Source organism: Pteronotus mesoamericanus, unplaced genomic scaffold (assembly GCF_021234165.1).
Source record: "Pteronotus mesoamericanus isolate MK-2021 breed Mesoamerican mustached bat unplaced genomic scaffold, CSHL_Meso_final scaffold_85, whole genome shotgun sequence".
Taxonomy (NCBI): domain Eukaryota; kingdom Metazoa; phylum Chordata; class Mammalia; order Chiroptera; family Mormoopidae; genus Pteronotus; species Pteronotus mesoamericanus.
Window position 1 is genome coordinate 75,110,224 of NW_026555329.1, and position 121,896 is coordinate 75,232,119.

The 121,896-nt window shown below is 44.1% G+C and overlaps 4 protein-coding genes across 4 annotated transcripts; 2 read left to right on the forward strand and 2 right to left on the reverse strand.

Moving 5' to 3' along the window:
* Positions 1-7,186: 7,186 nt before the first annotated feature.
* LOC129063249 (olfactory receptor 9A4) lies at positions 7,187-9,508 on the forward strand. The gene is given in 4 exon segments (XM_054564227.1): positions 7,187-7,418; positions 8,837-9,328; positions 9,331-9,477; positions 9,480-9,508. Coding segments are annotated over 4 exon segments (900 nt in total).
* Positions 9,509-14,780: 5,272 nt separating this feature from the next.
* CLEC5A (C-type lectin domain containing 5A) lies at positions 14,781-22,685 on the reverse strand. Its single transcript, XM_054564077.1, has 5 exons — positions 22,607-22,685; positions 21,837-21,896; positions 19,278-19,414; positions 16,025-16,131; positions 14,781-14,895 (listed from the first exon to the last, which is right to left on the reverse strand). Exons 1-5 carry the CDS (start codon positions 22,683-22,685, stop codon positions 14,781-14,783), a joined length of 498 nt encoding a protein of 165 aa, XP_054420052.1.
* An 11,282-nt stretch (positions 22,686-33,967) lies between these two features.
* Positions 33,968-34,975, reverse strand: TAS2R38 (taste 2 receptor member 38). Its single transcript, XM_054564661.1, has one exon. It carries the CDS (start codon positions 34,973-34,975, stop codon positions 33,968-33,970), a length of 1,008 nt encoding a protein of 335 aa, XP_054420636.1.
* Positions 34,976-55,789: 20,814 nt separating this feature from the next.
* MGAM (maltase-glucoamylase) lies at positions 55,790-120,415 on the forward strand. Its single transcript, XM_054564580.1, has 47 exons — positions 55,790-55,916; positions 57,893-58,020; positions 64,895-65,015; positions 66,015-66,124; positions 66,666-66,817; positions 67,376-67,547; positions 69,339-69,438; positions 71,585-71,697; positions 71,976-72,101; positions 73,165-73,296; positions 73,446-73,562; positions 74,396-74,509; positions 76,185-76,269; positions 77,638-77,755; positions 78,991-79,162; positions 80,459-80,575; positions 81,146-81,300; positions 82,141-82,225; positions 83,004-83,060; positions 83,597-83,721; positions 86,735-86,823; positions 87,487-87,536; positions 87,958-88,125; positions 90,848-91,000; positions 91,361-91,561; positions 93,322-93,476; positions 94,742-94,910; positions 95,175-95,271; positions 96,311-96,423; positions 97,371-97,496; positions 98,736-98,864; positions 99,133-99,243; positions 99,519-99,581; positions 100,929-101,063; positions 101,509-101,596; positions 102,370-102,508; positions 103,337-103,470; positions 103,598-103,632; positions 103,719-103,835; positions 107,780-107,928; positions 108,286-108,370; positions 109,226-109,282; positions 114,766-114,890; positions 116,160-116,248; positions 117,583-117,632; positions 118,233-118,403; positions 120,332-120,415. The coding sequence occupies exons 1-47, from the start codon at positions 55,790-55,792 to the stop codon at positions 120,407-120,409; spliced, it is 5,502 nt and encodes a 1,833-aa protein (XP_054420555.1). The 3' UTR covers positions 120,410-120,415.
* Positions 120,416-121,896: the final 1,481 nt, after the last annotated feature.

The following is a 121,896-nucleotide window of genomic DNA, read 5'->3' on the forward strand; positions in this document are numbered from 1 at the left end:
ACTAAAGATATACTTATTATTTTTATACATTTTTAAAATTATGTAGAAAATAAAGTGGAGTTACAAAAACAAAAAAATTCAATAAAAGTGACACTTATATTGACCCTGGCTTTTACATTAACTCCACTTTAGTAGAGATCTTTGTATCTTCATGAGTCTTCAAGTTGCTGTCTAGGGTTTTTTTCGCATTAACTTGTAGTGCTGGTTTGGTGGAGGTGTATTCTTTTAGCCTTATTCTCTCTGGGAAACTCCTTATTTCACCTTCCATTTTCATTGAGAGCCTTGCTGGGCAGAGCAGTTTCCATTGAAGGCCTTTCCTTTGCATTTCTTGGAATATTTCTTGCCATTCCCTTCTGGCTTGTAGTGTTTCTGTTGAGTAGTCAGCTGCTAGCCTTATTGGGACTTCCTTGTATGTTACTACCAGTTTCTCCCTTGTTGCCTTTAGGATTCTGTTTGTCTTTGATATTTGCCATTTTAATGATGATGTGTCTTGGAGTCGGCATCATTGGTTTCCTCCTGAATGGGACTCTCTGTGTTCCCTGGACTTGCATGACTTTTTCTCTCCTTCAATTAGGGAAGTCTTCCATCTTTACTTTTTCAAACAGGTTCTCTATCCCTTCCTCCTCTTCTTCTCCTTCTGGTATCCCTATTAGCCAGATATTATTACGTTTCAGGTTGTCCTGCATTTCCTTAAATGCTTCTTCATTCTTTTTGAGTCTTTTTTCATTTTCTTGCTCTTTCTAGGAGCTTTTTCCCCACCTTATCCTCCAGCTCGCTGATTCGATCCTTGGCTTCATCTAGCCTGCTTTCGGTTTCTTCTATTGGGTTCTTCAATTCAGAAATTGTATTCTTCATTTCCTCTTGTATCCTCTTGATAGTTTCTCTGTCCTTTTCCATGCTGATACAGTTTGCAGGAAGTTCCTCATAGTTTCCCTGTAGTTTTTTGTAATTCTCTCTGAGCTCACTGAACTCATTGAGCTTCCTTAGAACCGTTGTTTGGAACTCAGTATCTGATAGTTTACTTGCTTCTATTTTATTTAGTTCTCTTTCTGGGTATTCCTCCTTTCCCTTCGACTTGGGGGTGTTTCTTTGTCTTCCCATTATTTGTGAGACTCTTCTTTTTTGCTTCTGCTTCTTCAATTGATCTGTCTTGACTTCTTGACTTTGTGGTGTGAACTTCCATGGTAGGAGACTGCTCTTTATTTTTTTTTCTTTCTCGATTTGCTTCTGATGATGTCAGCTGTTGACCCCATCTACCTTAGGCAGTCTTTTAGAGACTTCCAGGAATCTACTCTCTGTGGCTGTCTCCTTTAGTTGTTAATCGAGTCACTCTGCATTCAACAGTCAGGCTTAGGCACCAAAGGGCGGGGCAAAGTCCCTCCTGTGGGCGGGGTTATTGTATTCTTTCACACTGCTGCCACTCAGGGGGAGTGGTCTCTGCCTGAGCAAGATGGCAGCTGCCAAATGGGGGATGAGTCAGCACTGGGATCCCGCTGGCTACTTTCTCAGTTCTATCCCCAAAGCCTCCTTCCCCAGTCTCTCCTCAGGTGGCTCCAGCCCACTCTGCCCCCGCCTTTGCCGGGATTGTAAGTTTTCTGCTTGGCCATTGAGTTGAGCAGGGGTTCTTTGATGGCAGGAGGCCGATTCTCCTCTGTCTCCCATATCTGTTCTCTGTGGCTCACTTTAAATGTAGGCTTTTTTGTCTTCCTTCTGTGACATTAGACTTGCTCCTGATTCTCTCATCAGCATGTATCTATGGCTTGACTTTCACATCTTATATTGGGTTGACCAAAAAGTTCATTCAGTTTTTTTGCATGGTGGATCCAGTAGTGCTTAGTTGTCTTTAACTTCATTCAGAACGATTTTATTAGATTGTATTGTGATAGCTGTCACATCAGCGTGCATTTAAGAAAAAATTATCAAAATTGGTGAATTTTTGTGCAGCTGTTTTAATATTGAAGATGAAAGAAAATGAGCAACATTTTGGTGTATTTTGCTTTATCATTTCAAGAAAGGTAAAAACATGACTGCAATGCCAAAAAAAAAAAAATTTGTGCAGTGTATGGAGAAGGTGCAGTAGTGACTGATTGGAACGTGTCAAAAGTGGTGTCCGAAATTTCTTAGTACTATTGACATTTGCCCACATAATTCTTTTCTATGGGGCTTATGGATTGGAAGATGTTTAGCAGCACCCCTGGCCTCTACCCACTACAAACCAATGGCAGGAGAGAGCCAACATACTCAAAATATCCAAATCAATAAAGTTAGTGGTGAAAATGAAAAATGTGTCCTTTATTTAATGGAAAAAATTAAATGGACTTTTTGGCCCACCCAATGGCTTTCTATTGTCATGGTAACATTGTACCAAACCATCTAGTAGGCTTTATAACTCCTAAGAAGTCATACACCTTTATCAGATCATTCTAGTAGATTAGAGTCCTCATCCATTTTACCCACAGTCTCCTCCCCTCCTATCCAAAGAGCCAATATTGTTGAACGTGGTACCTGATATCATGTGTCCCACTCAGGAAGACCACAACTGTGAGCTCCCATCAGGGACTCTGACTCAGAGGAGTCAGCCCAGTCCAAGGGATCTTCCCATTCACAGGCGATCCCTGAACAGTTACTTTTATACCCCCATATTTATACCCACATCTGTCTAAATGTTGTATATACAATACATACGGTGGAATATTATTTAGACTTAAAAAAGCAATAAAATTCTGATACATGCCACAACAAGGATAAATATTGAAAACATTATGCTAAGTGAAATAAGCCAGATGCAATAAGTCAAATATTGTATAATTCCACTTACATGAGGTACGTAGAATAGGGTACTTATTCTGGAGACAGAAAGTAAAATAATGAGTAGCAGGTGTTTGGGAAAGGGGACAAATGGGAGTTATTGAGTAAAGGGTACAGAGTTTCAGCTTGGGGTGATTAAAATGCTGAGGAGATGGCTCTGGCCGGGTTGCTCAGTTGGTTGGAGCACTGCCTCATACATCAAAATGTTGCAGGTTTGATCCCTGGTCAAAGCATATACCTAGATTGCAGGTTCCATCCCCAATGAGAGCACGTGCAGGAGGCAACCAATTGACGTTTCGCTGACATTGATATTTCTCTCTCTAAAATCAATAGACATATCTTCGGGTGACGATTTAGATGGGATTGTTCTGGAGATGGATAGTGGTAATGGTTGTTCAACTATGTGACTGTACTTAATGCCACAGAACCGTGAAATGAAAATAATTAAATATGGTAAATTTTATGTTGTCTTTTTTACCACAATAAAAAAGAAAAAATATCAAATAATTCTAAATGATTTATATAATGACTCCTTCGCCTGTTGCCCTTCCCCCTTCTGATCCACAGTGTTGTGCTGTGTTCAGCTGCTTCCGCTGGGATATACTGTATTTTGCTGTGTATCATGTGCACTCACATTTTTAGCCCAAACTTTAGGAAAAAAATCTTTCATTTTAATTTTTAAATTCAATTATTTATTTATTTATATTTAGATACTTGTTCTTTTGCTTTATAAAAGAATTTTAGTATTTATTTTTGAACATATCATGGTACAAGAAATTTTACATAACAGATAATTACAAAACAAAAGAACAGATACAGAGTATTTCAGATACTACCCATGTATAATGCACATCCTTATTTTTCCCTCAAAATTTCGGGCAAAAAATGTGCAATATACATGGCAAAATGTGACGTTTACAAACAGGTATTGCTCAAATTCTTAACTTGTTTTTCATGCCATTAATAACTGCCTTGTTTCGAAATTTTCCTTGAATGTCCACCCTCTCCTTTCCCCGTCACGTGCCCCTACAGATGTCATAAACCTGACCATGACGTTTTCCCTTGTGTCTTGTGCTCTCTAGGCCTGCTTTCTGGGTTTGATTCCAAGTTTCAATGGAGCAGAATTTCCAGCCTTCTTCTAAGAGAGAACTCATAAGAGGCTCGTTTTTTGGTGTTTAGATGTTTTTATTCCAGTATCATACGGTAGTGTCACTTTGGGCAGATAAAAATACCTGCACACCAGCCTCTGGGGACGCCCTGCCTGCAGATCCCCCCTAGATGCCGCAGGGCACCCCAGCACTCAGTGTGCCTCGCCCACACCCTGCTGTGGCTGACTTCCTGTACTCAGGGCCTGGGGAGGGAGCTTTGGCTTCCCTTCTGTTCAAGGCTCGTGAGCATGAACAGAAAGCTGGCCCGAATCTGCAGGAGAGGGAGAGCCCACAAACTTGAGTGTTAGCTCTGTCCTTGGAAAAGCAAGAGGGGGGCTGTCAGAGCCAGGCCTGGTGTGTTCCAGGATCAAAGGGACATAACCACTTAAAAATTCAGCCACCAGAGGGCACAAGAAGTACGGGGCCGGCGTGGCCACAGAAGGTCTGAGAAATCCTCGGTCACTAGGTTGCTCAGAATCCCTAGTAGGGCTGACAGAGGGCGTGGCCTCTCTTAAAGTCAGGAAATTAATCGAATCCATTAATCCATTAATGAATAATGGAATATTATTCAGCCATAATTGGCGGAAATCCTGCCATTTGTGACACCATGGATAGCACAGAGGAAACGTGAGGGCGTTGTGCCACGTGAAATGTCAGAGAAAGGCAAATACTGTCTGATCTCACTTGTATGTGAAATCTAAAACGCTGAACTCATAGGAACAGGGAGTAGATTGGTGGTTGTCAGGGCTGGGGAATGGAAGACATTTAGGGATGTTGGCCCAAGGGTAAGAACTGCCCGTTATAACCAGTAAGTCCTGGGGATCTAAGGTACCACGTGGTGACTATATTTAACGATATCATGATGGCATCACATGACATGCATTGATCTGTGTCTGACATTTTAATTCATTGTGACATATCTGAGCTCATCCATTTTGTGTTTATCAGCAGTTTGTTACTTGCCATTCCTGAGTAGTATTTCCGCATGTGAACAAACTGTTCTCTTGTTGATGGGTATTTATTTTCTGTCATTATTAGCTGTAAAGCATAAAGGTACGATAAATGTTATAACAGAAGTATTTGTGAGGACATATATTTTTACTTAATTGAGGTGATTACTTATAAGTAGAATTGCTGGATCATAGGCTAGGGATATACTTAGCTTTAAATAAACTTAAATTCTTTTTGAATGGGTTTTACTAGATTATACTCTGTCCTACTTGTGAATTGTCTGCCGGGCTGCTGTGGCCTTAGATGACCCTGGAAGGAGATCTAGGGAAGCGGAACCACACCTTGGATCGAGGAAGTTGGTTCTGCAACACAGATTCTAAGAGAGAGAGTCTGTCTCCTTTGGATTCTGCATTTGCCATCAGCTGGGCTTCAGTGTTTCCAGCTGCGTCACATGACTCAGCACAGCTGCTCAGGCTCACAGGCCAGTGCTGGGACAGAGGGTCCTGGGCAGCTGTCAGCACAGCTCCCTCAGGGAGGAGGGCCTCCCCGTTGGGTCCTTCCTTCACAGCGTAACTGTGGACTCCTGGTCTGTTAGTGGCATCCTGGGACCTGCACGGGGTTAACACTGAAACGGAAGCATCCTTCCTGGGAGCTCTGGGGAGAGACCCAATATAGTATCTCTTCAAGAGATTACAAATTGATTCAACTCTTCTGAGGGTGGTTTGATAACAGCTGATAGTTTACTATAATTAAAAAGATGTATAAACGTACAGACTTGTGAAGATATTTATTGCATCAGTATTTATAGAAGTGAAACTAGAGAAAACAAAATGTTCATCAGCCTGTACATTAAGTAAATGATCAGTATATTCATAAAGTGAATATTAAGCCATCACTTCAAGTGTGCTTGCTATATCATTGCTAATATGGAAAGGTTTAATACACACACAAGCATGCATATACACTGATATATAAGATTAAATTTTATATCTAAAGAATAAAGTAGCAGGACAGTATGTTTATTAAAATATCATTTACTTAAAGAGAACATACGGAGATATTCATGTACATTCACAGGAAACTTCTGTATGATTACACTAGAAATTTATAATAATATTTAACTCTAGGAGATGGATGAGGAGAATAAAGCAGATGGTGAGACATTTACCTTATATCTTCCTGCTGGATTATTAAATTATGACCTGTGCTCATTTTGTGAAAATGACAGTTGCTTTTCAAAGTATAAAACTAATTATTTGAAATGTGATTTTGTGCTTTAACTCAACATCCCACGCATCCTCACTTTTCTGGAGGGTTTATTTATTTATTTGCCAATCTCAAATATTGTTTCTTCAAGCTCCCCTCCTCAATTCAAGCAGCTCAGGCAGATGGCCCACTAGTCTTTGCAGATCTGGAAGGGAAACCTGCAGCTGAACAGCCACGGCTGGGGTGCACGCGTGATGGAGGAGGGGACTGGGCTGTGGCGTGAACAGTGGGCGGCGGGACGAGCTTTCGGATCTTCTCTATTTCTCTTACCAGGTTCCCATGACATTGGCTGGGTGGTGCGTAGTGGAGACAGAGATCACCTGGGAAAGATGGGCTTCCTGAAACCCTGGGGATGAAGAGAAGACTCTGACAGAAGCCCACTGGGTAGTCCCTAGGTTTTGGATGTATGTCTTGGAGCCATGAGTGGGGTCATCAGCCTGGGGTCGCTTAGGCGCTGCAGGGAGAAGCAGAGCAGACAGAGGGCTGGCTGTGTGCAGCTGCGACTGCTCGGTGACAAGTAAGGGCCAGGGAGGAAGGCAGCCTGGGCACCGAGAAACCCCTGCCTGGGACACGCCAAGTCTGCCCATTGCACGAAACCTTTCCTTGTTCTAAACTTGATTAGCCTCAGGAGAGAGGGTGAAAGTTTTTTCAGCTTTTCCTTAACTGTATCCCTAGTGTGTCTCTGAACTTGGCAAATTGTTCCTCAGTGTATAGCTATCCTTGGGGACAGAGAAGGGAGAGAAAGAAGGAGGCACAGACCGTGCGAGAGGGGGACACAGCTGGATTCCCCTGAGCACGGCTATTTTTGGACTTTTTCCTAAGTTCCTTTGTGGGGACCGTGCTCTTGACTGTGAGCGGAGAGAGCGGGAGTTGCCAGTTTCCCACACATGGCTCTACGCTAGGTGAACTGATGCCTGAAGAGCCATTGAACTTTCCAGTCGCGTCCCCTTCCTTCCCTGGCGGTGTCTTCCCCGGGTTCCTGTCAATGAAGGAGGGAGGAGCAGAACGTCATCATGGGAGGGCCTCCTGAAACAGGAGCACCTAGAATCTGTGGAGCGGACCGAGGGAGCTCAAGGCCGAGGGTGCCCAGTGCTGGTGACAGAGGTCTCTGCCATCGCCCCCCCTCTTTCTCTGCATCGGTTCCGTATACCTGCTTCCCATTTTGGAGGGAGCTCTGGGACGGGAGGCTGCAGGTGGGCTGGGCAGTGCTTCAGAGCAGCGCGAGTGGGGGGGAAAAGGAGTCAGGTTGGACAATGTTTGCTTATTCACTGATTTGTTCTTTAATCTATTCACTGAGATATTGGCAGACACTCTTCTTGCTGCTAGTGGTGATTCAAGCTAAAGAGCTTGCCTTCAAGGTACTTTATTCCAATGTAGGATTTTGATGATAAAGTAATAATCAAGTCAATGTATAATATGACTTGATGTTACCAAATAATGGACCCACTTGGGGGGGGTGCCCTGATGCTGTTACCGAAACAATGCCCAGCCCCCCTTCTCTGGGGTCCCTTGCCCGCTGCCCTGGAAATTATGGCTCTCCATGGCAGAGTTTGGTGAAAAGGAAAGGGACTACTTATTCAAAAGTTATACAGGTTTGACTAATGGCTAAATGTCGCCCTTAAATCTCAAAATCCCTTTAAAAACACCCACCATTTAAAACACCCACCAACACACACGGTCCTGTCTTCCCCGCTTTGCCCAGTCAGGCCAGTCAGGGGTACCGTCCTTCAGGAGAAAAAGAACAGGAGTCTGGAGCTCGGCTCGGCTCGGCAGGCCTCTCGCCCCTCTCGTGGTTCCCAGCACCATCTGCTGCATGGCCGCGATCTCCAGATCTCAATCCAAAACCAGGGGGCCCCTTCTCAGGGCCCTCTAGCAAGAGCCCTTCCTCCCCTTTTCTTCCCGCGTGGTCTTCACATTGTCCCCCAGAGTCTGTATCCTTTTGTCTCTCCCACAGGCCCTGTCTCTCCTCTTCCAGGTATATTCTGTGTTAAAAGTTTTTCAGCCCTTCCCGGTTAACCTTATTGAGATGCAAAATAACCATCTTTGCATAAGAGGCCTGAAGCTATCCCGTTATTGGCATACAAAGGGACTCTCCAAGGCCCTGCTCCACTTCAGGTAGGAAGCTGGCCTGTTACTGATACGCAACATAGCTCTCAGTGGCCCTGCTCCAGGTCTCCCGAGCCCCATGGCAGCTGGTCTTGTAGGGGGGAATATCTTATATTTTTCTTGGACACCCCAATTTCCAGACCCTGTTACAAATACCCTCTGAGGGGGCCTGGGCTGTGCCCTGTTACACTGAGATATTGATGAGAACCCAAAAAATAAATAAATAAAAATAAAAGTAAATGTATATCGTCTAAAACAGTTAGAGAGTAAAATTGTGCTTGTATCACTTTAGAGGGAATGAGTGAGAAAGGGTCCAAAAAGAGAAAACATGTGAGTAAAGATCTTCATGGTCTTCACTCAAGGTCAAGGGAAGGAGCCCAAGTACCCTAAGGAACTCAGTATAATCTATTTTGGTGTCTTCTAACATCCTTCCTTACCCTAGGGTGATGGAGAAAATAGAAGGCCATATAGATAAGCAGAGATGCTGTTTGGAATTTCCTGAGTTGCTCTCCGAGGCTGAGAGCATGAAGTTTGGTTAGAGGGGCAGACTGCCCCAGCGATACCCCTGGCTGGATGCGTCGCCCAGCTCTTCCTGTACCTTGCTTTGGGGACCACAGAGTTTGCATTACTGGGAGCGATGGCTGGGGACCGTTACGTGGCTGTCTGTCACCCTCTGAGGTACAACATCATTATGAACAGCCACACGTGCATCTGGGTGGTAAGCGTGTCATGGCTGTTTGGGTTCCTTTCTGAAATCTGGCCAGTCTATGCCACGTTACAGCTGACCTTCTGCAAGTCAAATGTGCTAGACTGTTTTTTGTGTGCCTGAGGGCAACTGCTCAAACTGTCTTGCAATAATACTATTTTCATAGAGTTTATTCTCTTCTTAATGGCTGTTTTCATTATCGTTGGTTCTCTGGCACCAACAGTTGTCTCCTACACGTACATCATCTCCACCATCCTCAAGATCCCCTCGGCCTCTGGCCGCAGGAAGGCTTTCTCCACGTGTGCCTCCCACTTCACCTTTGTGGTGATCGGCTATGGCGCCTGCCTTTCCTCTACGTGAAACCCGTGCAAACGCAGGCAGCCGAGTACAATAAGATAGTCTCCCTGCTGATTTCTGCGTTAACCTCTTTCCTGAACCCTTCCATCTTCACCCTCCGAAATGACAAAGTCAAAGAGGCCCTTCGGGATGGAGTGACCGATGCTCTGAGCTGTTCAGGAACTAGTCAGGCATTTTGCATGCGTGGGACAACTCTTATCATGGATTCTAGAAAACTCGGAAAAGTTCTTACTCATCTTTGAGCTGCATCTTGTCATCATCAAATTGTCTGTGTCCAACAAAAGTCTACTAAGTCATGGCTGTGGTTTTCACATGGTTTTTACAGGGTGGGGCAAAAGCAGGTTACAGTTGTTCATATGGAAAATGATACAATAATTAATAAATAATAATACAAGCATAAACTCCGTGTTTCATGGACTCACAAGTATAAATCTACTTTTGCCCCACCCTGTATATATACACTTGGATGTACATACTTTTTCAAGTTACGATACATTTCACAGTAAAACTTTTAAAAACTAAATGTAAAAATAATATGCATGATTTTTAGATTTCTGAACAGAAAAGGCTAGCTGCCTATTTAATTCTAGGTTTTGAACATTCCCCGTTATATATCCTGTGCTTCATGTCCTGCATGTAAAGCTCCCTGTTCCTTCTCTGGCTTAAACATACTCTCTTGATTTCCTGTCCCAAAGCCCTGTGGTCTCATTTCTTCTCTGCAAAGTGTAGAGAAGGAGCTCATTCCACAATTCTGGATGGCTTTATGGTGCCAGGGTGGCTGGTTTTTAAATACAGGCACACCTGTAACTCGTGGACTGTCTCAGGAAGTGCTAGGTAGGGAGGTCTTCTCTCGTCTGACAGCACCTAGATCATGCTGCCTGCCACAGGTGTCAGGGAGGGGGGCAGTGGAGCAGCTGCGCTGGGGCTGAAGTGACAAGGGGTGGCTGGCTCGCTGGGCTGAGGGGGCGTGCACAGAGGGCAGACGAAGGGCAGCCTCTGGTGCCACACCCTGCCTTTCTCACACTCTCGGGTCCTTCCGTGGTCCGCGATACCCGCCCTCTGCTTCCTGTTCCATCATTTATCGGTTGTCTCCGGCCCACGTTCTCTCCTGACTCCGCTTTGTAGCTCTCTGCCCCTGGCTCTGGTTCTCCAGTGCATTGCTTGCTTCTCCTTTTCCTGTGCCCGCTCGCAACCCCCAAGTTCACTGTGCGGCTACCCAGCTTTCCACTGAGCTGTCCTCACGCCTGTTTCCTGTGTTTCCCAACCTTGACCTTCCCTCAATTGGCCCCGCCCTGTTCCCAGTCAACGTTTCCATTGCTTTATGTCATAAGCACAATTTTATTTACTATAGCATTTTTGTAATAACAAAATATTGGTATCTGAATGGGATATCCATTGGTGGCTCGTTAAATAAATTATGTTTTATCTGTACAATAAAATATCATGTAGCTGTAAAAAGAATAAAGAAGCTATTTTTTCAATGATTAGAAGTGATCTTAAAGCTATATTGTTAAATGAAAAAAGCAAAGTGCATTGAACTTAGTATTCAGCCTTCTGTGTAAGGACGGAGTGGAAATGAAAGAACAGTGAAGTCCTCACTTAACATCGTTGATAGGTTCTTGCAACTGTGGCAAAATTATGTATTATAAAACCAATTTTACCATAAGTGTATTGATATCAATGAGAATTAAGTTCCTATGGCAACAATATCACAAAATGACAAGGACATGCTGCATATTTATGGTTGTAGTTGCTTGTGGACAGCTTGACAAGAAACTAATAGGTGGTTACCTGTGGATTGTAGTGGGGGTTGGGCACATAGAATGGGAAAGGGAGCAAGACTCCACCCTTTGTGTAATTGTGTGTGTATTGTCTATAAAAAAAATAAAATAATTCCATTTCTTTTGTGTCTTAGGGATGTAATAATCAATCTCTTTTATTTATGAATTTATGTATCTATGTATGTGTATATGTATTTATTTATTTCTTCTCTTATACAGGAATGCCTGCTTATTTATTGATATATACATGTATTTCTCTAACTGGAAGATATTTGGTAAGTGGAGCTTCCTCTTAAAGTATTTTGGGAGATATTTTTAGTACTTAACATAAAAGCTGGGAGCTTATGAAGAACATTACTGTGGCACAAAGATAGGAAGGGACTTGCCCAAGGTCACACTCTTAGTGTACGGTGGCCCAGGATCCAAATCCACACAGTCTGGCTTCAGAGTTCATCTCCTTAACCGCTGTGCTAAATAGCCTACGCTGCTAAATTGTACAATGCTAATTGTGTCTCTGTATCTGAATTACTCGTTATTCACTATTGTATCAGGATAGCCTAGGTTATGTTATGTTAACAAGCAACCTCAAAAATCTCTGTAGCTCACAACAGCCAATGTTTGTTGTGTTCCCAGTATTGGTCCACTATGTATTGGTTCCCAGTATTGGTTGTCTCCCTGTGCCTGATTGTCTTCAGTATCATCCAGGCTGATGGGGCAGCCTCTAAGTGGGATGGGGAGACAGAGTGCGGTGAACTGGTGTGATTGCATTGGCCAAAGCAAATGACAACGCCAGGCCAGCGATCAGCAGGGCAGGAAAGGATTTTCTGCTGGGAGGGGCAGTGAATCTGTGAACAATAATATAATCTACCACATGCCCAACTTCAATCCAAAAGCATAAGATTATGTATGTCTAAAAAAGGGTGACTTTGCACGTTGTACTTTTCTTTTATTGTTGTAGTCTGTTGCTTCCATAATCTAGCTACATGATTATAATTAGACTCAAGAAGGGGAAAAAAATTGGATGGAACATTGTTTTCAATCCTAAGAGTTTAGCAATCCAGCACCTGGAGTAACTGGATATCCACAAACAGAAGAATGGATTTGGATTCTTACCTTATATCAAAAACAAAAATTAACTCAAAATAGATCAAAGATCTAGATATAAGAGCTAAAACTATGAAACTCTTAGAAGAGATCATGGGGGAACAGCTTCATGACACTGGATTTGGCAATGATTTAATGGATACAACACCAAAAGCACAGGCAACACAAGGAAAAATAGATAAATTGGACTTTATCAAAATTATAACCTTTTGTGCATCAAAGGACATTGTCAAGAGAGTAAAAAGGCAAGTTGAAGAGCCACTTCTAAGAGAAAGATCTCAACTTCAAATCTTCCACTAAGGGCTCCTCCTATTGTTCATTGTCATTGAGGTACATAGTAGGGATCGCTCAATAGATGTAAGCATTTTGTGAGAGAGGCTTTACTGCTCCGTTTTATAGTAAGGGAACCAAGGCACAGAAAGCGTAGGGAATCTGCAGATTCACATAGCATATTGGACGCAAAATCAAAGCTCTAATCCAATGGTTTATTAGATTTTCATTGCTTTAAAAAAAAAACAACACACCACTGCTACCCTGTAAGGTGACATTTATCGATCCTCCTAGAGATCTGGCCACTCCCCCCCCCAGTAATAAACATATAGTCCACATTTTTCCTATATACTCCCCACCCCCACCCCCAGCCCAGCCCAGCTGACAGGACCCCTTTTAGAACTGTGCAGAACACCTCTTCATCGTGGGGAAAATTTGAGCTGTCTGTCTCCTAGGAAAATCACTAGATGTCTTCATTTCCGAACTCTAAAAGTCTGCAGTATATTCTGTCATAGAGTAGGAAGTGTGGCAACCACAGTTCTCCATTTTCAAAGCAAAACAGTCGTTTCCTCTCTGTTGTCTGAATTCTGGCACTTACCTTTGGTTAGAATTCTGCTTACTCTTTTCTTTACCGCAAACTCAGCCCCTCTTCCCTCCTCAGCTGCAGCACTCTTTTTCGCTAACACCGTCAGATTACTAACATAATACCAATGTTCACTCTACCCCAAACTCGATTTATTTCTGGCAGTCTCCTTCAAGCAAATTCGAACACGTAATACATAATCTCATTTTTTAAAATTATGAATAAGTGGCATGCTAATTATCAAAAATTATGAAGCCTAGAAATATAAGAACAGAGCTTAGTGGTGTAATAAAAATAAAGCTAACAATTTAAGTTGACATCCATCTAATGAGAGACACAGTCATTGTACTTTGTTATTAGACATAAATAGTAAACATTTTACTTAGGTGACTATAATTTCCATTAATTTCGGAAGTCTCTCCTATGATTTAATTCTTGTTACTGAAAACCCATGGCATCTCTTTTCCCTGTTCTGTGCACTGAGAAGGGTCTGTAGCCAAAGTCATCTTGGAGTATGGAGGACAGAGAGGACACTCCACGACTTTTCTGCCTCTTTCTTGCTTCCCTTCTGGTCTGGCCAGGTGAACTCCTTATTTCCTCCCGCATGATTTCCATTTGTCCCTGGTGTTCCCTGCCCCCCAATGCCCACTCCTTGCCTCCACCCAATGGTCCCTTGAGCATCTCTCCCCTTTTTCTACTTCTTGATCAGCTGGACCCATCCAGGGGCAGTGTGACGCCAACCAGTGCAAGGCTGTGGCGTCTTTGGACCCGTAGGCTGTCCCTGGTAGCGGGGCTGTCCAGACTGCAAGGAAGAATATGTGGTCCCGGGGCCCAAGAGACGATCCAGTGTCTTAAAATATATGCAACAAATATGATCAAATAATCACAATCTGTAAAAATGGAGACTCAGGCCAAGACCAAGAACATTTTTAGCTTTAGCCTCTCTTAGGGCTTTGCTGGAGAACAGAGGTTCGGTCAGCTTGGTCGCCTGGGCCGTGGGGTTGTCTTAAAAGGGGTTCCCAGCAGATTCCTGGCCTGCCCAGACCCCTCCTTGTTCCCTGGGACAGCGCTCTCTCTGCTCCCAGATCGGCTCCAGGATCCCTTCCCCAGCCCAGCCTCAGGCCTCAGCTCGGACTGAGGAGGGCCTACACTGTCTCGCCGAGGGTGGGGTGGGGTCTTGGGGACAGGGGCCTCTTAGGAACAGAGAGGAGGTCACAGAAGTAACAGGCTGACCCCTGTTGACCAGTCAGAAATGCTCAGTTTCTAGAAACATACTCGACCCTATACCATTTGAGGTGCCTTCATGAAACCGACCCTGTCCCCGGGGCAGGTGCATCTCCAGTCCCCCAGGCAGAGTCCAGAAGCTCACCCCCCCCAAACCAGGCCAGGACCTCCTCCAGTTTACAGATGGATGAAGGGGGCTCTGACTCCATGACCTGTTTGGATCCAAAAGGAATCCAAAGGTGTGACTGTGCCAGGAAACCGGGTCTCGAGGGATGGCCGGGCCAGGGTGGGGAGTGCGCCTCCGTCGTGCCATGCAGGTTTGTCTGCGGAGGGGCCGTGCATTTGCTCTGAGGCTTCGTTTGGGAGCTCTGCCTGTAACCTGTGGGAGATGGCGCAGTAGTTTGATGTGCGATATTCTCTTTTGCTGTCTTCATAGGTATATTTGTTGTTTTTGTCAGAGACCACAGAGAACGCGGTCATTTGGCGGGCTTTTCACAGATCCAGCGGTGCGGGGTGTCACATGATGCAGCATCAAATGTCTTTGTTAGGCCCATGGTTGCGCAGTCAAAACTCTGAAGCTGATTGGTAACGCTAAATGGGAAAAGAGAGCGTGGTTATGATCCATCGTTTCAGCCCCGCTTTTTCCTGATTTCAGTCCCCTTCGATCCCAAGTCCATCTCTAAACTGACCCTTTCCTGTCAACTCTCCTGTGAGCTTTCATAGACTCAGAGCCTTGGATTAATTCTCTCTCTGTTCAGTCAAAAACATCTCATGGACCAGGTGTTCCATTTCCTCCCAGAAATAATGTTTTCATACTGAAAGTGCTGTGTGCCCAGCAGGAGGGCTGAGAGGAGGAGGAAGAGGTCTCTCTTTCTTTTCTGGGCAGCAGGCAGCTCTAGAAAACACTTTGTGGCCTTCTCCCACCTCTTTTTCTGTCATTCAGTCCCTGTCAGTCTGACTGGAAAGAGCCTGATTTCATGGAAAGGGCAAGAGTAGATGTGGGATCAAATTGTGGCTCCATCAGTTCCCAGCTTGGTGGCATTCGACACATTTCTAAGTCTCTCATCCTCCACTCAACTGTCTATTAAGTGAGGATTAATAAAAGCTACAGCATCACTGTCAACACTGCAGAAATGACACATGTGAAGGGCCTGGCATCTAGTGGGCAGTGAACATTCATTTCCTCCCGCTTGTGGGAAGCCCAGTGGCAGGTTGAGGAACTGGCCTGCCTTCTGTCTGCCCCGGCCTCTGACGTACACTGGCAACGGGTGTCGCAATGCTGTCCGCCAATGCTCTGTCCGTGGATTGGGAGTTAACGTTCATAGTTACAAGGCACAGACAAGTTGCTTATGATTTCCTTTCTTTAGAAAAAGACATCTGAGGAACCTGTGAGAACTTGGTCATGAAGTGTGATTTACGGGTTAAAAGAGACTCATGAGATATATCAAACAAATGGTATGTATGTGGGTTTGTTTGGATCCTAATGTGAACAAAATAATTTGTTGTATGAATACTCTTCTCTCTACTGAGAAATGTTGGCTATGTTCCATGCTATTAAAACATTTACAAAAATATGTGTCTCTGGGAATAGATGGATTGGGAGAGAACGGAGACGTAGGTCTCAGCCTTTGTGCCATTCCAGGACACACCCACTGAATCTCAGGTCTGGACTCTTGAGACAAACCATGGATCCCTAGGAAAATGCGAAATGTTTACGTACTTGCCATTGAAAATGGAGTTGTTGATCCAACGCCACCTTTTCTCTGCATGCTGGTATTGTAAGCCAATAAAATACTTCTCAGCTCCAGTTATGTCCTGGAGAAACTTCTAGAAAACAGAAGGTTCTTTGCTGTTGCTTCCCTTGGGCCAGTGGGTCCATGATTATATATCATTCTGGGATCAAGGAAGACTGGTGGGGGACCCTGGGACCGGCTATTGCTGGCATTCAACATAAGCCCCAGAGAAGTAATTCTCAGTCTCCACAGAGTGCCAGGATCACATGGGGATCTCGTTAAAACAGGCTGGGCGGTCTGCTGCAGGGGACCACGGATTTAGATTTCTAACATATGCCCAAGTGATGGGAAATGCAGGGGGAGGGTACTATACCATCCGAAAAAAGATAATTTCAAATCTACCCTTTTTTGTTTTGACTCTCTCTGAATAGGATTGTTTCGTTCATTGCCAGAAATCTTGCATTCCAAATGAAGTTTGGTCAAGTGAATTTCTCAAGTACTTGGCAAGAGAAACCAGAGATTTAAAGTGTACTATTAATGCAGATAATTCCATAAGAAATAGTGTTTGTTGAGTATTTGTTGACTTGACACTAACCCAAGACATCTTAGTTTCTGCATTAAATTAAAAAAAATAATGGATCTCCCAGCCCGCAGGCTGGGGACTCCTGGCCTCTTCTGTACTCGTCACACGCCTCCCGTGCTCAGTGGACATCCGAGCCCCCTGGGATACTCTTTCCATCCCCATGGCCGGTGCCTTTATTCCTCCTTTCCCAATATTCTCCCTCCTGGAAATATCCAATTTTATTATTTAAAAATTTAATGACCAAATTTACTCATTTAACAAACATTTGAGTGTCTATTTGCCAGGCATTATATGAGGCTGGAGATATGGAAACAAATTTGTTTCTCCTAAAGAAATTATTACCTAAAACAGGGGTTGGCAAGCTACAGCCAGTGGGCCAAATCCAACTGAAGCTTGTTTTTGTAAATAAGGCTTTATTAGAATACACACCCAGGCCCACTTCTTCCTCTTTTATGGCTGCTTTTGAGGTACAATGTCATCGATAAATAGTCATGGCAGAGATTTAGGACCTGAAAGTCATAAGATGTATACTATCTGGCTCTTCAAGAAAAAATTTGCTGACCTAAGGTCTAAAACAAGAGCTCTTAACCCTTAACTCTTTTGCTGGACAAGTTTCCAAGGGGATCTATGAAGCTGTTAGAATTTTATTCAAAATATGCGCTTATGTAATGTTTCTGGGAAGAGGTGCATAGATTTCACCTCTGTTTCTAAAACCCCAGTCATGCCAACATGGTGAAGATCCAGAGCTACAATAAGAGAAGAGAGATGAGTCAACTAGCACAGTGAGGTGCCCCAGTAAATATGTGCTAGATCAGGTACAGGCAGAAAAAGAAAATGATTAATTCTGCATGAATTTGGGATTTTCCTCAAAGACTCTAGATGAGGTGATGCTTGAGATGAATTTTGGGAGATAGCTGTTTGTCAGGCAAATGCTAGGCAAGGGTGTGGGTCAGTATTTGACTTTCTGGAAGAGGGAGCAGCAGGTCACAGGTAGACTGCAGAGCAGCCTGGAGCATTTGAGGAGCTACAAGATGCTCAATGCGGTTAGTGCAGAGGTATAAGGGAGACGGTTTGGGATACGAACTTTGAGAGGCTAGATCACACGTCATGCTAGGGAAGGGCAAATGGCACAGAGAGTGTGGAGCCGTAGAGATTTTATTTACCAGTTCCATGGAGGATGGGTAAGAAGGGTCAAAACTAGGGGCAAAGGAAGGAGTTAGAAGAATTTTGATGAAATCAAGATGAGGGGTGAATTATTTTCTATAGGGATAGATAAAGGGTTTGGCTAGCAACTAATTTAAAGAGGAGAGAAAAGGTCAAGTCCCAGCAAGCTGCCAGCGTGTGATCTTCGGTGACACGATTACTCAGCAGTATTTGGAACGTAGCAGGAGGGGCGGCTGGGTAGAGTGCAATGGGCTCAACTGGAATATGGTGTTTGTGGTGCTTTTGAAACATCAAAGGGGAAGTTGATGTACTGTCTGGTCTGGAGAAGGCTAGCTGGAGGAGGCCGAGCTGGAGATACAGACTTGAGAATCCTCATCAGACCACTGGTGTGAAGCTTTTTCTGGGCTTAGTGTGGCATATAAGTGGTACAGAATGTCAAGGACAGTCCTTGAGATGCACCAAGACTTAAGGGTTGAGTAGAGGAAAAGAGGCTATCAACTTTCTCTCCCATTCCGTTCTCCTCTTCTCTCTTTTCTCCCCACTCTCTTGCTCCTGGTTTTCTAGTGTAAAGTATTTTTTTTTTTCCTAAGGGGGTTCTTAGCCCCAGAAGATCTATAGCTCTGCTGGACAGCTACGTCCAAGATTCACAGAAGATCCTCGTATACCTTCTAAGAAGGGTGAAGGGGTAGAAGGGAGAGAAATAAGATTACTGTATGTAGCACAATGTCCAGCACTCAGTGAATGCTTAGGATTTGCAGGAGGGGCAACTATAAGCTAAAATATATTATGGTCTAAAATTGAGTAGAGTGTAGGTTTTGAAGTGAGAGAGCTCTCAAGTCCACATGCAGTCACTTGGTAGGTGTATGACCTTTGTCAAATTACTCTTCTGTGCCCTGGTTTCCTCATATATAAATTATGGATAATAATACCTCCTCAGAATTGTTATGACTATAAAGGAAATAATAAAAGTTTTTTGCATAATGTTAGCTGTTTTTATTATCATAATTGTATACTGCAATCCTAATTCTATGACCTAATTCTTTGGCTTTCTTTTTTATAGTACTCGTTTTTTTAATTTGCATCTTCCTTATTCATCAGGCAGACTGTGATGATACATTAATTAACAGCTCACAGCCTTGAAGTCTTCCATAGTTCTTAAATAACTTTCATACATGTCAGCTCGTTTGGCCATTCCCTGCACTTTAGATGCACTGGTCCATTCCCAGGATACCAGTCGACTCCTGTGCCCCATGGGAGAAACCACAGAGGGTGGGTTTCATGAGCTCACATGGGCCTGAGGAGCACGCCCCAGGGCTACTGAGAAGGGTCTCCTGTCTCCATGCTGAGGACAAGGCGATTGAGCTCCCAGCCAGACACCTCTCCGCCCCTCACCCCCAACACACCCCTGCCCCACCGGTCAGATTGCCCACCACCTCCTCCCCCGGAGGCTGGTGACGGGTGGGCTGCTGTATGTGCCCTTCCGATGCTCTCACCACTTTCTCTGGTGTGTTGACAATGGCCACAGTTGATCCTTGTGCTTCACAATTGCCCCTGCTTTTGTTCCAGGCCCTTTCAGAGGTGGACAAGAAAAAACATCTTCCTTGATGAAAATTCCACCTGCTGGGGCAGACTAAGGGAATCCAAGGAAAGAGAGTGTCCGATTAGCGGTCGTGGGTGTGAGCCCCGGAAGTGAGTCAGAAGATAGTGGGACGTGGGTTTGTTTACAATGATTATGTTCATACAAATAATCCTCAATCCAGGAAGAAATTTCACCCAGTCAAGTCCCAGTTTCCCTGTCTATAACATGAAGGGAATGAATTAGAAGGCCTTCATTGGGTCCCTTTGAGCAAAAAAATTTCATAAGAAAGGGGCCGTGGGAAAAGTCTCTAAGGACTCAGTACACAAGCCCAGACCAGGCTGCGCAGGTGGTTGGAGCATCGTCCCACTCACCCGAAGAGTGTGGGTTCCGTCCCTGGTCAGGGCGCGCATGGGGGGCAGCTGAGGGATGTTTCTCCCCACCCCCAACTCCTCCTCCCCCTCTCCCTTTCCCCTTCCCTCTCTCTAAAATCAGTAAAAACGTACCCTTGGTGAGGATTTAAAAAAAAGAAAAAAGAAATCAGTGCATGAGAAGCTGAGGGTGGAGAGGTACTAACCCTGCCCTTTACCCGTTCCAAAGCTCTCTGTGGGAGGGAAGCTGACATTGCCGTTCCCGAAAGGCGGCGGGACTGAAAGGAGAAGCAAATCTGAAGGTAGGCATTCGGCGAATGTAACACACGAACATCAGAGCAGTTGTTCAGTCCCTGTGACTGTTTGTCTCTGGACAGTGGAGGTGGCAGGGGGCTCTCAGTCACTCTGTGCTAGAATATTTCAGAGATTTTCTTTCTTGGGACTTCCATCTAACAACTACCATTATTTGCCGTGCCCCACACCCCAAGTTCTAGTTCACATCTTTTCTCTTTTTGGGTGTGGCAGTAGGCGCGCAATGCTGAGAGAAGGACCAGGAGAAAGGAAGAGGAATGGATTAATTTAGTGCTGGAAGGAAGCCTCTCCCTCCTTTCTCACACCCACCTCTGACAGTATATCCCGCAAGAGCTGTTCGGGCCGCTTCCTCTGCAGCCTCCACACAGCACCTTCGCTGCCCGCCCCCGGCCTGGTGCCTCAAACTCTCTGTGAGAACTCGTCCTCCTGGCCTGTAACTTTTGAACCCTTTTCTGAGCAGCACTCAGCTCTAAGGACCATGGCTAACTAGAGTAAGTTTCAGGGTTAGGGGCTGGCTATTGGCAGACAAGAAGGCAGGTGAACATTCTAGTTTTCCTGTGGGCAGAAAAGAGGGAACTATTTCTTTAAATAGAACGAACGGAGCTGATAGACCTCAAAAAAGCCTCATTCTTTCCAGGGTGCTGGCGGTCAGAGCCGGTGCAGCGGCTCTGCGGTGGCCGAATGGATCCTCAGTGGCCCAGTTACGGCGGGAGACCCCTTTGGTTTACACATTAGCTACTTACAAGTATATTAATAAAACATACAAGTTAGCATTCTCTTTTTATCTCTGGCTCCAGCTCAAAGGCTCTTTGTGATTTGTAATAACTGGTTTTCACCAGAAACTGAACACAACTCCATAAATACTTGGGGAGCACCTTCTCCACGGAGCTCAGGGCACTGAGTTGGTACAAAGACAAATAAGAAATTATCCTTCTTCTAAAGATGTACACAGTAGTAGGTGTCTTAAGGGGAAGTGAGAAGGGGATCCTCAGAAAGCTTCAAGAGGAGGTGGGTTTAGTGGGGAGAGCCGTGCCTCACCCATCTCTTCTTCCCCCAAAGCTCCGGCATTGCACCCAGTACTTTATCGTGGACCAGTATCTCCTGTTACTGTCCTTCGATGGCTGGTCTGCTCTAGTGCCTGGCACATAAGAAGATGCTGAATACAGGGTCTTGGTGGTTTTTTTTTTTTTTTGTGGGAATGGATTTCTTTGTAACAATTCCTTTAGGAGTACAACATATCAGAGTTTATTAAGTACTTTCACATTATATCACAGTGATTCCTTACAAGTCATCCTCATACCTGGGGGGAAACTCAGGACAAGACATTTCACTCAGTCTAGGATTCTCAACTATAAAAGGAAGGGAATGAATTAGAAGATTGTTTTCTTGGTGGGCTGTACTTATTTTATTTTCTTCTTCAGTTTTATTGAGATATAACTGACATAGAACACTGTGTAAGTTTAAGGTGTACAGTGTGATGATTTGATGCACATATATATTGCAAAATTTATCACCACAATGAGATTAGTTAACATCTTCATCACTTCAAATAATTTCCCCCTTTTTTTGATAGTAAGAACATTTAAGATCTACTCTTTTAGCAACTTTCAGGCATAGAATACAGTATGCTGTACATGAGATGTGCAGCCCCAGAACTTATAAATCTTATAAATTAGCAGATCTTTATGGACACTTCCTGCCAAATAATGTGTTGGGAAAAGAGTCCTTGAGAAAGGTCTCTAGGGATCCAGCACCCAAGAACCGGGCGGAGAGATTGTTGTCACGCACATTACCTGTTCCATTGCTCCCTGTGCTGTTGAAGCTGCCGTTGCCTTCACCGAAAATCTGTGGGACTGCAAAGAAATCAGCTGTTGGCTCGGCCCCGACTGCGGGACACAGTCCCCACAGGGGCCGTTAGGCACTGTGACTATTAATGGAAAATTTTGAACTCTCTGACTCTCAGGTCAGCTATGTTCACTTATTCCTATTCATATTTTCTTCCTGCTCTTTGATGTGGTAGGAATTGCACCTTCGGGTTGGGTCATAAGGCAGCTCTTACCCAATTGCTGCCTCCAAATCGCATTTCCTCACTCATTTAGTTTCCTTCTTGGAGAAGATTCTACTTACTGCAGTTGCAGCAAAATCCCTCAATATGACGCTTTTCTTTCTAAGCATGTGGGTGAATAAGTTTCTATGCGCACAGAAGGAAATTTCTGCCTCTGTAAAATCCTTTATCTTAGATTACCGCTCTTGCTACAGCCTATCCTTAAGATGAACTGGGGCTGAATTTTCACAGTGTAGCAACAATGACAAACACTGCTGAGTATTTCAGCTCAGATTATCCAACTCACACTCTAGAGCAAAAGCTCTGTGTGGGGTTCTGTCAATTCTACCTCTCCAGGTAGACCAGGGAACCTGGCGCCTGGTGGGTTTGGGGAAGTGAGAAGGAGGGTGTCAGTTTCTCACAGGCGGAAAGACTTGGGCACTTAACCTCACCTTCTGAGAAAACAGCCAAAGAACAAGGCAGTATGGAGCTGGGTTAAGAGCTTGCTCAAATACTCACAATAAAGCAGAAATAAGGTCATTCCGGCCACTTTAAGCGCCACCACAATAAACACAGAGATGATCATGTGCCAGTTCATGGTGAAGGAGATGAGGAGGCCTGTGAAGATTAGGGTGCAGAGCCACCGTCAGTGTCTGGGGATGGGAATTCTTTCCATGAGGATACATGCCAATGTCTCCCTCAGAGCACTCTTGCGAGGGGGCTTGGGAGACAGGCGTGCCATTAACAGGCACCAGGGGAGACCCGGCACAGGCCCAGAAGACGGGTAGGGTTTGTGCTGGTTGGGAGCCTTGGAACTTGGCGTGCTGCCGCTCCTTCGCCCATCCTTCAACCCTGGGCCTCAGCCCTGTCCCCATCTGTGGCCCCCCAATTTCTGCCTAAGAAAATAAATCCTTTCCTGGACTTTGAAAACCCTTAGTCTTGAAAGGAATCTTGCTCCCTAGCACCTCCAGTAGTCGTCTTGGCCATATTGACTTCAGCTGTCAGACGCCTCAGTCTCAAAGGCTCTGCCAGGGGCTGAGAGATAGGACAGGTGTCCCTGAAGGTCTCGGCACTGGGGAAGAGCCAACTACCTGTGCAGAGGACAGATACGTAGACTTACCTGCCCCCTCCCGGAGAGGCTGGGCTGCTTGGCAGGTGGGGATCTTCCCGGTCTTCTTCCTGGGGCGGTGGGCAGAGGCCCCTTCTCCTGAGAATACGCTCCTTCTGCTCAGGCAGCGTCCGTCCTCCTTTGCAGTCTCTCTGTCTTGGCAGCATCCCAGGCAAAGCCCTTCTTCCTGTTCAGTGTTCTAGGCACAGGGAGAGGGCGGGGCAAGGGAGGAAGAGGAAGGTTCCTGCCTGAGCGGTTCTGATACAGGGGACCGTTTTTAGGAGAATTTGGAAAACAAAATACCTCCATGCAGATTCATCCTTTCTCTGTATCTGAATCTCATGGAAATACAGTGGAAAGAAAATGTAGTAAAATCTTAACAAATAGGGAATCTGCTTGAAGGGTTTCTGGAAATTATTTGTACTTTGCCAATCACCTGTTTGCACATTTGAAGTCGCTGATGTTAGTGAGCAGGCCCTCATGTGTCCCATTGTCCCCACTCGCTGTCTGTCATGCAGCTCTGCTCAGTCCGCTCTGGCCCCAGCCCCTCCCCTCCCAGCCCGTGCGCCCTGTGACGGTGGTCTCTCCGCGGTATTTTATGAGCGTGGTGCTCTGCTGGGCACCGGGGACAGGGGGAGGCTGAACAATGCTCAAGTCCTAATCAGGGAGTTTTTATTGCATGTTAAATTTGAAGTTTTCCTTTTATTACATTTTTCCTATAAAAGCTACATGTATTTATTAGAATATATTGGTAAGGAAAGTTGAGAAAATGAAAGGCATCCGTACAAGGTCGCACATTTAACTATAGTCATTGTTAACGCCTCCGGGGGTGTATTCTTTCTCGATGAGTTGGTAGGTTGGAAAATATAGATATTGATTCATTTAGAAAAATGGAATCATTTTGAATACAGGGGCGGGGAAAAAGTATGTTTGTGGAGCATATAATAGGTGCAAAGCCCAAGTAGAACCATGTCCGTTCTCCCAAGCCCGCATACACACATGCCTCTGCGCTCGCTTACCCAGGCAATTCTGACTCACCCTTTGGGTTTTAGGTTAAACGTCACTTCTTTCAGGAAAATTTACCTGCCGATTCTCCTTCCCCGTCCCAGATGCGTGGAGGTGCCCTTTCCTTATGGTCTCATTATATCATGTCCTTTGTCCTTGAGAGCGCCTATTGCATGATAATGCATTGGTTTGCTTCCCCTGCTGGACTCTACAAAGTGCTGAAGGCAGGACCACATCTCCCCACACCACTGTTCCTCCAGCGCAGCCACGGGCTCAGACACTGCAGCACAGCAACGGGCTTCAAGGCTTCTTGGGTTTTATGATTTATTTGAGAGAGAGTCGCAGGGCCTACAGAATATTTCTAATCAATTAGCAATTTTTTGTGATACTCTTTATACTAATTAATAAATTTGCTGTTGTAGTTTCCCATAAGGATAATTTAAGTGCTAGACCATCTGTGAAGGTTTTGATTCCTGATTAGAATACTTCATATCTTAAGTAACCAACCTGGAGAAAGGATTGCGACTATAGTACTTCAATGATAACAGACCACCCCCCAGTTAATAGAGTTGATTTTTATTCATCTATATATTATTAATACTGTGTTATTTTCTAAAAATTGCCACTCAGGCCATGTGACAAGCCAGAAGTCATAGAATGAACAGAATGAGCCTGCCTAGGGAGTTACTGACCCCCTAGGACCCCCTTGTAGAACTTGATAACATATACACTCACCGGAAGAGTCAGGGCCCAGACGGAGGGGTGGCTGTGGGAAGCGGAGATTCCAGGGCAACTGTCACACTTGCACTTTGAGCAGTGGCTTACTGAATCAATTGCAAGTCATGCTGCAGAGGAACAATGAGGACATGACTCCATTTCTGACAAGCGCCACCGGTCTGGGCAAAAGAAACACTGGCTTAGCAGTGAGACTTCCTGCTCGGGTTGCCTCTAGCCTGGCAAAACAGAATGGGGGGAAGAAAAACTGCACCCTGCCCTGTGGTTTCTCTCCTCAAGTCCCCTAGGATTTGACTCTTTGGATATCTATCAGGTCCCATCTCAACTTGGAATTATTAAAGTGGTACTTGTGATATTTACAAGATCAAGAAATGACCTATATCTGTGTGCTAAGAAAAGCTTTGATATTTTACTTTAGAAAAGCCAAACTCATAAGCATGACCAGCAAGAAATTTTGTGATTGAACTTGTTAAAGTTAGACTTCTTAGTGAACTGAAAACCAGTGGAACAGCATTTTGCAACGGCAAGGTTCTGAAGTCTGTTCGTTGCATCATTCATCAGGAAGCACGCTGTGCTAAGAGATTCACAGATGTGGTAATAAAAGCTCTGTGCCAGACATGCTTGAAAGTCTGGAAACACAGAGAAGCCAGGCTTGGTGGGATGAACCGGATAGTCTGTTGTACTCCATGTATATACTAAGCAATGTTGAGATGGACAAAAGGAACACAGACATAGCATCGGTCCCAAGTATTCCAACTTGCTTGGCTATTGAAATGATTAGTAGCCTCCCTTAGGGGAGGTGGTATTTGAATGCCTATAAGGCTGTCTACAGCTGAGTGAAATGGCTATACCGTCTGTTGTGTCTGCTCATGGACTTACTGGTTCCATTTATGGATTTTGTCTTGCTCATTATATTATAGATCTTTTGGTTGCAAGTATAAGAATTTCAACACAATGAAATATAGGCAAAATTGGTATGTATTGACTCATGAAATATGACAAAAGGTTTTACAGTGACACCAAAGCAGGACAAGGATGTAGCTGGACCTCTGGAATATCAGGAGCCAAATAAATCCCGGTTTCACAATATCTACCTCTAGTCTACGCGTATTTCTGTTTGTGAGAGGAAATAGCTATGACAAGGTTTTGGATTTAATGTTTTACACATTTTTTCCTTGGATTAAGACCTGGAATAGACCCATCAAATATGGTCCAAGCAGGACCACAGTAAATGTTTTAGATGGAGCCAAGGAGGAGCAGTTACCTGCAGAAGGAGGCAGGTGTTCTGAGAAGAAGGTACTAGGAAGGAAAAAAAATCTGGTCTGTTTGAGCCATCCTCACTACCTCTTACCCACTTGCCCCTCCGGCCTCCGGCCTCTAGCCTTGCCAATGCTTTCGCTCTACCCTTATAACTGAATTACAAATTTACCTTCTCCAGGCTAGGTTCTCTTTGGATGATCACACATCTCTTTCCAGTTCAATTTTCTAATCTGAATTTTCATTCTTCGTTTTCAAGAATTGGCTGGTGTTTTCCAGCTAGGTGACATGAAGTCAACCCAGTGGCATTAAGCTCCAAACCACATTTACTTACCATTTTCCCCAGACTCAATCCAACTTCCTTTCTCAACTTCTTTATTTTTCTTAATGATTGTATCATATTGCAACACACTAACACACTGAAAATGTCCTTGATTCCTCCTTTTCTATCAACCACATGTTAAGACACTAGTTGATGTTTTTCAAAAGCTCCTTTATTATCTTTGCCATTCCCACTACTCCATCCGAGTCCAAACCCTTCATCGCAGCTGGAGTGCAAGCGTCTCAAACCCTTTGCGTCGTCCTCTTTCAATCAGAATTAGATGACACCATCAGACAAGTCTTTATAAAATCACTGTTAGGATCATGTCACTTCCCTACTTAAGATTCTGTTCTAACCATTAGCATTAACAAGCCTCAACTCTTGAGCTTGGGAGGAAATATTTGTAAACGCTGTATCTGATCAAGGATTGATATCCAAAATAGGTATGCAACTCATACAACTCCATAGCAAAACAAAACACAATGAAAACCATACCTTATTAAAAATTGGCAGAGGACTTGAATAGATATTTTTCCAAAGAAGACAAATGGCCAACAAGCAGTACATGAAAAGGTTCTCAGCATCACTAATCATTAGGGAAATGCAAATCAAAACCATAAAGAGATATCATCTCACACCTGTTAGAGGGCTATTATCAAAAAGATAAGAAGCAGCAAATGCTGGCAAAGATGTGGAACCTTGGTGCACTATTGGTGGGAATTAAATTGGTGCAGATACCGTGGGAAACAGTACGGAGGGTCTTCAAAAAGTTTATGAACTAGAACTATCATATAATCCAGCAATCTCACTTCTAGGTGTATATCTGAAGAAAATGACATCGCTCTTTTGAAGCGCTATCTGCACTTCCTCTATGTTCAGTACAGCATTATTCACAATAGCCAAGAACTGGAAACAACCCAAGGTCCATCCACATATAAATGGATAAAGAAAATGTGATCTTTTATGTTATTCAGTCATAAAAAAGAAGGAAAGCCTGCGGTGGAGACAACCTGGATGGACCTTGAGGGCATTGTTGCTAAGTGAAATAAGTCAGAGAAAGACAGATACTGTATGACCTCATGTATATTTGTAGTCTGAAATCACCGGACTCATAGAAATGGTCGTTGCCAGGGGCTGGGGTAGGGGAAATAGGGAGATGTTGATCAAAGGCTACAAACTCTCAGTTATAGTGTGAATACATTTTGGGGATCTAATGTACAGCTTGGTGACTACAGTTAATAATACTGGGTTGTACATGTATTTGGAAGTTGCCATGAGAGTAGAGATTTAATAATTGCACCATAACCACCACCACCAACAAAATGGTAATTATGTAAGGCAAAGAATGTGTTAACTAATGCTATTATGGTAAATGTTTCACAGTATATATGTGTATCAAATCATCACATTGTATATCTTTATCTTACAAATATTATATGCCAATTATAGTCTTTCTCAATAAAGGGGGGAATGCAGTATATTGAAATTTGTGGGATATGGCAAAAATGTTTAGCGGGAAACTTAAAGCTTAAAATGTTTATATTAGAACAGAAAAAAATAAGAAATTAATGATCTGATTTTATGCCTTAAGAAGCTAAATGAGGGAGAGAAATTAAACCTAAGAAAGTAGAAGAAATAAAATAATAAGCAATAGAAACTAAGTAGAAGAAAATAAAAGAAGTTTGGAACTATCAATAAATTGATAAATCTCTAGGTAAAGTGATGAATTACAAAGAGAACAAAAATTATTAAAATTGAGAATGAAAGACAGGGTAGCAAAACAAATACTACAAATGTTAAAATGAGAATAAAGGGATATTATAATTAAATTTATGCCAATAAATTTAAAAACTTAGCTAAAATATACAAAGTCCTTGAAAAATACACCTTACCGTAATAGACACAAGGAGAAATAGAAAATATTAATAATACTATAGCTATTAAAACAGAGACAGACTCAGAGAACAGGATGACAGCTAAGGGGGGCGGGGGAGGTTGGGGGCGGAGAGATTGAGCAGAAAGGGAAAAGGAGCATGGACGTGGGCAGCGGGGTGGCTGTGGTGGGGTGGTTTGAGGGGTCTAAAGGGTAATGAAAAAATACAATAAAAAGGATCTAAACAATAAAATAAAATTGTAATTATTATAATTTAAAAAAACCTTCCTAAATAGGAAATTTCAGGCCCTAATGATTTCTCTGATTAATGCTATCGAATATTTAGGGAAGGAATAATATCGATTTTATACAAAGTCTTAAAGAAAATTAGGAAGATGAAATCACTTCCCTCTTGTGTTATGATGCCAGGATAATCCTGATACCAAACTCGATAAAGGTATTTTTAAGTAAATAGAAGTTAATAGCTCTTCTCAACATGGATACAAAAATTCTTGACATTAGTAAGTCAAATAGACCAACATATGAAAATAATAATACATTAGCCCTGGCTGGTATAGCTCAGTGGATTGAGTCCTGGCCTGTGAACCAAAGGTTGCCAGTTCAATTCCCAGTCAGGGCACACGCCTGGGTTGCAGACCAGGTCCCCAGTGGAGGGCGCACAAGAGGCAACCACACATTGGTGTTTCCCTCTGTTTCTCTCTCTCTTCCCGTCTCTAAAAATAAATAAAGAAAATCTCTAAAAAAGGAATAATACATTATAACTAAGTAAAGATTTATCCCAGGAATGTAAGATTTGTTTATCATTCAAGAATTATTCAGTATAAATCATTACCTTAACAAAATACAGAAGAGACATACTATCATCTCAATAAATACAGAAGAAAGGTTTTAATAAAACTCGACCCCCATTAATGATAAAAATTCTTACCACACTAGGAATAAAAATAGCATTTCTTAATCTTACAATAGAGATCTAACTTACATTAGGTATGTAAGTATAATATATAGACATAGTTAACATTATATTTAGTGATTAAATAATGGATGTTTTCCCCATAAAATCAGGACTGAGGCAAGGATCTATACTCATATTACTTCTAACCAATATTGTACTGAAGATTCCAGCCAATGAAATAAGTTAAATAAAGTAAATAAAGGGCATAAACTGTGGGTAGGAAGAAATAAAATTATCTTTATTTGTTGATCACATAATTGTTTAAGTATAAAATTTTGAAGAACCTACAAACAACTATTAGAACTAATAAACTAATTTAGAAAAGTAATAAGACACATGGATAATGTACAAAAATCAATTACATTTTTATATACTAGCAACAAATAACTGAAAAATAAAGTAAAAAACTTATATACAATAACATTATAAATTATTACTTAGGATAATTTTATCAAAAGACATGTAAGACCTTTATGCTAAAGGGTATAAAGCATGGCTGAGAGAAATTAAAGATGTAAATAAATGAAGAGATATATTGTATTCTTAGATTGTCAGAGTGAGTATTTTTAAGAAGTCAGTCCTCCCCAAGTTGACATCTAGATTCAGCATGATAAGAATTTTAACAGGATTTAAAAAAATTAATAAATTAATCCCAAATTTGTGAATTTGGATGAGGCAAAACAATTTTGGGAAAAAAAGTAAATTTGGAAGACTCAAAATCTGGTTTCAATATTTACCATTAATCTACTGTAATCAAGAAAGTGAAATTTTGGTGACAGACATATACAGTATATCAATGGAACATAATATAGAGATCCATAATATATATATGGAAAGAGATACATAAATATATAGTCACATGAGTTTTGAAAAAGGTGTCAGTTCAACAAGGAAGGAAACTCTTTGAAAAATAGTACTGGAATAACTGCATAGACATATGGAAAAATATAGTTCAACTTTATTTAACATTAGATACAAAAATTAATTTAAAATGAATTAGTCTTACATATAAAAGTGGAAACTATTAAAATTCTAAAGGAAACCATAGTGGATTATTTTTGCATTTTAGAGGCAGGCAAATATTTCTTAGGACAAAAACAACCCACTAAGCATTAAAGGAAAAAATATGATAAATTGGATATTATCAAAATGCAACATTTCTGTTCATTAAAAGACATCATTAATAAAATGAAAAGCAGATCATAGTCTAGGTTAAAATTATTCACAATACATAATCTATCAGATAAAGGACTTATATCCAGAATAAATACACACATACAAATGCTATGAATCAAAAAACTCCTGCAAATAAATAATAAAAGCCAACTCAATATAAAAAAGGGCAAACATCAAGTAGTTACTTTATAATAGAAGATATACAAATGACCCAGAAGCACGTGAAAAGGTGCTCCATATAATTAGTTACCAGAGAAATGCAAATTAAAACCACAATGAGATAGCATTCACCCCCAGCAGAATGGGAATAGCCAAAATTTCAAAATAGTTGCAATACCAAATCTTGATAAGACTGTGAAACAACTCCTTTGACATATTGATAGGAGCATAAAATGATAGAATAACTTTGGAAAACTGTTTAGTAGTTGTTTGTAAAGTTACATGTACATAAACTTTATGACACAGTAATTCCACTCCTAGGTATTTACCTAAGAGGAATCAAAACTGTAGCCACAAAAAGATGGATCGAAGGATGTTTATAAAAGCTTAATTCATAATAGCCCCAAACCATAGTACAAATATTCATTATCAATGAGTAGATAAACAAGTTGTGACTCATATACTATTAAGGAATCTCAAAACACTGTGTTAAGTGAAAGAAGCAAAAACAACGGTATTTACTATATGATACCATACAAACACAGGCAAAACCAATCTATGGGAAGAAATTAGTGTAGTGGTTGTGCATTGTGGGTAGGTGGTGATTGACTACAAGAGGAATCCTGGAATTTTCTGTGCCAATGGAAATTTTACATATCTTATTTGGGGTGTTGGTTACATGCCTGGATATATTATCAAACCTCACCAAGTTATACATTTAACATCTGTGCATTTTGCTGTATGTTTGTTTTACCTAAGAATGAAAAATTGCTGTCAACAAACATTAAACATTAGTTGGCCATTTTGCTTTTTGCAGTGTTGTAGGATAGCAATTCTGAAAGCACTTCTTGTTGGTTCTTAGTAAATAAGCAAATATATTGAGCCTTAATGGGAGATATTTCTCATGATTAGAGAAGGGAAGTAAAATATGTAAAAAGGGAAGACTAAAGCAAATTGTATATAATTGGGTTGGAACTGGAGATATCAACATGGGATGGGAGGGAAGAGGACAGAAAATGGAGCAAAATGTAAGTAATGGGCAAGTGTGGGTGAAAGGTATACAGGAATTCTTGCAAGTGTTCTATAAATTTGAAATTGTATCAAAATATAATGTTAAACATAAAGCCACAGAGAGCAGTAAAATGTTGTGGAGACCTTTCCAGAGACAACTTATGCAAAAAGAGGAAAACACAATAAAGATGCCCTCTAATGTTTTTCTTTTCTGATCCTACTCCTCCAAGTATTCAAGGTGGAAGTGGAATTATAAGGGTCCCCTCATCCAGGTCAAGGCAAAGGGCATCTAGAACAGAGGTTCTCAACTTCAGCTGCTCCCTGGAATCAGCTGGGGAGATTTAAAAATGGTGCCTGGGTCTCACCTCCAGAGATCCCATTCCAGTGACCTAGTATGGCACCTGGGCATTGAGATTTTTAAAAGCTTCCCAGGAGATTTTACCGTGCAGCCAAGAGTTGGGGTTACTACCTTTTAAGGGAAACGTAGAACAACTTTGGTGTCCATCAAGGAAAGATGAAGTTGTAGTTCATAGCTATTGGAGGTGACAAAAAGGAATATTTGGGGAAACCAAGAGGAGGAATTGGATTTATCAAGGCTAGGTGCCTGAGAGAAGGAGGCAGTTCTATATCAGCACCCACAGCTGGCAGGAGTAGGAGACACTGTGGAAGACCTTGCTATGCCTCTGAAGTTTATCAAGATCTACAAGGTCTGCATGGAAAAAGTTCAGCCATTGTTAATATAATGAGAGCGGTTTGCATGACATTGATGTAATCTGGCAGCAAAGGAGAGTGGACTGGTATGCGCTTGTGTGAACAGTGATGACTTCACTGTACTGGTCAGTGGTGGCAGTCGACGCCATTGAGTGAGCATGTATACTGTGTGGCTGTCACATTCAAAATGACTAAGTGAGTAGAGCAATGAATCTGCATCAAATTTTGTGTTAAGCTTGAACATTCCTTTGTGGAAACTATTCAGATGACTCAGAAGGCCACAGCTATGGACAACCTGTGATTGGCAGCTTCATCATGACAATGTGCCCGCTCATGCAGCACGTCTCGTCACAAGTTTTTTGGAGAAACATCAAATCACCAAGATGACTCAGCTTCCCTACTGCCAAGATTTGATGCCCTGCAACTTCTGGCTTTTCCCAAAACTAAAATCACCTTTGGAAGGAAAGAGACTTCAGATAGTCAATGAGATTCAAGAAAATACAACAGGGCAGCTGATGGCAATTGGGAGAACTGTGTGAGAGCCTAAGGTGCCTACTTTGAAGGGAACTGAAGCATCATTGTCCTATGTACAAAGTTTCTTGTGTTTTCTTCAATAAATGTCTCTATTTTTCATATTACATGGCTAGACACTTTCTGGACAGACCTCATATGTCTGGTACACCTTCTTCTCTACAGAGCCTTTTAGGATCCGATTTGAGGAAAGTCTATGGCTAGGTTCCTGTACTGGCAGAAAGAGAATGCTGAATTGCTACAAACATGCCTTTTAGCTAGGCTGTTTTGGAGGGTTCCCCAACTAAATTGTCCAATGTTTGGTACCCGGGAAATACTGCCTTCAAGGGCCAATGGAGCAGAGCCAGAAGCGCTCAGCTCTGGACAAAGCGCTGGTGTCCAGAGAGCCTACTGAGTAGAGGTCTGCCTCTCTTACCCCCTCGCCTACCACGGTACAGCAAGTTGAGTGTGCATCTGAGTCAGTGTGTTTTCAGACTAAATGACCCCTATCCTCTGGTTCCTGTGGAAGTCTTAATGAAGTACCTCTTAATGCTAACGTAATTGTTCTTCCAAATTTGTTTTTTTATATCTTATAAAACTGTAGAACTAGAGGAGGATTAAGTAATTGCCATAATGGTGAATATTTTCAAACATTATGCTAGCACCTATTTTAAGAAATAGGTTCAGCAGTCATGTGAAAAGACAGCCATGTTATCTTGAGAATTAGATGTTATTTCAGAAGACCTGATTATCTCATGGTTTGGCTCCTACAAAGCACTAATAAGCTATAGCATACAAAGCATTTATACTGAGTACCTCACCTTTCTGTTTAGTGAATTTTATCAAAAGAAACCTAGAGAACTACTGTCATTCTACCTGTCTAGGCCATATATAGAGCTTTATTATTTTATTCTTCTGTGAGGGAGTCCCTTGATGTAGAACGAAGAGACTGCTCAGTTATGGTTTGCAGAAGAAATTGGAATAGGCTTCTGAACAGTGAGAGATGTATTCATGAAGACCCCATTTCATGCCCACTCTCAACAGAGACATGGTGTCCTGGGGTCTGCCTGGTGGTCTGTCCTTACCTTTAGGCTGCTCTGAACCCAGAGGAAGATGCTGTCCACAGCTCTCCTCAGCTTGGCATTGCCTGAGATCAGCATGGCTGCATGTCCTGATGGACAAGCTGCCATTATCCCCACACAGACCATGACCCCGGCCTTGTTGTGCCACAGCACCAGTAAAGGCACCGAGATGAGGGCAGCGCAAAATGACACCACATAGACACAGAGAAAGGAGATGAGGGATTTGAGCGCCTTGATGTGGGCCTCCAGGCTGGGGTCGTGGGAGTCCCTGGTCTTGGCCCTCATGGTCCTCATGTGGCGCCACAGGGAGACAATCAGCACCCCAGAAGAAACCAGAAAACACAAGAAAGGTGGGAGGGACCCCAGGCTGCAGAAGAGGAAGGAATGAAAGAAACGAAGTTCTTCAATTTGCAAGTCATGTTCTGAATTGTTCTTCATGGATAGCGTAGTTGTGGCTGTGACTTGCGATCTACTGAAAAAATCCCAAGAGCACATGACAGTGCAGGCACCGGTGAGAAGGACAGCACCCAGGAGCATACAGGAGGTCTTTCTGGAGATCCAACTTGCCAAGCAGAGCAGGAAGGCATGAGAGAAACGGACAATCTTAGAGCAATAGAGGAGACTGAGGCAGGTGGCGAGCCACAGGCCAGCTTGGTTTGTGATCATCCAGAGCATGATGATGATTTGGTAGCTGCTGTTCAGTGGGTCTTTCATACTCTGGAACAGGGTAAGCTGGATGGCATCCAGTAACAGCAGCCCATGCAGGAAAAGCCGGCTGAGGCTGAGAATCAGCAGAACAAGGTCACAGTTGCTCAGGGGTCGCCTCCTCACCATGTCCCGAAAATTCACCAAGAAAATGAAGGTGTTGGCCAGGATACCAGCTGCAAACTCCAGGACTGAAAGGAACAGAAATAGACTCTTGACTTCATAGGACACAGTTATGACAGGAGTCAGCATCCACATGATGTGGCTTCTTACTTGGCCAACCTAAGACTCACACAGTCCTCACAGCAGGGAGGATGGAATGTCTTTTCTCAGCCAGGACCTTTCCTTCACAAGGCATTTGGCTCTTGCCTGGGATCTACACTCAAGTGAATGCATAGAAAGTTCTGACAGGAAAGCTAGAGGGATGTTGTTTCTTTAGAATACCTCTCGGATACACACAAAGTCTCATCGTAAGAGTAGAGGAAGGGCGGTTGTATCTCTTGGGTGATGCAGAAGCTTTTAAGAGACCTAGGTGTCATAGCCGTCATACACTGGTGCCTGCTCAGGGGGCTATGGCTCAGCAGCGCAATGCAAACAAGACAGGCTCCATTACCCAAGCCCTACTTTGCGTGCCCATCTGCACCTGCAGAGGTGGAGAAGAGACTAGGATTTGCTTATGAGTTTCAAGGGAATGGCTAGCAGGCAAAACATATGTCTCGACAAACTACGGTTTGAAATGGTGAAACTATGGTTTCAATTTGCATGCCTTCTATCACCTCTGCGCATGACTCTGATCACAGACTTTGTTTCTAATACGGACGAGTACATGCTTCCTTCCCCGGCACCAGTGTATGACTGCTATGACTGCCATTGTCAGAGATGTCATTCAGACATCATTGCTATGCCAGGCACTGTGCTTGGCAAGGGGAGTGTTACCATGAACCAGACTCCCACCTGGCCATGAAGGGAGAGGGCAGGGGGCACCATGTGGCTTGGATCATTGCAGGAGCCTTTTATGGCTCGCTCTGCTCCCCAGCCCACTCCTTGAGTCCATTCCCACAAAGCGGCCATAGTGATCCTGTGACAATGTAAGGTCATGCCATTGCTCCATTCAAACCTTTCAGAGCCTCTCATCTTCCTTACGATTAAAGCTAAGTCCTTACCGTGGCCCGCAGGTCCCACATACATAATCAGGGCCTCTCTCCCTTCTCAGGTGTTGTCTGTGGTCCTCGCTTCATCCTTCACTCCACTGCAGCCAAATGGACCTGTTGCACGCTCTGTGAACTCACCAGGCACCCTGCCCCACAACCTCAGGCCCATTCATTTTCACTGAGTGCTTATCCTGTACGTACTCCTGTGTCTCCCTTTCTTCTCAGAAGGTCGCTTCAAAAGTCACCTTCAGACAGACCTTCCCTGAACATCCCATGAATGGCGTTCCTTACCCACACCTGGGGGCTTCCCATCACACGTCACTTGCTGTATGTTTCTGCATATATTCATTTACTAGCTGCCTAAATCCACCCCCACTAAGACATAAGCTTCGTGAAGCTTCACTGCGCAGAACAGGTACTCCGTAAATATTCTTTAAATGAATGACATTTTCACAAATGAGGCATTTGTGATGTGTAACATTCTCTAGGATTACATCTAGGATATTCTTAACATTCCTAAAGATTATACTTGGCTGCAATTTCCAAAGTCTGGCTTTCTCCCCTATGAAACATTTCCAAGGACTTGGTGAGCCCTGTCTTTCCAGAGTCTCTAATTCCCCTCGCTCTCTAAGGGAGCATGGACTGATTTCATGTTCCCTTCCGCAAGCCCTAGGAAGGATCCTGGCTAGTTACTCGACAGAGATTAGAGAACCGATCAGGCAGGGGGTCCGACCTTGTGGTGTCTCTGGGCCACACTGGAAGAAGAGTTGTCTTGGGCCACACATTGAATACATTGTGACAGGTAATCACAAAAAAACTCTCATAGCAGTTTAAGTAAATTTACGATTTGTGTTGGGCTGCATTCACAGCCATCCTGGGCAGCCTGTGGCCCACAGGCCACAGGTCAGACACTCCTGAACAGGATGTTGTTTTGTCATATTTTCCCCTGGTTGGTGCCTCTTTTCACTCGTACACCTATATGCACTTTCCCAGTTCTTTTATTATTGTCCTTCATGCTTTGTTCACTCCCTCATCTATTCTACGGAATGAACGAAGAGGAGAGGAGAAGCTGGATTGTCTTGCTGCACTCTGCTGCCCAGTGACGTTTCCTCTCGTGGATGGTGCTGTCTCACCTCTGTGCACCTGCTCGCGCAGCCTCCTGCTGCTTCGGCCCTGTTTGCAGGCCCCTCACAGTGCCGAGTCTGGGAAGCTGGCTCGCTCTGAGTGTGCTCAGTGTGCCACAAAGCCCCCAAGAGGAGGGGCACTCGGCGTGGAGAACCTGGGGTCTGCAACCTGGCTCCCGAGGGGTAAGGCCTGACCCTGAGCTTCCTCTCTGTGGGACCTCGGCAAGTGATGTCTTCTTCATTCATCTCTTCTCAAATGGAGATGGCAGTCAAAATAACACCTGCTCAGTGTTGGGAGGCTTACCTGAGTTGACACAGGTAACATGTTTGCAATTGTGCTTGGCGCGTGCTGTCTAATCAATAAGTGTTAGTTATAGAAATACCATAGGGTCCTGCAATCCCTTCTTCTGGGTGTATATCCAAAGGGAATGGAGTCAGTACCTCAGAGAGACGTCAGTGCTCCTGTATTCATCGTGGCATTATTCACAATGGCCGAGATGTGGAAACAACCTAAATGTCTGTGGATGGAGGAATGGATAAGGCTTTGTGGTATGTGTTAAGTTGCCCAAAAAGTCTGCTTAGTTTTTTCTATAAAATAAAAGGCACATTTTTCATTTTCACCAATAGCTATTGATTTGGATATTTTCAGTATGTCGGCTCTCTCCTGCTTTTGGCTTCCAGTGGGTAGAGGCCAGGGGTGCTGCTAAATATCTTCCAGTGCATAAGACAGCCCCACAGCAAAGAATTATTTGGTCAAAATGTCAATAGTACCAAAACTTCACAAACCACTTTTGACATATTCAATGAGTCACAGCACCTTCTCCATACACTGCACAAATATTTTTTTTGTGTTTCAGTTGTGTTTTTACCTTTCTTGAAATAATAAAGCATAATATGCTGAAAATGTTGCACATTTTCTTCCATCTTCAATATTAAAATGGCTACACAAAATTTCACCAATTTTGATAAGTTTTTTAAATACATGCTGATGTGACAGCTGCCACAATACAATCTAACAAAATTGTTTTGAATGAAGTTAAAGACAACTAAGCACTACCAGAGCCATCACACAAAAATACTAAACAAACTTTTTGGCCAACCCAATACAGACAATGGACTATAACTCAGCCTCGAAAGAGGAGATCCTACTATTTACAATAACATGGATATACCTGGAGGACCTTATGTGAAGTGAAATAAGCCAGACATAGCAAGAAAAATAGTACATCATCTCACTTATGTGTGGAATCCAAAAAATTTGAATTCACAGGAGCAGAGAATGGAACGGTGGTCACCGAGAGTGGGGAGGTGGGGGGACACGGGGAGATGTTCAAAGAGTAAAAAGTTGTAGTTATGCAGCGCAAATAAGTTCCAAGGATCTAGAGTGTAGCATGATGGCTGTAGTTAATGCATGTCAAACATTGGAAGTTTGCTAAGGGACTAGATCTCAGGGGCTCTGAACACACACACATGCACACACATACACACACACACACACACCTGATGAAATGGAAATGTTAGCTTGACTGCAGTAATCATTTCACTATGTATATCAAAGTATCACGTTGTACATGCTAAATAGATACAGTTTTTGTGAAGAACTCATAAAGTTATAATCTATAATAAAAAACATATTAAAACATTGAGGAATAAATCTAACATAAAATATATAAGAAATTATTGAGAAAATGATACACTTTGTTAATATATTTTGAAGAAGCCCAAATAAATATTATGTTCTTGTATAAACACATAGTAAATGTTAGTTATTATTAACATTGTTATAATGCATTTGCCCTTGATGACTTTTATCCTGTCCTTTTTCCTGCATATTCCTTTAAGATTTTCCTCAATCTGAGAGTTATCTGGGCAGCCCCTTTTGTTTCTGTAGACTCTTTGTCTTTGCTATGTTTTCTTTTAACTAAAGCTCCTCACTTTTATTTATAAGTACTGTGACATGAATCAGTGCTTACTACAAATGCTTGCTCCTGCCTTATTCTGCAATGTTTATACAGGTATTCAGACAGTCCTTCATTGTACATGTCACAGAGCATTGGAGTTGTATTTAATTCATCATATTTTGGCCGCCTCATTCTGGTCATCCCTCCTTTTAGAATGGCCAATACGGAAACACAGTCGTGTACTTCCAAAGGAAGCTTGTTACCCCTCTCTCTTCACCACACCAGGGGGCAGTGCTGGACCAAAGGTGTTCAGGAAAGGCGGTCTCTTTCCTAAAGAGTCCAGATGGAAACTGCTTGCCCCATTGCACAAGCAGAGGTGCAGAGATCTATAAACACAGCGTTACAGCTACTTATATAAATATTATACCCTTCTATATCAAGAATCAATAACATCATTGTGAATACCAAATCCACCACAGTCTTTCAATAATCCATAGCTATTTTAGAGACAAGTAGCAAAAGCCCTCCTAGGTATCCCTCCTCCCTTTAATTTCTGTGCACATGATGTTTGGGATTATGTAAAAAATCTGTGTGGGTGGTTTTTACCATCTGGCCATTTTTTGAAAACTGGTCCACTCAGGAAGCTAAGAACAACTAAATTAATTGCAATCGTAAGAGCAGTGGCATGCTATAGTCACTTGAATTTTGCAAATAAATGGATACTAAAAATTGCATAAAATATATGTGTTTGGACTTTTGCTGCCATTTATTTTTTGAATATTGGAATTGAATTCTTTGGACTGATCTTTAAAAATCGCTATTAGTTAGCTTGACACAAAAAGACTGTTACGAGTAATATTAAACCTCATTCCTTCAGGATGCCTTGCTAAAGTGTTTCAAATGACTTGCTTAAATATAGCCAGTGGATATATTAAATTACATTTATTAAGAGCAATAATACATTTCAGAGGCCACGATGGGCACTGAAGACACACTGGCAAACAATCGGTTATCAGAGGCGCTGACAGAGCGCCTCAGGGTGGGGGACGGAGGGAGCTGCCCAGAGGTACCACCTCACACCTCGTAGAATGGCCGCCATCAAAAAGGCTAAAGAAAGCAAGCATTGGTGAGGATGTGGAGAAAGGAGCCCCAGGAATTCCCCAGTCCAGCTCTGCCGATCCCTCCCCTCACATAGGAGAACAGCAGTGAAATGGAGTGTGGGGTGTTATTTTATTAAAAGTTACACCAGCACCCAGACAAGTTGGGTTGGAACATGCAGTGGACCCAGGCGGAGTCTACACATCCAGCTTGCCTTTCTGTTTATGGTAGATGTCACTAATTGCCACTAAGGGTCCGCTCTTCTTTTCAGTACTGAGAGAAGTGCTGTGCTGGCCGGTACATAGGTATTCCCAGCTAAAACTAAACTGCATTTCTTATCTTTCTTTCAGGTCAGAGGAGCCAACAAGATGCAAGAAGTTATTGGGCGGTATTTCTCAGAAAGTGCTTGTTGCCTTTTCTTCTTTCTGTGCCTGAACTCAGGTGTTCTATTGGTGCTTCACCCCTGAGGGAAAACACCGAGAATCTCAAAGCTCCCGCCCTGCCATTTTTGAAACCACACCAGCACCTCCGTGCTCTGGGCTTCTCATTAGGTGAGAAAGGTCCTCTCTCTACGTCTTTAAGTCACATTAGTGCTCGGGCTACTATTTCTGGAAGCTGAATGCAGTTGCTAATTCGGAACTTGCCGGGAAGAAGGGCCTCCATCTAGTTGCCCCTCTGAGCTCAGGACGCCAGGAAGTGGCATAGGGAGGCGGTCGGCCTGCTCTCTGTCTAGGCTGCTTGTCAGGAAAAGGCGCACAACAGACAGTGCAAGAAAGCAAAGGAAAGGAGGGCTGGCTCTGCTTCCTGTATTTTAAATCCTATTCTGTCCACTCATAACAGCCCCAAGGGGGTGGGCTGAGTGGTCCTCACGTGGGGTGATGAGGTTAAAGATTGTCGCACACAGCTCTACTTTCTGCCTCTCTACCTTTAGGATTTGCCTTTGCTACTAATTGATCCTGCTACTTCATCTGTCACTGATTGATCTCCGTGGGTCTTAGTCTGAGTCACTGTGCGGTCACGCAGCAAGCTGCTTCATGAGACGCAGGCCAGCTGAAGGGTCGGCGATCCTTGCGTTTGGTGCCCGTCCCCGGTCCAGTCAGCTTTGGCACCAACATGAAGTCCTGGGACTAGGGATGCCCATAATAAGGTCACTTTCCTCAGCAGCGACCTGTAGGTAGAGGTTCCTTCAGAGGGAGCTGAGGACCCCTTCTTAAATTTCATTTTGTCCACTAATGTGAATTAAGGAAGAGGAAGTTTTAAGTAAAAGCTGATAGAGCTGTAGGACATTGGACCACAACCAGTCCAATTTTCCTCAGTTCTGTTTCTCTCTAACATCAGAAAGTAAGAGGACATTGTGCAGGGCGGGCCCTTTGAGGGTTCTCTGTCTATCGCAGACAGGGGGAAAGTGCAGACATGCTGCCTCACAGAGCGCAGGACAGACAGAGGGGTGGTGCGGGGAGAGGCTGAGCCACAGGAGAGAGTAGCAGCAACAGAGCCTCTGGACGGCTTTCAGACATTGCCAGTGCCTTGCAGACGTTCCCTATCGCGTTTCTTTCATGTTTCTTCCTGGCGGGGTGGGGGTGGGCAGGGGTGCCTGGGAGAAGCAGGCTCACCAGGGGCTCATACCAGGGGAACGTTTCAGTAAGATTTGGTGTTTCATGTTGAGAAAATCATGCCAGTTTACATGCTATGACATGATACCGCCACATTTTTTATCATTCAAAATATTGATTCAAATTACTTGCTCCCTTCGCCAATGATCTTTGGTTAAAATTGATGTCCCAGGAAGTGTATTATGTATCTCTCAGTATGTCACAGTACACCCCTGGGTTACACATGTCCTGACCTAAAATATACAATTCTGTGGGGATGCCAAACAATTCAGAGGCACTTCGTGGGATCTGAAGGTCCTAAACGGTGATTGTAAAGGCAGCGGAACAGGGATCATAGGAGGATGATATGAGTCGCATGCAGGCTCTACTGCAGTGGTTAGAGATTGTCGGGGAAGACGTTTCCACTGGACAAAGGGAAGAAATGGGAGCCTATCAGAACAGAGCTATCAGGGACTATCTGGTTGCCAGGCAGAGAAACTCACAGAGCCTGGCTGATAGGAAGGATGACGACGATGACGATGATGATGATGGCAGCAAGGATGATGACGGTGGTGGTAGTAATAGTAGAGGTGGTATTTTGGTCAAGAAGCAGGAGAATTACATGAAATTCAGTTGTACGTTGGCTTTACAAAAATAGGAAAAATACCGGCAGCTGGGCTCTCTGTTTTTCCTTCTTTGGGTTTGAATGGCCTCTTGTTTCTACCACTTTCTGCAAGTCTGTTCCATTGTCTTTTGGGAAAACAAGTATTTTCAGTAACTCTTTAGTTTCAGCCTCTCAGTACTTAGTGCCCAATGTAACATGCTTCAGACTCTTTGTCTCAAATCCTTATTTCTGGGAGGGAGAACCCAGTTGGGCCAGGTTGGGTCAACTGTCCGGTGCTGGCCCAGTCCCCCGTGACCAGTGGGTTTGGGTTCTGCTGGGCTCCCTCACAGGGCTGGGCCGGTGTTCCCTGGGCATGGGGGAGCGGAGCCGTGGAGGAGACGAGGGGAAGTGAGGGGAAGAACAAGATTTAGCCACCGGCAGCGATGACAACTGATAGGATTGCGGGGGCGGGGCAGTTTCCACTTGAGAGATGTGGTGGGGAGTGAACTTTGAAAATGTTTAATGACTAAAGAAATATTTAGCCTGAAAAAGCAATGTTCTGTATTTACTGACTTCACATGTGATGCGCGTTGGATTACTAGAGTGAAATTAAACTAATATCACTTTGATTCTGCTGTTATTTGAGTGACCTTTAGCAAGTCACTTTTCTTAGTTTCCGTTTCCTTGTTTGTGCATGGAGATTAAAAATACCTGCTATATCACACAGGGCTCTGATGAAAGAGATAATGTAGATTAAAGTGCTCTGGAAACTGCAAGGTGTTCCACAAATGGAGAGTTTTATTACTAGCATGTGAATCTGAATCCCAGGTAATGCATTATGTCTATGAACTTGCTCCTTAGACGCCCACCTGTGTGTCTACGGGTCCCTGACTGTGATCTTAGGGGCAGGGAAGGATGGAAGGTGGTGTAAAACTGCTGAATAATAGCTATTTCACAGGAAAAGGAAATGTCGTAATGATCAGTATAAGTAGCCTCTACTCTCACCTTCCTCTGGACACTTGTGGGCAGAGAAATTACTCTTCCCCCTGCCCCCCCCCCCCCCCCCCCCCAACTCCATTTCTCGCTTTCCAGGTAGCCTCTGATGTGAAGGGCTTGTATTTGGAACCAAAGAAGGAAAACCAACCTAGCTGCAGTGAAGAGAAAGAGGTACAATGTACAGTTTGTAGGCTCTATGGAGACTGTCAGAGGTGATTTGTGGCAGGAAGGGGTGTAGAGGGAGTGTGCTGTGGGTGTGAGTGGTGTGATATAGTGTGTGTGCGTGAGTGTGTGTGTGTACGAGAGCGGGGAGAGGGGAGATGGAGGGAGGCAGAGCGCACTACCAAGCCATGGGGAACAAAGCGATGGGCTAGGCCTGGCTTTCTTCCGTTGGCGGTGGAGTCAGTTCGGTGTGGGAAGCTCTGATGCTCTCTGCTTGTCTGTCGGTGGTCAATGGCTGGAAGAGACTGCCTCCTCCAGCCCAGGTTAAGTGAGCCTGTTTCTGGGAGTGGATGAACTGGAGAAAGAATTCTTAACAGAAGTTCAGCCACTGACATTGCTTGCTGGATTTTGTTTGGCTTTATTTTGAGAAAAGACAAGCTGGGGAAGGCCTGGAAAACCAACTGCGCATGCATGTTATCGTATCTAATATACAGAAAAAGCAGCTGAGCTTCAGGAAATTTAAATGACTGCCCAAGGCCTGTAGCAAGTAAGTAGAGACTCTGAGAGCAAAGTTCAGGCTAGTTTGCTTCCAAACCCCATGCTCTTTCTATGGCATCATACAGGGTTCTACTCAATCACCATGTAATGATTTAACAGAGAAACAGTCTCCGAGAAATTATTTATCTTGATTTCAATGTTATATCCAACTGTTTCAGATTAAGAGACTTCAGATTAAGAGATTAAGGGATACTTTCAGAGCCACTGAACCCACCCACAGCCTATTGCTGGTGAAATCCTGACAGATGAGTCTCTTATTTTTCATAAGGACTTTATCCAACGCTGCGAGAACGGAACACACACTGTCCCTTCTCCGCTCCCTGTCGGAATATGCTCCTCGAGGGGTCTGCCTCGGGGCAGGGCTCGGGGAGCTCAGCCGGCAGGGACTTGGTGAGCGCCGAGCAGGCCTCTGAGCACTTAGGGACATGTCCACCTATAAAATACGACAATATGTTCTGGAATGTGCTATCACTCCAGTGGTTCAGAAAAGGAGAAACATCAACATGAATTGAGTGTTTGAAGAAATTTCATGACAGGGTGAATCTTACACCTGGCCTTGTGATGGGAAAGGGGTGTGCAGAGGAAGACAGAGGACAAGGACATTCCTAGCAGAGGCAATGAACCGAGTTGACTGGTGAATAGTGCAAAAATAATGGCACAGTAGAGTCAAGAATGATGCAGAGGGACTTAAAGAGAGAAGGAAGAGTTTGAAATTCCCCCTGACGAGTAGACCGTGGCTACCGTAGGGCTTGGAACAGCAGCCTGGGAAGGTCAGCACAGGGAGGTGGGGTCCTTGCTCGGCACTGACAGGGGGACTCACTGGGTCTTTGGGCTTCAGGGGACGCCCGGGGAGACTCTTGGGGTAGCTGAACACACTGGCGTGTCACTACAGTGGACACGTCAGTCATACAGCTTCCAGAGTCCCCTGCTGACATGCACTCTTTCTGTTGGAAGGGATAGGGGGATGTAAAATTCTGATTAAAGACTCAAAGAGACAGATCGCCCAGCATTTTGAGTCCTTGGCAGAGAGCTCAGAAATCTGTTTCACGCTGACAGCCGCTCCGGGCCCGCTCTGCGCCGCGATGGGTCCCTGTGGCTGTGGCAGGCTTCCCGCTCTCAGGCTGGAGTCTCCACACTGCAACTCTGTACTCTGCCAGCGGGGTCCCTGCCCGGCTCTGTCGGCTGCCGTTTCTAAGCAGATCCCCAGCGCCCCTGCCGCTCGTCGGTAGCCGAGTAGCCGTCCTTCTGTTGCACCACAGCCATTTGGCTTCCTCCATTCTTTTGGCTGTGAGGATAGCGAGCCATCTCTCACGTCCGTGTGCAAGTTCAGGCTTAATTGCATAACGTTGGGAAAATTTCTCTTTGTGCCTTCGGTTCCTCATCTATAAAACTGGGATAATAACAGTCACTGCCTCACAGTGTAGCTCTGAGGAGGAAATGAAATCCTGGGTGTGAAACACGGAATGCACAGGCCGTAGTGACCATTGCAGAAATGCTGCTGTTACCGCTCTGCCGACAGTCCCTTGTTTATAGCACACTTGTAATAACTACACGTTGAACTGACTTGTGTTTAGGAAGTGGTGGTGGTCGCACTTTCAGGGGTCAGAAGCAGAGGGGCAGCCCGGGAGCTGATGCGTGATCCAGACATGGGGTCGCGAGGGTCTGGGTAAGGCACGGGGCGGGACGTTTTCTCACCCCGCTGCTCATGCCGCCTTTGCCCGGCCGCCAGTGCTCCCGGACAGACCTGTTTCCCTGACACCATCATGCCCAGGTAAGGCTGTGTCGCCGGGACAGCAAACCACTGCAGGCATCGCGGGCCTCGTCCTTTGGTCTCTCCTGGATCGTCTCTCTTTTTCAACCCAGGGCCTAAACTTCTGAACATCTGCAGCTGGGCAGTGGCACAGGTCTCAGTAGGTAGAACGGGGTCTTGCACAGGTAGGTGCTTGATAGTTTTCCTTTGTGAGACATCAGTGAGCACCTACTGCAGGGAGAATTCTGATTTGAGAGAGCAGGACACGTGGGCATAGTTGAAGGTGACTTGGGCGGGGTGTCCGGGGTCTGGGTTCCAGTCACAGTGGTGGCAGATGCATAATAATAATAATTATTATTATTATTATAACGGACACTTATTGAGTAGTTACGTGATACCAAGTCTTTTATTTGCCTCATTTTGTTTAGTCCTTACAATGTGACTGGATAGGAAACCAGTTTTATCCTCGTTCCAGTTAAGGAAACAGAGGTTCACTCGCGTATGCATCCCCAGCTGGCCAGCAGAACTGACCTTGAATTCAGATCTCCTGACTTGAGATTGGGACCTTACAGTTGCCACACTCATGCAAACCTCACAAAATCCCCAGGCCCCGCCTTCCTCATCTGTAAAATGAGGGTCTGTGCTTGGCGATCCTTCCGGGCACTATGGGTTTGGTGCAGAGAGGACCTCTCCTCCGGACTCCACCAGGCTGCCGAAGGGGCTGCCTACCCAACAAAGCTCAAAGACCCCTCTTCCAGAGGCAAGGGAAAAAGACAGCTAGTTAGAAACATTTTCAAAACGACTTCCTTCAAACACAAATCATCTGATTGTCTAAGCATCAGAGTGTTCCCGGGAGGTTAGCGGTCCCTGAGAGGGAGGGGCCTCTTCTGGGACACGGGTCCATTGTTTTTTGCTATTGATTGTCTGCAGATTGAGGCAGGTTGTGTTCTTTTTACCAGGCACTAGAGTGTCCTCCCGGCTGAATTAAACATTCGGTGCCTCAGGGGCTTGAGGGGGTCAGGGTGGCCACAGCTCACTCCAAGCCCTTAGGGATGTTCTCCTCTGCAGAGACTGTGATTACTAATTAACTAGTAAATCTGATTCCGGGGATGAAAGCTGGGCAGTCATTTGCATTTGAAATCCATTAACGCAGTAACCAGGTACCTGGGCTGAGGTTGCTTTCTGTGGACCTGCCTCTCTGCCTTTTTTGCCAGGTCGCCCTTCAGAGCGAGCGGAGCAGCGGTGGGCGGCAACGAGGTATGTTCGCAAACTCTGCTCTCCGTGGCTGCGGATGTGTGTGTGCAAGTGTGCGTGGACTTGTGTTGATCTCCTTGTTCATTTGTTAAACACAGGCAAAAATAAGCACCACCACCAAGGCATAAAATTGCCAGACACACACACAAAACTAAATTCAACTCATCTCTTTTCTTGTGGACTGTGTGTGGCGCATTCCTCTGGCCCAAGGCTGGATCTATGAGTCCTATTGTCGCTAAACCTGTTTGTGTGATAACCGATTTAACAGTTGGGGTGAGGTAGCCAGTAGAGATCCTTTCTGACGGGGCAGGTGAGGTTTGGGAGTCCGGTGAGAGCGTCTGGAGACTCCCCTTCCCGAAGGATGTAGAGTTGTGATTGAGGGGTGGTAGTTACAGAATTCATCATCCTCAGAAATCGAGAAATCTGTGACTCTCCCTGCGAGTTTTGTGCCTTTACCTATCAATTAAAAGGTTGCGATAGGGGAGCCTAAGGGTGCGCGTGCGAAGTGTTGGGATGTGCCATGCGTGGTGGGGGCCGTGAGGGGTTTTGTGGGGGCGGAGGGTACGAAGGGGAAGCGGCAGGCCTGTGTGAAAGCAGAACAGCAGCACCGAGGGGAGGAGGGGAAGGCAACAGGTCATCACTGGTCCCCTGCCCTTAGTTGCCAGAGTTGAGCTAGACACACGTGGGCACTTCCAATTGGCCACTGAGGTGGGAAGAGTTACTCTTGGGGAAGGGAGGGAGGCCAAGGTCAAGTCATGGGCCTCGCTAGAATAGGCTGCCAATGGGTTCCTGTCGTAGAGTCTGAACTAAAGGGACATCCTGGTGTCACATGTCAGTGTATGTGTGTGTGTGTGTGTGTGTGTGTGTGGTGGGCAGGGAGGAAGGATGGGGGCAGGGTCTTTGCCTAGTTGTGCTGGATCAGGCCAAGGTGCGTTCAGGGACCTTCTATCCTACACTCCATTGATAAGATGGCTGGTCATTATTCTGCTCACATTTACATAGGACGCCCGCGTTCTTTCACAAACGAGCTCCAATGAGTTGATAAAGTAACTTTACAAACTGCTCCATAAGTATGGAATACAAATGCATAGACGGAGTTAGAAGGATAAAAATCGGTTTGGCAGGGAACCACTGAATGTGAGGAGGAGGATAAGGCCTCGGGGCTCCGGTCATAGTGGGTCACAGCCGGTCACAGTGGGTCACGGAGGGTCACGGAGGGTCACAGCTGCCTCCTAGAGATGGTGCCCTTTGTGGTGCAGATGGCTCAAGCAGCTTTTCCCAGGGCACTCAGTGGAGACCAGAGCTGGCTTTCGGGTCTCTGCACTTTGGATGTGACTAGACTGGGAAAAAGAAGGCCCTTGGCTACTATTCCCTTCCTGTTCTCCGAGGGGCTGGAGACAAGGGACCTACTGGGTCAATTTTGCCCAGGACTCTTGAGGACTGGCTGTGACTTGCTGGGGTCCTCTTTGAAAGCTGTTCTCAGCCTCTGTAAAACTAACCATCTCTTGTGCACTAGATCTCTTGCCTTGTGTTATCAAAGCACTTTTAAATGAAAGGCTTAGCTCACCACACGTGAACCAGGCACTGCTGTAATTCAGAGAAGACGAGAGGGAGTTAATTACCCCCGTTCTCCCAATGAGATGAGGCTGCCATTTGAAGAAATCGGGCCCCCATCTGGTTTCCCTCTCTACTTTGCCTAAATGATTATAACAGTACCAAAGGAGCTTTGGTGGTGGTTCTGTAACTGTTTTAATCCAAGAGGAAAAAATTAGTGTTGGAGTTGGTGCAATTTATGTATAATAATAATTTGCAGGTTTTCAGTGATATTTTCCCTGACAGCCTAATTAAAATTGCAGCGTTCATCCACATATTCCTCATCTCACCCCAACCCCACTTTATTTTCTCTGTAGCATCTATCACAGTCTAATTTATTCTATATTTATTTGGTGTATTGTCTCTTACGTACCCGTGATAACGCAAGAATTTTTTATCGGTTTTGTTTGTTGTATAACTAGTTCCTGGAGGAATGCTTGGCACATTGTAGGAGCTTAATCAATAATTGATGAATGAATAAATAAACTACAGTGAGATCTCCCATTCCTCCAAAGACATAGCATTGATAACCCGATGAGTATTGTGGGGCGGCAGCAACTTGTTCTCCTTGGTCACGCAGAGTTTCACACGGTATGTGGTCATGCCTTAAAGTGCTCTGACTGCTACAGATGCTTAGGGACCCACTTCTAAATCCCCCAGGTGGGATGGAAGCCGGAATGCTGCAGAATTTGTGTTTCCTTTTCTTTCTGTAAGCCTTCTAACACCATGGTTGTCTTTGGAAGGACCCAAGCTCCTTCCTACCCTACCTCCTCTTAACTGAAACCTTGATGATTTAGGGGCATACCGATGTTCTGCATTTGCATTACATTGTGGAAGTTGGCATTGGATTCAGCTTGCCTGGTCTGAGACCGGGCCCTGAGGTCTGGACTTAATCAATCTGGCCTCTATCAGACCTAGTTAACTTGCTTATGAAGCAGGGATAACAGAAATCCTGACTTGTACGGTGGTTGTGAGGATGACATGAAATCATGCATGTGAGTGCTTAGCATAGTACTACACAACTTCTAAGTACTTGGTTAAAGACCCAGGCATTATTTGATAAAATTACATCTCACAAAATGCCTTAGCTGGTATACAGTGTGGGGCATTATAGCATAGAACATAGAATAACTGGTAAAAGTTCTGGCTGGGGGTCAAAGGACAGGTGTGTTCAAGCTGTGGCTCTGTTCCTTATCAGCTCTGTGGCATCATATAGGGGATGTGACCTTGCTGAAGCTTAATCTCTTTGTTTGAAAGCAGCGCTAGTGGCAGTCACTAGCGTGGGGTTGTTATGAAGATAGCCTGAGACAAATTCTGAAACCTCTTAGCATATCCACTCAATCATTAGCTAGTATTATCATTGTCATTAAAATCACACAATTTGCATTTGTCATCTGAATATTCTATTCAGATTATTGACAGAATGAGGCCAGATTGACAGAATATTCAGATTAATGACAGACTCCCAAGTAGCCATTTTTTAAAACATTTTTTCTTTTAAAAATAATTAACACTAGCTATTTAAATTACTTCCTATTTTATTTGCATTTTGCCATTTTTCTTGATCTTGATATTTCCTAAATTGCATTCCTGTAAATTGGGAAGGAAGGTCAATCAGAAGAAGCTGATGAGGGCTGTTTTTTTCTCTTAAGGCGAAGGAAATATTTCTCTTCTATAGCTAGAAAATAATTATTATTGTACCATGGAGCAGGGAACCGTATTTGAATATATGATGCATAAGGGCTTTTGATAAAAGGCAAACATACTTTTTAAATGCACTGGATATGCTATTCAAGTCATATTGACCTGTGTGTGTTAATTATCTATTGCTGAGTAACAAATTACCCCGAAGTGTGACAGCCTGAAACAGTAAACGTTTGTTAACTCTCTGTTTCTATGGTTTGAGAGTGCTGGAGCAGCTTAGGGAGGCGGTTCTAGCCAAGGCCTCTCCTGAGGTCGCAGCGGAGGTGTTGCCTCGCCGCAGTCACGCAAAGGCTTGTCTGGGGCTGGCGGACCTGCTTGCTAGATGCCTCGCCCACGCGGCTGCGGGCAGGAGGCCTCAGTTTCTCAGTGGCTGCTGGGCCTGTCGGTAGACCTGCCGGAGTGTCCTAACGAAAAGAAACAAGGGAGTGGCCCAAGAGAAAGAAGAAGCAGACAGGACACCATTTATAACCTAGTCTTGGGAGTCACGCACCAAGGGTTCTGTTTGTTTAAGTGCCTCGCTAAGTCCTGCCTGCTAAGTCCTGCCTGCTCAGTGAGTGAGGGGTGGGCCCTTGGCTCCACCTCCTGACTGGAGAGGTATCACAGGATTTGCGGGCTTTTTTCACTTTTAAACCACCATATTATGATTTTGAATAACATTAAATTTTATTTTATTGCACATTGTACTCAGTCCTTAGTCTGGGGATATTTACTCTATTTTTAACCTTTTGTGGTTATACGTGTCACATGTGCTGCAATGAAAACCTTTATCGGTACCTACACTGCCTTGCGCATGTGCAGATATGTAAATAGGCTAAATTTCTATAAATGGAATTCCAGATTATGAGTGGAAGCAATTTTAATAGTTTTTTGCCCAATCTTCTTTGAGCGTATGGTATTTACCATTTGACTAGCAATGTATAGGTGCCTTTACTTCATAGTGTTTAACACTGCGTTAATAAACATAAGGAAAAAATTGAAATAATCTCCTATCTCACAACTATTAGCAACCACCAAAGAAAAAAAGACATGGTCACTTTGATGGGCATTCTGATACCTCTGCTTTTTGCAGGGAACATCAGATTGCTCTTATTTTATTTTATTTTATTTTGAGGGCAAAGGAGGGAGAGAAGCAACGATGTGGGAGAGAAACACTGACTGGTTGCCTTCAGTAAGCACCCTGACTGGAGTGGAGCCTGGAGCCTGCAACCCAGGCATGTGCCCTGGGAGTCGAACCGGCGACCTCTCTCTCGGTTTGTCTGACGATGCCCAACCAACTGAGCCAAGCCGGCCAGGGCAACATCAGATCACTCTTTCCCTCATTACTTAATTGAATTATACCAGGCATGGAAGATTATTAATCTTCATGGAATTTTACATGCAAGATTAATATTATTGGATATCTTATAAGAATGTGAGGTATTGAGGACAGAGCTGGTAAGAGACTAGAGTTGGGTAATTTATTTTAGAAAAAACAAGGCAATCTTTGTTGTTGAGAAAGGGACAGCCCCATTTCCTTTACAGTAAGGGAGCATTACATTGACAAATAGCACTAAGAAAGAAGTCCTGTTGCCATTCAACGTTTGGGCAAAGGGCTGAGGAAGGCAGAGAAGAACGTGGAGGTTGTGTGAGGACATGCTGAGGGGGTGGAGAAGGAGGCTGCGAGGGCAGATCAAACGCTAAGGCTGAGGGGCGGGCTTGGTTCCCAAGCTGGGGAGATTTGAATTGAGGCCTGAGGGAAGAAGGGTGAAGCTGTGCTTTCTGAGTGAGGTGTGATTCACAGGCAGCCTGGGAGAGGGTCCGGGGTCGGGTTTGGGGGAGAAGGTGGACCTTGAATGGGCAGGACTGCTCTCGGCTCCTCCATTCTTCCAAGCTTTTGGCACTGTGTCCCAGATAACGTGTGAGTCACCTGGTACGTGGAGCCATAAAGCATTTAGCAGATAGGAGCTCCTATTAGAACCCGCTCCTAAGGACAGCAGCCAGGGATATGCATCTGCCCTTTGCAAAGAGCTGAGCGAGACCTGGCGTCACACTCACGGGACGAGGGCTTTGACCTGTTTCCTATCCAGTGCCCACGGTCTTCTCCATGGTGCGTAATAACATAATGATCTGTAACGCTTTATTGTTGGAAGTAGTTTTATTTGACTCTCACAAGAAGCCGACGATAGGTAATATGACAATAGACATTATTAACTCCATGTTCATGGATAAGAAAACTGTAACACTAGAGTATTAAGGAAATTATTTAGGCAACCACACCAAGTGGTGGGAGGGCTAGGGATCAAGCTCAAGTCTTCCTGTGCTGTATTTAGCGTGGTCGCTGTTCCAAGAAGGAGAACATGGGGACAGGATGAAGAAGGAAACCGGTAATGGAGTGTTTAGCACAGGAATCTTGTGGAATGGAGGAGTGAAGAGTAAGCAGCTTATGCGATTCACTCAAAAATGACATATTAAATGCTGGTATGAATTCTATAGATCCTCTCATTCAACCTCTTTAATTTGTAAATGAGGAAACTGAGAATCAGAAACCTTAAGTGAAATTCTCAGGGTCATCAGACTGTGAAATCAAATTTAGATCTTCTGATTCTCAAGGAAGAGTACTCTTTCTACCAAATGTTGCTTTTGTTGTGCAGAAGGAAATAACAGTATTGGACTTCAAGCTCCCTGACGGCAGGGGCCATCATTTGATCCTCTAAAATAGTTTCATGGTGCACTCTAATTAGGAAGTATGCAGGTATTTTGTAAATCTTTAATTGGGGAATAAAATAGTATCAGTCAATAAGAATTGATTATGCAGATACTGCAACTAAGTACTTGGGAGGTAAATAAAGAGGGATAAGCAGGCATAACTCTTAGAGTCTGGGAACTCACAAGTTGAGAGAGAAGAGGGCTGTTGTCAATCTGAGGACGCAGATGCTCCTGCACAGAGGCCTGCGTGACGGTGACGCTGAGCCTTCCGCGGGCCCTGCTCTGACAGCTGCCAGTGCTTCTTGTCTTCGAGTCCTGTTTCTGTGTAGGTCACACCACTCAGAAATACTTAGGAATGGGGTCCTTTATTTCATTATTTGAATATTTACTATGTTTCTAGGTGCCATATCTAGACAGGTGATATCAATATCCACCTGGCTGAGCAGCCCAGCTGGTCCCTGGGCACAGATTTCTCCATTACTTCTCATGTCACATAGGGATTGAACGAGTGTGCATGACTTTGCCGAGTCCTTCCTCACCAGTGAGAAGATACTTCAAGGTCCAATGTAGCGTGGCTCTTTGAATATAAAGTTTCTGTTTTTAGGTTTTGAACTCCATGGATCTTTATTTAAGACCTACTTTTTTTGACTTAAATACTGTCTAAATTGAGCATCCCCAACAAATAAGCTTCATGCATTTGATTTCAGTGTACTGTGCTTCAGGAGCACCCGGGGTTCCCGAGGCATTGTGGGAATACTGTAGTTAGTTTGTTGGGAGCACAGTACTGGGGATCACACATGCTGCATCAGGTTCCATGGAGAAGGAACACCATCCCTGTGGAAAGTTCTGTGGTTGGAGGTCCTGAAAGTCCGATGTATCCAGAAGGAGGATATGCAACTCCAAGGTAGCTTATAGTAGTCAGTCGTATGTCTCAAGTCCTCCATAGTCAGGAATGTAATGCCTGGAATCCAATCTGAGGGAGGAGGTAAGGACACACACAACTTGTGAGGACAGTAAGAGCAGGTTGGAAGAAGGTGACAGGAATAGATTGAGGCAAGTTGTTGAAGACTGAGGTTGTAGTAGGCTCCAGGGTATTCCATTCATAAGGCCCACCAAAATATCTCTTGCCAAATAGACAGACATTGTAGCCAAAGGAAACTATATTCACCTGGTTGGACAATTTGGACTCTGGCCCCAGACCGTGAGACTCTGAGCAAGCACTGCGCCCTGGGTATCTTACTTTACTTATCTACGTAATGAAGGGATTTGACTAATCTATTAGTCCCACTTTTATTTTTTAACTCTGTGGACACCATGTCTTAATATTTTTGCATAATAAAACATTTATTATGACTTGTAAACCTATAATGGGTTCACTGTTTCTGAAACATGGCTTCATATCAGAATCATCTGTAGAGCTTAAAAAATCATCAGATATCCAGACCTAACCCCAGAGATACCAATTAAGTGGGTTGGGGCAGGGAGTGGGTGCTGAACCTCTGACTTAAACTTCTTGACGAAGTGCCCAACCCCCAGCTGAAATTCATAACAAGCCTGACATAGGTAAGTGTGTAATTTTCGTATCTTTTTGAAGTCGGAAATCCTCAAGGACTCCAAAGGTAGCCACAGGTCAAGATGATGCACAGGTATCTTCTGTTGTAGAAGTCTATCTAAGTTCTCTCCAAATTATAGTTTCTAGACCCTTGTCCCTGTAAAGCAGAAATGGCGCCTTAGAGTTTGGTTTGGGACTTGGGGCAGGAAATGAACCACATGAGCCAAGGTTACCATGTTACACCAGAAAGCAAGCCAACTATCAAAGGCTACAAAGAACCACCTTGGAGAGATGCCCACTGGGTAGAGCTGAGACAACATGAGCATTGATAATAATAACATCGAAGAGCTAACATGAATACAATGCGTTTAAGCCTGTGAGTTCATAAAGATGGCGGACAAGTTATCTCACTAGTCCCCGTTGGAAGATGCTTGGGAGACAGTTTCTAGTTTTGAAAAGCAGTCAATAAAGAGTCAAATATTTATCCTACCTTTTGTATGAACTGTACTTTTTTTGATCAAAATAGTAGGTGAGAGGAATGATCTCTGTATAAGAATAGTTCTCCCAATAAATAAAGACTGATAGGATTACTGTATCTATTTAGTAGTTATTTCACAACTCCTAATCAAACAATGAGTCTAAGAAATGCTTACCAATGGCTGTTGACATAAAGAAGGGAGAATCTGCTACATAATATGTTTCCTGCTGGAAGACTCTATACCATCTATGTACCATTCTTGCTAAAAATTCAAACCTGTATCGGGTCAAAACTCTAGATCTGGTAGTTAATTTATAGACAAACATGTTATCATGCATGGAGATACAATTGGTAAAATTCAAACAGTGGGGAAATCTACAGACCAAACCCTATTGATTAAAAGAGACTTAAATGCAAATTAATTATAACATATAGATCTTACTTGCATCCTTATAAGAGAACAAACTATAAAAAATTTATCAGATGATGATAGAAATTCCAACATTGACTAGATATTTGATGATTAATGGATTATTTAAAAAATAATTTAGATGTGTTGATATTTTGCTTGTCTTCTGTGGAATTCCTTATTTAAGAAATATACTTCAACATTTTCAGATTAAAACATATGAAATCTGAGATTTGCTTAAAATACTGCAAGGTTGGGGAGAGAAGTAAGTAGGAATAAAGACAAGATTGGCCATGAGTTGGTAATTTTTTATTCTAGTGATGGGTACATGGGATTTGTTATTCATCTTACTTAGGCGTACATGTGAACTTTTCCATTAAAAAACTTACTAGCTGTGTATTAAATAAATACAGGAAACTTACAACTGTTTTCAAATCTAGCTTTGTTCTCTCCTACCACAGATGGCGAGAAAGAAGCTGAAGGGCTTCACCACGCTGGAGCTCATGCTCAGTGCTCTCCTGCTCATAGTGTTCATCATCACTGTTCCCCTCTTCGTGCTTTCTGCCAGAGAGTGTTTGGGGTCCAAAGGTAACCAGGCATTCCAGGGGCCTCCTTCCATAGGTCGCTCTGATCAGAGCAAAATCCTGGTAGGCAGTAGGGAAGAGACGCTTTCTGTTGTTTCCTGGGAGCGTGTGCACGTGCGTGTGCGCGTGTTGTACGTGTTGGGGAGCACCTAACTACACTGTGGCAGCTCTGGAGGGAGTCGTTGTCAGTTCTGACACTTTCATTTCCCACTGAGCACAGTGCATGATCCAGTGATGGAAATGAGATATATACAGGCTCTGGCAGGTGTAAGGCTTGTTTGAGCATGGTAGGTAGGTTACTCGAATGTCTCCCAGGAGATGGACAGGAATTTGAATATTTCACCTAAAACATCCTGTGGTGTGCTTGAGTGTGATATTGTTATGTTACAGAATTACATGCTTATGATTTTGTAATAAAGGATTTTGTAATAAAATAGGGGCGCTATTTGTGCCGGATCGTGTATTTGCCAAAGTTTATTGACTAACTCTACTTTTGTTAACAATAATGATGAACAATACCCTTATATGGAAGGCAGTCAAATAAGCACATAATCAATTAAAGTATTTTAGACCAAAGTTTGGTTCCTTAAAAAAATGGCTACCAGAGTTATTTTATTAATAGTTTATTGTAAAGTCATGATTTTCTAAGCACTTCATTGTACACCTGAAACCAATACAGAATAATATTGAGTGTAAGCTATAATTAAAAAACAAAAAAATTAATTAAAAAGCTCACTGAACTGTTTTATTTTAAAAGAGAGGCTGGATCACGCTGAATTGATTTCTCACCCTTCAGTCAGTCAAAAAGCGGTGTCGGTCTGCGGCTAGAGGAGCCCTTCCGGGCCCTTCCTCTCCTCCCAGTCCTGGCAGTTTCTACTTTCACAGGAAGTTAGATCCGATAACCTCTAGCTTGTCCGCTCCTTAAAATTCTATGACTGAGTGGACTCAAGCCCTTATGCAGAGACTGGTAGAAAGGTGGAGTTCTTTTAATCCAACACTTTTGAATTGGGAACCCTAATGAAAAGAAAACGAATTAAAAGCCTCATTGTTCCAACCTAACCTCATTATTAACTTACTGCAGTGTCTTAAAGCAGTCTCACTTCCTTGTATTAGAATGCATTACATGTGCCTTTTTAAATTTTACCGGTTTTAAAATCTGCATTGAAGCCCTTGGGCAGATTCTAGCTACCAGTCTCTAGATTGGTGGGCTCCCTTTACGTCTTATGTCGAATGAGACGTGATGTTTGTGTAAGATTGCTGTTACCCGGAAGGGCTCCTTGCTCTGAGTGACGGCATTCAGGGAGGAGCCTGTGGACCAAGCCGGCAGAGCGGAGGTAGCTGTGGTAAGAGTGGGAACAGTCACGGCCTCAGCATACACTGCACACATTCCATGTGCAAACCTCTGGTGATCCAGCCGCTGGCACCAAAGTCAAGGACCAGAGTAGAGTCTGCAGACTTTTCTGTAAAGGGCCAGATGCTTAATACTCTACACTTTGTGAACCATAAGGTCCCTGTGTAACTACTTAGTCCTGCCAGTATAGCACAAAAGCAGATAGAGACAATATGTAGAAAACCACTGTGGCTGTACTCTGGCAACACTTCACATTTAACAATCAGGCTGTGACCAGATTTGGCCCACAGGCCATTGTCTACTCACCCCTGGACTAGAAAAGATAGACTCGATTTCTGCCTTGTTGAGCTTCCGGTGGAATGGCGGAGTCAGGCTCCTTGTCCTTACAGCGCTGTCCCCTAGGAGAGGCCCCAGTGGTAGAAGAAGATGGCACTGGTGTGCATGGAGCTACCTGCCATCAGTAAGAGCAGAACGAGGCTTTAGAAAGTGAATGCATTTCAGGGACACCCGAGTGCAGCCCAGTTGGTGGTGGAGTTCATGTAATTGGGGGAATTGAGAACTACGGGGAAGCTGAATGTGACATTGTCTGTCTGATGGTCATTTTCTGTTTGTTTTTGGGGTCATCCCAGGTGCTGGGACCACGAGTCCCGCTCCCACGAACTCCACTCCTGTGAGTCCCACTCCCAGCCCTGCCCAGTGCCCGGAGGTAAATGAATTGGAGCGGATAAACTGCATCCCTGACCAGTTGCCCACAAAGGTTCGTGTTATGGGTCTTGTTTTTCCTTTAAGGATTTATGCTGCTGGAGACTCTTTTGTTTGTTTTAGGGTTTTTTGTTTTCTGTTTATAACTCCCAGAGAGTTGTTCACATTGCACTTCTTAGTGGCTCAGGCAAATTTATCCTGTATCCATCCTTGTGTGATAGTACAGCTTTGGGAGAGGAAGAGCCAGAAGATCCTTTTGTGGTAACAGATTCAGCAAATGAAAGTACAGTTTGCTTGGTTAAATTTAAATTTCGGATAAACAATGAATGAATTTTTTTTTTAAGTGTAAGCATTGAATATGTCCCTTGCAAGACTTGGAACTCACACTATAATGGTTTTGCCTTTCATCTGGCAATACTACTCAGTTAGTGGTTCTCTCTGACTCTGTTATTGCCTCTGTTTCTTGCCCTTTCTTTCTTTGTCTCTTTCTCCTTTCACAATTCCAAGAGGTTATCTGGGATCAACAATAAAAAGCCATATACATGCATAAAACATTTAATATAAGGACAAAGTTTCAAGAGCCATGCCTTGAAAGAAGGTGGTAATAAATACGAGATTAAAGATAGTGCAGGCATCTGGATATTTACTTTAGTGCAGTTTTTCCTGATCATCAGCTGAAGTCCAGCTGAATATTAATGATCATCCAATACATTGTACCTACCACATCAGCCACTTTTCACATCAAGAACGCATGAAAGGAAAAGGCAACCTTCGGAGTGAAGTCCATGACACGAAGTGGCAGAGCTGGGTCAGACATAGACAGGTGCTGCTGCGGGTGATGCCCGGGCACGTGGCACTCTCCCACGTGTCTCTGTGGCCCGCCTGTTGTTTGCTGGCCAGCATGACTTGTGTTGTACTTAAGGGTTGATGCTCTGGCTTACCTAAAGGTCCTAATACCAAAGGCCATTTTGAATTTTCTGTGTTTTCCTCTTACCCTTCTGGAGGCTAAATGTCCCAAATCAAGGTGTGCACAGGATTGGTTCTTCTGAAGGATCTGAGGAAGAATCTGTTCCTTGACTGCCTCCCAGCTTCTGGTGACTGACTGGGTCAGGTCCTGACATTCCTTGGCTTATCACCCCAGCCTCTGCCTCTATGTTCACGTGGCGTTCTCTCTCTTTCTCTCTCTCCCTCTCTGAACATCCAAATTTCCCATGTTTAAGGACACTGGTCACATGGGATTAAGAGCCCGCCCTACTCCATTATGATCTCATATTAACTAATGACATGTGCAATAAGCCTAATTCCAAATAAGATCACATCCTGAGGTGCCGAGGATTAGGACTTCAACATATCTTTCCTGGGGACCCAGTTCAGCCCATAACATGGACAAAGTCACAGGGGTGGGGGCTGTGGAAAATGGAACTTCTTCTAAGCTGAGCCTTTGGTATTGACTGAAATGGCGTACGGGGATGAGATGGACCAGGCCTGTGGGGAAGCTGGGAGTTAGGGCCCAGAAGGCAGCCAGAGCCAGGTGAAGAGCTTGGGGTAAAGAAAATGTCTATGAACTGCAGGCTGGAGCAGAGCAAGCAGACAAAGCTGATCAGGAGGCCCAGGGGCCGTTTTGAAGGCATGAAAGAGAGATCGAATTGGATGGACAGTTAATGATCGGGAAATCCCCAGGACAGGCTGAAGCAGTGCCCGGGCCAGCGGCTAGGGCACAGAAGGGAAGTGAGCCTGCTAAGGCCGGAGTCACCACAGTTCGGCCAGTTTACCGAGATGACTGCAGTGTTTGGCCCCTTGTCTAGTATCTTACCCTGGCCTTCTCTTGGGTTAGTACTGAGACTGGCCTGCTTGGAGCAGAAAGAACTGAGGCTGAATAGGAAAGGTGGACTTAGAATTTGGAAGACCTTGGGAATCACGTATAGGAGGTTGGTTTTTGATATGCAGCAGCCAGGAGCAGCCATCTAAGGATGATTGAAATCATATTATGAGAAAAAAAAGAGAGAACAGAAGACTTAGAAATAAAGGAAAAAGAAGATACAAGGGAAAAAGAAAAGCAAAAAGCAAAAGCACTTCAGTATGGGGCCAAATGTCACAAAGTTTAGCATTTTGGATTAGAGTTTCAAATAAACTATATATATTTTTCTTGTCACAGATTCTAGTAGAGAAGGCAAGCTAAGTAAGTAAATGGCTGGTATGTAAAACAAAAATTCATAAGATCTGAAAGAAGCATGATAGAGATCAGAAAATAGAGGGGATTATTATCAAGGAAAAGGTGATAGCCTGCAATTAAAGATAACTAGGATTTTGACAGAGATGGGAGGAATGGAAAGTGATTTCAGGATATGAGAGATGATGTAAATTTAGTGACAGAAGAGGAACTTGTGGAGCACATATATGACATATTAATGGCCGCATGTGGCCAAGGTAGCAGGTATGAGAGAGAAGATGATGTGTAAGACTGTAAGGTGGGTTGGAGCTTGATGATGGAGGAATGTTAATGTGCTGCTTTGTCAGTAGGAATGGGAAGCTGTGATTTAGCCATGTTGCACCCAAACAGGATATTTGTTGCAGTAGGTTTGCAGCGTAAGTTGGCCCCCCTTACTTGCCCCTGTCATTGTGCGTCAGGGAACGGGCTGCTCAGAAGCCCCCTATGGAAGCAGTGCATCCTAAGTCTCTTCCCTCTCCTACAACACCCTGTCTTGTTCCTGGCTATTGGTAAACCTCAGATGCCATTAGCACCTCCGTCATGTTCTTTGCTGTTTTATTATGAAGCCTTTTAAACAATGTTGTGGGATGCTGAACTCATCACCTCCTCACTAAATCTGGTTTCCCTTCTGAACTCCCAGACTTTGTTGGTAGTTCTGTTGTGCGCCTAGTCTCTGAGAGCTTTTGCCTGGCCCTCTCCTTTATCCCTTCGACCAGAATTTCATGTATTTTAAAACTTGTTCCTTAACAATATTTTCCAGAACAAGCACTTAGTTCCCATTCTCACTGTGATCACTCTAGGTCACCATAACCTCATGCTTGGATTATTCGGGGAGCCTCCCAGCTTCTGAATTGCATTGATCCCCGATCCATTCCACTTTACTGCTTTCTTGACTACCTCACTTGTGTTCTCCTTCCACCTAACTGGAGTGCCTCCAGCATCCGTTACTGTGTATTGGGTCAAGTTCAAACACTTCATTGTGTTGTCTAAGGTGCCAGCAGAGTGGGCCTGAGCGAGTCGCCAGCATTCGCTGTCGCTCTACAGACACATATTTATGAACACCATACCTTGAGGCAAGAGGGATGATCCAGAAAGAGCTAACGTGTAGGTGGCGTAAACCTGAACGGGACAAATTCTCAGCTCAAACTGTCTTTACAACTGCAGCTGCTGATAGCGCCCATGCGTTTACATGAGGGCCATTTCTAGGGGCGCCCTTCCTTCGTAGGATACCAGCTGCTTCTTTTTGGAGTCCCCTTTGCCAGTTCCTCCCCCGTCCCATTTTTTGAAGCTGAGGTATAGAATTGACATGGAACATTACATTATGTTCAGGTGTACGAAGTAATGATTTAATATTTGTATATATTGCAAAATGGTCACCACAATAAGTCTAGTTAACATCCGTCACCATACCTACTTACAAAATTTTGTTTTTACGGTGATGAGTACTTTTAAGATCTACTTTAAAATACACAATACGTAATTATTAACTCTAGTCACCATGCTCTCCATTACATCCCTATGATTTATTTATTTTATAACTGGAAATTTGCATCTTTTGATCCCCTTCATGGTTCCTCCTCTTCTACATGACATCTACATGTTGCAAAATTTCTTGTCTACCCACACTCAGTCCTTGGGCGATTTCGCCCGGTATCACGTCTGTAAGTGGTAACCCCTATGTGCCTGTGCACCAGAGGCAATGCCTCCAGCCTCCAGCACGCCCCTGAATGCCACACTGATTCGGCATCTTCACTTGGTTGTCCAATAGATACCTCAAAACCAACACGTCGACAGGGAACCTTCCATCTCCCACGCTTACGTACATACCAAAACCTGCCCTTCCTACGCCTCCCCCACCTCGGTACGGGCAACTCTTAACCTTTTGCCCCTTGTGTTCAGAAAAAGTTACAACTTGAAGAAGACAATAAAAGATCTAATATAATAGTAATTAACTTATTTTCTATTAATTGCTATAAATTTTCTTGGATTTCTATCTAGATATTTTGTATGAAAGTATTTCTTTCTTTCATGTCTGACTTTGGTATAAAATTCTTATTTGTTTCTTCTCTTTTAAGTGTTAGGAAGCACTGGGGTTGAAGGAGAATAGGACTGGTGTGGAGTAGAGCTTGATTAGGTCTTAAACAGCGTCTTCAGGATCTGGTTTCCATCTCTGAGTTGAATTCAGTCTTTCCCTTTGTGTTAGTGCAGGAGCCCACACATCCGTTTTGTAAAAAGCAAAGCACTTTTACTTGTTATCTGCTTTATCAATTACAAACGAAGCTCTTTAAAAATATTCCATTATGTATACTATCTTTTTCAATTTTACCTTATCATTCTTTAAAATTTTTCTGTAAACATTTTGAGTCCTTATTAATAGTTGCACATCAAGTTTCCTGGTGAATTGAACCTTTCATCATCAGGTAATGACTCGATGTCTCTTTAATAATACGTTTTTGCTTAAAGTCTATTTGTCTGATATTACTACAGTTATACTAGCGTTTTCTTAGCATTTTTATCACACATCTGTTTACCCACTTTTACTCTTGGTGCTTCGGTGAGCTTAAATTTTAGGTGTGCCTCCTTTAAGCAACATTAGCTGAATTTATTTATTTGAATGAGATCAGACTATCTTTAAAATTAAGTGTTTAGAAGAAGATAATTGACATGACAATTTTTTCCTAAGGTCTCATTTTGTGTTTTTCATTTTTTTTTTTTTTAATTTACTGCTCTCTGCCCTCCCAGCTCTATACATGTTTTCTTGGTCTTACCTTAATATTAAATTTTCTCTTAAATTTTAATTCTCATGTCCTGCCAAAAGGGGCATTTCTGTGTCCTGGGACTCCTTCTTTCTGTGAGCCTTCACTCAGCTCAGGTTGTCACGTTTCTGAGCTTCTCTCTGTAAGCGGTTTCCTGGGCTTCGCATACTGTTCACGCTCTTGTCTGCCTGTGACGTGTTCTGCTTCTCTTCCTGCTTCCCCTCGCAGCGGCTCAGCTCCACTGCAGAAACGGTGGACTGACTCTGGCCAGCAGACGCTGCTCCCTTTTCTTCCTGCTTTGGCCTCTCTTTGATCCCTGCCTTTTGCAGTTCAGTAAAGAAATTGTTAAGCTCTGGGGAGCGTACAGAAACCATTCTGTTTAACGCCCTATTCAACACCTACTCTTTTCCTGTGATACTGAGCTTTCATCTGAGTATGTTTTTAAAGGAAAAAACAAAAACTGCGGGGTGAAGTTGAGTTCACAGTGACCCCTGACCCCGCAGCACTGTAAACCACAGATGGACGCAGATTTTCCATCCTTAATATTGGCTGTTAGCATAAAAATTAGCATTTGGGTGGCTCTGATTGTTCATATGTCTAAGCCACACCCCCCTGCAGATGTGTTCAGCAGAGGCTCAGCCCAGGCTGTAGACAAAAGGAAAATGGGGAGCGCAGAACGAGGTGTGGTTCTCGCCCTGTCCATGGCCGAGGGACGCTTGGGAGGCCGCCTCGCCTCTGTGAGCCTTTACCTCGCGGCCGCAGCTGCTTCGCCGGTAAAATAACAAAACAGGATGCATTAGTTCTCTACTGCTGCCAGATCCGTTACCAAAAACTTAAAGACTTAACACAACGAACGTTATTTTCTCACAGTTTCTACGGTCAGGCTCTGGCCTTTGTCTGTCTGGGTGCTTTTGGCTGGAAGTCTTTCAGGGGACTGAACCATGCTGTCTGCTACGATGGCGGGTGATCTTTTTCCGGCTCATCCACGTGACTGTTGGCAGGATTCAGCTTGTCCCGGACTAGTGGAGAGGGGACCTCAGCTCCGTGCTTGCCGTTGGCCAGGGGCGTCCCGCAGTTCTTGGCCCTGTGTGGGTCGATGCATGATCCATCTCACTTTCCCTGGAGCGAGGCTCCTGCGGGGCGAGGGGCGGAGAGCCGGCCGGCGGCTGGTGGACGCCACCTGCCTGTGATCTAAGCTCATCTGTTATTTTTGCCACATTTTATAAGTCACTCGGTCTGGCCATATGCAAGAGGAGAACTTTTTTTGTACTTTTTCATGTTTAACCTGGTTCCTTCTCCCAGATAAGCTGAGATGAGAACAGGGATTGTCTTCATTTTAGTCTCCACTTGATCCAGTCATTAACTGTGGTGTAAGGCAGGCCCCTTTTTCAATAGGAATTGGAGACTATTTGGGTTTCAAGAAACAATTACTCTCTGCCTTGGGAGGAATTTAGAGACTAAATAAATATAAATGTCACATATATGTCATATATGTATATATCATACATATGTATACATATACATACATATGATGTGTGTAATTGTATGCATATTAAAAGCCAAAGCAAATTGATTTTAAAGCTTCTGAATAAATTTGATTGCAGAACCATTTTCTTTTTAAAGCTAAAACCTATATATATGAAGCTCCAAGTGTAATTTTGGGTTACTGGTGAAATAACTATATTGTAGTTCAGAATATTTAAATAAACTCTTCAGTTTTCTTGTGATGAGAGATATGGACCGCACTGTGATCCCTACATTGTTATGTAATAGCAATAAGTAGGAAGGACATTTGCCAGAAGAATTGGTTCTGAGTACTAGTTCGGCGTCGACTGGGCCGTCACACAATTTCTCTAAATATCTGTCCCCTTATTTGTAAAATGAAGTTAGTGGTGTCACATGCTTACACTGTGACACTGCTCTTGTAACAAACAGAGCCACTTTGATTCCACCCCTCGCTGCAGGCCACGTGTGAGCAGCGCGGCTGCTGCTGGAAGCCTCAGGGAGCCATAAGCCTGCCCTGGTGCTACTACTCTAACGGCCACGGCTACCAGCTGGGCGGCAGCCTGGAGAACACAGACGCAGGTAAGCCAGGCCGGGGGCAGGGGCCCGGGCGCCCGGGGGTCGGCTCTGGTTGCTCCCGAGGAGAGGCCGACTGACCAGCCAACGAAGCTCTGCCCCTCTGCCCCGCCACACTCGTGCATGTGACAGAAGGAGGACTAGAATTAATGTGGCATCAAGGAAGAGTCACTGTGTCTGGGGACTTCAGAGACATACTCAATTCCTGGCTCTCCCTTATGTACCTTTGTAAACTTGCACAAACATCATGGCTCCTTTGGTTCCCAAGTTTCTAACTTTTAAAGAGAGGGATTTGAACTCAGTAATCTGAAAGTACTTACAAGCCTAATATAATGTGATTTTAGTGACGGGAAAACAATTCCAACTTTTAAAACATTGTAGGAAAGCTAACCAATGTCAGTGCGCATGGACTAAGCATCCCTTCTCTTCCCTCGCACCCTGAAGTGCAGGACACACTAATGACCATCCAGGGGATCACAGAAGGTGACTATATACTTTGGGGAGGCTCTTAGCGTAAAGAAAGAGACATGCTCCCCATCCGGAGGCTCTTAGCCTGCCGGGCTCTTCTAAGGTCTCCGCCCTCCCCTGGCATACGGAACCAGGGAGATGGCATCCATGTATGTGTCACCGGTAAAGTAGCATGAAAGTAATTGAGAAGGAATATGGTATATATACAGATTGCGGGCGGAGAGGGCAAAGGGTATGTGATTGACCGAATCACCGATGGGCTGGTGGGATGAGAGTTAGGCCTTGTGGGGGAGGTTGCCAGTCTACTTTTGTAGGAGAGAGGCGCAGTTTTTGGATAAGCTAATGACCGTACATAACTTCAGATTCTGGCCCAAGAGTGTGTGAGTGCATGATGCGGCCTATGTCTGTGTCTTCCCTTCTTTGGGGGAAATAAAGGCTTTTCGCCAGCCCCTTTGACATAAAGGTTAATTTTTGTAAATCTGTCTTTGGTGAATGTGCACAGCTAGCTGTGTAAAACTTTTTCCCTCTCTATTTTAGGATTCAGAGCCCAGCTGAAAAGGTTGCCTTCTCCGTCCTTGTTTGGAAACGATGTCAACAATGTCCTGCTCACAGCGGAATATCAGACATCTAATCGTTTCCACTTTAAGGTTACTATTGGTTTATTGTTTTTAAAATCTTGTCTGAGAGGTTCTCGTTTCCTACCTGATGACTGCAGTTAGCACAAAATAGAAAATTTGGCTAATAGAGGTATTTTTTTCCTTCTGTCATTCTTACTCTGCATCTGTATGTCAAAGGCATCTCTAGCCTTCCTTCAGTGTGATGACCTCTTAATGTACATTATAGAGTTCACCGGTGAGCTTTAGTTTTCATTTATTTGCCCTTAATACCATGTGAAATGTAGTAGAGAGGGGAAAAAAATGATCACTTCTTGGAAAAATCTAGAGAGGCCATCTTTGCAGACCTGGAGTGTATATCTCTACCTAAAGACTAACTTATGTCCAAGTGTTCAACATCTGAATTTGATAATATAATGTATGCATGTATTTGAGACATAGTGCCATTTGGACCCAAAATCCAGTCCCACGAGCACAGATATTGGGAAGCACTGGTGTTGGTAAGGAGGCTTCTATTTGGGGCAAACAGAGACATTTTCATTTTGGCTTCCTTTTCCTTCATCTCTCTGGACAGTTAACTGACCAAGACAATGACCGGTACGAAGTGCCCCACGAACATGTCCAAGCCTTTAAGGGAAGTGCTGCTTCTCCCCTGGCTTACGAAGTTGAGGTCTCCGAACAGCCATTTGGCATCAAAGTGATCAGAAAAAGCAACAATCGTGTTCTGTAAGTTTGGAAAACCTGTCTGGGAGACAGAGTAGGAAGGGGAGGGAGCTTCGCAAGCCTGAAGAAGGGTGCATTCCAACAATATTTGCAGGTTGCCAGCACCCTGTTGGAGACCAGACTCTCCACCTCCAAATGAATACACCTTTTTTCCGACCTACCTTGCTCTTCCCTCCACCCCTTTTTTTTTGTTATTACTAAGCATTTATTATAAACCAGGCACTGGGCTGTGTCCATTTTCTCCCCCTCCTTTTTCTTCCATTTATCTAATCGCATTCATCCACCAGCAATGGTTCACAGAACGTCTACTATAGTGTAAGAATAGTATTCAGGTAATGTGATAGGGTGTCTATGGGACAAAGCTAAAAAATGTGCCACATGGCACCTGCCCTCAAGAAGCCCTGATCTCTTGGTGTCCAGGGAAAAATGTCACAGGAAGACAAATGGGGCCAGTTAAGTAGGGGGTATTGAGCCATTGACACAGAAAGGCCACTTTTCTAAGCAGCTGTTCTCTCTCGCCCCACTTGCCCTCCCCACCCTGTGCTTTCTACCTGCGTCTAGGTTTGACTCCAGCATCGGGCCCCTGCTGTTTGCTGACCAGTTCCTGCAGCTCTCCATCCGACTGCCGAGCGCCAACGTGTACGGCCTGGGAGAACACGTGCACCGGCAGTACCGCCACGATATGAATTGGAAGACCTGGCCCATCTTCGCCAGGGACACCACCCCCAATGGGGTGAGCTTTGGGGATGGCTCCACTCCACTGAACATCGTAGCCTCATTCTTGACGGTCACTGCTAGCAGGACAGGGTAATGGTTAAGAGTAACGTGCCAGGGTGAGGCTGTCCGGACTGAATTCTGGCACTGCCAGTCACCACTTACGTGCTTCTGGGCAAGTTACCTCTTTGTGTCTTCAGTTTTGCATCTATAAAAGGGGGACAATATACCTGCCCCATAGAGCTGTGATGGGAAAAGAACGACTTGATACTTACAGAGTCTCTGGACAGGTGTCTGCCACATAGGAAGTGCCCAGTTAATGTCAGCTACTTTTCATTCTGTCTCCCTTTTGAACTAAGTAGTTCTGGAGAAAACATTACTAATATTGACTCTGCACAGTACGTTTGTTATAATCTGCATATTTTAGGTTGACCTTTCTAAATCACTATTTTACCAGGTTTGTCAGCAAAATAGGATGAAATGTCAACTAAAATACTGTATCAATCATTCTTTGTGTGAAGAATGTTTAGGGCAGTGAAAGAATAGAGTTTTATTGTTGTCGTTGTTGTTGATTTCTTTTATTTTTCCTGTTGCTTTTTTGTTTTGTTTTGTTTTGAATGCTAACATTCAATTCAGAGGACTTTCCTAGGCTCAGCAGTATAATAGGTCTTACTCAGCAAATTTTCTGACTAAGCAGAACTAGTGGCTGGGTGAAAAGAGACCATTGGAATAATTTATTGACTATATTTATACATTGTTACTATTTACCAAAAGAACTCTGAAAAAAGATAAGTATAATTTAGTCCACTTAACAGATGCGGAAACTGAGGCTCAGAAAATCCAAGTAATTCCCCCCCCCCCGCAATGTTAAAAAAAAAAAGTTTGTAAGTAACAGAGATAAGATCTGATCCCTGGCCTTTTGAACTTGAAACCATGCTCCTTGCTACATGTATGCCTATCAGAAAAGAGAAAAGGTGTTGAGTCAGAGCAGCTCATCTGGGAATGGCTGGTGATGGGTCTTTAATTGGGAGCCGGAGCCCGGCCACTCCAAGTGTCCAGCGTGGGCACCTCTGTGTGAGAAGCGTGTGCTTTCAGCTCCCCTTTCCATCTACTGAATTAGAATCCCCATTTAACTAAGATTCTTATATGATTTGTATGCATCCCAAATTTTGAGAGATGCTGTTCAAGAGCAGTGATTCTCCGTCGTGACTGCACATGGAATCACCTGGGGTAATTTAACAACCCACTCCTGCTTCCTTCCATCCTCGGGGGTTCTGTTTTCACTGGGCTGGGATGCAGCCTGCCTTGCGAACCACTGTGCTATCCTAAAGCCTGGAAGATCAGCTCAAGTTCTAGACTCTACCATTGTAAAGAGTAGAAGGGCAGATATCCTAAGGAGAGCTCCATCCAGTTGCACATTAGAAAGGTGCCTGATTCTTATTAAGGCTCGATGGAGCTTTTGCAGATTGGGTTTGGTCAGGTAGGACAAGCCTCACAGAGAGGAGAGCTTTGTGGAGCTTTCATTTCAAAATTGTTCTTCTCCCACATCCTAATGGCTATCACAAGCTCTCACATTCCTTCTAGATCAATGGTTACAGCTGGCTATTTTAATAAGAGAACACTGGTTCACTGTTGGGAACACCCACCAAATATCAAACTTATATGTTCAAAGTGTAGTTGTGTCTTCTTTGATCATGAGCTTCCTGTCAATTACTCACATGACTAACACGGATTTCCTCAGTCATTTCGGGCCAAGTGGAGTTTAGCCTACTGGATTGTGAATTTTTGGTTTTTAATTATGTTTCTGCAGGATGGGACTAACTTGTATGGTGCACAGACATTCTTCCTCTGCCTTGAAGATGCTAGCGGATTGTCCTTTGGAGTGTTTCTCATGAACAGCAATGCCATGGGTAAACGACTAAAGGGATACTCATGAAAACAATGCCTCGGAGTGGTCTTTAGTCCCATTCTCACAGCACGATGATAAAAGGAATGGAGACCTTTAAGGAAAGGCTGAGCCATAGCTTAAGCCTTGGTTGGCCTATGGTCGCCATGGGAAGGGTTTCTCTCCTGGCTTATGATTGATTTTCCTGAACGTGTTTCCTCTATTTGAGTATTTTCTATCACAGAGTTAAGACAGCAAACCCTTTCCTATAATCTACTTATGGGCAGTTTGTACCAATTTATTCTTCTCCTTCCTTAGACTTCCATCCAGAAGAGGGGTTGATATAAGCTCTGGTGGGAACTAGCCAGTTGCTCTGGGCCTAACCAGGGATTTACAACTGAGCAGTGAATGTCACATTCAGACACACCAAGGGTAGGGTAAAGTGGAGTGGCAAGCGTTATGCAGAGCAAGATCAGATTGCTTAAGACCAAACAGTGTAACATCGTAGGGGTCTAGACATTAACTAGCTTCCCCATTTTTGAAGGTTTTTAGACAAGATCAGTGATTCTCAACAACTCTTTTCCTGCTTGCACCAGTAACAATGAATCAATCACCACAAGGGAAGAGCTGTACCAGAATCTCCCAGGGTGGATGGTGGGTTTAGTACGTCAATCCCCACCCTCTTCTTAACTGAGTATCAATGAACTAGATCCGTGATCCTCAGAGCATGGCCCACAGATGGTTCACAAGCTGTTTCACTTCTGCAGTAAGATGAGTACAGAAATCGAGAGTAAACATTGCTGTAGCATCCAAGTGCCTGCATAAACCTTTCCTAGTAGTTCATTTTCATGTCATTATACAGAAGTACCAGTTTGCCAAGAATTGTAAATTTAAAAATGAGGATCTGATCCTTCCCTGCAGATTGTTTGAGAATCACTGTAGATGACATAAGGTGGTTCTAATACACCCAATAGAATTTTTAGATGGTTCTGAGATACCCAGTAGTCTAATGACAGATTGAGATAACACACGGGTTATACAGTTTCAGGTAGTAGAAAGGAACCAAAAGACAGGGGAAAGGCCTCAGGATCCTAGGTACTCTGAGTTGTTTTTATGGCCACAGAGCACATTTCAATAGATTTTGAGGACTTGTATCCCTCAATGCAAACCAAGAGCATGGGGAAAGCTCACTTCTGAGAATTGTGATTAAGGTTTAGAGGGATTTTGAATTTATATTATCTCCGACTTGCTTTCCAGATTGGCCTTTGCTCAATGAGAGATTCGTTGAGGCTACTCCCTCACTGTGTCCAGTTAGGTTATTTTCTTACACTAACGGTGGGGTGTAGAGAAGGAACAGCCCTTTATGTAGTTGTGAATGTCAACGAAAAAATTTTCATCCTCTACGCTCTTAAGTTCAGTATTTGGTGGGCTGTGAGTCAAGCTGACAAAGGACAGGTTAGCCAGAGGAAAGACAATTTACTCACACCTATAACATACGACCACATAGCGTGCTTAGTGAAGGGTAGCTCAAAGAGCTGGTGACAATTTGGGGCTTGCATATACCATGCCAATGGGTAAATGGGAGGTGGAGAGAAACACTACCATAAAACAAGTAAGTGGCTTCTTAGAGGAGGTGGGAGGGATAAAAGGCCCTTATGGGAAAGCAGATGAGCCCTGTGGGGAACAGTTGGGAGGTATGATATTCATGTGACAATATCTGCTTGAATATGGTGCTAATTTATTGTCTCAGAGCAGATTAGGGCTTCTCCAGGGGAGGGGATTTGTGGCAACTGAGTACTTTTAAGACGCTCTGCTTTTAGGCTGAGATTTCAGAAACTTGTATGTCTTCAGCCTAAAATAAATTTTATGCTACAATGGCTTATTCTGGACCCCTTCATGAAACTTGCTGCTTTTTCACGAGACCCTGGGTCCTGATGTAACAGCTGAGACCCTCCAGTCACCAGTGATCAAAATTGGCCACAGAACCAAGGCTTGGACTTCCGTGTGCCAGGAGGGTGGCCTTTGATGATCAGGGTTTGTCCCTGTGTATACAAAATCTGAGGATCACTTTATTAATGTTCAGACAACTGTGAGCCTCTGATCTAAAGTTTCATAATTATTATTCTAGAATAAATTCTAATTTTTCTTTTCTTCCCTTTTAACCTATCAAGAGGTTTCCCTCCAGCCCACACCAGCGATCACCTACCGCACCATCGGGGGCATCCTGGACTTTTATGTGTTCCTGGGAGACACCCCAGAGCAAGTGGTTCAGGAGTACCTGGAGGTGAGAAAGTCCTAAATAGCTCAAAGGAAAGCAAGTTTAATAGGCAAGTACAACTCATGAAAATCTGCTCTTATAAGTAGCTATTGTAAATCTGTTATTATAAATTGACCCTACCCTCAGTGATGGATAAAGGGACCAGGAACGTAGACTAACAATCTAACATGAATGAAAGAGTGTGTTGGCGAATAAGTATGTTTTGCGCCCCTAAACCAATGCTTGGTAGAGGTTTTATTAAAAATAGGGCATTTACTAGTTTTTATTTCAAATACTTCTTTCAGCTCATTGGACGGCCAGCCCTACCTGCCTACTGGACACTTGGATTTCATCTCAGTCGCTATGGCTACGGCACCCTGGATAACATGAAGGAAGTCGTGGAGAGAAACCGGGCGGCACAGCTCCCTTATGTAAGGAAGGCTTTAAAGAACCCTCCCCAAACAGAAGTGTTCCCTTGGGGAATAAGGATAATTGTTTATACTTTCTCCCCCTGAGTTTAAAAAAAAATATGTAGCGTAAAGATTTTTGTGTATTTAGAATGGAAGGCTTTTTTTGGGTGGGCCTGCGATCCTTCAAGGAACTAGTTCCTTTTAGTAGGAAATAGTACAAGAGACCACAGTTACAGGGTTGGAAGGCAATCCGTTTTTGTCTCTATTTTTTTCCTATCACGTTTTTTTGTTAGTAAAATTTTCTTACGCTTACTGTATTAACTGCATTTCATATGCCTTTTATTGACATAATGCATTTAGGTTTTAAGGCTTTTCTTTTCCTAATTTAAGTGAGCAAAGGAATACAGTACATACATGTAATAAAATATGCTTATGTTTAAATGGTTAAATTTGCATGTGTGTATTGTATAATGCAGAGTGAGGTTTTTTACAAGTGATACAAAGAGGAAAACGCAATAGTCTCAGGAATAACCCTCTCCCCTCCCAGCCCAGCTCCTTGGAGGCAGGTACACAGGCCCTAGAGCAAGAATCAGTTTCATTCTGGGCTCCTCTATTTTCATGCAATTAGGAAAGGATAATCCCCAAAGAAGATTTGACGTAGAGAAGCTGCACAACCGAATGCAGGGTGGTAAAATGAGGGAAAAGAGACCCTTTCCCCCTTTTTCCTGTGGATGGGGTAGAATTAGGGGAATGGTTATGTTTTTGATAGCCTTTGTGACTTGTTGTGATTGTTGTGGTTTGTTTGTTAGATTGGTTTTTAATGCCAATGGCCAAGCAACAAGGTAGGATGATGCAGTTAACTTGATTCAGGGGTGGGGCCAGGTTCTCGGGAAATAATGAGTCCTTTGATTTGAAAGTACCACAGGAACAAGGAGCCCTTAGATGCCAGGGACTGATTAAGACCCTGTTTAGAGCCCAGCACGGAGTTGGTGTGCACCTTGAATAGTAACAATAATAATTGGACCGACTCATATACCAGGAAAATTCTTGGGCCCTAAATTGTGCGCCTGGTGTATTCTTTCAGGACGTTCAGCATGCTGATATTGATTATATGGATGGGAGGAAGGACTTTACTTATAACTCAGTGAATTTTAAAGGCTTCTCTGAGTATGCTAAGGAGCTGCACAACAACGGACAGAAACTGGTCATCATTGTGGTATGTGCCGTCCTCATTTCCCCCCAACCTGGGGACTTGCTCCTCCTTGTCACTGCACCCAGCTCCATTTCCTTGGTCCCTAATTCCCAATCTCCTTATAGTGCCTTAGCTTAAAGCTTGGTCCTTCATTGTATTTTCCCCCTTCTTAGGATCCAGCTATCTCCAACAACTCTTCCTTCAGCAATCCCTATGGCCCATACGACAGGGGCTCAGACATGAAGATATGGGTCAATGCTTCAGATGGAGCGACTCCACTCATCGGGGAGGTAACTTAATGGGGAAACGGAGGCCTGACAGAGGGGCTGTGCGTGTGCGCGCGCGTGTGTGCGAGTGATTACTCTGTTTCACATTTTCCAGTGCCTTATGTATCCTGGGGCTAAACTTTCCCTGTCCTTTCACTCCCAGATATTTACCAGGCGCCCTTGCTAGCTCCTACGTCCCCTTCACAGTCCCTTTACACAGTCGCCCCTGCACGGAACATCCTCACCCCGACTCGCCCATCAGCTGATTGCAGTCTGCTTTCTTCCCCCGTCTCTCTACGGACACTGCTCCTACCTGGCAAATCCAACAGAACTCTTTCATTCCGTTTCTTACCTGATGTCTCCGTAGTATTTGACAAGTTCGACTACTGCTTCCTCAAACTTTCCCTTGTCCTTGTTCTCCATGAAGGTGTTGTCTGCTGGTTCGTTTCTAGTCCACCGCAGACCCAGGCACACGGTGTCTGAGGGGCAGTGGCTGGGCACGGAAGAGAGGAGAGTAGCTGAGCGTCAGAGCCCACGATCTGCAGTGGACTGGCTGGAGTTGATGCAGTTCTCTCTCCCTCATTGATCACTCCTACAATTGGGAGTAGAGAAAGTGGGAGGAGAGGGTGAACAGAGTTGAAGATTAGCAAGGACGTAACCGATTTTTTAAAATGTTTTTCCTCAAATGACAGTGTGACTCCTCCTGACACTTCTTTTAAGTATTCGAAGTGCTTCACATTCCTAACTGCCCAGGCACCTCTGTTGCCAGGATCATGTTAGGAATTGTTTTCAAAGTCCTCTCTTTTACTCTGTGTTCATTTTATTTACTCCGATTGTTTTTCTTTCTTCTTCTACAGGTCTGGCCTGGAAAGACTGTGTTTCCTGATTACACCAACCCCAAGTGTGCTGCTTGGTGGGCAAAGGAGTTTGATCTTTTCCATAATATACTGGAGTTTGATGGAATCTGGATTGTGAGTTGTTAATGTTTTGATTATTAGGTGACTGGTATTCAAACTGTGTAGATCTATATCATTGAGTCACGGAGCATAGGTGGAAATGAAGGAGAGGAAAGCAAGTATGGCAATGATAAAGCATTCCTTAGTTTGTGTGTGTTACGTGTGGTTGATTTGGCTCTGAACCCTGGAGACCCTGTGAATGACTGATGACCACATGTCCTGTCCTCAGCAGCCCTGCTCAGCCCCTGCACACTCATGACTGTTGGGTTTTTTTAAGGAGTCAGTCCATCTCCTATGTGGTTTCCCCTTTTCCTGCTGCCTTCTGTTTTCCCCAGCATTCTAGTCTTTTCTAAAGGACCCTGCCTTCTCATGATGTGTCTAAAATAGGACAGCTTTAGTTTTGTCATTTTGGCTCCAGCCACATTTCAGGCTTAACGTGCTCTAGAACCCAGTTGTTTGTCTTTCTGCTGGTCTCGGGTGTCAGCCTTCTCCATCGTCTAACTTTCTCACCCACGCTTAGTAATGGGGAACATGAGCGTGTGGGTGAGCTTAGCCTTGGTCTCTAATGACACACGTCCTTGTTCGTGATGATCTTCCCTGCCTCTTCCCTTGCTGTCCCTCTGTACCTCGGCCTTCTCTTGACTTTGTGCTGCAGCCTCCGTTTGAATTGACGACTGAACCGAGGCAAGCAAAATCTTTAACAATCTCAGTGCCTTCATTATCTGCGTTAAAGTTGTGTATTCTGTGGTCATGATTTTTAACTTCTTCATGTTCAAATTGCCTGTCTTTCTGTTCAGATAAATCATACCAAAACATGTAGCTTAGAATGAAAATCAGATTGTTAGAACTGGGAGTAGTCAGTTTTTTCCCCCAGCTTAGCTCTCCTTCTACAAATGAATGAGATGAAATAGAAATACTCATAGGTCATATACTCCTTGCATTGTCACAAGTACACACATTGTTCAATTATCCATTCAAGGCCCTCTCATTTGGAGATATTGGACTTGATCAGAGCCAGAGTATCCAGGTGCTTGACAAAGCTGTGACTGTAGTAAGGACAAGTATCTCATATGCTGTCAAATGGAAACAAAAGCAAAACGACAGATGTTTAGCAAAACTGAGGAGCTCTTGAGTTGAACTTTTTTTCTTTTTATAAGAGAAATGTTGAAAATTCAAACAATACAGAGAGCTAAAAAGATGAAAGCAAAATCCTCTAAAATAGTGTCAACCAAAGACATATTTTTCTGTGTACCTTCTGGACACTTGTACAACCATTGGCACATGCTTGCTCTCTCATGCTCTCTGCTTATGTATATGTTTATATATATTGTGTGTGTGTGTTTGTGTATGTGTATTCATACCTATATTTGGATATACAGAGAATGTATAAGTTGATGTATATTGAATCATATAAATTGAAATCTTTTTTCACGCAATATGTTGGGAAATTTTTCATTTTCAGTGATTACAGACATCTACAATTTTGAAGGGATTTTTAAGAACCGTTTCCATGAAATCTTCAATGTATAGAGAAGATAGGAATTTCTATTTCTTTCTGTGTACGTGTACATAAGAACCTCTTAAAAGGCATCTGGGATCATTTTTTCTGATTCCTCAAAAAAGACACCATTAGTACAACATAAATTGATATGTTATTTTTTATTAATAACTTTTGCTCTTGGCTTTGTAGGATATGAATGAGGTCTCCAACTTCGTTGATGGTTCAGTTTCAGGATGTTCAACAAGCAACCTAAATTATCCCCCATTCACTCCCAGTAAGTTTTGGTGGCGAGTATGATTAAAGTGGCAATGCACATTTGGTACTTTAAATTCATAAGGATACATATGAACAGCTCAGCAAGGGAGCTTGTACATAAGAGCACGTATGGAAAAGAGAATGAATGTGGGTAATACATGAAGAAAACTAAGAAAATCAGAACACTCCATGCTTTCCTAAATGAGGTATCAATTCAAAAGGGGGCAAGCTATTCCTTCTACCTATATCTGAGCTGTTCTCAGGGGAAGTTCCAGAGAAGATGGGTGCAGAATCCACTGATGAGTAGTTAATCTGTGTTGCTCTAGAGTCCCCTCTCTCTCCAGGTCAGGATTTATCAGAGAAAGTTCAGATAATCAGGCTTGGGCTTTAGACAAGGGTCAAGTCTAATGATACTAAGAGTGTAAAGAACAGACCTGAACTATAGAATGAAAGGAAGCCAGAACCCATGGCTGAGGGGGTCAAATTCAAAGTCAGTGGATATGATGCAAATGAGCTCTGATTGCACTTGGAACAGCACTATCTTCCAGGTCGTGGCCCTGAAATCACAGCAGTTATGTAGTCGGGAGAAGGCTAGAGGCTCTCAGGCCCATTGTATCTTGATTAAGAAAAGAATGAGCTGCTAGAATTATAGCATTTTATGATGACTTTCAATCTGGTGGGAAAATAGGAAATTGGAGCACATGGGTCAGAATGAAGTGTTGAAGGAAGGGAGGCTAAGCAGCTCACACTTTTTTCTTCTTGTTAGAGAATCTATTTGTGTTTTAATAAAAGGGAAACATGATACACAAATGGTTTTGGAAGTATTAATCTGGCACTAATATGCAGTTTGGATTAGAAAAATCAATAGGTCAGGAGTCAGCAAGCCATTAAGAAACTTTTGCAATAGTTAAGATCCAAAGGTCATTTGGTTCTGAACCAGAGTGGTGCAATCGGAGCAGAAAAGATCCCGTGTGTGAAAGATAGATTGGGCAATCATCTTTTATAATATCGGCTCAATGGAGAGAAGGGATGAGAAATTAATTTATACTTTCATCCAATATTTATTTCTCTGAACCTTTTAACTTAGCTCAGTTTGAAGAATTCAGATTGAATAGCAGGTCTACCTGGATCCTCTTTCTTCCAAATGCCTGCCTTTAATCACACGGGCACCCAGGTGGGAGAATGTGATGGGCCGGCACAATTTCTTTACACATCAGAGAAACTGCCCCAAACCTAGAGCTCTCTGACAGTGAGGAGGCCTTGTGGTCATTTGCAGGGTGGCCCTGGTAACTGCTTGCCCAGGGAGCACCGAGTCAGATTCTGAGACAGTCCAGGAGCAGGGGTATGCGTCTTAGGTGCTGACTCTCTGATCCCTCTTCCGTCCCAGGAGTCCTGGACGGGTACCTCTTCTGCAAGAGCCTCTGCATGGATGCGGTGCAGCACTGGGGCAAGCACTACGATGTCCACAATCTGTATGGCTACTCCATGGCCATTGCCACAGCAGAGTAAGGCCACTGTTGCCATGGACTTAATACATGGCGTATTCCTGATCTTGCTAGGTGTGAGGTGTTCCTTGTAAGAACTTCATAAGATGAGTATGGTTATTATTACTGAATGAATGAAGAAACTACCGAGCACAATGGGAAGAAAGAATCCAAAAAATATTTACAGCATGTATGAAATGGAAGATTGAATGAATAAACAAATGAATGGAAGGTTGGGAAAAAGAAAGAGAAGTAACTCGACAAAAGTCAAACAACTAATTTAAGTGTGTTTCTGCCAGAGTCCTAGGCCCATGTATTTTCCTCTTGGCCACACTACCTACTGGAGGATGGAGGGTTAAGTAATTCCGACTTCACGTGCTTCCGGGTTTGAGAGGCCGGCTCAGCATCCTTCTACGGTGCCGTGTCTGCCTTTGTGTGCGGACTCAAATTCTATAGTGAGGAGAAGGTGTTGAGAATTCACTGTGCTTACTGCACCTGTGGCAAGAGGCGGCCAGACCGGGACCACGCTCATTCATTAGCGAGGTCATGGTGTAACTGCAGCCTTCGTGAGAGCTGTTGAAAAAAATTACAAAGCAAATACTTTAAGCATATAATAGACTTCTTAAAAATATAGATAATATATATTTATATTTACTTAGAAATGTTCACATAAATACATGATTTAAAAATGTCTTATCACAAAATTGTGACCAAAGTGTTTCTACTCAGAAAGAATTTAAGTTCCAAGAGGGGATTCCTAAGTTCATTTCCGTGTATGTCTAAAGTCACACCAGGTGAAAGACCAGTGCACAGGGTGGGGCAAAAGTAGGTTTACAGTTGTTTGTATGGAAAATAATGCAATGATTAGTCACTAATAATTCAAGAATAAGCCGCATTTTGTGTACGCACAACTGTAAACCTACTTTTGCCTCACTGTGTATATACAGCTATGTAAATTTAAATTTCACTTTTGTTCCTTAAACATTGTGTACCTCTAGTTACTAGCCTTTTCAAGTCTGTTTTGGAAAGTCTTGGAAATTATGGAGTTAATCGATGGACATTAAAAAACCTTAGAATAAAACAAAACATAAATACACTTAACGGAGCAGCCTGCCCCCAACAGCAACGCCGACCCCCCTGGCAGAGAGCGAGAAGGGGCGGTGGGGTGTTGACTTCTGAGGTCCCTGGTGAACGTTGGTGGGCTGAGATGCATGGAAGTTGCACATGGACTCCTCGGTCTCTCTCCCCCTCTCCAGAGCAGTCAAGACAGTGTTCCCTGATAAGAGAAGCTTCATTCTAACCCGTTCCACCTTTGCGGGATCTGGCAAGTTTGCAGCCCATTGGCTGGGAGACAACGCGGCCACCTGGAATGACCTTCGATGGTCCATCCCTGGCATGCTCGAGTTCAACCTTTTTGGTATCCCAATGGTGAGTCCACATCCCAAGCTCTCCTATGAACCTCGGTTCCCAGAAAGCCGCCGTCTAGCGGGCTTTCAAGTCACAAGGCTCCCCTCTCCTGCCCTCTGGGGCCCAGGGGTTTCTTGTCTTGAGAGAATGTGTTTCACCTACATCAGTGTGGCGCTGATACCATGACATTCTTTTTTGTGTTGTCTTAAAAAGATAGGAAGTTCAACCCTGAAGTGATATCATTGGAATATTTCTCTCTATTAAAATATAACGTACATGCAAAAAAGTGTACATATCCTTACGTATACAGTTGGTGAATCTCACAAGCGGAATACATCCATGTATTCAGAGCACCCAGATGAGGAAACATAACATTACCAGCACCCTAACAGTGGCTTTCTCATCTTTTAGTTAAATTCAACATATGTATTTATTGAGCTCCTACTATGTGTACTGAATTAGGTATGCATGGTGAGGGAGGAGAAAACCATAAATATCGTAACAGAAACACCTTCTCTTTCCCCAAAGAGTTTACGAATTAGTAAGAGGAGCCGCGTATATAAACAAACAACGGTGACAGACTGTGTAAGGGTGCCAGGAGCTACAGTGCGGACTGGTAGGGAAGATCCTGAGAAAGGGACTTACTAGCTCTGCTAAGATCACAAGGAACAAAGCGGGTCCGGGGAGGGAGCCGACGGGACCTCCATAGGAACAATAGCACTTGAGCTGAACCTTGAAAAGTGGGTATATTTTACCTGACTTGTCGGGGGAGGCCATTTTAATATTGAGAAATAAATATGAGCAAAAGCAGTACAGGGGAGACGCTGGTGGGTCTGTGAGGGTCGGTGTGTGGAACTGGGATGGGAAGTGATGCCGAAAGGGCGGCTGGGGCCAGGTTTTGAGGAGCGAATAGGATCAGCTGCGAGGAGGCCCTGGACGTTTTTGAATGGGCGAGTGACAGCATCAGATTTAGGCTCGGGGAAGTTAATTCTGATAGCGGTGTGGTCAGAATAATAATAGTAGCGCTACTTCTGGTAAATATCCATCAAAAAGCTATTGCGTGTCAAGTATTTTACTTATATTATTTCATTTAGTAAAACCCTCTGCAGCTAATTAGTGCCTACTTAAACCAAGTGAGGAAGCTGAGGCACAGGAGTTACTCCGAGCCCCGCCCCTGGCAGTCAAGGGTGGGCACAGGTTGTACCCTAGTTCGATCACACCGCATTAGCCTTCTCAGTCAGAAGTTCACGAGCGCACCTGGGAGCTCGGTAGGAAACTTGGGGGCCGTGCTCCTGAGCTGTCCGTGTGTCCTTCCAGGTGGGTGCTGACATATGTGGCTTTGCGCTGGACGCCCCCGAGGAGCTCTGCAGGCGGTGGGTGCAGCTGGGAGCATTCTACCCATTTTCCAGGAATCACAACGGCCAAGGCTTCAAGGTAAGTCCCCCAGGAGACAGAATCAAAATAAACTTGGCCTACGCCGGACCTGTTGGCCTCTGGGGGGTATGTTGAGCCGTCCTGCTCCCGGGTGCTTCACTCAGGCTACTTTGTGCCGCTGTTGGCAAGCAGCCACGACCTCAGACACACCCTCCAAATGCCCTGTGCCACAGCTGCTGCTGTTTCTGCTGTTGCAGTCAAGGAACTGGCAAGTCTTGGGGGGGGGCGGGGTTCATCCAACTGCTGTACACTTTACCCACATTGCGCATTTTGCAATGAGAATCAAATGATGAAATGCTTCAGAGTGATTTATGGGGCACCCCTAAGTCCTCTGAGAGGCGCCCATAAAGAGAGCGCGAAGGGGCTGAGGTGCAAGGCTCAGGATGGCCGCTTCCCTGGCGGAATGATCTCCCTTTGCTCAACTGTACTAGTCAGAGGCCAGGTTTGCAGCCTAGGCCCCTGGTCTTCCAGGACGGAGACTCTCGGTTGTGAGGAATGGGGCCTGGAATTCTCCAGGCCCTTCTGCTGCTCATCGCCAGATCTCAGCTGCAGCCTCTGCTTCCCTCCCAGGCCCAGGATCCTGCTTCCTTCGGCGCTGACTCTCTGCTGCTGAACTCCTCCAGGCACTACCTCAGCATCCGCTATACCCTACTGCCCTACCTCTACACCCTCTTCTATCGCGCGCACAGCCGGGGGGACACGGTGGCCAGGCCCCTTCTGCATGAGTAAGTTCCCCTAACCCGGAGGACTTCCATTAGTGCAGCTGGGGGACTCTGACTGTATCATCACATAGAAGAGTGAAAATTGAAGCGATTCAAACCCATTTGGTATTTGCAAGGCACTTGTCGTCCAGGTATTATTCTAGGGGTATTTTAAGTATCACAGTCTGTTCTCTAAACTAGACCGAAAGTCATGGAACTGGGGTCTTTCCTTTGTTCTTTTAACAACTAACTCTTTATCTGAGACAAGTCATTTTAGTTCTTTTATCCTTAGTTTCTTTAATTTTCATTTAAAGGATTTGATAGCTTGAACTGGGTCTCTTTTGTAAGGCGCTGTGTTCAGGCTCTGGGGCTTCAGAGGCTTTCCTTGTCAAAATACAGTCATGTCTTTGTGTGTCTGACATTTTCAACCCTCGGGCACATACCTGCTCTATTATATATTCACCGTTATGGGTAACTTTTTGCCGTCTCCTGGAATTCCCTGTTAAAAGGAAGATAACCTAAAAGAGTAAAATGTAAATTATCTGCTATTTTTGGTGATCAGATTCAGTTCCTTCTTGACAGTCAGCTGAACTTTTAAATTGTATTAGCCACTTTACATTTTAAAAAGGGAGATATGGCAGATAGAAGTCAGCCTTGAACCTGTCTAGCATAGAGACTGGAAGAGGAACTTCTGTCCACCCTGGGGGAAGACCAGAAGGGTGCCTGGGGCGGGGCGGGCGGGCCTCTCCACAGGAGCGGGGAGGTGGGAGTTGAACAGGTGTCATAGAATAACGTGGGGGGTTTGCCCCAGAGCTTCCAGGAAGTGTTGGCCCAAACCTGAGAGGGTGTCTCTCCAAACTCCAGGTTCTATGGAGACAACAGCACTTGGGATGTGCACCAGCAGTTTCTGTGGGGGCCTGGCCTCCTCATCACTCCAGTTCTGGACGAGGCAAGTGACCCCAGAGAGACACACCGGTGGCCTCTGCTTCTGACCCCATTCCCCTCTTCTTGTTACATTTCTCTTCTTTTTATTCCAAACCCGTGTCTGATGTTTGTGGCTGAGTCAGCCTTGAAAACAGCATGCTGGGGGTTGGGGAAGTTGGATATCTGATACTTACATGTTTTTTTTTTTTTCTCTAGAAGGTTTTTTTCTTGACCAAGTTCCCAACCAGTGTAGAAGCATGCACTGGCGACTCCGGGTTTAGGAATGACCCCATGCGTCGTCAGATTCTCAGAGCAGATGATTACTTGCTCCGTGATGTAGAGGCAGAATAGAGCAGGGACCCAGCATCACCCTAAGGTCAGGCCAATCAGGGTGTGACTGTGGCCCGAGCTACTAATTAGTACTAATGTGATCTGGTACAAGTTGCCATACTAACTCCTCAACCGGAAGGTAATATAACAAAAATCCCTATTGCTGGGCCCTGTTGTGAAGTATGAAAGAGATAAGCAATGTAAAGCTGGAATTTTTACCACAACGTGTTTCAATAATATGATTATTCCTAATGTGGTTCCATTTAGGGTTTTTTTTTTTTTTTTTTTTGTTGTTGTTGTTGTTGTTGCTGAGTTATTGCCTCTATTATTCCTATTGGGAGAAAGACATGATTTAATAACAAGGCCCAGGAAGTTCGTTTATGTCCTCTCAGTACGTGGTGAAGAATGCCAGGAATGCCTTTATCCCTTTCAGTGGCTGGACCATGGGGAACACGATTTTGTTTTAATTTCAGGGAGCAGAGAAAGTGGTGGCCTATATGCCTGATGCCGTCTGGTATGATTATGAGACTGTAAGTAGCACTGACTGTTCTTAACCTCTTCAAGGCCACGGCTGCAACCTTGCAGACAGGAGAGAAGCATCTACCCACGAACTGAGTGTTTCTGTAGTGTTTTCTGTAACTTCAGCTGAGTCGATGGAGGGAGCCTAAGTCATTTAACATCAGTCATGATGAAACCCGACGAACATACTCTCATGGGCTTTGTTCATCAATAAGATAAAGGCTCAACTAGAATGTCTCATGGGCCAATACTGGAGGGGCCAATGGACAACGTGAGCTTGGTCATGAGTTGGAACTATCGGTTCATATAACATACGTCCAATGGCCTCAGCATGGCACACATGTTCCCCCAAACCCAACTGATGAACCGGTGATGGAACCTGTTGTTCCTGATTTTTCGCCCTTCTCGTGTTGGAGTGTGTGACTAGACTGTGATTCAGCAGGGTGGCAGAGCAGGGGGCCGTAGGTAACTCAGCACGTGGATGGACGGGAGGTGAAGGTGAATGTCCTTGCCATGCCAACGTGTTCGATTTGTCTTCACGCTCCAGGGCGCCCGAGTGAGATGGAGGAAGCAGAAAGTGGAAATGGAACTTCCTGGAGACAAAATTGGACTTCACCTTAGAGGAGGCTACATCTTCCCCACCCAACAGCCAGCCACAACCACTGTGGCCAGGTACAGCGTGGCTGGGAGTTTCCCTTACGGGGAGGCTGACAGGGCTGGTCCTTTCTGCCCCCTTCTGCTCTGCACACAGAGGGTGCTGCCGCATCCCGTGGAGGGCGGGGGAAAGACGCCCTGGTGTGTGTGTGTGTGTGTGTGTGTGTGTGTGTACATGTGATCGGTCATTAACCTCCACCCCTGGGCCTCTTCTGAGGAAGCTGAGATTTAGAGCTGCATCCAGATGGACTTTGAAACCCTGCTTTTCCTGACCCCCTGAATTTGTCCTTAAAACACACTAACTGTAGGGTGGTCCACATCTCCGGTTTTCCCAGGACCAACTTAAATTGGTTACTGAATGTCTCATGACTTGGGAAATCTCTCGATTCTAGGCAAATTGAGTCTGTTGATCACCTTCCCTGCCCTGGCCAGACTCACTCAACTGTCATTTCCAGGGACTGTGCAGGGGCGGGGGGCGGGGGGAGGGCCCCTTTACATTCCCTGTCATCTCTATTTCCCTTTCCTTTCTCATCTGAGCCATTTATTTCTTGTGGTGAAAAGTGGGGCTAAAAACTTCTTATGCACTTCAGATACCCTCATTTGACTGGTATCTCTTTTATGATTCTCTGATTCTAAAATTCCATCTGTACCGATGAGGCAGACATTTATATCTGTGTCTCTACAAGTATTAGCTTATTTGTTTTTAATACACTGGAAATTCTTCAGAGGTTAGAAAACTGTCTTTTCTTTGGAACCTTCCTTATTACCTTAATTTTTCAAATTTAGACTTTTTATGACACTGATGGAAAATACTTCTACATCTCATACCAGCTGGTTTCTTTTTCTCTAAGTGTTCAGCTTCATGCTGTTTTGCACACTGATACCAAAATTATCTTTCTAAAATGAAGATCTCAACTTGTTGGTCCCTTGCTTAGAGCGAACTCTTTCATTAGCAGGACATTCAAGGCCAGTCACAATCCGGTTCCAAGTTACTTAATAATAGTGTCTCTGGTCACACCTTAACGTACCCCTATAGGCCACCATATTGAAAATCTTGCTATTCTCCAAATACACCCTTCTCTTTTATTGTGTTTGGGCTGCAGCACTTATTACCTTTTCCAACATCCTTTGCCTTGTATTTTCTTTTTTAAAATATTAAATTTATTGAGGTGACACTGGTTAATAAAATTATATAAGTTTCAAGTGTACATGTCTATGATACATGATCTGTGTATTGTACTGTGTGCCCACCAACCAGTCAACGCGCCTTTCATCACCATACACTCGACCTCCTTTACCATCCACAACCCCTCCCATTGCCCTTCCCCTCTGGTAACCATCATACTGTTGTCTGTGCCTATGAGTTTTTGTCTGTCTTGTTTGTTTATTTGTTGTTTTCAGTTTTATAGTTCACATATGCGTGAAATCACACTTGACTTTTTCTGTCATATATATTTTACTTAGCATGATATTCTCAAGATCCAACATTCTCTGTCTGGTGCGTTCTTACTAATCCTCAAGGTAAACTCAGCTTTCATCGGCAGGAAACCCTTCCCAACTCTTCCAGCAGAGGGAGTGCTACTACTTCTGGCTTCCTGGTCCTATTCCATTTCGCATTTCTTTTTGCTGTTTAGCTGATTTTTTTTTTCTTTCCTCCTTAATATTGTTATGTATGTCAATCATAGTTATTTTGTACTTTGTACCTGAAAATTCTATTATGTTAAGTCCCTGGTGGGGTCTAAGTTAAGTCATTTGTTTTTGCCAACTTTCTTTCTTGCTAGCTTACCCTTTTGTGTGTTTAGCAGTTTTTGTTTTTAAGATGTAGTGATCTTAAGGATCCAAATGTGGGTCTCATTCTTCCAGAGATGATTTGCCTTCTCTTCAGTTGCAAGCCAGGACTGCTGTCAGCTTGGGATCACATTAGCTGCCCCCAGGGATCACGTGTTGTTATTTTATCTATGACCAAGTAGTGTTTGAGTGGGTGGGGCCTCCAGAACATCTAGTCCACCATGGTTCTAGAAGTTCCTTCTGGACTCCCATAAATATTTGAACTTTTCTGTCACTCTTTGCTTTTTTGCTTTGATTGTTTGGTGAATATATTTAATCTTTCTTACAATATTTAAGACCATCCATGGAGTGTGATCTGTTCGTCTTTGGATCTTTTAGACTTCCTAGCAAATTTAAAAAAAAAACAACAAACTATTCAACACATGCGTAGATATTAGAGGAAAGCAGGTGATTTGGTTGGTATTGGAACCGACTTGCATAGGGCAGAGTGGAAGGCTGAACAGCGACGGGATCCAGCAGATACCGTGAGGTCCGTGAGCGCTGCAGCAGGAGCAGGAAACTGGGGGGAGACCAGAGCTGGGCCGACACAGGAAGGTTCCAGCTGAGATCCTCTTCCTTTGCCCTCTTTCTCTATGTCCCTCTATTTCACTGGCTTTTTGAGTAGTGTTTGTGTTTTCTACTTGTGATTAGAAAGCAGAGAATTAGAATATTTTATTTTTCTCTCAAAACAAACTAGTAATACATAATAAGATTAGAAAAGGTACTGTTATAGAGATAGACCTTATTGTATTTTTATTGCTTTCTGAGTCAAAATCGTTCTTTGGCAGTGAAAAAATAATAACCCCCAACCAGAGTTTATACTTCTTCTGTACATATATCATCTCTAAAATGGTTAGGCTGAACCAATTATTGTCTAGCATTTCTCATATCATAGTCTGTATTCTAGATTAGGGTTGCAGCAGCAGCAGTATTGTAGCTACCACAGTGATTCTGGTGCTTAAATACTTGCCTCCTACACAGGTGTTTATTTCCAATGTTTGAGGGTGTTTCTATCTCCCGTGACACTACTGATTCTAGAGAAAGATGCACCTGTTGATTTTGCCTTTGTGCCTGAAGAAAAGCAGAGCCATCTGCTGCTGGGATCCTTTCCCATTTGAAATCGGAGAGAATCACTCCAAGGCCACGGGACCCAGTTCTTTGCCTTGTAAGTCTTTGTCTCTCACATAAATCTTTTCTCCCGCAGTCGACGGAACCCTCTTGGTCTCATCATCGCCCTAGACGACAACAAAGAAGCTAAAGGCGAACTCTTCTGGGATGATGGGGAGACGAAAGGTGAGCACTGTCCTGGCAAGGTCGCCTTTTCTGAAGCCGCGTCTTTGAGTTACTCCTGCTGGTCATGGGTGGCGGGAGGGTCTCATCAGGCACAGTAGCATTCGTCGCTGGAGAGCAGAGCTTTGTTTTTAGCAGCACTGTTCATGGGTAGTGGTAGATGGAGCCCTGATGGAAGAAAAACATACTTCTACCTCTTAGAATTCTCCCATTGGCCAACAGTATTTGTAGGTTCTCATTTTATTGCCACTGAGCACTTGAAGGAGAGGTTTTCAAGAGCGTCCCTGCCATTCCATATAGACATCTTCCCCCAAATACTAATGAACCAATGTCGATGATATCAAGATCATCTCCAATGAGGTCCTAAGAAGAGAGCTAAGTATCTACCTCTTGCTTTTTTGCACATTTTTCTGTCTGCAGTATACTAACAACTCTTGTGGCTCGAGCTTAGGAAATGGACTCACTTGAGGTATATGCCTTGGAAGTCCTTGGAAATGAACCTTTTAAAGATTAAGGGAGAAAGGACAAGGGAAAACAGCGGCATGGCCTGGGAGACTGTCTATGATCTTGCCAGTGTCGGGATGTAGCTTCAGTGACAGCCAGGGTAAAATCTGTCCCTCTGTGGTGGGCAGACCCGGGTCTGACTGGTCTTTCTCTCATTTTCAGATACTGTGGCCAATAAAGTTTACCTCTTATGTGAGTTTTCCGTCACCCAAGTGAGTGGAATATTTTTGTGAATCTTAGGTGTGGGTTTTTGTCCGACCATGAGGCTCATGTGGGTTTGTGTACGTGTGTGATTACATATCTATCTTCATATGCATTTAGATGAGCACATTCTTCCAATAATTGAATCATCCATGTTAGTACAAAGGAGGTAATGAAACGGACAGTCAAAGCAGTCAGTTTTTTACATGCAGTTTTTAAAAATCTCTCTCTTTTTCACTCTCAATCTGTCTCTCTCTCTCTCTCTCCGCTTGGGGAGTATCAAAATAAGTTTGTCCTGATTACACACACATTAGTAGAGATAGTTAATAAGCATTGAAAGTAGTTTTAGGTATGTGGTCTAGGGTGGAATGTTTGAATGATTTGAGAATCTGTGCTTTATAATTAGACCTTTGTGCTTAATTGTTTTTGCAGAACCACTTGGATGTGAAGATTTTGCAGACAACCTACAAAGACCCCAATAATTTAGCATTTAAAGAGATTAAAATCCTTGGGACCCAGGAACCTACCAACATTAGAGTGAAGCACAATGGTGTCCCAAGTCAGGTTTCTCCTAATGTCACTTACGATTCTAACCTACAGGTAAAAATCCATTTGGTTGAGATAATTTATCAAGAATTCTTCATAGGTCATGGTGTCCCTTCTTACCAAGGTTGCGTGAGTGCTGAAGGACCAGAGCATACTCTGAGGCCTGGGGCAGGAAGTCAGAGAGTTAGGAGAGGGGAAAAAAATGAGAAGTGGGCCAGATCCAGAGAGAATGAGGGGGCTGCTGAGAGACTGGGGTAAGGTAAAATGGCCTTTTCACCCTTCTTCCCCTGTTGGTCCCTTGGTCTTCTGGTCTCTCTGGCTGGGACAGAGGAAGAGAGAAGTTAGAAGCAGGAGGAAAGGAAAAGTAGATCTGAAAGCTGCTGGCTGGTGCTAGAAAGGTAAAGATAGGATGTGGGGTTCCCGTTAATGAAAATTTTGAGGTGAGGTGGTTTTTTCTTATTTTACTATATTGAGATATATAGATTCTCTCTCCAACATATACATTTTAGGAACTTTTTTAAGTCAAAGAATTTTGACAAGTATAGCTAATTAATGGCTACTTGTTTGGTTAGATGATAACAATAAAATAATTTTTCATCAGTTGTGATAAGACCTGATGCTCCTGAAGAGGCTGTAATGCGTTCCTCTGATACATCAGCATTACGAGGGATCCTCTCCCCAGCCACGCCTTCCCACAGGTGTGGTCTGGGACGGGCAGCTGCGGGGTCAGCACGGTTTCTGAGGAACCTTCCAAATTTGGAGAAAAGGAGTAAATTGTTTTCTACTGTAATGATATGCCAATAACATTGGACATTTTGTCCTGACAACATCCATCGAGGATGCATACGTTATAAAGTTAGAAGTAAATTATTATATTTTTATTTATGAGTACAGCAAAGTACAAGCCATTTGATAGACGCATATATGAAAACAAACTCAATAAATGTTTGTTAAATAAATTGATTAACATAAGACCAAAGGAACTCTGTTTCAGTTTGGGTGATGGGGAGACACCATTTATACATGTGAAACTATTGGGAAGGGGACAGGCAGCCCAAATCAACATATAGGAAGTTTTAACTTACATTATGCCAATTTAAGGTTCATAGCTTAATGGAGTAGTTGAGCGAAGCCCTTGGAGAATGCAGGGCTGGAGCTAGACTTTGCAAGACGATGCATCAGGTAGAGAGTCATTTGGCTGCAAATGACAGGAAACTCATTTGTTTTCAAAGCCAAATGGTGTTTTAAACAAATTGGGATTTTTTATTTTCTCTTACGCACTATGAGGTTAGAAAGCGATCAGCTGCTAGCATTGGTTCAGTAGCTCAAGGCTCTCAGGGCTGAGGTCTTTTTTCTGCCTCTGTGTTTGGGAGTGCCTCCTGCGCGACTCCAGGCACTGCGGCCTCGTTATAGTACGGGGGTGGGGGGGGTAGGGGAGGGGAAAGGGGTGCAGGAAGGAAGCACGCAGCCCTTAAATTAAGAAAGAAACACTTGAGGGATTCCAGGGGACTTACACTTACCTGTTAATGTCCAGCTGCGGTACAGGAATTAAAATTTTAATTCTCAAGTGGGAACTTTCGTATTCTAAACTGAAACAGTGAGTGAGAAGGGAACTTAGATGTAGGGCAGGCAACTAACAGTGTATTCCACAGGTGGGCACTATTTTCCTAGACAGGGCATTTGCCTGGTTAGGGCATTCAAAGCTGAGCAGTCAGAATGAGCCAACCTAAGGATAGCCTTATATTAGTAAGAGCTTAGCCTAGATTAGTCTGTGAATATTGTAAAGCCAGAATAATTCTACTGTAAAGTAGAATTCACCTTTGGAAGCAGATCAATTCAAACACATAACTTATGGTCAGATTTTGCAAGATCTTAGCACCAAAATGAGAGGGATCTGATCTAATTTTCAAAGGGTCTCATATTCTCAAATCGAGGCTGTTGTGAGAGTGTTATTGGGGAGCAGGGTGGGGTGCATAGTGCAGAGAGGTGCAAGATGGATTTAGACTAGGAAGAGGCTGGAAGAAGGCTGATAATCCTTAAGATGCAATTTTATAACTCTAGACCAATGTGTATTTTTCTAAGGAAATTGCTAATTAAAAAAGAGACAAACATGAAAAATACATAAAAAAAATAAACATTCGAATCAGTGAGTGGAATATAAAGATGTTTTCAAGTTTTAAGCCTTTGGGCTTGGAGAGATGAAGAGGCTGGGATGTTAGAAATAGAAGGAAATGAAATTATTTTGCCAACTCACCAATTTTTCCATCCAAGAAGCTAGGACCCAAAGAATTGAGATAATTTGTCTAAGTTTCCACAGAAAAATTGAGAGGGGAACCCTGGCCACAGTATTCTTTTTGCTTTGTTCTTGCCATCTGTCCAGACAGTGGGGGACGCCGGTTTGGGGAGCGGAGGGCAGGGAGATAGACTCGACTCGGGATGACGCCTGAGCTTGCGTGTGCCGTGCTGCGAGGGGAGGCGCAAGAGAGCCTTCCTGACGACAGAAGGGAGAGGGGTAGGAGCCGGGGAAGGAAAGCAAGGGGCGATTACAGAACATTTTATTCAGCCAAGTTCTTTTTTAAAATGTTATATTCAAGATTCACGTAGAGCTATGACATTTGCCCTGTTGCTGTGGGAGGGTCCCCACCCCACCCTCCATGTATGTTGCTTGGATTGTGGAGTCTGGTCTGATTTCTATTCCTCTCTGAAGAGAAGTTTCAGGTCTCTCAAAGCCTCTGTCCTGAGGGTCCATTTCCTTGTCGCCTCCTTGTTCCTATAGGTTGCCCTTATCACAGGCCTGGATCTTGCCCTGGGAGAAGCATACACTGTGGAATGGGACCTGAAGATCCAGGAGGCAGAAAAAATAGACTGTTATCCTGATGAGAATGGTGCTTCCCAAGAAAACTGTGTTGCCCGTGGCTGTGCCTGGGAGGTAACCGCGCTGATGGTGTTACCCCACGTTCACAGGCTCTACTCTTAGCCTGCGATTTCACAGGCATAGAACCAGTACCTGTGATATCACTTAGAATCCACAGGAAGAAAGGACTTCCAAAGGAACCTGAGTTTTCACCTGGATACAAAGGATAGCTAGGGACAGGAGTGAGATTTTTTTTTTTTTAATTTGCAAATATTTTGACCAGAGACAAAGAATTTAAACTTGTATCTCAACCAAAGAGGTTATCGGGAGGTGTGATGGTCTGGTTTTGTCTCTCTGTTAATTGCCTTTTCCAGCCCCTTTATATCCGATAAGCCTGGGACCCCAAGCTGAGCTGACTTTGGCTTTCCTTCTCAGGCGTCCACTTCTCCTGGAGTCCCTTTTTGCTATTTCACCAATGAGCTCTACTCTGTCGGTGATGTTCAGTATGACTCACACGGAGCCACAGCTGTCATCTCCTTAAAGTCTTCTCTTTACGCCAACGCTTTGCCGTCAACCCCCGTGAACTCCCTCCGTCTGAGTGTGACCTACCACAAGGATGAAATGCTGCAGTTTAAGGTGTGTGTTTATAGTCTGTGTATTCAGTACTGGCTAGGTGCTCTTCAGTTCCATCCCCTTTCGCTAGTCAAGGTGCCAAAACCCTAAAATAAGGTTGCTCTTCTAAGTTAGCCCTGCTGCAACATACTAGATCATCATCCTATGAGCAATGAGAACCTGGTGATGGAATTGGGAGACCTGCTCTAACTGGCACGTTGAAAAGTGTCTACTGTAAGGAAAATCAGGATAAGAGTGAAGAGGAGAGACAAATTAGGAGGTTACCCGTTAGGGAATCCAGACGAGGGCTCGAGCCCAGACAAGGTACAGGAAGGAGATGGGGAAGAGTGGACATCTTTGAGATACCACCACCGGATCCGGTGATGATTGTAAGTAGGTGACAATGAGAGGGAAGCATAAGAGATGACTGCCATGTTTCTAGCCTGCATCTCTGTATGGACGATGGTGATAACAGCTGGAGTGGGAACACTGGAAGAGTTTGAGCTTGGGCGAAATAGGACCATGCGTTCTGTTTTGGGCCTCAAGTTTGGGATATCTGCGAAACAGCCACAATGTAATGATCGCTTTTATCTGTGATTTATTACATGTAAGGACCTAGTGATGGGCTGCTTTGTGTCTGTTTCTCTATTAAATTGTGAGTCTTTGAAAGACGGGAATTTGTCCTTTTATCTTTCCATTTCTGAAACCTAACACAGAGCCTGGTAGAGAGTTAGTACTCAGCTGTTCATTGAGAGAGCAAATGAAAGACATCAGGCATTGCCTGAAAGGTTTGTCATTATCTAACATCAGCCTGGACTACAAGTTCTTATACATCTAATGTAAGGATGAAGCTCGTTTATGTTTCTGTCTTCACCATAGCGCTGGTGGCATGTGATAGGCACTTACTGGGTTTGAAATAAATGACCTTAGGTTTCCAGCTTCAACTCTCTCTAGCTCTACCTCCTGATCACACAGTAGCTCTCTCCAAAATATTTGCCTCTTTCTGCCTCTGCCTTAATGCTTGGTGCCTTTGCATTCAGTTCTCTACTGGGGATGACTTGTTCTCCTTTGTGTGCTCAGTGAACAGCTACAAAGCTTTCACAGCTCCGCCCGTGTTTCCCCCATGAAACCATCTCAGTCTCCCTGAAACAGCATTAAGTATTTTCTTCCCCACAATGTCACAACACTGCTACATAGCCTGTATGTAGCCTGTCCCACTCAAGTATTGTGGGTGCCTCTCTTCCACCTCCCATTGGCATGTGAACTTCATAGAAACGATAATGTGTCTGAGGCAGTTCGGTTGTCCCTAGTTGCTAGTATAGTTTAAGCAGGAATATAGTAGATACCTAGTGGCTCAACTTAGATGCCATTTTTAGCAGGACATCTGATATTTTTAATCAAGTAGAGTTTATGGTTTTGGGGGGTAGGTTTTTTTTCAGTTCTGAAGAGTTTGCAGGTATTCAAATAGACTCATACACCTACACATAAAGTAATATATTCATAAATACCACACTGATTCTAGACTGATTTTCTAGGATAGCACCAATGTCAAAGTGGATGTGTTACTGTGATACAGGCTTTAAAAATGAGATAGGGCAGACTCAAATCAAAAGTTAAATCTGACATTGCTCTTTAAATGGTATTTAAATCCAAAGTATCATGAGTTTAAAGAAGACCAAGAAACAGAGCATTCAGACTCTTTGTCTAAGTCATCAGGGTTCTGCTAAGAACGTAACACTTTAAGAATACTCTGCTCACCTAAAATCAATTTCCTCCATCCCTAGATTTATGATCCCAACAATAAACGCTATGAAGTTCCGGTCCCTCTCAATATACCCACAGCTCCATCCAGCACCCCTGAGAGTCGACTCTATGAAGTCCTCATAAAGAAGAATCCATTTGGGATTGAAATTCGCCGGAAGAGTACAGGCACCGTAATGTAAATGGCTTCTAGACTGATTTGGAATTGCTCAGCACATTGTCCTCGGACATATTCTGGCTCAAAGCACCACAATATCCATTTCCAGATTCATGCATAAGTTATTTCCTTTGGGTCTGTTCTTATGAGAAAGTTTTTGTTCCCTGGGAATAATTAGAGGCAGTTGCATGTACTTAGGGCTTCAGTCAACAAATGTTTACGGAAGTGCCTTGTCTGTATTATGGGGTTATAGATGACAAGGTTGCGCTTTTCATGACAAAAAATAATAAGTAAATAACAAAGGTAATTCAAGTTAAAATATGTATAAGGACAGTTATGGGAGGTTACTGCTTTGGATGCTGTGGTCAGAGTAGGCCTGTCTGACGAGGTGATACTGAAACTAGGACCTGGGTCAGGAAGAGGCCCCTATGTGGAAATCTGAGGGGTGGGGGAGAACACTTTAACCAGACGGGCTAGAGAGTGCACAGCCCATGAAACAGGAACAAGTTGGCATATTATGGGGGGAAGCGGCCAGTATGGTTGGAGCAGTGTAGTAAACAGGGAGGTAAGTGATGGAAGATGAAGCTGGGGTTTTGGAGGGTTTCAGGTCAGGTGTGGCCTTGAAGACTTTATAAGATGTTGTAACGGAAATCACTGAAGAGTTGTAAAAGGGGAGTGACATGCTGTGAGGTACTTGGGAAAAAATCCCCCCTGGACGCTACATAACAGATGTGCTACAGGAGGACAAGAGTAGAAGCTGGGGTCGTTACGGAGCGGAGGCAATCAGATGGAGCATGTGATGAGACTGGGCTTTCTGGAGGGGGACTGAGAGGGCGGTGACAGAGGAAGGTAAAGAATGAAGCTGTGTCCGGGGCTTTTAGTAAAGGCATCTAAGATTAATTTTTATTTTTTAAAGATTTTATTGATTTCTTTTTAGAGAGAGGGGAAAGGAGGAGAAAGAGAGGGAGAGAAACATCATTGTGTGGGTTGCCTCTTGCGTGCTCCCCGACAACTGGGGACCTGGGCTGCACCCCAGGCATGTGCCCTGACCGGGAATTGAACTGGTGACCCTTTGGTTCACAGGCCGGTACTCAGTCCACTGAGCCACACCAGCCAGGGCAAGATTATTTTAATCAAATGGACTTTATGTTTGGTTTGGGGGGTTAGCTGGGTTCTGGGTGGAGGAGGAAGGAATCAAGAATTTCCTTGTCCTTGAAAAAATCAGCTGTTTGAAGCCAATAGAACAGCCCATTTCTTTCCCAAATATATACCCTTTTGTGTTGCAGTTGGGACTCTCAGCTCCTCGGCTTCACCTTCAATGACATGTTCATCCGCATCTCCACTCGCCTTCCTTCCCAATATATCTATGGCTTTGGAGAAAACGAGCACACAGCCTATCGGAGAGACTTGAACTGGCACACGTGGGGGATGTTCTCCCGAGACCAGCCCCCAGGGGTAAGGGCCGAAGTTTGGGAGCTGCGTCTCCGCCTCTCTTCACCCACACTGTGTGTCCTTCGTGGCTCATCTTCCCAGACCCGACATGGGCGGTCACGTTCTGCTTTTAGACAAGTGGGCCAGTTCTCAGGCTCCTTGTTTCTTATGCATTTAATTTATTTCACAGAGAAGATTAGACACATCTAACCAGTTGATTTTTGCTTAAGTTTCTTTTACAGCCACCATGACTTAATCTCTTACCACTTCTTGTCCTGACTCTCCCAGTACAAGAAGAACTCCTACAGCGTCCACCCCTACTACCTGGGGCTGGAGGAGGACGGCAACGCCCACGGGGTGCTTCTGCTCAACAGCAACGCCATGGGTGAGATGATGCCAGCACCTCCCCTTGTTTTGTGGACCAGTCATTCTTGAGAAACTTTAGAATGTGTTTGACCTAGTTGCACCCTGAGGTCAAAATCATTATTATATGAGCAGTATTTTTTACTTAAGTCATTCTATTCAACCTTTCTGTTTCAGTTCAGCAACATGCGTTAATAAGAATTAACTAAATTCTTATTTGGCAAAAAATCATGTAAAAAGGGCCCTGGCTGGTGTGGGTCCGCTGATTAGAGTATTGTTCTGTAGACTGAAGGGTCCTGGGTTCAATCCCTGGTCAGGGCACATACCTAAGTTGCAGGTTTGATCGCTGGTTAGGGCACATGGGAGAGGCAACCTGTTGATGTTTCTGTCTCTCTCTCTGAAAGCAATGAAAAAAAAAAGTCCTCAGATGAGGATAAGAAAAAAAATCATGTAAGAAAGGATAGCAAAACCAAGCAAGGCCCAAATATCCTGGGGGTCAGCCAGTGGGAGCTATCTATATCAACTGAATTGGTGAGGAAGCTGTGGGTCAGAGCGCTGTCTGTGGGGGGTGAGGGTGTGAAGAACATTTGTACAAGACACTGGAAAGAGGGTGGAAAATCAGGAGGTGGAGGGGAAAGCATGCATGTGAAAAATGGTGAAATCAGAGTAAGGCCTACACCTGAGTGAACAGCATTACATCTCTGTCAGTTTCCTGGTTTTGACAACGTGCAATGGTTATGTAAGATAGTGTCATTGGGGGATACTTGGTACCATTGTTGTAACTTATGTACTCCATAAACTGTTCTAAAATGAAGGGCATATTAATTTAAAAGAGCACAATGACAAAACCTATAATAAGATATTAAAGAACACCAAAGGGAAAAAAATCCAGAGGTGGGACCCTGTTGATGTTCATTTAGTCTCTTCAGCTCTGTGTGGGTAGAGGATGGAACACTTTCTCGCAATACGGAGGCATAAGAAGAGGAAGAAGGTCTGCATTTCAGGGGTAATTCCTCACGTCAAACGTTTGCAGATCGATCGGTGTTTTCCTACATTTTCAGATGTGACATTCCAGCCCCTGCCCGCCCTGACATACCGCACCACAGGAGGGGTTCTGGACTTCTATGTGTTCCTGGGGCCGACTCCCGAGCTTGTCACTCAGCAGTACACTGAGGTAAGAGGGAATTCAACTGGTTGCCGAGTACTGACACTGTATATTTTGTGTTCCCAAACCCACATTAATTAGTATGGTTCTCAGATAATAACTGAATCCCTGGTCTTCCTGGGAGACAGGTAGATTATAAAATAAGGAACTATATATACCCTGATAATCATTAAATTCATAACCTCTCAGAGCATTGCAGAGAAGCAGAGTTAATGGTGCTGGTGGTGGCTGTGGAGGTGGCAACGGTGGTGGTGATGGAGGTGGCGGTGATGGTGGCGATGTGTGGTGGTTGTTGGTGGTGGTGATGGTGATGGTAGTATAGCGGTTGTTCTTGGTGGTGGTGATGTGGTGGTGGTTTTTGGTGGTGGTGGTGGTGGTGGAGGAGGTGGTGGAGGTGGTGGTGGTGGAGGAGCGGGTGGTGCTGATGGTGGTCATAATGGTCATGACAGTTGTTTTGGCAGCAGCAACAAACACATATAAAATTGACTGTGTGTCACTGATACAATGCTTCGTGCCAGAGTACTTTGCATACATATATTAACTCAGTCAGTCCTCACAAAAACACTATGAAGCAAATGCTCTTGTTATTCTCACTTTACAAGTGAAGAAACTGAGGCGTAAGAAGTTACTTAACTTCTGCCCAGGGTCACACACTAGCAGCTGTTGGACCTCGAGCATTCGGCCTCTGGATTCTGTGCTCTTGTCCAGTAAGCTACACTGCTGCTAGGTGTCAGAGTAGAGTCAGATTTTCCAAAGTTCCTGGGGAGGGAGGTCAAGTTGAGCAGGAAGCTTTCTCCAAGGAACCCAGGGGCTGTGCATCTCCTCAGTTTTCTCTCTGGATTTGAATTTGTTGGTCGTCTCACTTAGGACACTTGAAAAATATTCTTATTACTTTGTGTACAACTTCAAGCCAGAGTCTCCTTTTTAGGAATGAACATTTTCTGTCTATTTTCCAGGTTATTGGTCGGCCAGTGATGGTTCCTTATTGGTCCTTGGGGTTTCAGCTGTGCCGCTACGGATACCAGAATGACGCTGAGATCGCCAGCTTGTATGATGAGATGGTGGCTGCCCAGGTCCCCTACGTACGTTCTCAGTCTGTGGGGTGCTCGCTCTGGCACCTCACAGCCAAGCCCTGCCGCCTCTGTGTCCGGATTTGTTTGTCCGACTTCTGTGGGGTCCTGTAAAGTTACAAAGTGTTCCCTCGTGCAGTGCCACATGGAGCCTCGCCCAGACCAGTAACACAAGTGGGGGTCATGGACCCCTCCATAGAGACACAGTGATTTGTTAAAGGAGGGGGACATTGGGCCAGCTCCAGGGCTCCTTCTGCTAGATCCTGCTCTGCTCCTGTTACATGACTTCAAAAAATTCAGTCGAAAACATCCTTGGTTCCGTAAGAATAAAAGGATCCCCCAAACAGTAGTGTTGCTTAAGGTTTAAAAAATGAACCCAAATTCAGCCAAACCACGTGTGTGTAGATAGAATCTCAGTTCCAACACTTTCCCAGTGTCAGAGCACAGTGTTCCCTCGTTATGAGCGAATCCTGGGTTGGATGTAGGGACCTTGGAACTGGCTTCCGGAGGAAATACACGTGGAAGAAAACTCTTCCCCTTGAGGACAGAAGGGGTCCAATAATCAGAGAATTGATCCTGTGAACCTATTACATCCAGGGTTGGCAAAAGTAGATTGACAGTTGTGAGTATGTGAAGCACAGTTTATTCTTGTATTATTATTTATTAATTATTGTATTATTGTCCATATGAACAACTGTCAACCTGCTTTGCCAACCCCTGTATTTAATTGCCTTCTATTTATTCTTTTATTATTTACCATTGCTTCTGTAGAAAGAAAGTATAGCATACACTATTTCATTTTTAATAAGAAAGCTGTGTTCATCAACCCTCAAGATGGGTTTGTTTTGGTTTTTTTGGTAGAGTCACCATCCATGTAATGGGTAATTTACATTACATTATTTCTTTTGAACTTGAACCGCTAATACCAGGGCAGCTTCCTGAGGGAAGTAGCCACAGTCCCTCTTTAAATTGGCCACTTCCTCATCCACTGTTTATCCTCGAAAACCTGCTCAGATAGGCATTGTCATCCGATATTTTGCTAATTTAGTTTTTTCTGTTTTACAAAGGAAAATTAGAACGTTACATAGATTTCCCTGAACCTAGTACCTAACAGGTGACAGAACTGGGATTTGAAAAAATCAGAAAGACGCATCTGAAATTCACTCGCAGTTGGGTTAGTGGTGAGTTGTTCTCTTGCGGAACGTGGACTGTCGTAACCAGCAGCCACTCCGTGCCCTTGTGTGCCCCCAGGACGTGCAGTACTCGGACATCGACTACATGGAGCGGCAGCTGGACTTCACCCTCAACCCCAAGTTCGCTGGATTCCCAGCTCTGATCAATCGCATGAAGGCCGACGGGATGCGCGTCATCCTCATCCTGGTCAGCACCACCGTGAATGCGGGGAGTCTGCATGGGAGAGCGAATGGGCTTTGGTGGAGGAAGCTTTATAGGTGCTGTGCTTCCTTCCATGTCCCAAGTACAGAGGTTGAGGGTCACAAAGAAAAGTGTATTCTCCAGGATTCACAGAAGCTCTGCAGCTCAGGGGGTGCCTACTGTGGCAGGGGGTGCCTTCCTTCTGAGGAATTTTTTTTGCTGTCCCCCTCATTCTCTGGCTTTGGTTTTCTCACTGACCTGTGCTTGGTTTTAGGACCCAGCCATTTCCGGGAACGAGACACAGCCCTACCCTGCGTTCACACGGGGCGTGGAGGACGACGTCTTCATCAAGGCTCCCAACGGTGGAGACATCCTCTGGGGAAAGGTCTGACCTCCATGCCAGCGCAGCCCTGGGGCGGGTCACTGCGTGTGTGCTTGTGCCTGTTGTCATTTGGCCTTTTCCGCTGGGGCTCTGAGGTCAGCATTTTCTCAGTCAGTATCTGTGAACCTATGTGTCGTGAGACGCACTTCAGTCTAGATCCATCCTGCATGGAAATCAAAGCGTAAGCACCCGTCGGACCGTGGTTTATCGCTCCTTAGGACGTGCTCTGTGAGAGAAATTACCCACTGCGTTGCTTTTGAACATTCCTCTCTCCACAGGTCTGGCCTGATTTTCCTAACATCGTTATAAATAGCTCTCTGGACTGGGACAGTCAAGTGGAGGTAAAGGGCCTTTGTGGTTGTGGGGTGATGTCAGAGTTGCCAGGAAGGTCTGTCTTTCAATGGGTTTATTTAAAACAAAATGACTCAGACATGGCTGCTATTAATCTTTAATCCTCCATTGCCCTCCCCCACCCCATGTTTTCCACCCGGCCTGAGCTGGCGCTCTCTGCTTTTGGCGAAACATTCTCTTCTTCTGGTTCCATGTCGGTCCACCTCTGTTTTCTAACAAAGAGGCATCCTTGGCCTGCCTCCCTCTCACAAGATTCTCGGGGAGGTGACTCACTCCCCCCCGACTCCCCTGTGAGCTCAACCCCCGTCTGCTGATCTGTGTCTGTTTTTCCCTTCGTGTTTCTTTTTTTTTTGGCCTTTTATCTAGACCCGTGGGTTCCTGGTTGCCTGTTGTCTATTGTATATAAGAGCTGCTGGGGTTCCCCCAACCGAGTCTTCCTGCTGTTGCTTCCCTGCCCTTCCTGCCAGCATTAGGGAGCTTTTTAACTCTTAAAATGCACCGATGGACATAGAAGAACCCGTCTCCTGAGACATACAAAGAACCATAAAGCTCCATAACAAGCAACACGGCCTACATAGAAATTTGTGAATATTTGTTGCTACTAAGTGGCGTGAATTCACAGTTGGGCACTGAGGGTTTATTTTATGTTGGGTTCGAAGCTAAGCACTATCAGGGAATATGGAGATCACTCAGAGGGATAATAAAACCAGGTCCTTGCTTTCAAAAATCTTACACTGTATGAAGGAGTTATACCTTGAGTCTGCTCTCCAGGTTAAAATAAAGACTTGGGTTTTATCATTTGAGGAAATTAAGGGGAAGGGGGAGTCGTACCCTCCTCAAGCCCTCCCAATTTACTTGACACGCAGGTGCAATCTTGCCTCTCATTTCCCTAGTGGGAATGAGACAGGAGACGATCCACTGGAAGCTTCTTTCCAGGTGTTGACAAGGCGTCAGTCGTCTGCCCCTTTCAGGCTGTAGGCCTCCCTGGCTCAGGCTCTGCCTCGGAGGCTGGTGGAATTGTAGGAGGAAGTTGAGGGTTGGGCATCTAGTGCCTGAGATAGTGAGTTCACGTGTTGATTGCTACTATTCACACTGATATGGAGAGGAAGTCAGTCTATGGCTGCTTTCCAAATGCTAAGGAGGCGTCTCATTTGTGCTAATTCCCCCCACCCCTGCACTATTGTATTTGGAATAAACGAAGAACGTTGCTTAGGCTCTGTTCCAATGATCTGTCACCATATGGTACAAGGCTGTGCATGAGTTAAATTCCCAGTGCACGCCTGTTTGCTGCCTAATATACTTGTTTTTGACAAATAAATTATAATTGATTTTTACAGCAATACCGAGCTTTTGTGGCCTTCCCAGACTTTTTCCGTAATTCAACTGCCACCTGGTGGAAGAGGGAGATTAAAGAACTTTACACCAACCCACGGAATCCCGAGAAGAGTTTGAAGTTCGATGGCATGTGGATTGTGAGTGTTTGTGTCTGTGCACATGTGCATAGCTGTGTGTCTCTCTTTGTGCGTCCAAGCGTGTGTATCGCTGACCTTTAACCGAGGAGGACGACAACCATCCCAGAGAGCCTGTGGATGTATCAGATGGCAGTTCCTCCAGTGGGGCGGGGATGTGCCTGATAGTCCCCAGACCTTGTACCCTGTCCCAAGTCCCTGTTGTAACACCCTGAGGTGACTACTAGGAATGTCTTAGAACTGAAACTTGCTTCACACCCTGAAGAAGAATTAAAAAAAAAAAAAATCCTCTAGCCAGTTATTCTGTAGGGCTTAATTGACCTTTCTAGTCAACTCCAGCTGGATTTGATGATTCCTGGGTGGGGAAGGGTTTATTCCCTCTTCCTCCCTGATTGACAGCATGTGACTATTTTCAAGAGTGCGATACGTCTGTGTTTGACATTTCTAGGATATGAACGAACCAGCAAGCTTTGTGAATGGTGCGGTGCCTCCAGGCTGCAAGGACGCCGCTCTGAACCATCCTCCCTACATGCCACGTAAGGACCCTGGGCCTCCTCTGCCGGCAAGGGCACGGCCGCGGAAGTGACCGCTGCAGGAGCCCAGCAGCCAGGGGCTTGTCCTCACTGCTCAGGGCACATCCACAGTGGTGCTTTGGGGTTTTGGGGGGTGGGGGGTGAGGAGGTGCATGACAACCACATTTCAAGCGCTTTACCCAGTTGGGTGCGCAAATCACCAGCCCCACTGAGTGAGTTTTTTGAGTTTGTTCAGAAAACACTTAACAATGGTTATGTCTCCAAAGGATTCGACAGCTACCTTCCTTCCTTCTTCAGGCTTATGTTCATTCCTCCACGAGAGTGTGTTGTGCCGCCAGCAGGTGGAAAGTGGCGGTTTCCCCTTGTCATAGAGCTGATGGACTTGGGCGTTATACTTGTGTTCGTTCATACCTTGGCCCTAGAAATTGTTCTCTCTGTGAGCTGTATGACCTTCAACAGATTACTTGATGTTTCCAAATCTCAGTTTTTTAAACTGTGAAAGGATAATGATATCTTCTTCCCAGAATTAAGCTAAGAATGACAGGACACGATTGCCCTGTTGAAGGCCCGGGTCGGAGCCTGTCCCACAGGGTTCCTCCCTGTGCCTTGGCCTTCTCCTGGAGGGCCCTCCAGGGGACTTGATGTTGGAAGCGCACATTCCCGTGCCTCTGGGAAGGGGAGGGGCCCATGCAGATGTTGAGTTCGATCCCTTGAAGTGAGGGCAGGGACAAACAGGGCCAGAGGTGGCTTTCCCATCACTAGCTCTTTCCCCTCAGATCTGGAGTCCAGGGACAGGGGCCTGAGCAGCAAGACCCTGTGCATGGAGGGCGAGCAGATCCTGCCCGACGGCTCCCGGGTGCGGCACTATGACGTGCACAGCCTCTACGGGTGGTCCCAGACCAGGCCCACATACGAGTGAGTGGTCACTTCCTCCACCTGGCACAGCCGCAGGGACAGCCAGGGACTGAGGAAGCTGTCCCGCGTCTCCTCTCAGCCCCTCTCCCAATGGGGTTAAAAAGATTTTCATTTCAACTAGGTAGCAATTCTTACTTATTAGACAAATACTTGGGGGCACGGAGCCAGGCGCTGTGGCCATAATTACCAGGACAGATTTAAGTAAGGGCTGGTCCAGCCAGTGAGAGTCCAGCTGTCCTGAAGAAGATGACAAAGGCTATTGTCACACAGTGCAGCTGACACTGTAACACATGAGTTATAAGAAGAAAAGAGGAGGTAGAGGACTGGACAGCTCCTTTATTTCAAAAGTCACTTATCTCTCTTGGGATTTTTTTTCCTCTGTCATCCTTGTTGGATAGCCAACGGGTGTTATGCTGAATTAGCATTGTCCCATTTTGTGAGCTCAGTCAGTGAGTAATAAGAATTATCCTAAGGAAGGCCTTATAAAGGAGCCCACCTTCTTCCTTCACAAATACACAAAACTAAGTACTAAGTATATAAACAGTAAGAGTTGGTGATGACTTACTGTTTTTATGTGATGCAGTGGGTTTAGAACATGGTGAAGTTCTTTGTAATACACTGTAAACACTCTGAAGGTATAACTTACTATTCTCGCCATGATTGGGGGTGGTCAGCGGGGACCTCGTCCTAGCTCAGATTTCCACGCGCTCTCGATCACAGGAAGCATTTTGTCACCATGCACTAGGGGCAGAAGTTCTGGGAGGAGGAGCTTTGTGGCCCTTCTTCCCTGTTCTGATCTCAGTCACCTTCCTGTGCCCCTCCAACCAGAGCTGTGCGGGAGGTGACAGGACAGCGAGGGATCGTCATCACCCGCTCCACGTTCCCCTCGTCTGGCCGCTGGGCAGGACACTGGCTGGGGGACAACACGGCCGCGTGGGACCAGCTCAAGAAATCTATCATCGGTGCGTGGCTCACCCCCGGGCCTGTGCTGGTGGGGAGGGGTGGCGTCCCCGCTGACGGGCGCTCGGAGGAGCTGGGGGAGGCAGGCGAGCAGGGGCGCGTCTGACACAGCTGTGGCTCTCGTTGCAGGCATGATGGAGTTCAGCCTCTTTGGCTTATCCTACGTAAGTGCCCCTCTGGGTCCCTCCTAATGCCCAAGAGGACGGTTCAGAAATCAGCAGCAGGCTTATTTTACCTTATCTGATTTCAGACAGGAGCAGATATTTGTGGATTCTTTAATGACGCGGAATATGAGATGTGTGCTCGCTGGATGCAGCTGGGGGCTTTTTACCCCTTTTCCAGGAACCACAACACCATCGGGACGAGGGTAGGACAGGGGTGTCACTTGGCACACAGCTTCCAATTTGAAGCTGATCATGTACCCTAGGGACATCTTTAAAACTGTTAAGTGCTCATGTTTCTTTTCTCTCTCTCTCTCTTTTTTTTTCTTTGTGATATACTTATATATTGTGAAATGATTACCACTGTTGCGTTAGTTAACACCTTCATCACTTCAGATAATTACCATTTCTTTTTTTGTAATGAGGGCATTTAACTTAACATCTACTCTCTTAGCAACTTCCAAATATACAGCACAGGTTGTTAACTATATTCACCGTGCTCTATGTTACGTCCCTGGAACATGCAGGGTGGGGCGCAAGTAGGTTTACTGTTGTGAGTACACAAAACACAGAGTTTATTCTTGTAGTATTACTTATTAATTATTGTGTTGTTTTCCATACGAACAACTGTAAATCTACTTTTGTCCCATCCTGTAGTTATTTTATAGCAGGAAGTTTTTATCCTTTGACATTTCCCTATTTCTCCCAATACCCAGCCTCTGATTACCACCATTCCACTCTGTTTCTACGAATTCTACTTTTTAATAGTCCCTTTTAGATTACTATATTTTAGATAAGTATTAGCATACAGTGGTTGTCTTTCTGTGTTTGATTTATTTCGCTTAGCGTGATGCTATAAAGATCCATCCACGTTGCTGTAAATAGCAGGATTCCCTTCTCTTTTGTGGTTGAATAGTATTCTGCTGTGCACACACCATACCTTCTTTGTCTACTCACACATCAGCGGGCATTTAGGTCGTTCCCCTGTCTCGGCTACGGCAAATAGGGTTGCATTGAACATGGAAGTGCCGATATCTCTTCAAGAGGCAAATTTCATTTCTTTTGAATATATGCCCATAGTGCAATAGTTGGGTCATATGGTTGTTCTAGCTTTAACTTTTTAAAGAACTTCCATACTTTTCCACAGTGGCCGTACCAATTTAAATTCCCATCAACAGTGCCCAAGTGTTCCTTTTTCTGCACATGCTCACCAACATGTATTTTCTTTTGACTTTTTGATAATAGCCATTCTAACAGGTGTGAGGTGATAGTTCATTGTGGTTTCGATTTGTGTTATCTTGACTATTACTGATGTTTGGCATCTTTTCGTGTACCTATTGGTCATTTGTATGTATTCTTTGGAAACTAGAAATCAATAGCAGAAGGAAAACTGGAAAATTGACAAATATGCACAAGTTAAACAGCCAACAGGTCAAAAGAGAAATAAAGAGATAAATAAAAAAATATTTTGAACAAATGAAAATGGAAAAACACATACTAAAACTTATGCGATGTAGCAATGTAGTTCTAAGAAGAAAGTGTATTGTAATAAACTTCTACATTAAGGAAAAAAGATCTCAAATAAACAACCTAACTTTACACTTCAAGTAAGTATAAAAAGAAGAACTAAGTTAGCAGAAGAAATAACAAAGATTAGAACAGAAATAAATGCAATAGAAAAGAGCAGTAAAACTAAGAGCTATTTGTTTGAAAAGAAACAAAACTGACAAACCATTGGCTGGACTTTCTAAAGGAAAAAGAGAGAGGTCTCAAATAAATAAAATTACAAATGAAAAAGGAGCCATTATAACTGATACCAGAGAAATACCAAGGATCATAAGGGACTACTATAAATAATTAATTATATGCTAATAATTTGGACAACCTAGAAGAAATGCATACATTCCTAGAAACATGCAACTTTCCAAGGCTGAATCATGAAGAAATAGAAAATCTGAAAAGACCAATAATGAGTAAGGGAATTGAATCAGTAATAAAAAAAATCTCCTACCAAAGAAACTCCAGATGGGTTCCCCGGAGAGTTCTATCAAACATTTGAAGAAGAATTAACGCCAATGTTTTTCAAACTCTTCCAAAAAATTGAAGAGGATTGAACACTCCCAAGCACATTTTACAGGACCAGAATTACCTTGATATTAAAGCCAGTAAAGACACTGCAATAGAAGAAAACTACAGGCCAACATCCTTGGTGAATATAGATCCAGAAACTCTCAACAAAATATTAGCACACCGAATTCAACAGCACATTGAAAGAGTCATACAACATGATCAAGTTGGGTTTTACCTTGGGATGTAAGGATGGTTCAACAGACACAAATCAATAAATGTGATATACCACGTTAATAGAATGAAAGGTAAAAATCATATGATTGTCTTAATAGGTGCAGAAAAAAAAACATTTGACAAAATACATCTTTCATGATAAAAGCTCAACAAATTGGGAATAGAAGAAATGTACTTCAACATAATGAAGGCCACGTAAAACAAGCCCACAGCTCACACATCATATTCAACAGTGAAAGTTTGAAAGCTTTTTCTAGAAGATCGTGAACAGGACAAGGGTTCCCACCTTCACTGCTCTCATTCAACATAGAACTGGAAATTCTAGCCAGAACAATCAGATGAGAAAAAGAAATAAAAGTCATTCAAGTTAAAAAGGAAGAAGTAAATTGTCTCTGCTTACAGTTTATATGATTTTATGTATAGAACAACCTAAATATGTTACCAAAAATACTATTAAAACTAGTCAATAAATTCAGTAAAGTTGCAGGATACAAAAATCAACATACGGAAATGTTTCATTTCTATACATTAACAATGAAATACATGAAAAGAAATAAAGTCATCATTCTCATTCATGATAGCATCAAAAAATAATGAAATACTTAAGAATAAACTTAACCAAGGAGGTTAAAGATCTGTGTCCTGAAAACTAGAAGGTACTAAAGAAAGAAGTTGAAGAAGATACAAACAAAAAGAGCCCCCATGTTCATGGGTCAGAATAATTAATATTCCTAAAATGTCTGTACTACTCCAAACCATCTATGTATTCAATACAATCACTAGCAAAATTCCAATGGGATTTTTCACAGGTATAAGAAAAAAAAAATCCTAAAATTCTTGTGGAATGAAAATGACCCCTAATAGCCAAAGCAATCTGGAGGAAGAAGAACAAATCTGAGACACCATGCTTCCTGATATCAAACTACATTCACAAAGCTATAGTAATCAAAATAGTATCATATTGGCATAGAAATAGGAATACAGATCAATGAAACAGATTGAAAGCCCAGAAATAAGTTTTTGTGTAATCGGACAACTGATATTTGACAGGGAGCCAAGAACACTCAGTAGGAGAGGTTAGTCTCTTCAATAAATGGTGTTTGGAAAACACGTAGAAGAATGAAATTGGTTCCCTATCTTATCATTCACAAAATTAACTCAGAATGGATTAATGACTTAATCATAAAAATCTTGAAACCCATAAAACTCCCAGAAGAAAACAGAGGGAAAAAGTTTCTTGCCATTCATCTTGAAAATGATTTTTTTTTGATAGGATACCAAAGGCACAAGCAACAAAAACAAAAATAAATAAATGAGATGATATCAAACTTCAAAGCTGTTGCACAGCCAAAGAAACAATTAAAAACAAATGAAAAGGCAACCTATGAAATATGTATTTGCAAAACATATATCTGATAAGGGGTTAATATCTAATATGCCAGACACTCCTACACCTCAACCATAGGGAAACCCAAACAATCTGATTAAAAAATGGGCACTGGAATGGAAGAGACGTTTTCCCAAAGAAGATGCACAAATGGCCAATAGGTACATAAAAAGACCCCTATTTTTCAATGAACCATCTTGTTCCGTGTTCTTTGGAGTATTCTTTTCACTTAGGCAGTGTTGTACCAAATAGATCCCCACAAAAATGTCTTGTGGGAAAATTTTTCCAGCTGCCCTGGGAGAGCTTCAGTGACTGGTTTCAGTCTATTAAGAATATTTCTAAGTCTCATCTACAATCCTCTTTGATTTAGCCACATGTGACTTTCATTTGGAACCGTGGGGCCTCAAGCCCCCCAGGCCTCCTATGGTGAGCTCTAAACCTCCTCTTTTTCTCCTGTAGAGGCAAGACCCTGTGTCCTGGGACGACACATTTGTGAACATCTCCAAGAGTGTCCTGCAGACCAGATATGCCCTCCTGCCGTATCTCTACACCCTGATGCACCTGGCCCACACGCAGGGCAGTACTGTTGTGCGGCCTCTTCTCCATGAGTGAGTGTCTTGCTAAACTGGGCAAGTGAGGACCTACCCATCGTATAAGAAGCTCAGGTCGCAACGCATTCCAGGGGTAGAGTTGAGGGACAAAGGCCATTCCTGCATTTAGGCTGTGCCATGGTTCAAAAACCTGGAGGTATTCATAGGCAAGAACCTGTCTAAATCCAATCATGCCTGGAGTTTAAAGAATGTGACAGGTAGAAAATGGATGCCTCTCTGGTTAAGGTAGAGAAAGTAATTTACATTAGAGAAGCTGGGTTTCGGACCTGGGTCTGAGCTTAAGGAGTTTCTTCAAGGCCTTAGCCTGGGGCCCCGATGGAGTCCTGATTGTGGTCCCTTGGTTTGCCTTTGCAGGTTTGTGTCTGACCGAGTGACCTGGGATATAGACAGTCAGTTCCTGCTGGGCCCAGCCTTCCTGGTCAGCCCTGTCCTGGAGCCTGTGAGTCTGAGGCCTCTGCTGAGCAGGGATCCCAGTTACGGGAGCCTGGCGAAGGGGGCCAGGAGAGAGGCCTTACTGGCGGGGGTGCAGAGATGTGGCGCCTCATTCGACGTCTGTCCCTTCCTCTCCCTCTGAGATGAAGCCCACGCTTAGGTGCTCTAGTCCTCAGCTCCCTCATCTTTAAAATCATCCTCACAGATTGCAACTCATAGGACAGTCAAGAAGGGAAAAACCTTATGATGTGTTTGAAGATGTAATAATTTCTGCATTAACTGAAATAGGGAGCATGGGTTGGGTGGGGCAGTACTGCAAAGATCCATTACAGTCCTCTGGCGCCATTAACACAGAACTCTTCGTAAACATTGCTTGTGACAAGGTGTCTAATTTGTTGTTGGGGGCCAGCCCTTCCCTTCCTCAATAGGAAGTCTTCAGGCAGCTAGAGACATCTCTACTTTTTCTGTTGATGACTAGGCTTCTGATGAAAACAGCAGTTAATTGCATCTTCCCTAAAATTTACTGAAATAATCACAATCTCTGAAGTACTGGCAAGATAAGATCTACCAAACTTTCTTCCACCCCAGACCCATCCTTCTTGCTTCTTTAGAGAGGGTGTGTGGGTTAAGTTTATAAGCAAATGGTAATTTTTCCCCAAAGTCCCGGATCTCAAAGGACTTTACAAAAGGCACCAGTTTGTGGCCGGCCAGTCTCCCCTGTTTGAAGCAGGGCCAGAGAACAGCTGTTCCCACAGCCCTGACCTCTAGAGAGGGGAAGCGTGAGGGTCAAGAGTCATCAGGTAGGTGCTCTCCCTGAGAGGCCTGCGCCTGCTGCCCATGACTTGTTTGTGTTTAATTTTAGAATGCCAGAAATGTCACCGCATACTTCCCTCGAGCCCGCTGGTATGACTATTACACGGTAAGTTTCTCCAATGGTTTATACGACCCCGGAAAGTGGGAGCATGTCGGGCTTTTGGCTCGGCAGGCCTCTGCTCTCGTCGTGGCTCTGTGACCCCCCGAGGTCGCTCTTGAACAATCACCTTTAACCTTGTAGCCTCCCTTTCTCACCTCCAAGTCCCGGTAAACCCCCTCCCTCACAGAATTGTGAATAACACATAACGCATCTCACTTACTGCCTGGCTTCCACGCATGTTCTTTACATGTTCATTTTTATCCTTCCTTGTACCAGCACCATTCACAATGGTGTATAATGGTAACACTAGGAAGTGCTGGAAACTGTGCTGGAAACTATAGTTTTTGTCTAATTCTCCCCTGCTAGGCTGTCCGTTCATAAGGATAGAGGTCGTCTTCTCTCTTTGTATCTCGCATCTCCTTCCACAGCACAGATGCACAAAGAGGAGCTGCTAAACCTAATTCCCTGGGAGGAGCCAGGTCTTAGACGCCGTGTAAAGTGCACAGAGAGCTCTGGGCCCCGTCGTCGGGCCCCGGGGCGAGGCCAGTGCACCGAGAAATGCTGTGTTGGGGAACATTTCTGTGCCTGTCTGAGCCCCAGGAACTCATCTGGGAAAATAGGGTCTTCTGAAGCAGCTTCTGAGAATTATTTTTTAATTATTAAATTTATCGGGGTGACACTGGTTAATAAAATTATATAGGCTTCAAGTGTACAATTCTATAATTGTACATTGCATTGTGCGCCCACCACCCAAAGTCAAATCTTCCCCATGCAGATAATTGACCCCCTTTACCCTTTACTAACTGCCGGGACCCCCCTCCTTCTCATAATCACAATATGGTTTGTTATCTGTGTCTGTGACTTTTTGTTTGTTTGTCTTGTTTATTTGTTACATTTAGTTTTATATTCAACGTAGGAGTGAAATCCCATGGTTCTTGCCTTTTTCTCTCTCACAGATGTTTCAGTTAGCATCGTACTGTTCTCCAGGTGAGGGCAGTGTTCTTGAGGAAGAGTCCCAGGGAGCGTTTCCTCTCCCTTAGCCAGGCCTCCTCTGCTAACTTTTCTGAGGAGAACAAGGCAGAGGAATGGAAACATGGCAGAAAGGAGGCAGCGGGGCGACAACACGCAGAGCGTGCTCCGGCCCCCTTCCGCCCAGGGAACTGCGGTGGGATTAGGCGAAACTAGTAATATGACTTACTGTTGTGCACCCAATCCACTGACAATTTATAGAAGTACCAATAAAAGGTACTCAATCTCATGTAACACTTTAAAAGATGAAGAGGAAGCAGATTTCATAGATATTGGCAAAAGCACGGAAAATGCTTGGACTTGGTAAATAAGAATGGAGACAGTCTCTTCACCTGCAGCGAAGGATTCAAGCAGATCTTGTTCCTGAACCAGGTTTCCCCATTGTCGCACAGGTAGCTGCATGCTTCCGTGAGGCAGGAAGAGGGAGGTTACGTATAGTTCATATAATTCCTGTTTCTAGAGTTAGCCTAAATGTCTCTCTTCCATTCAACCAAACGGGAAGTTAGTCTAAATTTCCTTCTTGCCTGTTCAAGAGAACATAGCCTAGCATGTCCTCCCCCACCACCATTGCCCAGTGGTGGCTTAAATTTCTAGCCAGAGAAGATGCTTAATATAAGAATTCTTAATTTAAATAGGCAAAATTCCAGAAACAACTTACATTCCCATCTGCACTTGATAGGAGCGTTTATCTCCCTAAATCGTTGTCAGTTTTGATGATTAGATTTTATTTTTTTGTGCTCATCTTTGTTTGACTCTTAAAGGCAATGGAATTTCTAATGTTCACCATTGATTTGATTTGCAATTATCTTTGACAGGCCATTTGTACTTCTGTGACCTTCCTATCCTTTTGCTATTTTCTTATGAAGATATTTAAGCTGTTCCTACTGATTTTAAATTATATTTACATATTTAAGTTAATAACACTTTGTCATATTTGTACTTTGACATTTGTTTTTCAATTGCTTATGATTTTAGATAGAGATTTTGACTTTTATATAATTGAATTAATGTTTTAAGTCCCTAGAATTCGTTTAGTGAATTCACTTAGTAAATAAGATATGACATTTTTCCCCTCTCAAATTGTCAATTTTTCCAATATTTTTGTTTGCTAACCTCTGTTATACTATGCTGTTCTTATATATGCTAGAACTTGTCTGAGAGAATGCTCTCATTTCTATTTTTGATTTATTAATTCATTAATTGTTACTCTGTCAGTGTGGAACATTTTTAATGATTGCAAACTTCTAGTACAATTCAAGGAGTGATAGACCAATGTTCCCTCATCCTTTTCAGCAATGTTTTTTATTGTTATTTTTAGATATTCTTCTAGAGGACATAAAGCAATTTTGTCAATCCAGAAAATAAAGTAAACTTGTACTAGGATTTATATTCACCGTGTGTAATATATATATACTATGACATGTTATATTATTATACATCATATATCATATTAACATATTATACACATGTGTCTGAGAAGAAATGATAATTATAATATATTTGTTCCTAGAATGTATATATTTTCACCAAAAGAGGTATCCAAGACTGTTTAATAGCAGCATTATTTGTAAAATAGCAAAAGAATGGAAAAAAACCAAATGTCCATCAACAGTAAAATGGGCAAATAGATCATGTTCTGTTTTTCAAACTGAATGCTTTAGAGCAATGAAAATAATGAACTATTGCTACATAAATAAAAATGATAAACATAATATTGAGCACAAATAGCCCTATACAAGAGAGTAAAGAACATAGAATTCCATTTATCAAATGTAATTTCAAAAACAGGAACAAGTGATAGAAATCAGCTACCTTTGGAATGGTGCTTATTATGAGATAGCCTTCTGGAATTCGGGTAGCACTCCTTCCTTGAGCTAGGTGGTGATTTCATGGGTGTGTTCACTTGGTAAAATTTTATTGCACCATATACTTGTGATTTGTGTCCTTTTCTGTACCTATCTTATTGAAAAGTTAACTAGAGAATTCATATCCTCAGAGATAAACTGATATTATACTTAAAATAATGAATCATGCCATAAACTGGTATACTCATAAAACAATTGTTGGAAATTAAAGGCATGATGCAGATATTTAAAATTTTGTTTAAAAAGAAATCATAAATTCCATCTAGGAAATTGCCCGGAAGGCAGAACCAAAAGGCATAGATGGGAAGCAGGAGAAGAAAAATAAGAAAGCCCTACTTAGGTTTTTAGCCACCACTTTTGCACAATTTCTTTGCTGCTTGTCCAGTGGAACCTAAGCAAAGAATGGGGCAAAAGTGTAAGTAACACTCCTACCGCGCTGGTTCCCATTTCTCGGGGATCCTGACTCCACATAGCACAGCTGCCTCGGTGGCTGTGAACTTCCGTGCCCACATTGCCTCTCTTATGCTCTGCCTACCAGAAGCAACCAGCCATCCCTTACTGCTTGGCCTGTGGGCCCCACTTGTTTTATGAGGCGGCAGGTGCCTTGATGCAGGACAGGGTGAAGGGCCTCATTTAACGCAAGTGGCTCTGTGGGACTAAGGCTGAATCTTCATCAGCCCTGACTCTCTGGCCCTCTAAACAAGCTGCACCATCAGTTTATAGCTCCTTGTAGAGTTCCGTGCTTGCCTCAGCGGCACCGATGGGATTGAGCACACTGTGAAGTGTTCCTACTGCTCCCCACTTCTGTCATAGTGGGCACTGTGCAGGATCCGGTAGAAGTAACACCTGCTTGAGTGTGGTTGGTAGGGTCATAATATGGGTGTAGTAATTAATACTCTTAATTTGAACATTTCATCTAAAATGTCATATGGTGCGCTTGAGTGTGATATTGTTATGTTACAGAATTACATGCTTATGACTTTGTAATAAAAAAGGGGCCTTTGTGTCAGACCCTATAATGTGTAGACTTTATTTCTACAGGGATAAGAGGGAAAGCAGACAATGTGTATGGGTCAAAGTTTTTACTACTTTATTTGTGGACATTTTTTGGTTTGTTTACAGCGTAGGACCTACTTGGGTTTTCTGAAACAGTGCTTCTCAGTTGTAATCAGTGACTGTGTTGTTGATGGAAACTTCTCTCACTGAGGCATGGTAGCCTGTTTTTTCTTACTTTAATAATGCTGCTTTTGTCTTTTATCCTATAGTCTTATCTTTATGGATATTTTAACAGAAATTAGTTAAGCTAGGCTGGTCAGAGACTAGTTAGGGGAAGTAAAACTTGTGACTCATGAGGGATTGGAAATGAAATCATGAGGTTAAAAAGCATATCATATTTAACCGTAATGTGAAGGAAAATGGAAATGCCTCTGGGATAACTTTGACAATTGTATGCACATTGAGTTTCAGTTGAAGATAGGATAGTCAATGGAGGAAAATGGGCAGTCTTCGTAAGATATTGGCGTGAAATGTCATTTGAGAGCACGTAATCCAACTCTTCCATGATATCAGTGAGTCAACTGAAGGTTCGTTCCCAGAGCCATGGGGCTGGAATTTCTATCGAGCCCTATAGACTGGAGTCCTGAGGCAGGCCCGCCCCAGCGAATGTGTCCCCAGTCACATGGCTTCCTTCCGCTGCCTCCCCCTACACTTTCAGACAGGTTGAGTCTGTATAAAAGGAACATCAGGAGACAAAAGTAAAGGAGTGTTATGGTAGCTTTGCTCCTTACCTCTAAAAAAGTTGTTTTCCAATGGGAGAGTTTTGACTATGGGGAGACATCGACAATGTCTGGAGACATTTTTGGCTGTCACGTGTGGCAGGGGTATGGATAGACATTGGTAAACACCCTAAAAGCACAGGCCAGTTCACGCGATGCAGAATTACCTGGCCCGGTTGCTCACAGCGCTGAAGTTGAGAAGCCTGGGGAAATGTGGAAGGATGGCTTCCTGGGGGCTCGGGTTTATGGTTCCAGGTCTGAGAGCACCTCTCCCTGTCACACATGAGGGCAAGGTAAAGACTTAAACAGGAAAGAAGGTGCAGTGAAGTGGAAGATAAAGAGTTGTTAACTGAGTCAGCTCACTTTAATCTTTTCTGCGGCACGCGCGCAATGTGTGTGTTCAGTCAGTGGCCGTGGGGAGTGGGGGCAGTGAAGAGAGGTGAAGATGAAGCGAAGACAAAGCGGAGACAGGGTGAAAGAGAAGTATAGGCACACCCTTGTGGGGAGAGTATCAGGAGCCAACAAGAAATGAAGGAGGGGACTGTTCAGCCCCCTCCAGCTGTGGTCTGGGACACGGAAATAGGGGGTGGAGTGAGACCCACGCTATAGCCTCGTGTGGTAGGTACTATGGAAACCCCACAGGCAAGGGACGCTGATGTGATGTCGTGGCAGCAGTGCAGGGAACCGTAACAATGGGCCTGTGGGGAAGGATCGTGAACAGGCTGCAGGTTGGGAAGCGTGGACCAGATCTCTCTGGCAAATGCACTGGTCGGAGGCGTGTCCTCTCCCTCACCATCTGTCACCTTCTTCTGGCCCGCAGGGTGTGGATATTGGAGCAAGAGGGGAGAGGAAAGTTTTGCCAGCCCCTCTTGACCACATTAATCTCCACGTCCGGGGGGGCTACATCCTGCCCTGGCAACAGCCTGCAATGAACACCCACATAAGGTGAGTGACGGGGCCGGCTCCTCCTTCCCACGCCAGTTAGCTCAGATCTCGGCGCATCCCGGCCACCCAGAGGCAACACTCGGGCCCAATGCAATGTTCCTAAATGTCTTTGTGGGTTGGTTTGTTTGCTTATTTGTTTTTCAATCTTTTTTTACAGACTGTGCTCTTTGAACAATTATAAACAACATCTTAGATCAGAGTGGGCGAGATGCTAGGTCTAATCCAGGGGTGTCCAAGCTTTGGGCATCTCTGGTCCATACTTGAAGAACAAGAGTTGTCTTGGGTCACACATTAAATACACTGTGACATGTAATCACAAAAGAACTCATAATGTTTTAAGTAAACTTACGATTTTGTGTTGGGCCGCATTCACAGCCATCCTGGGCCACCCGTGGCCTGTGGGCCATGGGAGGGACACCCCTGGATCAGTGGCAATCGAAGTCACACAGGAACACCGTGATTTGGGCTAGCTTCAGAAGGTGGGCTCTCCACTGATTTGGTGCTGAGAAGACTGTTGCCGAAAAGTTATGGGGGCCATAGTGCAGCTGATGCCCGAGGCCAAGGTTCCTCATACATGGATTTTAAAAATTCTAGATTTAAAGTTCTAGCTATAATAAATAATAGCTAACATCAAAGGAATGCTTGCTATCTGCCTAGAACTGAAATAATATGGAAATTTCTATTTTCCTTAACAAAAAGGAAAAAAAACCCAAGCCCTATGGTTTAAGTGTGTTATTATCCCCGTGTGATAGATGCGCAGGCTTTTCTGAGACCCAGGGAGCAGGCAGTGATGAACTCAGAGTCGCCCCGTTGGTAAGGAGCCGAGGCAGGGACTGTGTCTTTCTGATGTCACACTGAAATTCTCAGAGCCCCGCTCATTTGAGTCCAAAACATGAGTTAAAAACTGAAGAACTTAGGACATTTGTAAACAGAATTCACTGTGCGCATCTTTTGGAAGTTGGGTCCGGAGAGAAGAACGGTCACAGCATCAGAGCTTTTTCTCGCAACGGGGGAGGGAAGGAAGCCGATGGGTGTGTTAGAGCTGCTAGAACCTGGAAGGAAAACTCCCTTCGCTTCAGCCATTAGTTCATCCCCTCCCGGCCGGAAGTCAGAGCCAACGGAGACCGAGCTAGAAGTGGGTCACGAGTCCCTTAAAATCCAGCACTCGGTCTTCATAGCATGAAGGACTTCCTCTGTGTGCTCTGAAAACCCTCAGTTTGAGACTGCGGCTTGGATTTTCGCTAATGCCTCTCTCTCTCTTCACTGCAGCCGCCGGGAGTTCATGGGCCTCAAGGTTGCCCTGGATGATAAGGGGGCGGCTGAAGGCTGGCTCTTCTGGGATGACGGGGAGAGCATTGGTGAGTAAGGGCCGCCTCGGGAGCGAGTCAGTACCCTGACTAAGTTCCTGTGGGCCTGTGTTCCCTTTTCCATATTAAAGTAGTTTTGCATTTTTAAAGATAGCCGTTACTTTGAAGTGAGTAATAAATACTTGGATTTATTTACTCCAAGTGATTTACTCCAAGTGAGTGCGCTTGCTCCTTATGCTGCACGTACATGATGCTTAACTCTGAATCTCCCACCACTGTCCACTGTCCAGTCTAAGGGAAAATGTCTTTGTTACCAATTGAAACGCACTTCCGTATGGTTTATGTTCAAGGGCACGTTCCCTGATTGCATGGTTTATGGCCCCGTAAGAGAGATAATGCCCCTATCAGCTGTTTGTTCGGGGGTGTTTTCCATGAGGAGTTCACAGGACTTGGTGACCTCAGGAGGACGGCGCCCTATCAGTAGCCATTTCTGGGCCCCTGCCGTCGACCGCAGCGTCCTGCCCTGAGGGCACTGTTCCCCGAGTCGGTGCTCCAGTGTGGCAGCCGCGAGGCATAGGTGGCTACTGAGCACTTGACACGTGACACTGCGATGAACTGAGTTTTAAATTTTACTTAATTTTAATTAATTGTAACTCCAATAGCTACATTTTGCTAGTGGCTACCTCGGGCAGCACAGCTCTGGAGCACAGCCCGTGCCCTCTGGTCGAATGAGTGGTCAGCCGATTAGAAAGAGGGGAGCGCGTGGGGACGGGCGAGCAGGCCACAGGGTAGGGAGGAGGGTGGGAACACCTGTAACAAGGCTCCCGTAAGGCCACCTGTACTGGATATGCTGTGCTTCCTGTTCTCCCTGGACTATGGCATAAACTGAGGCCAAAAGGACAAAGAAGGCTTTTCTTTGTTCTCTGCAGATTGCAGTTAAGAAATTACCTGACATCTCTCACGACCAACGGACCAAGACACCAGTCTTGGTGTTCGTGATATGTGTCTATGTGCATGCATGCTCACATGGGTGTGCTTCCAGCAGAAGGAGCCTGGAAGCTCTCGGGTGCCTGGGAGGATGCTGGGAGTAGCAGACCGCAGGGAGACGTGGATGGAAGCGTAGTGTTGGGAAGCTACATTTTGTGAGGTGACCGTCGGACAGATGGTTCTACACACACTCACTTCGAACATCCTGTGTAAACAGAGGTTGGGGGCAGAGTCTGACTCATCTCCATAAAGAGATCATACATCACAAAGTGGCAGTCTGTAAAGAGAAAATAAAATAAAAAACAAAAATGGTCCCTGTTTTCTCAACCAAGAGAAGTAGGCAATGAGAATTCGCGAGCATAACTACAGATCATGTTCACCTTACTGCTTGTTTGCAGATACCTATGAAAAAGGAGTCTATTACCTGGCCCACTTTTCTGTCAGCCAGGTGAGTGACACACGGCGGAAGGGGGTTAGAGAGCTGCTGGCTTAGAGGACGCTGGCTGTCACGAAGGCGGGAAGCCCCACCTGGGAGTCCTTCACTGCCCACCTGCTGGTTGGCGTCCTTCCCTTCCTCTAGATTCCAGATAGAGTTAGTGTGCTCCCAGGAAGCTTTCTCTGATCAGACCCCTTTATGTTTCATCAGTAACTCATTCCAGTTTCCCAAGGCAGAGAGGGGCACCCTGTTTCAGTGGTACCCAGCACGTGTTCTGAAGTTGCCCTGGAATGGTCTGCACGTTTTCTGACTTCACGTGTAGAATGTAAGGTTCCTGAGAGCTGAGACTCTGTCTCCGTAGAGTTCAGGGCGATCCTGCAGACCTTGCAGGTGCTTTTCAGCCAATGAAAATTTGGATGATAGTTGGCAACAGGACATGAACCCCGGAATCATTGTCCCCACTACAAGGACACAAGACGGTGGCTCTGAAGTTGTCTTTCTTCATGATCTACGTCTGTGCCTAAAAAGAAGTGGGGGGGGGGGGGAAGTGCCTAACACTTTTTGAACAAATTTTGCCACTTATTTCTGTTTCTTTTGTCTTCAATTTGACAGAATAGGATGGAGAGCCACATCTATTTCAACAAATACATCAGCAACACGAACCGTTTGAAGCTGGGCTACATTGACATCTGGGGGGTGGGCAGTGCCGCCGTGGAGAGCGTCCGAATCTCTTTGAAAGGCAGGGTGATAACGCCGAGCTTCACCTACGACTCTGCGACACAGGTTTGTGACCAGCGAAAAGTCTGAACGCTATTTTCCAGCCCCGAGGCGCGCTGTGCGATGCCTGTCTGCCTCCTTTGCAATGGCACCCTCCCCGGCAAAGCCTGTCACCAGTCCCTGCGTGTTCAGCCTGCCGACGATGGGTAGCGTGGCGGCCGGCGGGGAAATCAGGCTTTATCATCATCTGGGTTCGCGGGTCTGGATCCTTGCTTTCCACACATGTCTTCTTGTCTGCAAAGCCCTGTGAAACCATGTGTTTTGCTCCCTCGCCTCTCTGCCTCAGAGATTCGCTCCCCTAATAGCTTGAACTACCATAGTTTATCAACCGTAAGATACCACTAGTCAAAAGGTAGCCCATTATTTCATGTGCTGTAGAGACAGAAAAGAGTGACGAAGGTATGATACAGTGCTTTTCCATCACTGAAAATTCTACTTTGAACTTATGGGGAGTTTTTATAAAACTTCTTTGGACATAGGTTTTTATCATTTTAATACATTAAGCGGTAACACAGGAAAGCGTTGGGTGGGGATTGGTAATTCCACATCAGTCACTTACAAGGGGGAGGCCCTGAGTGTGAAGAAATATTAGCAATACCTTAACCAACCTGTATCCCACATTTTTCTTTTATTATTTAAATATTTGAATTATTTTATCATTTAAGTCTCTTATTATTTTATTTATTACTGTTTAAAACACCATGTGATACTAATGGGTTAAGGCATTTCCTGTGTATTCTCTGAGGTGCTGGTGATTCAAAATTTCATAAAACTCTTCCAATATGGTCTATGAGATTTTTCTCCCAAGGCACTAATCTGTTTGTATGTTTTCATTCTAGCACTTTTTAAAAAATCCTCACCTGAGGATATATTTACTGATTTTAGAGAGAGAGGGAGGGAGAGACAGAGAGAAACATTGTTGTGAGAGAGAAACATTGATCGGCCACCTCCCATTTGTGCCCTGACTAGGGATTGAGCTTGCAACCTTTTGGCATATGGGACGGTGCTCCAACCAACTGAGCCACCCTGCCAGGGCCATCCTAGCACTTTCTTGATCTTACTCTCAGCCAGTATTCATATTCCTTCCTAAAATAATCCTGAAGAGGTTGCAGTTCATCCGTTCATAAGACCAGCGATGGCAAAGGCGTTCGTATCCGCACAGATCGCAGCAGCTGCCATGAGTGCTGCCTCCCGCACAGTGATTGCGATTTCGCGAATGTTAAATGTGTGAAAACTCTGCGCCTGGGGATTAACGTGGGTCTGGCATCTCTCCTCCTGGCCAGCGGGGTCCTTTCCCATGGGCTTAGCCCTTGCTTTTTTCTGAACTCTCTTTCTTGCATAATCCTCCCTGATTACCAGGCCTGAAACAAAAGTTTTCCTTCCGCTTTGCATTTTTTATTTGTTTCCTCATGTTTGTGGTTTTCTTGCCAACCAACTTCCCCAAGTTTACCAAGAGCTCATAGAGGGCTTGACCCATTTCTGTTGCTGACCCACTTGTGGACTGCACATGCGCAGAAACTTGACGGAAAGGATTTGCGTAGAAAAAGCCCGGAATACTGGCCTCTCACTGGCGCTCATCAGGGCTTGTGAGGGACTGGCAGCAGGAGGAAGTGAAAAGAGGGTACGAGGGAGACCAACGCTTTGAATGAATGGAAATGGGGACATTTTCTCCAATTTGTCTGTGGGGCTGTGCCTCTACAATGGCTGCATATTGCATTATTTGGGGGCTTGTTGTCTTGTCCCTATCACCGAACGGTCTTTGCACTACAAGGGATGAAGAAAGACCCCCTCACCTGAAACCTGAGAGCAGTCTAGAAGCTGGGCTGCAGTTGCAAAAGTATCAGTGTGTTGCGTAGACCGCTGGCTCGTCTCTGACTTGTTTGCAGGAAATTTCAACCATCTGATGCCCCGTACTTTCCTTTGGTTCCCAACAGGTGTTAAAGATCGATGTGACCACCAGAAGTATCAGCATACATAATTTCGTTTCAATGACATGGAAAAGCAGTCCATGAATTTTAAGAACAAGATCCCGTGAATGACTTTGTAACTACTTATACTTCATGTTTATACAATTACTGCGTGTTGTTAATCATGCCCAGTATGGACAAAATCTTTCATTCATTTCGTTGTATGTTCTGTCTGTGGCTTAGCCCTGTGGGATAGGCAGTAGGGCGATGTGGGAAATCATTGTGTTACCTTAATGTTTCCATGTGATTAGTACAGTACCTATTGATCATCACACAATAAGTACAATTTACTGAAGATTAACTGTGTCCATAGTGAAGTGTGTGTGCATGTGTATGTGTGTGTAACCAGGGATTTAGGTCCCACTCTTCTACTAAATACACAAGGAAAAGCTTGCCAGGCCAATTTCAGGCCCTGGAGCTAACACCCCCAGAAAGTATCTAGAAAGAATACTTGCTGGTTGGTTCTAGGGGAAGGGGAATGTTATGTTAAGAACAGGAGGCACATGGAAGAAAAGGCAAACACTAGGGAAGGTAAGCAGGGAAGACGAGTGGAAACAGATGGTGGTAAAGGTGACCACGACAAATAAGGTAATGTGGAAATATTAGGAAGATTGGTGTCGTGGGGAGGAGACAGGAAGGGCCAACTCACTTGAAAGGAAGAAGGGTTAGGAGAAACTTAGCATATGAGAGTGGGGCTGAGGCTGAAATTTTAAGCAGGCAAGACTGGAGGAAGGAGTTTGAATGCAAAAAAATAACTTGTCGGCAGTGGTGTGCTTTGAAATGTATAACCTTACTTCTCTACTCTGTGCCCAGTGTCCACAATCCCAGTTTACACCCATGCATGCAACTGCTATGCCAGAGCAAAATAAAGCAAGCATATTTACAGGAGATTTTGAATTCTGTGATATTTCGGCCATGGGTAATGCCACTTCGGATGAAGGCAATGTCTTGTTCAGCAAACCTTTGTGACTTGGTCCTGTTCCCCTTGGCATCAGGGTTCCTGCAGCCTGGCCCACCAATGGAACGGTCAGCTTCGGGAGGACTTGCCCTTTTCCTTTCTCCTTTGGCTTTTTACAAGACTTAGGTTTGTGGAAGAGGGTACTTGGATTGTTGTTGTTTTAATCATCATAGCAGTTGCCATACAGAGTGAAATACCAACTCTGGCAAAACAGAAATTGCAACACTATGGGTTAAAACTTTGGGGGTAAAGAAGCTACATATTTATGTCCAATAGGGATATTTCCTTTTAGTATGACTTGAAAACAAGTATGTTAGGAGTGAATGAGTTTCTGATCCTATGCCTTTTTTTTTAGCACCAGGAGGCCACATTCTGCTTGTATATCCCTGAGTCAGAGCCTGCATAAGGCTACAGCGTACGCTGTTGTTAAGTGGGCTTCATGGTCTGATTATCAAAATAAAGGGCCCCTGGACGAAGGCTCGAGCTAAGTGTGCAACTAGGGTGAGGTGCGGGCAAGTGACCTTGGGAGTCCCTTGATCCATCACATGGGGAACTGTTCGCTCTCCTCTCACCA

Coding starts and splice junctions, on each gene's coding strand:
- CLEC5A (XM_054564077.1), bottom strand. CDS start 22,685: ATGAACTGGCACATGATCATCTCTGTGTTTATTGTGGTGGCGCTTAAA. Junction 21,897..22,606: donor GACCTTATTTCTGCTTTATT/GTGAGTATTTGA, acceptor ATTTCTTTGCAG/TCCCACAGATTTTCGGTGAA. Junction 19,415..21,836: donor CACAGGGAGCAATGGAACAG/GTAATGTGCGTG, acceptor GGATTCCCTTAG/TCTGCCCCAGCAGGTGGAAT.
- TAS2R38 (XM_054564661.1), bottom strand. CDS start 34,975: ATGTGGATGCTGACTCCTGTCATAACTGTGTCCTATGAAGTCAAGAGT.
- MGAM (XM_054564580.1), top strand. CDS start 55,790: ATGGCGAGAAAGAAGCTGAAGGGCTTCACCACGCTGGAGCTCATGCTC. Junction 58,021..64,894: donor CTGACCAGTTGCCCACAAAG/GTTCGTGTTATG, acceptor CCCTCGCTGCAG/GCCACGTGTGAGCAGCGCGG. Junction 95,272..96,310: donor GCTCAACAGCAACGCCATGG/GTGAGATGATGC, acceptor CTACATTTTCAG/ATGTGACATTCCAGCCCCTG.